This window comes from Argopecten irradians, chromosome 13 (assembly GCF_041381155.1).
Source record: "Argopecten irradians isolate NY chromosome 13, Ai_NY, whole genome shotgun sequence".
Lineage (NCBI taxonomy): Eukaryota > Metazoa > Mollusca > Bivalvia > Pectinida > Pectinidae > Argopecten > Argopecten irradians.
This window is the reverse complement of record NC_091146.1, coordinates 23,746,242-23,890,420: the sequence shown is the minus strand read 5'-3', so window position 1 is coordinate 23,890,420 and position 144,179 is coordinate 23,746,242. Positions and strand designations below refer to the sequence as shown.

The 144,179-nt window shown below is 35.9% G+C and overlaps 3 protein-coding genes across 4 annotated transcripts; all 3 read right to left on the bottom strand.

Annotated features, from left to right (window-relative positions):
• Positions 1 to 41,904: 41,904 nt before the first annotated feature.
• Positions 41,905 to 55,967, bottom strand: LOC138306713 (chymotrypsinogen A-like). The gene is made up of 7 exons (XM_069247175.1): positions 55,805 to 55,967; positions 54,947 to 55,096; positions 49,276 to 49,358; positions 46,659 to 46,747; positions 45,165 to 45,433; positions 43,371 to 43,510; positions 41,905 to 42,127 (listed from the first exon to the last, which is right to left on the bottom strand). The coding sequence occupies exons 1-7, from the start codon at positions 55,863 to 55,865 to the stop codon at positions 41,945 to 41,947; spliced, it is 975 nt and encodes a 324-aa protein (XP_069103276.1). The 5' UTR covers positions 55,866 to 55,967; the 3' UTR covers positions 41,905 to 41,944.
• Positions 55,968 to 63,676: 7,709 nt separating this feature from the next.
• LOC138306725 (AN1-type zinc finger protein 6-like) lies at positions 63,677 to 73,231 on the bottom strand. 2 transcript variants are annotated; one of them, XM_069247191.1, is made up of 5 exons: positions 73,078 to 73,231; positions 71,560 to 71,801; positions 70,505 to 70,681; positions 69,668 to 69,775; positions 63,677 to 68,485 (listed from the first exon to the last, which is right to left on the bottom strand). In XM_069247191.1, exons 2-5 carry the CDS (start codon positions 71,789 to 71,791, stop codon positions 68,337 to 68,339), a joined length of 666 nt encoding a protein of 221 aa, XP_069103292.1. In that variant the 5' UTR covers positions 71,792 to 71,801; positions 73,078 to 73,231; the 3' UTR covers positions 63,677 to 68,336. The 2 variants fall into 2 exon arrangements, with proteins under 2 accessions (XP_069103292.1, XP_069103293.1); XM_069247192.1 differs by having other exon boundaries at positions 71,617 to 71,801.
• Positions 73,232 to 86,640: 13,409 nt separating this feature from the next.
• Positions 86,641 to 109,035, bottom strand: LOC138306699 (fasciclin-1-like). Its single transcript, XM_069247160.1, has 13 exons — positions 108,880 to 109,035; positions 102,656 to 102,833; positions 101,526 to 101,641; positions 100,892 to 101,070; positions 98,280 to 98,454; positions 96,845 to 96,965; positions 94,227 to 94,365; positions 93,340 to 93,499; positions 91,845 to 91,977; positions 91,087 to 91,234; positions 89,359 to 89,761; positions 88,835 to 88,955; positions 86,641 to 88,260 (listed from the first exon to the last, which is right to left on the bottom strand). Exons 1-13 carry the CDS (start codon positions 109,018 to 109,020, stop codon positions 88,046 to 88,048), a joined length of 2,229 nt encoding a protein of 742 aa, XP_069103261.1. The 5' UTR covers positions 109,021 to 109,035; the 3' UTR covers positions 86,641 to 88,045.
• Positions 109,036 to 144,179: the final 35,144 nt, after the last annotated feature.

The following is a 144,179-nucleotide window of genomic DNA, read 5'->3' as shown; positions in this document are numbered from 1 at the left end:
GGATGTTGTTTTATCACATCCTATGTCAATCTACGCCAGTTGCATCCGAGGAGTTTCGATTGGCATCAGCAGACTTTACACTGACTTGTGACGTCACTACTGGTGTTGGGTCAGCAGACTTTACACTGACTTGTGACGTCACCACTGGTGTTGGGTCAGCAGACTGTACACTGACTTGTGACGTCACTACTGGTGTTGCGTCAGCAGGCTGAACACTGACTTGTGATGGCAGTACTGTTATTGCGTCAACAGGCTGTACACGGACTTTTGACGTCATTACTGGTGTTGAATATGGTAACGCGATAACTGATACGGTCTGCTTATGTTGTTTGGTTTGCTTTCTGTTTCGGTCCTGTTCCAAACGATGGTTGGGTTGTTGATGATCCGAACTTCCCGTGTTTTGTCCAGGTTCTCTCGTATATCTAATGAGAAACGGGGCAAGTAACTGTTTCTTTCTGTATTGTATCCGTCTAGAAATGTTCTTGTTCCAAAAACACAACATTAGTACAAACGAAAGTCTGCATTCATTGAACCGGAACGTGTATATCAATGGGTTCACAACACCAGAGCACATCAGCATGAACACTGAAAATCGTCTGAAATGTATGAGAACATCTGTTAGGTCTGGTCTTATTACCCACACCATTCGATGTACAAAGATAGGCAATAACATAAACTGATATATACATATGATGAGTAAAAGTTTAGTTGTATTCCTAAACTGGCCTCTTATCGAAGGTGTTCGGTTTTGTATGTCACGTATCTTTTGTAGAGTACCTACAGAAAATACCAGAATTAGCACTCGTTTAAACACCTCACAACATGTAAACAAAAGCTCACGTGGAGAGCTTGCCATGGAAAAAAAAGTTGTGTCACTGGAATCAAGATGGCCTATGCGAATGTACATTAGAATAGGTAGTATGATCCACACAGATACGTATATAGTTCGTACACGTGTGTTTGTAACGTGTTTCATGTAGGCCGTCTCAAAGTACAGACAAATAGGGTAAAGTGATCGTAAGTCGGACACCCTTTGTGTTCAGAACAGCAGTACGTCGAGATATGAAGACCACTATTAATCTAATGGGTACCGTCCGAGAGAGCACACTTTCTGCATCATATTTCCATTTCGATACTCTCGTTTTTTACCTTACAATACAATACAGAGCAAATAAAGTACCTAACCTGCAATTCGATCGAGAGTCGGACGCATTTGACTATGAGTCGGACAGTCCAGATTGCTTTGATATTACGTCGGACAATCGGATTAAGTTAACATTTTATACAATTCTGAATCAAAAATATTAGTCATTTATCATTAAATAAGAAATTTGTTGTTCATATTACTTTCGGTAATTGACATATCGCCAGTTGTCAAGCAAACTGCACATGACTAAAAATGCATTTTGTATTGTGTATGCTACAACATTACATTTGCTCCGACATTGAATAGATACACGTGCGTTTGCGGGCACGAGATGTGGCTATATACTTCACTTTAAAATGTTTCCACCTTACATACAGTGTATCTCTGGGAAATCAATAAATATAGCTTGTATAACAAATGAGCCTGACGAAATAGTTGTAGATATTTCATGGACTGAAAAACGAAAGAAACTGCGGTCAATTTTAATAAGGGAATGTATATTGGTTTTGTTTCATACAATGCTTAAAATTGGGTTGTTATATGTTTTTAACATAAGATGTTCCTTGAAAGTATATTCAGTTATTTCTAAGATTCCAGGGAAAAATTATCAATGTTAGTAAAAGTTTAGAACATGACGTACCAAACCACGAAAGGGATCTGCAGTTCAAACGCGCTATGTATCGATGTTACGTGGTCAGACGTGGCGAGCACACTGGCCTTATCATTAAACAACTACATGTATTTGCCTAATCTGAGTTTTGTGTTTTTATCGTGGTTGCATAAGTTGAATAAAGAGAAATGCCTGTCGCTCTAAACCCATTCTGAAATACACTGTATATTTTTTGATGCTAGGAGACTTTGTCCTTTGCAAAGCACAAACATTTTCAGGAATTGACGATTGCCAATAGCAACTCCGGTGTTCCTAATAAACACATGCAGAACCTGCTCCAATTACTTTAAAAAGAATTGAAAACTATACAACCAAAAGTGCTGTGTCCAAATTCCAGGATGGCTGGATGGACAACATCCTTTTCCCGCGCTAATCATGAGTCATGGCCATCCCAAATTAAAGTTTCTGTATCTACATTGTAGCTTGTGTTGCCGATATTTTAGATAAATGATTCAGAGAATGAGTTTTGATATATATACCATTGATATGTCAGAGAAAATTGTCTATTTGATGGACAAGTAAAAATATTCGTGTATTGCGTACTCGATATCACTTCTTTGCTTTACAAAGTACATTATGTAACTGTACAATCAACAGGATGGCACCAATAAAATATGAGAAATCTTGTTGTATATGTATATTTAAAATTTATTCATTGGGCTACACACGTTTTTCTACTAAAATGTGCGCTGCCATACATTCTGATTAAAAATTAAAGAAGAATACCAATGGTGACCTGAAAGGAAACTTAAAAGACTGATTAGAAAATAAAAAATAGATAAGAAATATTTATAAAAAAAATAAGGGATGAAAGTTTCAAACTTATATGATGAAAAAAGGGTAATTACAGCACCTCTTTATGTCTATATATCACATATATTCACTGGTATAATGTTAAAATTCACTGTCCGACTTATGATCGTTTTGGACATTTTTGGGTGTCCGACTCAAGATCAAATCACGTTTTGCGACTTTGAACCAAATTATCAGATAAAATGCTGTGTCTATCGGCAAATTGAAGATAATTCTGCATTTGTTTTACACAAATCTTACAGCTAAACTTCAGCTTTAAGTTGCATGACGTAATAATCAAAAGAAATGACTTCTCATATCAGTTTGAAATCACAAAACTTTACCCGCTCTCACAGTGAAATGTACCGCTTTTGCTACTATTCGCGATCGGACTTGGCAAAATATGTAAACGAGAAAGTTATCAACGGGAGACAACTCTAGAAAGTCTACTTCATTTAGCATGTAGACAGCGTTTTTTTGTAACGTGGTAACCGGAATAAGGGCGGTAAGACGTGTTAAAAATGTCCGACTCTAGATCGTGTCCGATTTCATGTAGGCCGTCTCAAAGTACAGACAAATACATCTGTCTATGGACAACAGGAAAATCACGGTAGAGGATAGATCTATTGAGAAAGCTGTTACAACGATACTGAAAAAGCAGAGTTGATGCGGCATCGTTCGTAAGAACGATACAATTAGAGGGAGTCCGAAAAGGCAATCGCTGACACACAAACACATCAGAGGAATTCGGATTCTCTCGGGAACAGACTTTGACAGTGCCATAGCTATAAAGATGCATATATTTAAACATACAACAAGGATTCCGCTTCCAAGATGTACAACGGCCAAAGCACCAACAGCAGGATAACAAAAAGTTGATAGACGTGTATAGTCGTTAGACGTGTTCATAATGTCTGTATACTAATTCTGTCCTAGGTCCGATAAAGTGCGGACGATTCCACAACGTGGTGTGATGACGATTAGCGAAATGCTCTTAATAATTCTACACTTTAATGTATATAAAAGCTATATAGTTCGTTTTTATATAGTACAGTACTGTAATTACACGCTATACTATCCTATCTATATCGCACATTAGAATTTGGGCAGGTAGCATGCAGAGATATAAAACAACTGCTCCTATTTCTCTAGCACCTACGCGGATATATTCGTGAACGTTTTATATAAGCATGCTTCAGTGATATAGCACTATAAAAAGGGCAACAGTTCCACTATACAAGAAGACACAACATGAATATACCACAGTCTCCTACAACACGCACCTCGCACAACATACACGCAACACATCGCATGCATGGGAGGCCGTCCTTACATGACCATAGCTGTTAATAGGACGTTAATTAATCAAACAAACAAACAAAAGTTTTATTTCAATCGATAAATACACTTTTACTTTTTGCAACGTAGTTTTATGAATTATTCCAGTAACTCGCAAATTAATGCGCTTCATATTTACAATTCACCATCTCATACATTATCACATTTTCAGTATGTACTACCGGTTAACGCGATGCAATTCCCTGTGTGGCAAATGGTAACCAATATCACAGCAACGCTAGACGGTAGCAATATCATTATGCGACAATGGTCAAAATGATTAATAACAGTGACAGCATTTGGTTTTTTTAATCGCCTTTGTTGAACTTTTTTCAGACGTGATATTCTTTTGACGCTTTGTCGAGGTCGTTCAAATGTCAGGACGACGTATTCGTTCCGTTACTTTAAACAGTTTAAATATTGCTGGAAAATGTGGTGCATTAACGATGTTCAGTATATATATTTCTACCACAATACGTTGTGTTATGCCATTATATTTACAGTCAGTGGTGAATTGATAGTATAAACCCCGTTGATTTCAACCAAAGGCTACTCAACTTTATTTCTCGATAAATTGAGTATGTCACGCGCAATTTGGAGCCGCGCGGATGAATTTATGATGGTCCAAATCAGAAACTTTTGGTGTTTTCAGTAACCGAACGTACGTTCGATGAACATGTACATGTATCAAAATAGGTTTGAACACATATACATGTACGTGTGTAAATACAAATGTAGAAAAGTTACATTGTTTATGTTACTACCGTACCTCTTTGAGCAATGCTTCCGTGCGTATGATAAATAAACAATGTTGTACAATGTACAGTTTTGCACATTCCGATGACGTCGCAATGTTTACATGTTGTGTGTCTGTGAGTCTGTGTTGTTCTCTACAACATGTAGCCTAGATCTACATTATATTCGTATTTTTAACATCTTTGGTTGTACGCGAATGGATAAGATATGTCAGAACACGTGAGTATTTGAGTTGGGTAAGTGTAACCAAAACGACCTAGCACGACAATGCATTTTTGTTCACCTCGGCGGACAGACGTTATCTAGAATCTACTGTGAATCGGCAAGAGTAGGACTTACATACACAATGTACGTTTGGGTGTTTCGAAATATCAATGAAACGGAATCCTTCAATTGTAGCTTTACAATACTTGTAATAGATACCTCTAATATTTATTGAAGTATTTAAAACAACAATATAAATATAGCTAACATTTTGAGAGCGGTACAGTAAACGTTTACAGTAGTGGGCCTACCTGTGTTTGTACATGTTCCTCGAAACGACGTCCGATACATTTGAAAATCTCTAAAATCCGGAAAGAATGACATGGAACTATGTAAACATCCGTGTATTCAAGAAATTTCAAACGTGAACTGATTAAGTAGAACTCAAGTGATCACAAAATTGAAGAAACTCTCTGTTTGTCACACCTTCTTGACACAGGCGGTTTGAATCGGACGCCGCGTCACAACTACGTTAAATATCCTGCCACGTTATGAATTGTGTAAGCGTGTGAAATCATACGAAGCAAAATATTAAAACCAAACTGCTTTGCACCATGGTGTTTTTAACAACAGATAAATAAAATGATTTATAGTTCCATACCGGGAAAACCTCAGATATATGCTTCATCAGACGGAACTCATTTTATTGGTATGTTCATTGATAAATTGGCGGGAATTTCCGCCACTTCAAGTGGCTGTTCGAAATGCCTGTCGGAACCAAACGATATAATTCAATTTTAGTCTTATAAATGCCATAAACACTATTAAGGGTAAATTTTGAGCTATGAAAATAATAGTTAAGACTGTAAATATAAGGATTAAAGTCTCTTTCTGGTGGTTCTATCGAAGGATAAAGTTGAGTAGGGTATCGATATTTGTTTCATGGACCGCTTCGCGGTCCATTCCAAATATCGATACCCTACTCAACTTTATCCTTCGATAGAACCACCAGAAAGAGACTTTAATCCTTAAGTATAAATGTGCTGAGTGTTGGAAAAACACCCTCCAATCTCTTGCAGACGAGATTTTAATTGTCAACGTCATCAATTATCAAATGACGTCATGTTTTTGTACTCCGGTCGGTGTTGAAATCGAATGTGTGACGTCATCGGAATCTTTCATGTGTTCTCATTAGTAACCAAATTTATTTACTCAAAATTCATAATTGTGTTATGGTGATGAATGGGTTTTATTTTATTAGTTTATTTAGTTCTTTTGTAGTTAGGTACTTGTTTTGGTTTGTTGGTATGCTTATTAATTTTATTGTTTATTTTATTTTGTTTACGCAAATATGTTATTCTCGTCATCACAAACATTAAATTAATTTCTATAATAATAACAACATTCAAAAGGCTTTATTACGCCGGGATCATTCATATTCATCCTGGAGGTTATGGCTCTTTCATTGTACTTATTTTATTTGATTTTCTGACATGGACAGATTCGGACATGTCGTCGGAAAGTGACATCTACTTCACGCCAAATAATCAGCAAGCTATTGTAACCAAGTTACAGCCCGGTCTAGGTGCGTTAATTCTACCGAAATCAGCGGCCTCGTACAGCAATATACAACATTAAACAAAGGACAATTCTGAATTTTGTGTCGATGATTTATGATACGAATGGGAAAACTAGAAAAATTCCGACGTCGTCACACAATTGTGTCAAAAGCGATTTGTTTTGTAAGCAGAGAAACATGACGACATTTGATGATCGATGGCGTTAACAATTTGTTACGTAACAATGAGAAAAAAGTTGTTAAGATCAAAGTTTAAAATATCGACCAATCAAAAGAACGGAAGGTGTTATTCCACTATTAGAATATTAATACATTTATCTAACACCCAGCACATTAATGCAATGGCATGAGAGAGGAATAACACAATGTATTGTGTTAGAAATATATATATACTGAACATTTTAATGCACATTTTCCAGCAATATTTATACTGTTAAAGGTAACGAAACGAAAACGTTGTACTAACATTTGAACGAACTTGGCAAGTCGTCAAAAGTATATCACTTCTGAAAAGTTGAACACAGGTGTTTATCCCCTTGAAAAAAAACAAAGACTGTTCATCAGACTCATCTTGATCCCATGTCGCATGATTATATCGCTAATGTCTAGCGTTATTTTGATATTGGTTGTCAATGAAAGGGACATAACTCATTAAGAATAAGGTCCTGATCGATGACATATAAAGGTTTTTTACGGAGCGTACAATGTTATATCTTGATACATCTTTGTTTGAATTACTTAAAAATTGACTATGTAACAGAAAACAGTCTTCAAGTACTTTTGTGTAATAATTTAAACCCACAATTTTGATCAGTTTGATTTTGGAGGGATTTAGAGCATTTCAGAGAATTGTCTTACCTCATTCTCTCAAAACATTCCCATTAATTAATTCTTAGAGTGAAATATTTTAAGATAAGATAAGATAAGATAAGTTTATTTCTGGTTCAGGACTTATATGTAAAGTCCTCTATACCAGACTCAGACAAAATATAGAGTTTACAGTTAATACATTTTTATCCGGTAATAATAATAAATTAATGATGTATAAAGGCTTTGTAGTTGTATAAGAGTTCTTGTTCTTTCCAATGTTTGTCTAACGCATTTTTGAAGGAGTTTATATTTGGCGCCATCACTACATTCTCTGGTAGATCGTTCCATATCTTAGTAGCTCTTAGTGAAAAAAAGTTTCTCCTAATCTCATAGTTTGATCTTGTATGGAATAGCTTCCTCCTATGCCCCCTGCTGCTCTCGCGGTCCGTTGCATCTTTCCATAAAGATAAAATGTTACAACATTCGGAGTCATATATTCCATCTAAAATTTTGAAGAGTTCTATCATGTCTCCTCGTATTCTTCTATATGCCAATGTTGGTAATTTCAGTTTCTCCAGCCTTTGACTGTATGCTAGATGTGACATTCCTGGTAGACATTTTGTCTTGAATAAAAACGTATATACCAAATGCGTTTTTTAAAGAACACATATATCACTGTATATATCATGCCTTTGTAGGACTTTTATTTTTTCATTTACAGAATATGTTAAAAATGACCGATTTGAATATCAATTTATAAACAGTGGTAGGTTCAACATGCACGTAGTAAAGAAAATCCACTTTTTATAACGTTTTGTAAATATTTTAGAAATATTGCGGAAAAAACCCCAACTCTCGTTTCATCAAATTGGTGTTTGATATAATATTTTAACATTGCCAATTTCTTGAAGCAAATGTCTGCAAAACATTTTCACTTGCTAAATACACGGACCTGGTATCTTCTCGGATGCCCTCGGACAGCACGGCAGCGCAATGTTACTGGTACTGATTGGTGACTAGCGGGGTTCTACACAACCAATATTTCCTAACCTGAAGGTCAAGACATCTTGACCTGAAATTCACCTGAAATTGACCAAAAATTCTGGTTAATTTCAGGTCAATATCAGGTCAAAATTTCTTGACCTGAACTTCTGGCCTATTTCTGGTCAATTTCAGGTTAGAAAATATTGGCTGTCTAGTTCTAGTCATAATGTGGCACCGCTATAACAACAGCAGGGACATTTGCGTGTGCTGGTGATGCTCAGTTGAAACCAGGAAAGCTTTGTGACGAAGCTTGTAGACGAGGTTGGTAATGTGACGGTACACGGAAATGGACATTTCAGCCATCAGCTAGCTTCGGTGGCTGTGCGGTTGAGCAACAGTGAGTGCGGTCCACTCTTGGAGGAGTGACCGCACCATTCGTTCGGGTCCCGGCCTCGGCACGTTACAAAGACTCGCAAATTTTGTCTTTCTTGACCCTCGCCAAAATACAGCTTAAAGTTGTAATGACAAGAATGTTTGGTACATCGACGATGAAATATAGTTTTATTCAGTAACAAAATTTACTTTACACTCTAAATGGAATGCGATATTGCAATGTGCAGAGTGAAAACAAAATCATATTAACTTTTGTGTTAATCGTAGATATTCATTGATACACGACTAAACATCAATTATTGCCCAAGTGATAAATAGTTGAACCTTTTATTTTCTAGGAATGGGTTTTATAAAAATATCAAATTATCATCATTTATGTTTTTTTACTTAAAATATTTACAGTATTATTATGCAAATGTTTTTATATGATATTAATATCTTAGAGTATTTTAGCAGAGAATAACAAATAACATTTCTTCTACCCGTAATACATGTATCAAGTCATTTTGGAAATTTGATAGGATTTTAAATACCATTAAAGATTTTGGGAAAATATCGTGACTCGCTCTTAATGAAGTAGAATCAGAGGGTAAAAAAACCCAGTTGAACTTAATAAAAGTAGATTATCGGAAGTGAAGTTACTAGGAATACACTTTGGAAGTATCGGAAGGTGATACCCTTAATTGCCAATTAAAAATAATTTATTTTAAAACACAGATCCTTATTTTCATTTTGTTTTATAAGAGGATCTGATAACACCCCATAAGGGGTCACATTCGGATAAAGCCATTTATATTGTATGTTGGTCTTCAATGTAAGCGATCACTTACATATGTACATATATTTTCACACCTTTTAATAATTTCCTTAATATGTCATTGCTTCTTAATGGTTGACTAAATACACCGTCACTTGAAGTACACTACAATTCGTATACAACGAAATAAAACACGGATATTCAATTTGTAGTTCGTTGAATAGAGCAAATTAAAAACCCATGTTTTTTATTTGGATATACTTCGGTTGACAACAACCAACCACCTTCTTTCAAAATAAAATAACAAAAAGTTTGTAGAAAGGAAATAAAATTTGAATGTGAAAAAAACATATCAAAATATTTGCATTTGCTCGGGACTGACACCATATAATTCAACAAACCCGAAAGGGAAGATCACAATTTACCTAAATATTCCGTTGGTGTTGTGATATGTTAAACGTCGTTCTGAACGCTAACGCGCGTTATTCAATTTGTCTGCAATCCTGGGATAATTATAGGACCATAACTCCCCAAGAAGGCAATTTAATGCTTGATTAGATCATGATTTAGATACATGGATTAAAGAGTGAGTTAGATATTTTGATTAGACAATGAGTTAGATTTAATATACCTCTACTTTATTTACACTATATAAAAGTTACTTTGTTAAATTTACTAGCTAGCTGCTTTTTCCAAAAGGCTCGCTCAGCTGTGTGTTAGTCATCGCACTAGCACACCCCTGGAAGCTAGCGCACCCTTGCACTCGTATATTTCCGTTTAACCAATCAGATTTGAGGTGGGCAGGACTTGTTTCCGATCACGCCATCAGTTGCTAGGTGACGTAACAATTGGGCGGAGCTAGTTTCCTATCACGCCATCTTTGTTGACGTACTCAGACGACGTTAGTATCTATCGGATAACTGTTACCGAACACGTCATGTTTATCCTGAAAGTGAGAGGTTTGTGAAAAATGTAATGGGGCTAGGGGACAATACCTTTTATATGTACATGTACGTACAGTTGTTACGTATATTTTTAGGCTACCTGTAAATGGTTAACGTCTCGGAATTTGAACAATGCATGTATATAAATTTAGTATTATGCCTAGTGGTATAATTTTTGTTGTTGTTGTTGTGATTTTTTTTATTATTTTTTTTCAAATTTTGTAACACATTTGACAAGACAAACAAGGACACTTTCATTGTTCACATGCACACACATACACCTTATACTATCAAATATACACAGATAGAAAAAACAAAGAGAAAGGAAAGAAAGAGAATGAGAGGGAAAAAAGATAGATAAAGGGGAGGGGTAGACAGAGAGACGGTATTTAGAGTGGCACGTACAGTAAGCGAATATCGAAGAAATAGGAAGTTATATCGGCAAAACAAAAAACTGATAATAATAAATATATAAATAATTTTTAAAAAATCTAAATATTAAAAAAATGTATACATCCATGATTATTATATTGTAAATATTTCAGGGTGAGGAGTGAGGTTAAAGTTTAGTGGTATAAAATGTTGAAATATTGAGAAATTATAGCGGAATCAAATTATAACCTGTGGTTAGAATAGAAGCAAAACAAAACGGACATGGAATCACAATTATCATCTCGGAATAATTTGAATGTTTGAAGCTAAGATTCTACATTTATTATAATGTAAAACTCTAATGACCATGGCCCTACGCGACAGGAATAAAGCGTATGAGAGAAATATATATATCGGTATATTAAAACAGTTAAAGTATGTGATTGAGTGATATATCACGTTTCTGGTTTCCCCCGAACTTGCCTATTTCCATCGGCTCGGCCTCGGAAAAAAGACAAGTCTCGGGGAACCAGAAACTTGCTATATCCCTCAATCCCATACTTAAACTTTATGATCTAAATTAGATCATGGTTTAAATATTTAAATTAGATCATGGTTTAGACATTTAAACACGATAATTATTTAGATATTTAAATCAGATTGTGATTTAAATATTTCAATTAGATTATGATTTAGGCAACGAAAAACATTCTTGACAATATTTATATATTATACTCCGATTTGTTACATGACGTGAGGGCCTATATAAAACCTGAAATGATAATACCTGAGTGGAATATTTATAATCTGCTAATGCTGAACATCAGAGTTATGTGATTAATTTGAGATTTGGTTAAGCTACATGGATCGATTAAATAAAAAAGTATCGTATGAAATATGAGTGATTTCGTGATGAACTCGAAACCAGAGAAAGCAATATCTGGGATTTAGGTATGGTGCTATGTACGGATATCTCCCGCACACAGATGGTTCGTCACATTATATACTATTAACCATCACATAAATGTATCAACAAGGGATATTTTATATACTTTTTAATCCTTCTCCGTGGTTGTCGTCGAGAAGAATCTTTATTGAATTTCTTAAATGAGGAATCATTTCATACCTATTATCAAACACCACTAAAACCTGGTAGAATACAAACCTGTCCAGTGTCCACTTAAACGATCATGGATTGACTTACCGGAAATCTCTATACAAACCATTTCAACGACTGCAAAAAAAATACCATTGTCGATTTGTTTTCAAGAGAGAATCTACACAAAATCTTTCTACAGCCATCGAAGGCTTCTTGTGTGGATTTCTGCCAAAGATATTCTACTAAGACTTGTCCAAAGACTATCATGAATAATTCATCCGAATCACTAGTGACGTGCCTACCAGGAATAGCACACCTTCCCGTGGCATTCCTATTATTTGGTGGCGGAATTGCCGTTTTTAACATTTGCAATTGTGTAGCCATGGCGATATCCAAAACAATAGCCGGAACTGTCCGGACGCCATTGATGTTACTGTGTTTTAGTGATTCTCTTTCCGGGACAGCGATCTTCCTACTAGGGATACCAGCCATAAACACCAGTAGTCTGTTATGCTACGTAGATCGATACATGTTTACTGTATATGGTACATTATCCACTACTGTGGTGTTTCTATTATCTGTAGATAGATATGCGATTTTTTATTTCGAAAATTTTTACATGAAACATTTTTCGACGAACAAAGCACGGGTGATTTATTTCTTCTTCGTGATCCTAGCAGCTCCTGGTCTTACGTATATTCGCATGGGACAGCCGGATGTAGATGATGAACCATTTCATACAATCACCAGGTCAAGTCGCGAAGTCATATTTGTATGGTGTTCAATGAGTTTCCGAATACTCACTTTTCTGTTTTCTGGTGGTACTTTACTCAAAATATGTGTTATAAAACGCAGGATGCCCAACGTCAGGGATGAGTTCAAACAAACCATTCATGTCCTATCAATTTTGTGTATATATCAATGCATGCTCGTACCGACGACGGTTTACCGTGCAGTTTGGGCAACCAGACCGGATCTCACCGACTCAACACTTGGAATTTTGAGGCAATTTTCAACATTAGTGTTGGCAGCAATCGGCGTAATTAATCCGATTTTGTATATGAATGTATTTCCAGAGTTTCGCCTGTCTATGTTGCAGGTTTTATGTGTGTTGAATAGGAAAAAGACCAGTAAGATAAAGTTTAAAAAGAAACAATTGCAAGCGCCCTTTCTGGAAAACAAGTCTGGCAGGTTACCGCATCAGAATCCCCGTGTTGCGGATTTCCCAAGAACGCAGCCTTCCATAGATCTGCAGCAAATACATCATCACAATCAACAAATAAGACGAATATCAGTATCGGACGTGAACTTTATTGCACCACGCCAAGTATGACTATCGAAACTTTCCACAAACTATAAATCTTAATCCTTATTTCGCTTCAGTCTACTACATATGAAACCAAGTGGAAATTTCACAAGGATCTTTATCACACTTTTGTTTTTGATAAGGATATTTATAATTAACATTTTGCCCGTGTGATACAAGTGCTGTTTGCGCTGTCATATCAGCACCCACGAGTGATATCAAGTTATAATAATTTAATATCAGCCCGGGCAGGTATTACGTAATCTAGGGTCTTTACTCCAGATTTTAATGTTACCGCTTCGATTTGATCTCCGGCGGGGATAATAAGGTATTCGACAACGGATAAAACATGATATGTCAAAGTAGCTCATAAAAATTTATTGGATAAAAGTATTGAGAACGGTCATAGAAATAAAACATAGAAAGTGGATGATTATTAGACGGGATGCCAAAGGTTAAAGGTAAGCTCAGGTCGGACGAGTTTTGTCCACATCGCCGAAAACAAAATATCGATCGTCATTTACGTAACAAATACAGGAATGAAATAATATTGGATATAAACAAATCCAATGGCATGTTTCTGTCAACAAAAAGAGACACATGAACAAATTGAACATTTCAATAGTTTCCCTGTAGAATTTTCCTGTCGAAATCCTTGTTCATGTCCGTTCTGAAATGAACCCGCTTTGCCAGAAATGCTGTTATCTCTTTTGTAAAAATGATTGAACATAGCTTACAATAGGATCTTGTAAATATACAATAGGATCTTGTAAGTATTGTTTGAAATACATATTTATTTAAAATCGCCAATGTAACCGAATAGTCTGTATTTGTATAGCATATAATGAAACGTTTAACTACATGTATTACTATTATCCTTTCAACATTTAGGGCTGATTAACTAATATCCAGTAGAATCGCATTACAAAGTAAAATCTGCTCATTATTAAATACATTTTAAAATTTCAAATTCATTCCTTTTCATTGCTTTAACTTGTTGGATAAAATGGTTATGACAAATTTAATATTGCACCCTTAATCAACCCAGTGGTATCCCGGTCTCCGCCTGTAAAAAGGGTACGATATCAAAATTGTTATATAATCATCTCTAATCATGACATTGTTTTCACAGTGAAATATGGTAAAATAAAGGTTTTATTTTTCACCCGAATGAAAATATCAGTTTTTTTATATTTATTACTTAGTCTTAGAATTTTATCTTTACTAATCAATCACAAATCATAGTGTAAAAATATGGCTTTGGAAGAATGCCTTTTCTGCAAAATGAATCCAAATACATGTTCATTGTATGTAATATTGCGTGCAAATTCCCAACTATTTAATTTCATGTTTACTTATTGCAGCATAAATGCGTTTGAATTTCATTATTTATGTTGTTTATGCTAATATTGTTCGCTTTTGCCCCTCCCCCATATGTAGAACTGAACTTATAAGCGTGGAAAAATTAAACGAGGAGTAAATTTTATCGCGAGGGATCGAAATACATGTGTCAACAGGCCTAGCTTAGATCTAAGAGAGAGACGACGAAAAGGTGTAATAAATAGAATAATAAATGTTTCTTCAGTTATATTTTATCTCCTCGCAAGAGTGGGAAGAGATTCCATCCCAAATGGTACAAGGTACTGAATAGGTATTAGGCGGCTGGTTCATACTGTTTTTTGGTTTATTTTAACGTCCTAATAACAGTCAGGGTCATGTAAGGACGGCCTCCCATGCATGCAGTGTATAGCGTGTGTGAAGTGTGAGTTGCGTGTTTTGGTAGACTGCGGTATGTTCGTGTTGTGTCTTGTTGTATAATGGAACTCTTGACATTTTTATAGTGCTATATCACTGAAGCATGCCGCCGAAGACACCAAGCAACACACGCCACCCGATCCTATTATACTGACAACGGGCGAACCAGTCGTCCCACTCCTTGTTCATACAGACTTAGAGAATACACGTAGATAATGTTGGTGATATGAGTTGGAGAAACTACATTGTAAAAAATCGTAAAATAACAGGATTGAGTAATAATATGATGTTTCTAAATAATGTTTAAAAATACCAATTTACGTAAATGGTAAAATCGACATTCTTTGTCGAAAAATGTTCATAACATGGATTTTCATAAATCTAAAAATAACACACACATTTTTTAATGTGTAGATGAAATAATATATGTTATATAATATATGTTATAAGGACTTACATGAAACTCATAATGTCTAAGTATTTATCTTTTTTCTAAAGTATGCAAATAAAGAATAGTCGGTTATTCTTAGCCGGGACAGTTTATTCTCGATTTCGCGGGACATTGTTATAGTCACGAACGTATGAGCCAGCCATAAAGTCAGACCGAAAATTTTAAACTTTTAATTTTCTCAGTACTAGTCAAAATCACGAAAATAACCGGCTGTATTGTATATGTTATTTGTATATAATGTAAATATGTTAACTTCATAATCGGCAACATTTGTAAAATATCTAACTGTTTACGATTTAAAGATGCTCCACCGCCGACAGAGCGTAAATGACTCTCAACATTTGAACAATTATTTGCGTTTACTCATAGGTTTAAGCAACATACAGCATTATATAAAATAATTGACTTTGCTTTTGGTGGATGTACAATCATTATTCATTCCATATAGGGAATAGTGCCATGGAATTTTTTTCGGGGAATGAATTATTTTTGAAATAAGAAACTAAGACATTTTAATGTTTGCAATGGTGTAAAGTAAGTGACTTTTGCAACCGAAGGAATATACTTATTCGTCTGCTCCTGGGGTTTTTTTCAAAGAAAAAAACAATACCATTCCTCAGCGTTGTAGCATATTTAATATATTGCAAATATCAAGAGAACCGTGTTCAGGATCAAAATTAAGAACGATCAACGTCTTACCACATTCTATCAAACGTCGAGTCAGCACTCAAAATTAAGAATGATAAACGTCTAACCACATTCTATCAAACGTCGAGTCAGCACTCAAAATTAAGAATGATAAAACGTCTTACCACATTCTATCTATCATACATGTATGTCCAGCCAACACTCAAAATAAAGAATGATAAATCGTCTTACCACATTCTGTCATAGGTCGAGCCAACACTCAAAATTAAGAACGATAAAACGTCTTACCACATTCTATCATAGGTCGAGCCAGCGCTCCAATTCAGAACGATTAAACGTCTTACCACATTCTATCATAGGTCGAGACAGTTCTCAATATTATGAACGATAAAACGTCCTACCACATTCTATTTATCATATCTCGAGCCAGCACTCAAAAGTAAGAGTGATAAAACGTCATACCACATTCTATCTACCATAGATCGAGCCAGCACTCAAGATTATGAACGATAAAACGTCTTACCACATTCTATCATAGGTCGAGTAGCACTCGGAATTAAGAACGATAAATCGTCTTACCACATTCTATCATAGGTTGAGCCAGCACTCAAAATTAAGAATGATAAACGTCTTACCACATTCTATCAAACGTCGAGCAAGCACTCAAAATTAAGAATGATAAAAAGTATTAGCACATTCTATCATAGGTTGAGCCAGCATTCATAATTAAGAATGATAAAACGGCTTACCACATTCTATCATAGGTCGAGTAGCACTCGGAATTAAGAACGATAAAACCTCTTACCACATTCTATCATAGGTCTAGCCAGCACTCAAAATCAAGAACGATAAAACTTCTTGCCACATTCTATCATAGGTCTAGCCAGCACTCAGAATTAAGACCGATAAAACGTCTTACCACATTCTTTCATAGGTCAAGGGTCATCTTGCATCAGTCTTATGTCGAGTATACAAATGTACCAACTGACGTCATCAATCGAGTGTATTTTGTATATATAGCCTGGCTGAAGTGTATTATATTAATTATCTTTAGGGGCCGTTACTTGGTTCACGAAGTTTGTTTTAATTTAAATTCGTGGTATAAATTGCTTGATTAAAAGATTATCGTTGACTATACAATAACTAACTGCTTCTTTAGAAAAAATATTACACTTGTGATTTATATGTTTAGAAAATTACATGTTAAAATATACATTAAATCGTATATGAATTTTCTTTTCATATTTTCTGTGTGCTTTATTAAGTATAATATAAAATTATTAAAAGGTTTGCTTCCCCCTTCCCGCTAATCTTAATGGTTTTAATTGTTTGTAGTCATCGTAAATCTACTTATTTTCGCGGAAAGGATATTTTCACGATTTTTTGTACTATGAGATCGCGAAAATTATCGCGAAATATTAGGTAATGATCAATTCATATACACGGATATTTACAATGTCACTACTCAGTACCTTTATGTTATAACCAAGCCCAATGTATTATCCGAAATGAGTATCCACGTGAAATGAGTCATTATACGATTAAAGCCATATCGAGAAAAGTTATATCATAAGTTTCGTTCTGCTCTCTGGACGAGATGACTACTTACATGAAAATAATTCGGACGGCTTTTTCAAACTATATCGTCCTCAGTCAAAATTCTGGCAGCAGCAATTTGATTGGCCATTTATAAAAGTCACTAGAACATGACCCATAATGGGATGTTGTCAGATCCTCTTATCAAACTTAGTGATGATAAAGGATCTGTATTTTAATCAGATTGATAATAGGCTATACGGTATCAGTTCCTCTCTCTCTGTCCACATCCTAAAATAAATCGATGTTATCGTTCATTTTAAGCGTTTGTCTTCTTTATTTCAAATATTTGTTTCATTATATTTTTTTTAACCTGATGCATTTTCATATATCTTTAGCAGTTTAAATGTTTGTTTTATTGATTTTTTTTATTTTATTCATAAGCTGTGTATCGTCCGCAAACATATTTAATTTGGTTTCAAAATTATCTGATCCTGGTAGCTGTATTCCTTTTATTTCTTTATCAGATCTGATAGCACATGCTAGTGGCCTGTATAATATAAACTAATGGGCTATTGGGCAGCCTTGACGGGCTGATTTTGGTGTTGAGATTTCAAAACAGGCCGATGTAAAGCCATTTGTCTGTATGCATGTCTTTCAGTTGATCAAAAACATACATACGATTTTAAAATTTCTCGCGAAAATGTTCTAAGTGTATGACATCATACTGCTCGACGTACAAATCTTTCAGTCTAAGCAAGAATAACCTCAAACTTCTAAGTAATGGAAATGAATGTAACATATAAATCCAAATTATTTAGGAATATCTATAGAGTATGTGCTAATAATATATTATATGTGTATAGCCTTTACCAGTTGATGTATGCCCGCGGAATATTACGGCTCCACGAGAGCGGCCATTGCACCTCCTGCTAGTTCCAGGATTTTGCCATTCTCTTTGGTTTCCGTTAATTCCAGTTGGAATGTTGTAATCACGATGAAATTACACAGTAAGGGAAACAACTCTTCCTAAACTCTATTAAAAGCATTATTTTTGTTAATAGTAAAGAAAAAAAGAGAATATAAAATCAACTAAAAAATAAAAGCTAAATAAACCTAGAGTTTGAAATCGCGAAATCGATTTACAGTAAAGCTGGCGTTGAGTGTGAGAACACTAAATTGAACTGCATTAACATGGCGCTGAGTGTTAAAAACGCGAAATTGAACTGAAGTAAATGTGGCGTTGAGTGTGAAAACGCAAAATTTAACTAAAATAAAGGCGTTGAGTGTGATAGAAGCGAAATACTTGAACTCAAATAAAAATGGCGTTGAGTTTAAAAAAACCGTGAAATTCAGCTGCAGTAAAAATGGCGATGAGTGTGAAAACGCGAAATTGAACTGCATTAAAATGGCTTTTAATGTGAAAAACGCGAAATTCAACTACATTAAATATGCATTAAAATATACATTAAATACACGAAATAAACTGCATTAAAATGCCGTTGATTGTGAAATGCGAAATTGAACTGCATTAAAAATGGCGTTGAGTGTGAAAACGCGAAATATTTTAACTGTATTAAAATGGCGTTGAGTGTTAAAAACGCGAAATTTAACTGAAGTAAATGTGGCGTTGAGTGTGAAAACGCAAAATTTAACTCAAATAAAGGCGTTGAGTGTGATTGAAGCGAAATACTTGAACTCAAATAAAAATGGCGTTGAGTTTAAAAAAAACGTGAAATTCAGCTGCAGTAAAAATGGCGTTGAGTGTGAAAACGCGAAATTGAACTGCATTAAAATGGCTTTTAATGTGAAAAACGCGAAATTCAACTACATTAAATATGCATTAAAATATACATTAAATACACGAAATAAACTGCATTAAAATGCCGTTGATTGTGAAAATGCGATATTGAACTGCATTAAAAATAGCGTTGAGTGTGAAAACGCGAAATAATTGAACTGCATTAAAATGGCGTTGAGTGTGAAAATGCGAGAATTTAAGTTGACGTAAAAAATAAGTTGATTTAAAGCAAGTCGTTGTACAAATAACCAAATTAGCCCTTTTGCATCACTTCACTGACTCAAGAGCAGTCATCCTAACCATTTGTACAATTTGGAACACCAAACCTACATGTATAGGGATTTTGTCACAGATTAACAATGATTAATGCTAAGCACTAGCACTCCAGTGATCCGACAATGTGGTGTAGAATTATAGGTCAAAACGAATATAAAACAATTGTATTTTCACGGAGTAGGATTAATTCACCCAGTATGTGTTATCACTCTACTATTGATCTGGATTATCTCGTATTTTACCGTAATTTTGTGATATTTGAGAAAGTTCACTTTCATGCGAGAACTAATCTGATAGTGAGGAACAACATGTCTGGGTGATAAACAACTAGATTATCCCGTATCCTATTGTATTTTTGTGACATATGAGAGAGTTGAAAGGTCACTTTGAATCTAAAATTAACTGACTCTGCTAGCGAAAACAATAAGTCAAGAACAAACAAGACCAAGACAATCAACTTCGGATCAGGGATCCAATATTCTCGCACCTCGGACAGGGAAATCTCACGTGATACCCAGTGCTAGATTTTCTATCTCGGCCAATCCGACTGGTACCTTTACGCGATTTTTGGAGGAATTTTAACTCATTTATGTATTCATCCGCGCAAGTGACGTTATATTCTGAAATCGGTGAACAAGTGCATAAACCGTAACGCAATATGTGTACACACATAACAGTTATGCATGTAGATAAAATACTGTACATTGTATGAATTGTTAAAATGTTGTCATCTCTAATTTGCCGACATATACATAGTATCAATTATGGTAAATAAAGTCACAATCCAAATCATCAGCTGATTTAACGTTTGCACAACAAAAAACAAAACGTCACAATTTAATGACAACACATTTTTTATTACGTCATCACTTACAGATGCTCCACCGCTGACAAATGTTATTTTTCCACTATCAAAAACAGGAGCAGTCGATTTAGTATTTTCCTTCAGTTACAAAAGTTACTTACTTTACACCATTACCACCATTGAAAAGTTTGAGCTTTTAATTTTACTTCAAGTTAAAAATATGAAAAATAATTAATTGCATCCCGAAAAAATCCCGTGTCACTATATCCTATATGGAATGAAGTACTGATTGCGCATGCACCAAAGGAGAAATAAATTATTTTATATTATTTTTTGTGTTAATTAGACATATATATACACGATTAAACACCAATTAGTGTTCAAATGATGAATATCATTTATGCTCTGTCGGCGGTGGAGCATCTTTATCGATTATTCGGTTCGATAATCGTCTGCTAGATCGAGCAAGAAAAAAACTTCAGGGTTGATCATACTGTACGTGTTGGACAAAATAGAAAACGTGGTAAAATTGTGTCTATTGAAAAACCTTAAGAAACATATACATATTACGTTATCCACTCCTTTGACGGCGAGATAATCAGGTGTGCAAGACACGAGTTAATCAAAGGCCAGGATGACAATGTTGTATTTGATAAGGAAATTCAACTGTGCAATCCACAAAACTCTCCGCCTCAGCCAACAAGTGAGTCGCCCCACCCCTGAGCCTATCTATTGCCAATCCAACCCATTATCAACTAGCCACAACTCCATCGCCAGGGACATTCCCTTCACTACACAGCGCAACCAGCCTGCCCCCTCGGGCGAACACTCTTAATGTTACCTATGGTGGACCTAAATACCCTATGGATCGCGAGATTAATGAATCTAAAATACTGTCACCTGGTCTGCCAAAAAATGAAAATCAGACCTTTAACCTAAGATTCATAGCAAATACACCTGATGATGTAGACGATTTCATAAAAGAAAATGAAAATACGAACACCAAAAGAAAGACATCTGGACATGTAAGAGATTTTTCATCAACACAGGAAGAAACCCGTGAAATTTCATACATTCCATATAGTGAACTCGATCAACTTCTCGCTCAATTTTTCATGCGTGTCCGACAAAAAGATGGTTCGGAGTACGAACCAACAAGTCTAAGGGGAATTTTAGGAAGCTTTGTAAGGGTACTTAAACAGAGGAAATATGGGGAGAGTTTGATAACATCCGTTTGTTTCTCAAAAACAAGAAATACATTAAAAAGCAAACAAAAACATCTAAAAAACAAGGATTAGGAAACCAACCAAATACCACAGATGCGATTTCCGAATCTGAAATCAATCAGCTCGTTGATGCTGGAGAACTTGGAGAAAATTCCCCGAACTCAATTTTAAACACGTTATGGTTTAACAACACTTTGTTGTTTGGAATGAGGGTGGGACAACGGAACACAGGGCCCTATGCTGGGGAGACACTCATCACAGATATGATCCTGAATTGGGAAGAGAATACCTGGAACATAATGAACGAAAGACAAAGACCAGGGCGGAGGCAGACATTTCTTTGTTTAGAAAGAAACCAAGAGCTTATGAAAATTTGGAAAACCCCGAGAGATGTCCGGTTAAAATATATAAAACATACAAAGAAAAAAGGCCCAGTGACTTCTCTGGAAAAGACCACCCATCCTACCTGGCCGCTAGTACACTAAAAAATCCAACAAAGTATGACCAATGGTTTACGAGATGCCCTGTTGGTCAGAACAAATTAAAAAATCTAATGAAAAAAAAAACAAATCTCTGCCAGAAACTTCTGGAAAATAACATCACGAATACACAAGCTGTGCAAATCACCGGCCACAAAATTCCAAATTCTCTTAACAATTACCGGGCAATGACGAGTACTCAAAAACACGACATTTCATCCATGCTTTGTCACACTAGGCCTAACGTTAGGCATAATCCCGTTGATGGAGGTCAAATCCATGCAAGCGTGTACCGACAATCAAACACATGTGCACAACAGACATCAAAACGGTCTTTTCTTACAGGAAGTGTTATAAATGGTGGTGTTTTTAACATTATAATTAACAATCCAATCATCAACCAACCAACAAATCGTGGAGCTACATTTAGACGTCCAGTTATCATCGACTCTGACGACGATTTCTAAGCCTCGGTTGGGATTCTGTTAGAAAATCTTCCTCGACTGAGATAACCCTATCTCGATCACATATAGGTAATAAATTTTATTAATCATTATTGATAGCAGTCACAATGAACTATTCAGTAATTTCGGCCGATGTCTGCTGAAATGTAGATGTTCTGTAGGTTTTGTTGTATGTTCTGTGGATATGTAGGATTCAAACACGAGTTGGTAGCTTCTGGTGTTTATTCGTGGAGTCCTTAACAGCGACTCCGTTACCTTTCGAAATATTGGTTTATATAGAGATACATGGACATTCAACATCAATCAGTTTTATAATAAATGTCAGAGTAAATATCCTTCTTAAGTAATCTGACCATTTCTTGTCACGAATACGCTTCTACTTAAGTAATAGTGTATATCGAAACCTGATGACTTGGTCATGATAGCTACAAGGCATATACATGTATACAAAACTATCTGATCTGTTGAATAACCGTCTGGTCACTGCAACCTGATGTCTAAGGCTACATTCTGAGCGAATCCGTTTGCCTCTCCTGACACTGTGCATTGCCGACTTCATCAAAGGAGTGTTTGTTTGTATTCAAACATTGAAAATTATTGAATTCAATTCACAACTGTGTTTTTTCGGACGTTTTATTTTACTGTTCTCAATCATATTATCCTCTTCAGTTATACTGCTTCTGTCTTTAGACAGGTGTGTATGTCTTTATTTTGAAACTGCCTACATGATACACTTTACCAAAACAAGAGCTCGAGCTACGTACGCGATAATGTGAATCATTCTTTTTCTGGTGTCTGGCCGAACCAGCAACATGAGCTTCGAAGAACCAACCCGGTCACCAAGGCATTATTATTGTAATCTCTTCGGAAATTGTATAAACCGAGACTTCGACGAGACTTTGCTGGGCACGAGATCTCGGGACTCGGGATTGAGTTTGAAATACTTGTGAAATTGTGCAATGTTGGACTTAGCATGTCTCGCTTTTAGACGGGTATCGATAGTGATTAATAGTCTTCACTCTTATGTTGAGAGCCGTTGGTAGTCTGGAAAAGAGTGGGAGCCTCCTGTATCGAGTTTTGGGTTAGCCGTTAACACGGGGGTAATCGTGGTACATCGGTTTTTTAATTCCGTCAGAGTGGTACAACGGTATTTCAATTCCGTCAGAGTAAAATGGTGGCTACAAATTCCGTCAGAGCAAAATGTGAGACATATGTGACTGTAGAAATATTACTATTGTGTAATATGCTTCGATTATTGCGGTATGTCACAACATCAATATTTCTAAGATGGCTTTAATCACATATACATGTACTTCCTTTTTTCTGCTTCAAAGTGCCAGTGTATGACTTATTTTCCTCTGACGGAATTTGTAGGCAACATTTTGCTCTGACGGAATTGAAATACCGTTGTACCACTCTAACGAAATTGAAAAGCCGATGCACCACAATTACCCCCGTGGTTAAGGAGATATTCTGTGAGTCTTCGCTGGAGACAGTGTTTGTGAAATCGGAGGTTCAACTATCGATAATCAACTCGGTAGGTAGCGCCACGTGCTCGGTCTATCATTGTTTTGTAGGTGATAATTACGATAGCGGAGATATGAGATTATAGGCGATAGCAGCAAAACTGTCCATGACACACTACTTCCCACTGAGCCACGCGGGTATTTTCTTGTTGTTGTTGACTTTATATATGTTAACGTTAATAAACTGTAAAATGACTTTGATGTCGTCCATTATCCATGCTCACCAGTACCTGTGAACATCATAGCAAGACATAGAAATCTGCAAGCTTACGCGGCAGTCGAACCCAGGGCAAAAAGAGAGTAATTGTATCATTCTACTATATGTTAATGACTACGGTCTTAGCAAACAAGTCGTTACACAATCATACGCCGGTGGTAACAGGAGATTTCCAAAACACCATAAAAATTCCGTCAATCATATGTGCTTATCAATTTATGTTTCTACCTTTCAATATCTACCATGCAGTCCAGAATATCGAAAATGATTATACGAATCCTCGGAATGTGAACTGGTGCTTAGTGACTTCACTGCTTTTGGTCGCCGGAATTATCAACCCATTGCTTTACACGATACGCTTCAATGAGTGCAGACTGTCAATGGCTCTGATCTTCTGCTGGTGGAATAGAACCATGTCTAGACGAATTGAATTCACAAAAAGAAACAATTACTTGCTCCATTTCAGTTTCAATTTCAACAATAATTTATTGATATTATGTACATTAATAGGATTGGACATCAGGCTACGCCTATTTAAGTCCTCTCCAGATCATATTTTAAAGTATATACATGAATTCATTCTGCAATTCATTAATACATATATTTATATATACAAATAAATTGAATTAGTTACAGTATAGTGATAATAATATTAATAATTACTAATTAAAGGGGGATTTATTTTTAATAGAAAATGTTTCAGAACAAGTTTAGTTATTTGGATTTCATATTCCTGATTCTAGTTTTTTGATAAAAATTTATATTTTCAAATAGTGTAGGCAAAGAATGTGATAGATGACTCGAGTTCATAACCGATTTGGCAATTTTCCACCATTTATTTAAAGGAATTGACCGATCTTAAAGGGATTTTTTTAGTTTATCGAAATGGTTTATTTTTTCAGTTCGAATTAAATCTATGACTTCATTTCTACTTTGCCTTAAGTTTGCCCAGTCAGTCTGTAAGTTAGTATTTCTGGATCTTGTATGTAATCTGTTTCTTTTTCTAATTTGTTGTCTTATATTATTGGTCATCCAAGGTTTATCATTTGGGCGTACAGTAATAGTTTTAGATGGAATAAACAGATCTATTTGTTCATTTATAGTATCAGTTAAAAGCTTATTGAATTCATTAGTGTCAAGGTTTTGTGTAATTACATCCCATTTTACATTATTGATATTTGAATTCATCTGTATGAAATTTGCATTATCGTAGAGAAAGATAGTTTTCTTATAAGATTTTGTTTGAATACAGAGTAGGAACAAGTAAAATGGATAACTAAGTGATCACTGCATATTGATGTACTCACTAAAGTATTTCTAATTAGATTAATGTTATTAGTAAAAAGTATATCAATAGCAGTGGAAGTAGTATCAGTTACTCTTGTAGGTTCATTGATTATACTGTTGAGATTAAATTTTATTAATAGTCTGTTTAAATAGTGGTTGTCGGGAATATTTAACATGTTTACATTTATATCACCAGTTATAAGGATATCAGTACCTGTAGTTTTGTTATAAACCTCCTCAAGAACTGTATCAAGCTTATTCGAATATTCAACATTTGATTCCGGTCAATAAATACACCCTTATAATATTTTTTTAAATTATTGATGAAAATATCCAACCAGATGAGCTCCAGATCCTCATGTTCCAAGTCCTCTCTTCTTTAAGTGCTTAAAGTATTTTTACAATATATAATTATTCCACCTCCTAGCCCAGTCTTTCTATCTAGCCTACGAATATTATTAGAAAATTAATTTATGTTTATGTCAGAGTTTGGGATATTTGGTGTGAGATGAGTTTCAGTCAAGCATAATATATCTTTATCATAAAGTTCTGCTTAATAATATCAATTTTATTTCTGAGTGACCTAACATTTAAATGAGAGAATTCAAGATTACAATGAGGTCCTGGATTTAACTCTACATCATTATATAAATAAAGTAATAGCTGTTTGGTATATTTGATGTAAGTACAAATATCCGAGTTATAGTTATACTTGAAAAAGTATGTTTGTTTTAAAAATATATTGGGTGGAGTATATGGAAATATGTTAATAAACAGCATCGATTCAACTCTACTATTAAATTAATTATATATGTACCCTCAAAGATAAGATATGTCCTGTAATGAATAGTTATCATATTAGCATACTTAACCATAGTCAGCAGATGATTTAGGAAATCAACAGGACACATCTGTATTTATGCAGCAACAATACTTCAGTTTGGTAAAACACTGTTTTTGGCTGGGTGGATATTGATTAAGATCGTGAGTGATAAAATTTCGTATTTGCAGAATGAAAAGAAAACATAAGATTGAAATACCGTTTTCCAACGTTCTTTATCCATATATCAGATTCGGAAGTGGAAAAAACACACATGACCAACACAAGGGACGATCTGTTATTATAATTACATGTACAAAGCGTCTTATTAACCAAGACTCAGTTTGCCTTTCTTTAGGAATATCGATCATTTATTCCAAAACGCTTAAAAAACATATACCTTAAATTGAATAGAGCGAGATTCAAATAGTGTTCGATCATTATAGGACCCTGGAGACGTATCCGGTTTCCCACGACCTAGAGCTGTACCAGAATTTATGGAAAATCAAGAAAACGAAATGGAAACGATCGACGGACGCTCACCGCATCGGTCACCAACCTACCATTTCCAATATGGCCAATACGGAACACTACAGATAATTCTACACCGACCCCGACTGTATCGTTTATCGAAGTACCATTCTCAACAACTGTTTTACCAGAACATGTACCGTTTACAGCACCTGTGTGTCCAAACCAGACCACAACAAATGACACAACACAGTCATCCGCAGATATTGGGGTATCGTCACCAACACAGAAAACAGTAAGTCAACCCAGAGGTTCCTAGAGCTACGGACATTGAGGTACCATCTCTAACACAGATCACAGTCTATTCGTCTAATTCATATTCTAGTTCTTCGGAAGAAAGCGATGTACAGTCACATCTGCCTTAGAGAGTACCTCTCTATAAGACCAACTGCTTAATAAGATCATTATCTCAGGATCCCAAATAGTCAATATCAACACAATTTGCCCTGTGTATAAAGACCACTTGGCTATAAGGACCGTTTTTCTGGGTCCCTTGGGTGGTCTCTCTAGACAGGTTTGACTATGTGTAAGGTGGTGGTTTGGTTGTTTCAATTAAATGTACATCCGATAAAGTTCCTCTTACTATTTTTTATTTTTACTATTCTCTGGTCAATGACATGCATCACTAAAGGAGACAGGGCAAAAGTTGGACTAATGATAGAGAAATATCCAAAGTATCCGGAAGAAAATCACTTCCGTGAGATGCACATTCGCATAACAGAGATAAATGACTATTGTCAGATTTCAACTAGATTTGGTGTACTTATAAAGATTCCTCTACACTTTCAGCTCATAATATTTACATAATTTTCCTTCATGTAAGTTTTGAAAAAGCCGTGTTTCATTACCAAGCAAAATATTTTCGTTACCATTTTGTTGAGAACAAAGACGGAAACGACGTCATCACGGTTAAGTGGTGCACAAAAATAATGGGGTTTTTTAAACGAAACAAAGGGAAAATATACAAATATTATAAACTGAAAGTGTAGATATTTCTACAAGTATGCCAAATTTTGTAAAAAGAAATCCATCAAAAGATGAGATAAGGAAAATTTAAAGAAAAAAAAAGAAAAATACATGGTATATATAAGGAAAAAATAACAATTGCTAATACTTCTGGCACGGTACTGTACATGTGTAGGGATTTTGCCAAAGATTAACAATGATTAATGCTAAGCGTTAGCACTCTAGTGATCCGACAATGTGGTGTAGAATTATATATCAACACTAATACTTACATCGATAGTATTTCAGATACAGATAAAACTTATTATATCCCACTGTGTAGGATTAAATTACGGAAGTCCTACACAGTAGGTGTTATCACTGTACTTATAATCTGGATTATCTCGTATTTTCACGTGTTTTTTTGTGATATTTGAGAAAGTTGATTTTAACCTTATATGAACTAATCTGATAGTGAGAATAGCATGTCTGGGTGATAAACAACTAGATTATCCCATATCGTATCCTATTGTATTTGTAACTCTGAATCCAACGTTAACTGACTCTGGTAGTGAAAACAACAGGTCAAGAACAAACAAGACGAAGACAATCAAGTTCGGAGATCCAATAATCATTATTGATAGCAGCCACAATGAACTACTCCGTTAATTCATCGGATGTCTGCTTTCCTGGAGCCGATTATAGACCTTTCGCATGTTCGGCAATGGGTATACTAACTATGTGCCTTAATACATGTGTCTGTATAGCCATATTAATGTCTAAATCTATTTCTGAGCAAATCCGCGTGCCTCTCCTGACACTGTGCATTGCGGACTTCAGCAAAGGTGTCTTTGCATGTATTTTAACATTTAAAGTTATTGAATCTAATTCACATCTGTGTTTTTTCGGACGTTTTATTTTACTGTTCTCAATCACACTATCCTCTTCAGTAATACTGCTTTTGTCTTTAGACAGGTGTGTATGTCTTTATTTTGAAACTGCCTACATGAGACACTTTACCAAAACAAGAGCTCGAGCTACGTACGTGACATTTTGGATCATCATTCTTTTTCTGGTGTCAGCCCGGACCAGCAACATGAGCTTCGAAGAACCAACCCGGTCACCAAGTCATTATTGGGAGATGGCTTTTTTGTGGGGAGCAATGATTCTGCGCATCATAACGGTTTTTTCTACTTTAGCAACATTACTGAAAATTCGGTCTATACGCAATCATACGTCTGTAGTAACAAGAGATTTCCAAAACACCATAAAAATTATGTCTATCATTTGTGCTTATCAACTTTTGTTTCTACCTTTCATTGTCTACCATGCAGTCCAGAATATCGAAACTGATTATACGAATCCTCGAATTGTGAACTGGTGCTTAGTGACTTCACTGCTTTTGGTCGCCGGAGTTATCAACCCATTGCTTTACACGATACGCTTCAATGAGTGCAGACTGTCAATGGCTCTGATCTTCTGCTGGTGGAATAGAACCATATCTAGACGAATTGAATACAAAAAGAAACAATTACTTGCTCCATTCTTGAATTCAAATAGTGTACGACCGTTACAGGACCCTGGAGACGTATTCGTTTTCCCACGGCCTAGACGTGTACCAGATTACACGGAAAATCAAGAAAACGAAATGGAAACGATTCGCCGGACGCCCATCACATCAGTCACCAACCTACCATCTGCAATACGGGACTCTACAGATAATTCTAAACAGACTCCGACTGTATCGTTTATCGAAGTACCATTCTCAACAATTGTGTTACCACATGTACCGTTTACAGCACGTGTGTGTATAAACCAGGACACAACAAATGACACAACACAGTCATACTCAGATATTGAGGTATCATCTCCAAACCTTGCGTCACCAACACAGAAAGCAGCAAGTGAACCACCACAGGCTCCTAAAGCTACAGACATTGTGGTACCATCTCTAACACACATCACAGTCCAGTCGTCTAATTCATATTCTAGTTCATCGGGAGATAACGATAAACAGTCATATCCATCTTAAGATCATTATCTCAGGGTCTCAAGTGGTCAATTTCAACACAGTTTAATGTACATCCGACAAATTGCCTTTAACTATTTTTATCCCCCGCCCAACGAAGTTGGCGGGGGATATACAAATGGGTTCCGTCCGTCCGTACGAATGGTTTCCGGAGCATAACTCTAAAACCAGTAGAGATATTTCCACGAAACTTCATAGACACATTGGCCTTATGGTCTAGTAGTGCCTTTTGCTATTTTAAGGTTTTCACTTTTGTATTTTTTTCTGTAACCATGGAAACATTGCTGAAAATGGCAGATTTTTGTGTAAGAATCGTTTCCGGAGCACAACGCTAAAACCAGCAGAGATATTTCCATGAAACTTCATAGACACATTTATCTTATGGTCTAGAAGTGCCTTTTGCTATTTTTAGGTTTTCATTTTTTGCACTTTTTCCGTAACCATGGAAACATTGCTGAAAATATCATATTTTTGTACCAGGTTCGTTTCCGCAGCATAACTCTAAAACCGGTTGAGATATATGCACGAACCTCCATAGGCACATTAGTCTTATGGTTTAGTAGTGCCTTTTGCTACATTTTAAGGTTTTCACTTTTTGTACTTTTTTCTGTAACCATGGAAACATTGCTGAAAATGGCAGATTTTTGTGTAAGAATCGTTTCCGGAGCACAACTCTAAAACCAGCAAAAATATTTCCATGAAACTTCATAGACACATTGGCCTTATGGTCTAGTAGTGCCTTTTTCTATTTTTAGGTTTTCACTTTTTGTACTTTTTTCTGTAACCATGGAAACATTGCTGAAAATGGCAGATTTTTGTGTAAGAATCGTTTCCGGAGCATAACTCTAAAACCAGTAGAGATATTTCCACGAAACTTCATACACACATTGGTCTGATGGTCTAGTAGTGCCTTTTGCTATTTTTAGGTTTTCATTTTTTGCATTTTTTCCGTAACCATGGAAACTTTGCTGAAAATATCATATTTTTGTGTAAGAATCGTTTCCGGGGCATACTCCTAAAACCAGTAGAGATATTTCCACGAAACTTCATACACTTATTGGTCTTATGGTCTAGTAGTGCCTTTTGCTATTTTTAGGTTTTCATTTTTTGCATTTTTTTCCGTTACCATGGAAACATTGCTGAAAATGGCAGATTTTTGTGTAAGAATCGTTTCCGGAGCACAACTCTAAAACCAGCAGATATTTCCATGAAACTTCATAGACACATTTCTCTTATGGTCTAGTAGTGCCTTTTGCTATTTTTAGGTTTTCATTTTTTGCACTTTTTCCGTAACCATGGAAACATTGCTGAAAATATCATATTTTTGTACCAGGTTCGTTTCCGCAACATAACTGGAAAACCAGCAGAGATATTTCCACGAAACTTCATAGACTCATTCTTTTTATGGTCTAGTAGTACCTTTTGCTATTTTTAGGTTTTCATTTTTTGCACTTTTTCCGTTACCATGGAAACATTGCTGAAAATATCATGGTAAATGGTAAATGTTACTTTGCAAAACTCCACCCATCTTTGTGTATATAGTCTAATATAAATGTCAAGGCTGTATACCTGATTCAACAATTGCAGCCCCGCTCTACCTGAATTTTACTCCATCTTTCTTTAGCTCAACTTCCTTTTTCCTGTTTTTTTCATACACATAAGTCTCCTCAATCAAACTTACTTCAACTTTGATATCTCCATTGGCGGGGGATCTGAATGACTATGTCCTTGTTGTTTTTACTTTGCTCTGGTCAATGACATGCTTCACTCAAGGACAAGTCACGATTTGGACTAATTATGTAAAAAAATGTCCAGAGTATCCGAAAGATTATCACTTCCGTCGAATTCACATTCGCATAACAGAGATGGATGACTATTGACGGATTTCAATGTTAAAATACCCACAGCCCAATGCACATTTGTGTGTTGGAGGACTAGTTCTTGTAACATCGAGTAACCTTATTCACTTATGTTAAAATAGTTGAAGACTCTGGAGCTACTATAATATATGTAGAGCCTGGTGACAATTCTGTCGCTTACATGTGTTTCAAGCAAAGACATTTACAAATAAGCGAACACACACATTTTTTCCTCTGTGCGTTAAGGCGTTTTAGCAGTTGCTAATTTTAATTGACCAAGTTGGAATTACAGCTTTCTCCCTGACGTAAATCGTACTAATCACGACGACCACGTTTCCTAACTGTAAATTAATCAGTTAAAATCCGTGGTGAAGCGGAAAAGTTATGAATTGACTAGGATGATGGTGTGAGGATTATAGCCAACCATAATGGACGCACTCTGACTGTTTGTTATATTACACGAAGTGGACACTGGGTACGGCAGTCTGATGTAAAGACCTGATTTACCCAGGGATAGATTTGGTCAACTTCCATGTACAGCTATTGTAGACTATCTTTACAAACCGAGCTACATGTGTAACGTGTTTCACATACCGAAGCTTCTGATATCATTTCAAGGTTGAACCTCTGCTTGTAATGAGCGTACGATTCACACAAGATCAGACATCGGACTCGTCTGCCTATATCACGTATCTCGTTGGATCTTTCAACTTGCCGAAGATTCCTTACACTTATACCGTATATCACTTTCGTCAGTCAAAGAAAACAAACAGTAAGGAATCGACATACCCTACAAACGCTAATCTAAGTGGTTAGGGGCTAAATCGGACATAAGAAAAATTCCTTTAAATTTCTAGCCTCCCTAACATTGTAACTCTTCTGGATCGGGTAGATCACTGGCAACGAAGGTAGCTCTTGGTAGAGAGTATGGCTGTGTCTAGAGTTCCTGGATATGAATCCAAGCCTGGGCGTAATTTAAAATAACTAAAAGAAATACATCTGACAGTTTGCCTAGCCGATGTTACCCTGGTATAGTTGTACTGTCGGAAGTATTTACAGTTTTAGCATTATCGTTATGTGTTTGAATCTGTGTGTCTCTATCGCTATGACGCTATCAAGGTCGATCACAGAACGTATCCGAATGCCTCTGATGATACTTTGTGTCAGTGATTTCTTCTATGGAAGCCAAATCATCTTGGTAACCATTCCCGAGATAGACACTAGCTATAAGTTTTGCTATTGTGTCCGCTTTATTTTAACTCTCTTCGTTTCCATATCGTCCACTGTGGTTTTTCTGTTGTCAATTGACAGGTGTGTGTGTCTTTATTTTGAGACGTCCTACATGCGCTTCGTTTCAACCAAGAGAGCCCGGGCTACCTACGTTACAGTGTGGATAGCCGTTCCTATTCTGACGTATATCCGTATTGGACCCATTGACACCATTGATACGACGTTTCGGACCGTCACTATATCGCATAAGGAAGCTGCATTCATATTCGCTGAAATATTTGTCAGAATTCTTACATTGTGCTTCTCAATGAAAGTGTTATTCTTTATCCGTCTTTACCAAGTAATGTTTTTGCCTTCGAATATTCACAAATTGGTCTGGGTAACGCGACATGACCTGTACTCGCTGGAAACTTTCAAACATCTCTCCTCTTTCCTTATGGCAGGTACTGGTCTGATAAACCCATTGTTATATACGCTTCGCTTCACTGACTGCCGACTCTCTATGTTGATGATGTGCTGTTGGTGGAACAGAGCCTTATTCAGACGGATTGAGTATAAGAAAAAACAACTACTGGCACAGTTCCTGGATGCGCCCAATTTCGTTAGAGTGTTTAAATTGACAAAGTCACACGAATCACAAGGAAATGGTATTTCCACAACTCCAGATAGTTACAACCATCGAAATAACTTCAGACTTTACGCCATCTGCAGCGCCAGTCCTTGTCACAGTACGACCTGCGGCAGATGCAAATATTATCGACCACTGAAAACCACAAAATGTGAGTTTTTATGTTTAATTCAGAGATAATTGTATATTGATATCAGTATAAACAACAAGAGAATGTCATAACGCTAACGTTTAATTCAAATAGTCTAGTCTATGCAAAGCTCTGGCATCTATAGACCATAGAAGCCATAGGATGATAGATTAATGCTTATATTTACATTACCAACTCATTTAGGGTCTCTGCATTAACATTGTGTAAGCTAGAACAGAAAAACCGCTTATCAACGACGATTTATTCCACAAGATGGAACAGTCATTTTGACGGTGATCAGTTGACGTCACCACGCCAACAGTAGTGACGTCATAATGGTCACGTTTTAGGTGTCAGTTACACCGTCATTTTTGTTTGTTTGATTTATTAACGTCCTATTAACAGCTTGGCCCTGCAGGTAGGGCGTTAGAATTGTACCTGCTGCCCCTATTGCATGATCGTAAAAGGCGACTAAATTTAGGATCTTATCTTTTCTCTTCTTCCTAACTGACTTTATCTTTCCTAATGCCTTCCTTGGCACCGCCTTCCTTGGCACCGCCTCACTTTTGGCCTTGAGTTGAGCGTTCGCCTCTGTGAGGAAGGCTCTGGGTTCTGTCCCCTGGCCGAGACACACCAAAGTCTATAAAAGTGGTAGTTTCTGCTCCTGCTTAGCGTTCAGCATACAGGGAGTGGGACGACTGGTTCGCCTGTTGTCAGTATAATGTGACCGGGTGGAGTGTGTTGCTTGGTGTCTTCGGCGGCATGCTTCAGTGATATAGCACTATAAAAAGGGCAACAGTTCCACTATACAAGAAGACACAACACGAACATACCGCAGTCTCCCAGTACACTCACCTCGCTCAACAGACACGCAACACACCGCATACATGGGAGGCCGTCCTTACATGACCATAGCTGTTAATAGGACGTAAATAAATCAAACTAACAAACAAACAAACAAATATTCAAGCGGAAGATATTTACCATACAACTTTAAGAAACCGTGAAAAATAGACCCCATCGATTTAAATCTCTATAGGAAAGGACTTTACCTTGGATTTACATGGTTCGTACAGATTTTCAAACCAAAATTCCAGCACTTTTCCAGCACTTTTCCAGCACCTTTTCTAGATTTTCAAGCACTACTTTTTTTCTCCTACATTGGACTCGAAATCAGAATTTTCAGAAAACATGCCTACAATTTTGCAAGCAATTTATTAGTACAATTTTGTCAGAGTAATTAGATTCAATTACACATTCTTATCAAACAACAAAGTCATCCCAAGTAATGTCTGATTACTGAAATTATGATAAATTGATTGACAACAGAGCTTTTGTCAGTGTTCTGAGAGCATGAAGTTTCAATTCCAGCACTTTTCAATGATTTAAAGAAAAATTCCAGCACTGACCCCAAATTCCAGCACTTTTCATCTTCTGTACGAACCATGATTTATACGTTGTGTTGATAGATAATTTATGTATCAACATGTTTTTGTGCATAAATAACCAATATTTAGAACATTTTGTAACGCATACTCATTTTTTATTATTTTTTGCGAATTTAAAATTTTCTCCATCTGTCCTTTATGATACGTATGATCAAAGACTTCCCGATATTTCACAGATCCATTTTGACCGATCATACCAATGGCCTGTGTATTCCCCTAATGATCTTCATTGTGGAAAAAAAAACCTAAGTATGTAGCATTGCAAAGTGCAGTGTGTTAACATTCAAAAGGCCATTTACAGAATCATAAATTGTTGATCAGTGAATTTAGCTAACCATCACATCGTACAAATATGTAGTATTGTTTTATAATGTTTAAACTGTAATAAAGACATATATAGAAACTTATCAATTCGGTGTTGCTATCTTTTATGCAGCAGGTTGGTGTTTGCAATGGCCTTTATATCTAGATTGTATTATTTGCACCGACAAATCTGTGGCTATGATCACTACACACAGGTCTTATGCAACTGTTCAAAGCACAATTCTATAAGTTTTATCAAAATATAGCAAGTGGTTTAAGTTTTCATTTCAATAGTTTGGAAGTGGATGTGTTTCCTTCACTGTAACTGCAGAAATGTAATTGTAAAACTGATAAATACTAGTCGTAACAATAATCTCAGCTAGGGCGGACTTCACTCGAGCTTGATCGGTTGAGCGTCTCGTTAGTAATCCAGGGGTTCCGCGTTCGATCTCTAGCAGGTTTTACTTTAAAAGAAATGTTACACCGATTTTCATGTTTGGAGAATTGACTTGTTGTCGCGTTTTTATTATATTTTAAATGTTTTATGGTTTATGATGATGGAGTATGACTTGAGGTTGGTTGTTGGTTCATCGTCCGTGAGGTTCACACAGTTAGTGTGTTGATGAAAGACAAAGGACTCCAATGTATTTCATTCTGTGATGCATATTTACATTTCAACTTACAATATACGTGTAAGCAAGGTTATTACAAACACACAGAGTAATGCTTTGGTTGGCCCCAAAATTATACCAGACACAGGGTGTGTCCGCTATCCGTCCCACTACTCTGTATATCTGAATATCACTCCCAGCCCCTTATATATTCTGCTTAGATATTGCATACGTGTACAAATGACAGGTAACTCATGTTGGTACAACATAAAATTATTCAACAACAAGGAACCCATCTATACACCAGACTGTTACGTCGCTGACAAGTAGACATTTGCCCTGGAGACACAACACGAGTATGTCTCAAATACCGTACATTAAGTCTTGAAGATTTTAATAAATAATAATTAAAGTTTTCTAAAATAATACTAATTATACCATAGTTTTTTTCGAATTTATTTCAAAATGACGGAATATCATATGTGTAAAATTACAATATAATAACGAGGTATGAGAGGAAAATACTATTTCATATTTGGATATGTAGGATAGAGATACCACCTCCTCTCAAGTAGATAATTCCTATCCGTCATATCTACATATAAATGAGTCTTATTATATAAAATCCTTGCACCCAGTTACATAATTTCAACATCTGGCCCCGATTTCTCGAAATTAAAGTGAAGACTTAAGTCAGAACCGAGGTTTTTCTTCTTATGTAACTTATGTAAAACATTTTGACTGGATTAAATGTTTGTCTTACACAAGGATTTATAAGTGAGAAAGATTCGTCACTGTCTCTTTACACTACTAAACATCACGCGAGACGCCTGTGAATCGGGAAAAGAAACGTTTTTCTCAACAGATACTTGTCTTATCGAGTCAAAAGAAACACCCGTGTAAAGATTATTAAATTTCACAACGTTTAGTACTTGATTTAAGGACGGAAGATTTAGAAGAATCGTCTAAAATATTCGCTAAAAAAGTACGACAGCTCATGAAATGACGGCCCGTTTCAGAAAGTAAGACGGTAAGCCTGGCATCCGCAAGCTACATTAAAGGATGCGTAGGCGGATATCAATGGGAAACCAACGTCACGGTCAGTGCACAAACACAGAAGCTCTTCAGATCTATTAGTTAAAACCCCGAGTGACAAATCCTTCTCACTTATAATCCTTGACTTAAATTTGTTTCGTTCTTATCCAATCTGACAACATCCCATCCAAAGTCCCGTTCTGGTCACCTTTTCTTCATTTCAAATGCATTTTTTCTAAACTAAGATATATCCATTGATAACATTTTCTGCCCGTATTTAGCGTTCCAGTGATTTTTGAGCGAGATGACTACGCACATAAAATAATTCCGACAGCTTTTAAAAACAAATTCGTCCCGAAATGCTAATAAAGATCTATATGTTAGTTTGTTCATGTAAGGACGGCCTCGTATGCGATGGTAACGTGTGTGAAGTACGAGGTGTGTGTTTTGGGAGACTGCGGTATAGTCATGTTGTGCCTTATTGTATAGTGGATCTGTTGTCCTTTTCGTAGTACTATTTTATCACTGAAAATTATAGCTAAAGACACCAATTAACTCGCCTATCGTGATGATCGGTAGTCGGTTCACTTCTCCAAACCGAACCCTCTCTAAACCGGCCGAAATTATATGCACCGACCATGATCGGTTTCGGGAGGTTCCACTGTACTGGCAACGGCCGAACCATTCCTTCTTCCTGTATGCTGAGCGCTAAGCAGGAGCAGAAACTTCCACTTTTATAGACTTTGATGTGTCTCGGCCAGGAGACAGAACCCAAAGCTTTCCTCGCAGAGGCGAACGCTCAACAGAACGCCAAAAGTCAGGCTATGTCAAGGGCAATCTGATTAAAATACATATCCTTATTATCAATACGTTGGGTAAGACGATCCGGGAAAATCCCATTGGGGTCATGTCCAGGTGACCTTTGGAAATGGCTTGCAAAATCTTGAAAGTGAATTTCAGGGGAAGAAATTGCTTGAAAATCTGTCAGAATAATTTCCGTGTACGTAGTCATCTTGCCCAAAGAGCACAACAAAGCTAATCGTTATTGAAATTTGGGACGAAATGGCATTGTTAATTGATATAGTAACGTGCGGAAAATGTATTTGATCTGAAGTACACGTGGTATAAAGGTCATCCGAACATGACCCCTTATGGGATGTTGTAAGATCCTTTGTTATAAGGATCTGTATTTCAATTAGATTGTGTCAAGGGAGCCGTTAGGAAGAAGAGATATTATCTTAAACTTAGTTGCCTTTTACGATCATGCAAAACTTAAAGTGGAACGCCCTAACTGAAGGGCAACTGTTGAAATAAAACATGATGTTGTAAGATCCTTTGTTATAAGGATCTGTATTTCAATCAGATTGTGTCAAGGGAGACGTTAGGAAGAAGAGATATTATCTTAAACTTAGTTGCCTTTTACGATCATGCAAAACTTAAAGTGGAACGCCCTATCTGAAGGGCAACTGTTGAAATAAAACATGATGCAGAAATCTGAACTAGCTTAGGTTTTACTTGCGATTAATTTACACGTGACTTTAATTCGTGAAAGTTAATTGTCACCAAAAGGTGTTTTTATTTAAATTGTCTTTAATGACATATATGGAGTACTCTTCGTATTACAGGCAGAAAAAAATACTCTGAACATACTTTGTAAACTCGTTATTTTATAGCTAAAATGTTAGTATTGTGTATTACATGAAGCGCTGAGACAACAAGGTGCTGAACAAAAAGAGATCTGGACATAGTATTACCTTCTTAGACTGTAAACAACAATAGAAAACAACCTTGACATGAGATACCAGGTGAACTCACGGAATTGTTAGCTATTTTTGAACTTCACAATCAACAAATATTGATCCACTTAAGCCTGTTGTCCCACACTTTCTGCTATTCTCGCTTTCAGATTAAATTCATATTACATTTTAGTACATCTTTCGACATTCTCAAATACAACCAAAACAAGCGTGTACAATATTGGATCTAGATTTATTTTAGAGTAAATCCAAGAATGTGTTTCGGTAATCTGGATTTATTTGGGGGTTAATATGAAATGGACTATAGATTTCTGAAAAGATATCCAAGAATGGGTTTCGGTAATCTAGATTTATTTTTGTGTAAGATGACACCGAATATAGGTATTTGGAAAGATATCGGAGAATGTGTTTCGGCTTTATTTGTCAATAATCAATACCGAAGTGATCATGGCTTAGACTGCTAGATACTCAGTTGCCGTTTGTCTACATATCAAGTTTCATCAAACCACGAATGTGCTAAATAAACAATGTTAATTAGTGCTTACGGTAGAGTAAGTAAATTTCGCGACATACTGTATGAAACTTTTTCACGGTGGCCGATTTTCACGAATTTTATTGAATGAGATGAAAGTTATACCGTTAATAATACACTTGTCATCACCTTCTGAACAACTCTATTAAAAAATTAATGTTATTTTTCATAACGCGGTGATGTTTCCCACCGTCGTTCTAATTACCATTCCTTAATTGACTATAAATGTGTCGGACGGCAAAACAGCGACTTGAATCTCCACGGTATCATAAATTACGGAGGAAATCCTGCATTTATTCGGTGTTGTATCTTACCATCGATATCAATTTTCACTTTTGAATGATCTTTTTAAGGAATTTTTATTCCTTGTATCGGAAAAGTAGTGGGCTTTTAAAGATGCTACAACGATGACAAATGTTATTTTTCGCTATCAAAAAAGGAGTAGACGAATAAGTATTTTTTCTAAAGTTACGAAAGTTACATACTTTATCATTATTGAAAAGTTTGAATTTATAACTTTACTTCAATATAACAAATATTAAAAATAATTAATTGCGCCCCAAAAAAAAATCCATGGAAGTAGATATATGGGTACTGTTTGCGCATGCACCAAAAGCAAAATTAATCATTTGATGTGTTTTTTGTGTGTGTTAATTAGACATACATGTATATATATATAGCATTAAACACCAACTATTTGTTCGAGTTGATGAGTAACGTTTATGCTCTGTCGGCGATGGACATCTTTAAAATCACATTCATTTTAACTTTTAACAACATCAACGACACCTTGTGTTTCATTAACGTTTCTTTCTCCAAGATATTTTTATTGTCCCCTGAAAACTAACAAGCTAATAAATAAAGAGTTTTTCTTTGCTGGTAAATTAAGATTAGGTAACACCATAAACAATAGAGGTCTCCATTAAACTTTTACTGTATATACTAACATCCGGAATATCCGGAATAGTTGTTGACCCTGCAGGTAGGGCGTTAGAATTGTACCTGCTGCCCCTATTGCATGATCGTAAAAGGCGACTAAATTTAGGATCTTATCGTTTCTTTTCTTCCTAACTGACTTTATCTTTCCTAATGCCTTCCTTGGCACCGCCTCACTTTTGGCCTTGGGTTGAGCGTTCGCCCCTGTGAGGAAGGCTCTGGGTTCTGTCCCCTGGCCGAGACACACCAAAGTCTATAAAAGTGTTAGTTTCTGCTCCTGCTTAGCGCTCAGCATACAGGGAGAGGGACGACTGGTTCGCCCGTTGTCAGTATAATGTGACCGGGTGGGGTGTGTTGCTTGGTGTCTTCGGCAGTATGCTTCAGTGATATAGCACTATAAAAAGGGCAACAGTTCCACTATACAAGAAGACACAACATGAATGTACCGCAGTCTCCCAAAACACGCACCTCGCACAACATACACGCAACATACCGCATGCATGGGAGGCCGTCCTTACATGACCATAGCTGTTAATAGGACGTTAATTGATCAAACAAACAAAACAACAAATTAATCAAACAAACAAACAAAGGAATAGTTGTATCGTTAGTGACGAGTCAGTGAGATAACACTGTAATTTTAACACAGTTATCTCCCCTTTGAGTCAGTGAGATAGCAATCTTATTAAAATACAGATCCTAATCATCACTATCTTTGATAAGAGGATCTGACAACATCCAATAACGGGTCATGTTCGGATGAGCTTGCTACCACCAATTGAAAACGCCATTTCGTTCCAGTATACATACATGTATATCATTAGCTTTGTTATGCTCTTTGGGCGACATGACTACAGACATACAAATAATTCTGGCTGCTTTTTGAAACTATTTCGTTCCCAGACAAGATACTGACAGCAACCATTTGATTGGCCATTTTCAAAGGTCACTAGAACGTAACCCCTTATGGGATATTGTCAGATTCTCTTATCAAACGTAATGATAATAAGAATTTATATTTTAATCACATTGCTGTGAGATAACACGATCTGTTTAACACAGTTATCGCCCCTTTGTTGGCTGTTATTCCGTGGCTAGATACATGTAAATGGTGTATAAATTGATGAGGACAATGAAAAAGTTTTATTACTTCTACACTTACTGTTAAACCTTTTAGTAATATTGTTGCTGAAACATTTCGTCTGCACAGCTCTATCTTCAAGACTACACAAACAAAGAGTAAAGCATGGTTATAACGAACCCCCGGTTACCAACAAAATCACTTTTTTATAACGAACCTATGGTTACCAAAAAAACCACTTCGTTATAACGAACCTCTTGTTACCAACAACATCACTTCGTAATCTCCTGCAGTTAAAAGATATCTATGTAATGTTCAAGGAATTTAAAATTATGGAAAGTAGATAAGGATGTGTATTGAATGAATCCTTAAAAGGATACACTTAACTAAATAAGCACAAAGACGTATTCATCGTTATATCATGTTTTATTAATATCAGTATTTATATCATCCGATTACTGCAGTGGCGCCATATGAGGCCAAGACCTGGTATATCCAGGTAAGGTAGGATTGTACCCGTGTATACACCCCGGGAGTGTAGGCCTGTGCACACGAGTACCCCCAGGAAACTATACCAACCACATTCCACTTTCCATTCTTCAGACAAACCAGCGGTCCTCCAGAATCACCCTGGCAAGAGTACAATCATCAGTTACCACGGAAACTAAACATAATCAACATTGAAATAAAGGGATCATGCAATCTATTTTCGTTTTTTCATTTAGTTTTTTTTTCTCATTCTTTAAACATCCATACAAGTGGGTAAAGGTGAAAAGATTGGAATGACATGCTATTCTTGGCATCTATTACATTGTACTTGTTACAAACAATTTGATAAAATCAAATCGAATTGTACTATTGTAAATCTTCTTTAGAATTAAAATGTCACGCTCTCTTCTTATGGTTTGTTTGATTAATTAACATCCTATTAACAGCCAGGAAAATGTTAAGAAGACCTTCCATGTTTGCGGTGTGTAGCGTATATGTAATGGATGGTGTTTGTTTTTGGCTGCGGTTTATTCATGTTGTATCTTGTATAGTGGAACTCATGGCCATTTCATAGCTCTATATCAGTGAAGCATGCTGCCGAAGATACCAACAACCACTCACCAACCGGTCACATTATACTGATATGCTGAGCGGTTGAAGACTTTGGTGTGTCTCGGCTAGGGGACAGAACCCAGAGCCTACCTCACGTTACAGTTGTATTAACGCTTATAATTGTTAAATATGTTTGGTTTTTAAAACAAAGATATATGTTGTTTTCGAAATATTTGTTTAATGATCATTTCTTATTCAAAGACAATGTCGTGTTTTATATTGATTCTGGATTGCATTATGAGTTCCCGATTTGATAGTTTGATTGCATTTTATCCTTACCAGAAAACACATTACATTATCGGTAGAATTGTTGATAAAAAAAAGAAACATTAATTTTATGAAACGAGACTAAGACCTTTCCTTTCATGCGAGCCGTATGTTTACCCAAATATCAAAAGTTTGATGAAACTCAACGTAAAGTAGTGTTACAAAATAATAAAACGGGCGTAGCTATTTTATTGTATAATATCCGTGAATCGTAACGTCACATTCTGGTGACTGCATCTTATTGTTTACTGTATAATTTCGTCTTTTCGTCACAACATGCAATCGACTTTAGTTATCTTGCAACGAATGAGACACAAAATTACGTTTATTAGCTTCAGAAATCATTTCGAACAAACAAAATGGATTTTCTTACAAACTCGCTTGCTCCACACAAATGTTAACCAGAACAGGAGTATTTATAGGATGTTATATAACCCTTTGTATAACGTATTAGAAAATATTACTCGTATTCAAACCAGATTATATGATGAAAAAAATTACAAACCTGACAACTATCTACTCCGCCATGTTTCTGTCCTGCGCATACTTCCGTTTCCGGTATTGTCCTGTCCATCAGATAACTGCAAACTTGGTTCGATATCAGCGGCAAATTTGCCTTGTATAGCGCATGCGTGCCATGACCTCCTGTAACCATAAAGAGTCAACTCCTGTTGTCATTTTATTTACATAAGGATGCAGGGAATACAATATCTGAATATTCAAATTTGGAAATTTTCTAAACTTCGTTAAATTAAAGATGCTCCACCGCCGACAGAGCATAAATGATATTCATCATTTGAACAATAATTAGTGTTTAATCGTGTATATATATGCCTAATTAACACAAAAATAAAGATAATTTATTTCGCCTTTGGTGCATGCGCAATCATCACTTCATTCCATATAAGATATAGTACCACGGAATTTTTTCGGGATGCAATTAATTATTTTTCATATTTTCAACTTGAAGTAAAACTAGAAGCTAACTTTTCAGTGGTGGTAATGGTGTAAAATAAGTAACTTTTGTAACTGTAGAAAAATACTAAATCGACTGCTCCTGTTTTGGATAGTGAAAAATTACCATGTGTCAGCGGTGGAGCATCTTTAAATAATTACAAGAATATCTCCTGTCCTATTTTTCAGATTTTAAACACCACATTTTAAGATTTGGTTTCTTTTATTTTGTGTCCTAAAGAGAGTGACATTTGAACAAACTCCTCCTTGTATGGAGTACATGCTGGAGTATCAGCACTATAACTAAGTTACAATGTCACAATACGAATAGTGAAGCTGTGGAACAGTCTACCTGAAGATGGTGTTGATAGGCAGGATGATAAGTAGAAAAATCAGGAAATACTATTTCACTGTAGGGCTACCATAACCGAAATATGAACTTAACCATTTTAACTATAAGTTCATGAGTCCGGTGAAGAGAAACTATATACAGTAAAACCCCTATAACTCGAACAGCAGAGGACCAGATCACACGAATAGATGGTATAAAAGTGTGTAATTGATGAAACGGGGTATGTTTCTGTTCGAGGAAAAAGGGGTATTCGACGAATAGCTGTTCGAGTTATCCGGGGGTTTGTTACAAAATATATATACGGACACGGTCGGGACCATGGGATAAGTTCGACGAAAGAGAGTATTCGAGGAATGCGGGTTCGAGTTAGAGGGGTTATACTGGATTTTTTCTATATTCTACGTTTATAATTTGGATGAATTTGTGTATCATAGTTTCCTTATAGTAGAGGGACTCCCGTCTTCTTTATAGTGCCAAATTCATTTAACACCGAAAAGCGAAATATTGAATACGTGAAAATAAAGAAATATTGAATAAGCAAAAATAGTATCCAGTATTTTCAGATTGAAGATTTTTTAATTAAACACATTTTATTAGCTAATTTTATAAACAATGGGATTGGGCACAAGTTTTCCAACATATATGAAGCCCTCTCCCTACAGAATTATAATTAATTAAATGGCAAAAAAACCCACAAAAATGCCAAAATTATACATATTTACATATGTACAAGATTTTAGAGATAGAGAGAAAGGGAGAGATGGAGAGAGTTTATTTTATAATATGTATATAATTACGTGATTTATTGATATACATGTATTTGCAATCACTCAATGCTGACGACCAGAGATGTGAGTTAGTTGTGCTTACCAGATATTTTCCTCCAGTATCTTCAAATAGGAGTTGGTCATGCTTGCCAGTAAAGGCGAAATATTGAATAAACAAAAATAAAGTAGTATTCGACAGGTAAAGATAGGCGTGAGTTATGCTTACCCGTAAAGGCGGCGCCCCAGCCTGTTATAGTGCATATCATATTATCAAAGGTATCATTTAACCCAGGTAGACAGACAGAGCGAATATATTGGCCATCAATGTTGATCCGGTCGCCAAGCTTCACGATGGCAATGTCGTTAGTGAATGATGTTTCGTCAAACTGGGAATGAATGAAAAGGGTTTCCACCTTTTCTAATTTCTCGTAACCTTCAAGGAATGCCCTGTCGTGTTCTCCTAATACCACGGTCCAGGCAAAGGGATTCTTGTTCCTATAGAAACGAAAATATTTCCCTGAAGTATTCTATAAATATAACAAAGAATGCTGACATTCTAGTGAATACTATAAGAAAAAAAATCCTTACACGAATTAACACGCAATTTATCTACTACAACCACTGAATGATCATCAAAAATAAAACATGTTTAAACTACACTGCCCTCCAAAAGTTTTGTAACACCTGCAGTTTTACAAGTATACATAAAGTACAGAAATATCAAAATCTTGTTAATACAGGCATCCGTTTATATTATTTAACAACTTATTTAACTTCTCATTTTTTGCAATTCCGAAAGTGTTTTTAGAGATAAATTGTCAGGAAATTTTAACATATTAACAGTCGAAAACTTTTGGGGACAGTCTTAAGAATCAATGTTTTTTTTATCTTCTGAAAATTATATTTAATATGCATGACGTCTTGTTACATGGATAACGCTTCCTATGGTTACATATATGTATCGTGCAAATGAAGTCCCACAAATATACAATATATCATTACAATCTTTTAAAGGATTCCCATTAATGTTGGAACTGATGAGATCAACTGATGAGATCAGCTGATCAGATCAATTGATGAGATCAGCTGATGAGATCAACTGATTAGATCAACTGATCAGATCAACTGATAAAATCAACTGATTAGATCAACTGATGAGATCAACTGATGAGATCAACTGATGAGATCAACTGATGAGATCAGCTGATGAGATCAACTGATGAGATCAACTGATGAGATCAACTGATGAGATAAACTGATGAGATCAACTGATGAGATCAACTGATGAGATCAACTGATGAGATAAGCTGATGAGATCAGCTGATGAGATCGACTGATGAGAATATTTAAAGCAGAACATTAAATCGCGAAATTGCACATCCGCTAAATTGAACAACTCTACAGCAAAGGTTAGATTGGTTTTATAAGTTTAACGTCCTGTTAACAGCCAGGGTCATGTAAGGACGTGTCAGGTTTTCGGTGGGGGAACGTCGGAGTACCCGGAGAAAAACCACCGACCAACAGTCAGTACCTGACAACTGTCCTACATACAATGTAAGAGTCAAACCCATATCCCAGAGGTGGAAGCTTGTGGTAATATGTCGGGACATCTTAACCATTCGGCCACCGCGGTAAAGGTTTGTAACATGACCTGTATGCAAGTCTTTCTGTGATGTAGAGGTATCATGATTACAGTTATTCAACACCGTGTTAAACTTACTCGCGGAAGCAGTGAGCAGCCGTCAGAACCCACTGATCAGCAATCAATATCCCTCCGCACACGTGCTGACCATGCGACTGCATGGAAACCTGCGTGGTAGCGAATAAAAGGTAGAAAATATTTATGCAAGTGTTTGTAGTTAGTAATGTAAGTTATTCACATATAACTATTCCGTTTTCCATATTACTGAGTAAGCTCCCTTGCGGGTAGGTATTTATTGTGACATCATTATTTTGTGGGCGTTATTTCCGTCGTTTTCTTCGAAAATAATGACGTAACGCTCGCACACACATGACGTCATAATCAATAACTACCCACAAGAGTAGATAACTCTGTAATATGCAAAGACAGAATAGTGCAAATGCGGAAAATGGTTCGGAAGTATTACACTCTTTAAATGGTGCCTTGATATTGTCAGGAAACATCAGAAAATAACAAAGATCAGCTTTATATTAATGGAAGCGAATTGTTGCTAAATGATTTGTGTTTCTACATCGAAACTCAATATTGTGCTTATCTTGGAATTGACTTGAGTATTTCTGATTTTTCCGGAATGTTTGGTTGTTTGTTGTAGTATTTATTATAAAACATGAATGTGAAGTTGTCTATCAACAGTTCGGTGTGTGTCGGCTTATTTAATTTGAATAGATTATTTATGTTATAGAGATATAACACAAAACTTTGAGTGTACTCTAAATAAACCGCGAAGCGCTTTATGATGAGAGTACACTCAGATATTTGTGTTATATCTCCGTAACATAATAAATATATTCAAATTAATCCTTATAATTCAATTTACTAAAGATTATCTCTTCAATACTCAAAATTCATTCTTGGACTCTTTTGTTTATGAAATCATTACGCCGTCATCTCAGCCAATCAGAAGCGACGTTACAAGCGGCGATTTTTTCCTTTATGGGCTGATAAAGTAAATTTTAAGCCAATGAAAATGCTCGTATCAAGCAAAATTGAATTATAGGACTTTAGGCATAATCAAACGCCCGTCCTTATATCAGTTACTATGTACTAGAACTTTAACTCTTCCGAGTATAAAATATCAATACTATATAATATAAATAGCTTATTTTATACATTAACCTATAGCCATCATCAAAACTACTTTTATTGTCCATACAAATCACATATATAACTTATTTTAACGGAAACTTTATCCATATTTCAAAAAAAAATTCTAAAGATGATTGTTAGAATATTTACAATTCTATAAAATCCTATATAAAAACATCACTTATGAAAGATTTATGAAAGTTATTGATGTATCTTTTCTAACAAAATGAGAAACTTTGTTTAACAAAGTATTGATTCAATAGCTCAACAGGTGTTCAGTCATTAGTGCGATGTTTCGGAATCCTGATGCTACACTTCTCATGTTTTATAAACAATATCGCAATGATTACAGCAGATTTAAGGTTTACGATCCTTGTTTTAACTTGTGATATTTGTATGCCTATATATTGCTCATATCACATATTTCTTTCACCAAATAACCATGCCATTATGTTTACTAGTATTTATAGCATATATTAGGAGCGCTGGTTAAACCGGATTCGACTTCACATAGGCATTTAGACATCGAGTCCTTTTTGACCTTGTCAGAACAATGGCGACTGTAGATTATAACATGCAAATGTGGCGTATATGGGACGTCCCAATTGATACCAATGTACATATCCGATGTTATTATGTCATCTGAACAAAGTGAAAATAATGTTTTAAGAAAAAAAAATAAGAGTTTAACTGCATTTCAACAAGTCTAAAGGTTTTGTCCCTAATACAGCAGTTAAACAATTTCCTGAAAACACTATTATGAGCTCTCATAATGTGTGAATATATATGTGCTTATAATGATGGTTCAGATCCATCAAAGCACCAATATACTATTGACATAACGGTAAATGTCGCAGGAAATATCACACGTTTTGAAAGAACTGCCACAGTCAACGCAAAAAAAAATATTTTAATGTAATTGTTTAATAGTAATTGTTTAATAGCTTTGTGAATACGAACTTTACAAAAAAATATGTAGAGCACTTTAAAATACGTTTTCTATGCCAAAAATACAACATTTCAGAGCCATACAACTTTAAAAGTATATAATAGACGTATTTGAGATGATTGAAATTCCTTCCTATAAACCTCACTAGTTTAAACAGGGTCTTTAGCCTTAATATGATCTTAGTCGAACAGATAAATCGGAATTTTCTTTAAATCTGAATGTTGAAATCTGAATTTCGCGATGGCGAAATGCAGGTTAACAGCAATAAGCTTTTATAGAAGATTATCTAAATTTCAATTAAAAGACCAGTATGTGCCCAGTTTGCCAAACTTAGGCTGCTAGATTAATCACAGTTTAATGACAATTTTCAAAATCCAGATGAAATATTTCTTTATTATATTATATTTTTCTATTAAATTCAACTTGACAAAATTGCTAGGTTTCTGATTATTCAATTTGTTACCTACTTGTTAATTTTAAAGAAGATATATAATCACATCCTTAGCGGCAAATGAAAAATACACATTTCCCTAATCATGTAATGCGCCTAGTCATCTTTTGAACAATTGAGTCCTGCCGAAGACACTTGATGATATCTACCTGCCATGGAAACTCCCCGACAGCCGCCGGAGTCCCTCCTACGATCCTATTGGTCCCGCCACTTGTCTGGATACCACACTCTCCTATATTATACATCATAGAGTAATTACTGTTAGTGTACTTAATTAAGCGGCAGTTATATTTTCTATATTTTTTTATATTTCTGTCTTTGAATTGATATACAGAGCAAATTTTTTGGAAAATAGTATTTGATGTATGAATCTTTTTTTTTACATTTGCGCTAAAATAGGTTTGTATACAGTAAATTAACAATCTGATTTAAATAATATCCTTTTAACCACTCCGTTCAATAGAGGAACGTAGTGATAACTGGGCTCACGCAACCCATTCGCATTTTCGATGTAAAGTAGCAATACTTACGACGGAGTATGGTTTAATGAATGATCGGGATCTTTTGTATGTTTGTACATTTCACTTGATACATAAAATACATTATTTGATGCTTCTTGGTAATTTAATGTTTTCCATTATGAAATGCTGTGAATGAAATTTCCTAAATGAAATTCTCATTTGCTAAAAAATCTCACTTTCGCAACGTTTGCTAAGCAAACTGAACAATTAGTGTGAGACCAGATAACAAGGATCGGTATTTTAATCAGATTTGTATATTAACTAACTATTGGGCGAGCTTTATCTGGTATTTTGGCGCAAATCGAATGTAACGAATAGGGGTATGTTTGGATAGATGAGAATGTTTTATATTCACCACTTTTTATTGCAATAAAGCACAAAATTAGGGATTATATTGTTATGGAGATTACATTATAAAAATGTAATACGAAAATTGGAGTATTAGCTAAGAACGCTATGAATTTCACTTTCATTTTAATTCTTATAATTCAAATTACTCGAAATTTTCCATGGAATCATTACGTCGTTGTGTTGCCCAATCAAAAATGATGTAACAAGTGGTGACGCTAATTTACGCCAATGGAAATTCGTGTTACAATAGACATATAGTAATCAGATCATATTACTTAGCTGTACACGACTAGGTACAGATCATATCAGATCATATTACTTAGCGGTACACGACTATGAGGTATACAATAGATCTTACCTGGCTGTATGGTCTGTAGCGGTACACGACTGGCAGGTATACAACAGATCTTACCATCACCGCCATGTTCATTTGTTCTTCGGAACGCTTCTCGATTTTACCGACAAGCACAACACTACATTATTTGCATAATGTAGTCACGATATGTAAAATCGAGAAGCATTCCGAGAGAAAAATGAAAATGGCGGTGATGGTTAAAGTAAGTGAGCTACACGATGTTTAAATGGAGATTCTACAATGTACGAATCATGACGCCTCCAAAGGAGATTGTGGATGAACACAGTTATGGGTACTGTTAACCACCACAAGTGTAGATTTTGTGATTTTGGCTTGGATTTTTAGGTACCCATTAGAGGCGAGACGACAATGATTCGACCGGACAGGGAAATGTCTACCTAGCATATTTTTCGTAAATTTCTCGATTCATCAAGCCATAACTCCGTCAATACTTGGCCAATTTTGTTCATCAAGTTCTCGATGGGAAGATAAATTATTTCTTCTGAAGGTAAGATATGCTCAATGGTGTATAGAACCCATAAAAATAGGTCCGAACCCATAAAAATAGGTCCGTTTGTCTCGACCGCCGAGTTCATACCCTTGATACTATAATATATATATGTATACTGTTAGTTAAAAAATTCGTGCCAGGTCCCTGTGTATACAACATATCTTACCTGGCTGTATGATCGGTGACGGTACACGACTGGGAGTTATACAGAATATCTTACCTGGTTGTATGGTCTGTGACGGTACAAGACTGGGAGGTATACAACAGATCTTACCTGGCTAATTGGTCTGTGACGGTACAAGACTGGGAGGTATACAACAGATCTTACCTGGCTAATTGGTCTGTGACGGTACACAACTGGGAGGTATACAACAGATCTTACCTGGCTGTATGGTCTGCGACGGTACAAGACTGGGAGGTATACAGCATATCTTACCTGGCAGTATGGTCTGTGACGGTACATGACTGGGAGGTTTACAACAGATCTTACCTGGCTGTATAGTCTGTGACGGTACAAGACTGGGAGGTATACAACACATCTTACCTGGCTGTATGTTCTGTGACGGTACACGACTGGGAGGTATACAACAGATCTTACCTGACTGTATGGTCTCTGACGGTACACGACTGGGAGGTATGCAACATATCTTACCTGGCTGTATAGTCTGTGACGGTACACGACTGGGAGGTATACAACAGATCTTACCTGACTGTATGATCTGTGACGGTACACGGCTGAGAGGTATACAAACAGATCTTACCTGGCTGTATAGTCTGTGACGGTACAAGACTGGGAGGTATACAACACATCTTACCTGGCTGTATGTTCTGTGACGGTACACGACTGGGAGGTATACAACAGATCTTACCTGACTGAATGGTCTGTGAAGGTACACGTCTGGGAGGTATACAACAGATCTTACCTGGCTGTATGATCTGTGACGGTACACGACTGGGAGGTATACAAACATATCTTACCTGGCTGTATGGTCTGTGACGGTACACGACTGGGAGGTATGCAACAGATCTTACTGGCTGTATGGTCTGTGACGGTACCGACTGGGAGGTATACAACACATCATTACCTGGCTGTATGATCTGTGACGGTACACGACTGGGAGGTTTACAACAGATCTTACCTGGCTGAATGGTCTGTGACGGTACACGACTGGGAGGTATACAACAGATCTTACAGGCTGTATGGTCTGTGACGGTACACAACTGGGAGGTATACAACAGATCTTACCCTGGCTGTATGGTCTGTGACGGTACAAGACTGGGAGGTATACAGCATATCTTACCTGGCAGTATGGTCTGTGACGGTACATGACTGGGAGGTTTACAAACAGATCTTACCTGGCTGTATAGTCTGTGGACGGTACAAGACTGGGAGGTATTTTACCAACAACATCTTACCTGGCTGTATGTTCTGTGACGGTACACGAGACTGGGAGGTATTACAACAGATCTTACCTGACTGTATGGTCTCTGACGGTACACAACTGGGAGGTATACAACAGATCTTACCTGACTGTATGGTCTCTGACGGTACACGTCTGGGAGGTATACAACAGATCTTACCTTCCTGTCATGGTCGACCTGTGACGGTATCCGACTGAGAGGTATACAACAGATCTTACCTGGCTGTATAGTCTGTGACGGTATCCGACTGAGAGGTTATACAACAGATCTTACCTGGCTGTATAGTCTGTGACGGTACACGACTGGGGGGTATACAAACAGATCTTACCTGGCTGTATGTCTGTGACGGTACACGACTGGGAGGTATACAACAGATCTTACTGACTGTATGGTCTCTGACGGTACACGTCTGGGAGGTATACAAACAGATCTTACCTTCCTGTATGGTCGCTGTGACGGTACCCGACTGAGAGGTATACAACAGATCTTACCTGCGCTGTATGGTCGACTGTGACGGTACCCGACTGAGAGGTATACAACAGATCTTACCTGGCTGTATAGTCTGTGACGGTACACGACTGGGAGGTATACAACAGATCTTACCTGGCTGTATGGTCTGTGACGGTGACACCGACTGGGAGGTATACAACAGATCTTACCTGGCTGTATATAGTCTGTGACGGTACACGACTGGGGGGTATACAACACATCTTACCCTGGCTGTATAGTCTGTGACGGTACCACGACTGGGAGGTATACAACAGATTTACTGGCTGTTGTATAGTCTGTGACGGTACACGACTGGGAGGTATACAAACAGATCTTACCTGGCTGTATAGTCTGTGACGGTACACGACTGGGAGGTATACAACAGATCTTACCTGGCTGTATAGTCTGTGACGGTACACGACTGGGAGGTATACAACAGATCTTACCTGGCTGTATGGTCTGTGACGGTACACGACTGGGAGGTATACAACAGATCTTACCTGGCTGTATGGTCTGTGACGGTACACGACTGGGAGGTATACAACAGATCTTACCTGGCTGTATGGTCTGTGACGGTACACGACTGGGAGGTATACAACAGATCTTACCTGGCTGTATGGTCTGTGACGGTACACGACTGGGAGGTATACAACAGATCTTACCTGGCTGTATGGTCTGTGACGGTACACGACTGGGAGGTATACAACAGATCTTACCTGGCTGTATGGTCTGTGACGGTACACGACTGGGAGGTATACAACAGATCTTACCTGGCTGTATGGTCTGTGACGGTACACGACTGGGAGGTATACAACAGATCTTACCTGGCTGTATGGTCTGTGACGGTACACGACTGGGAGGTATACAACAGATCTTACCTGGCTGTATGGTCTGTGACGGTACACGACTGGGAGGTATACAAACAGATCTTACCTGGCTGTATGGTCTGTGACGGTACACGACTGGGAGGTATACAACAGATCTTACCTGGCTGTATGGTCTGTGACGGTACACGACTGGGAGGTATACAAACAGATCTTACCTGGCTGTATGGTCTGTGACGGTACACGACTGGGAGGTATACAACAGATCTTACCTGGCTGTATGGTCTGTGACGGTACACGACTGGGAGGTATACAACAGATCTTACCTGGCTGTATGGTCTGTGACGGTACACGACTGGGAGGTATACAACAGATCTTACCTGGCTGTATGGTCTGTGACGGTACACGACTGGGAGGTATACAACAGATCTTACCTGTGAATGGTCTGTGACGGTACACGACTGGGAGGTATACAACAGATCTTACCTGGCTGTATGGTCTGTGACGGACGGAGGTATACAACAGATCTTACCTGGCTGTATGGTCTGTGACGGTACACGACTGGGAGGTATACAACAGATCTTACCTGGCTGTATAGTCTGTGACGGTACACGACTGGGAGGTATACAACAGATCTTACCTGGGTATGGTCTGTGACGGTACACGACTGGGAGGTATACAACAGATCTTACCTGGCTGTATGGTCTGTGACGGTACACGACTGGGAGGTATACAACAGATCTTACCTGGCTGTATGGTCTGTGACGGTACACGACTGGGAGGTATACAACAGATCTTACCTGGCTGTATAGTCTGTGACGGTACACGACTGGGAGGTATACAACAAATCTTACCTGGCTGTATGGTCTGTGACGGTACACGACTGGGAGGTATACAACAGATCTTACCTGGCTGTATGGTCTGTGACGGTACACGACTGGGAGGTATACAACAGATCTTACCTGGCTGTATAGTCTGTGACGGTACACGACTGACTGGAGGTATACAACAGATCTTACCTGGCTGTATGGTCTGTGACGGTACACGACTGGGAGGTATACAACAGATCTTACCTGGCTGTATGGTCTCTGACGGTACACGTCTGGGAGGTATATAACAGATCTTACCTTCCTGTATGGTCGACCTGTGACGGTATCCGACTGAGAGGTATACAACAGATCTTACCTGGCTGTATAGTCTGTGACGGTACACGACTGGGAGGTATACAACAGATCTTACCTGGCTGTATAGTCTGTGACGGTACACGACTGGGAGGTATACAACAGATCTTACCTGGCTGTATAGTCTGTGACGGTACACGACTGGGAGGTATACAACAGATCTTACCTGGCTGTATGGTCTGTGACGGTACACGACTGGGAGGTATACAACAGATCTCCTCGTGTCCACTACATCCCGTTGTAGAGAAATAATGCCCAGACATACAATGGTTAAAGTATTTGTTCACACAGGAACCGCCATACTGACTGACACACACTGTGAGTAAAACATTATAAAATGGAAAAATGTTGTAAAATTATAAACAATAGTTAATTAATATCTGAAACATAAATTTGTGAAAAACAAAGCTAAATGTGTGAAACACCACACAGGATCCGCCGTACCGACTAATACATACTATGAGGAAATGGGAATACAATTGTTTGTAGCAATGTAAAATGTGTGAAACATTAAAATGTGTAAAACTGCATACAGAATCCGCCAAACTGATTATTAACACATACTACATGTGAGTAAGATATAAAATGCACGATGAAAAGCGTTGCCAAGTAACACAACATAAAACAACATTATACAATATTTGAACTTACATACAGTTATGTGAACATAATAAAAATATATCAATTGGCTTAAAGTTTGTGTCATAACATGTGAAAAGTATCAGACAATGTTTAAAATAAAATTAAAATGTGTAAAGCAATACGCGGGATAGCGAATGACTGAAATACATATAATACATGGGAGATTATCTTTAAAAGATTATTAATTTCACAGTCCAGAATAATACTATGCACACACAAACAAAACACGTGTTCCGACGAAATTTATACACAGTCAAAGAAGAAAGTGATACCATTGTTTTAATTGGTGTGAGAAAGTAACAATAGGACTTAAAAAATAATGATTTGTTTGAGAATAAAGTTCTTTTCTATACATTATATAACTACTGCAGTTCCTACTTACAGTCTGTTGCCTTAGTTACAGACAGTCCTAGTAGTAAGACAATCAATCGGACGGACGCCATGTTGTGCAAGTTCGTTTCTTATCAGCCACGGTTAATCAGGACATTAACATTTAGAACTTATCCACTTGACGTCTTCATGTAAAATCCTTATCTGGGGCTAAAATTATCATCTTGGAGGCGGAATAGCCATGTATCATCCCACGTTACCTTACAGGTGATTCAGTATATCCAGCTTACAACAACAGTCACAGAGAGACAAAATGGTGGTCATAACTACTGGTCATTTTGTGTTGGAACGAAAATGGTCTTATCAAACAGGGGTGATTTAACAAAGGAGGATTTTATAACTTCATTTACAGTATAGATCACTTACTTTGCGCGTGCGTGTCATGCACAAGACCGTCCTGAATTTAAGTCTTACGGAAAGTTCACCTCTGTTGTGCGTAAAATTCGTTAATGGAGTGACATTCTATCAAAATATTTTATTCGATATTACTTATTCAAGAAATAATTGCTATTTTTTGTTGTTTAGTGGTGTATGAACGGCATCTTTGACAGTTATTTTAAATAGTGCGCGTCAAAACTTGTCGTTCATACACCAGCTAACAGCAAACATCAGCGATGATGTCTTATGTTTACATTCCCATAGGATTTTATAATAATACTTTTAATTGGAATGATATATCTATTATATCGGAAGCTATACGCACGGTTGAAACAGTTCTGGATTCAATTGGATAATGTATACGTAACAGCCGATAGAGAACTGTGCTAACTTCCGAAGCGCAACAAGAGGCCGACAGGGCCTGTATCGCTAGCCTGGTTTGAAATGCCAAGTAATGTCATGCATACAGGTTCATGGTTTCTTTTCTGAAGGAATTTGAATATTAACCTCTAATCCCCCTATTGGGCCCCACCCCTCCTGCACCCAGGGGGTCAGAGCCAACATTTATACAAGTTCTGTTCCCCTTCCCCCAAGGACGTCTGTGGTCATATTTGGTAACAATCAATGCAGAACTCTAGGACAAGTAGCTAGTTATAGGATTTGCCTCTATTTCCCCTATTTGGCCCCGTCCCTTCTGCCCCCGGGGGTTAGAGCCAAATTTATACAAGTTTTGTTCCCCTTCCCCCAAGGATGTATGTGATGATATTTTGTTACAATCCATGCAGACCTCTAGGACAAATAGCGATTTATAATTTTTACCTCTATTTCCCCTATTGGGCCCCGCCCCTTCTGTCCCCAGGGACTCAGAGCCAAAATTTATTCAAGTTCTGTTCCCCTTCTCCTAAGGATGTATTGGCCAAATTTGGTTACAATCCATGTAGAACTCGAAGACAAGTAGCGATTTATAGGATTTACCTCTATTTACCCTATTGGGCCCCGCCCCTCCTACCCCTAAGGGGTCAGAGCCAAAATTTATACAAGTTCTGTTCCCCTTCTCCAAAGGATATTTGTCAAACTTGGTTACAATCCATGCAGAACTCTAAGACAAGTAGAGATTTATAGGATTTACATCTAATTCCCCTATTGGGCCCCGCCCCTCCGTTCCCCGGGGGATCAGAGCCAAAATTTATACAGGTTCTGTTCCCCTTCTTTCAAGGAAAATTGTGGCCAAATTTGGTTACAATCCATGCAGAACTCCAAGACAAGTAGCGATTTATAGGATTTACCTCTATTTACCCTATTGAGCCCCGCCCCTCCTACCCCTAAGGGGTCAGAGCCAAAATTTATACAAGTTCTGTTCCCCTTCCCCCAAGGATATTTGTGGCCAAATTTGGTTACAATGCATGCAGAACTCTATGACTAGTACCGATTTAAAGGAAATGTTGACGGACGGACGACGGACGCCGCGCCATGACATAAGCTCACCGGCCCTTTGGACCAGGTGAGCTAACAAAAACAGACAATGACGTCGTTTTTAGCGAACACAAGTTGAAATTTAAATATGACCACATATACTTCATAAGAACTTAAAGACATGTGTCAAGCACTTGAAAATTAAAGAGAAACGGTATTCTCCGTTGCATGGATGATGCCGTAACGTCATCATCTAACTGAAAGTGGGTGTTTTCAGATTTGAAATACATGTAAATATGGAGGAGCGAGGTGAAAATGATGGATGCGCAATAAAAGTAAAGCCAAAGTCAAAAAATTTAAGAGTGCTGATGAGTCGTGATTGAACTACTTGAGACACGTTCATCTGCCTGTTCTGTTTGTGTCCTAACAGACGTGTCGTGTAGGAAAGCCCCTGTATCCAATCCAAATAGGGAAGTTCAAGATCTTCCTTGCATTCCTGCTCTGGACACTCTGCCAGCATGTCTTTTTATTTGGTACACTTCCTTTTTATTTGCTTGCAATTGCCACCTTTCCCTTGACACAATCAGCACTACTAGTACAAGCTTCTTCCTGGACTTTGACTATTCCACAATGTCTTACCTATGACAGGTCTTGAAGACGAGCTGCCGTTTCAATCCACTTCTATTGACCGGTTATCTGACATTGTCTCTATTCTCCTTTGGTCCTTGTGCCATCCTTGTACCAATATGTATACAATTTATATCTTAATTTAGGTTTTAAAAAACGAAGCGGGAATATGAGGATATTCGCAAAGCCGATGGTTACGGCCTTCTTGCTTAATTATAATAATAATAAACTTTATTTACCGAGGATAGAAACCTGATTCAGCCAAGGGCTAATCTCACTCAGGGTCCTCAGGATTAGTAAAAGTATTAGTGACAAATTACATAATAATAATGTATCTATACAAAATATTTCAGTTCATAAAATTAATACATGTAATACTATAATGAATATTACATACAATAAATAGAAACAGTATTATCACAGTAAGTACAAAGATCATGCTTACGGTACTGAAATAAAGTTAAATGGCCGAAGCCTCATATATACACATGCTAATGTAGCATACATTGCAATACGTTTTGAATTCTAAAAGTACATATCACAGAAATGCTTAATTGCTTTCTTTTTAAAACTACTCAAAGAAGGTGATGATCTCGCATCATTAGGAAGCTGATTCCAGATTTGACTGCTTGATATCATATAATGACTCGAGTAAAACTGAGTCCTGTGTCTTGGAATGTATAAAATATTCTGTTCAGTCTGACGTGTTACTCAAGACTGAACACTATCAACATATTTGAATCGACAACACAGATAATCGGGTACAAGTCCATTTACACATTTAAAAGTAAATACAGATTTCTTGAATTTTATGTATATGTCTATAGGCATCCATTTCAACTGTTGAAACATTACTTTTGACGGAGTATCAAAGGGGGCATCTAAAATGATTCGTGCTGCCAGTTTTTGTAATAGACATAGTTTTTTTTATTATAATATCATTACATGTTAACACCCTCCCCATACAGTACAACATTACAAAAAACGCGGAAATACACAAGAATTAAAGTATTTTCAGTCTTGCACAGAAAGACAAGTACTGCTTAATACGTCTTAATTTAGTCTTGATCTTAAGCTTTCATCCTAGAGTCGTCATTCCTCATCGACTGTTAGTGCTGACTGATAGCTTGACAACACATAGCTCAAATATTTTGCGTGTTTGTTCAGCCAATCCAGAATGAGCTTACTTTTGTGATAATGTAGTCTGCGATTGTCTAGTAAGGCAAGACTTCCGAGGTTATTGCATGGCTTTCGAGTAACAAGGGATTTATAGCACCCGAGCGAAGCGAGAGGGTAATAAGTCCCGAGTGACGAGAAATCATGCAACAGCTGACTTACTGCATGCTTATTAACCTCGAACAAAAAGACAGGTTAATTGAAAAAATAACACCTTTCCATCTCTATACCCCAACTCTTCCATACTTCCAACCTCTCACAAAGGAAAAGTGTGGCCAATAAATGTCTTGCTACCACAGTTGATTCCACAATAACCCCCTTTCATGGCCACTCAGGATTACTTGACCATGAAAGGGGCTGAATCCCCCATTCATGGCCAAGTAAAGATTATTGCATGGCTTTCGAGTAATAAGGGATTTATTACACCCGAGCGAAGCGAGGGGGTAATAAGTCCCGAGTGACGAGAAATCATGCAATAACTGACTTACTGCATGCTTCTTAACCTCGAACAAAAAGACAGGTTGATTGAAAAAATAACACCTTTCCATCCCTTTACCCCAACTCTCCCATTGTTCTCTGTTTTGATTTACCTGTACCTATTATGCTTGTGAGCACTTTTCAGTATTAGAGGTTCTTTGCTCAATACTAATATATCAGTTTGTCATTTGTCATTGCAAGAAAAAACAGTAAATGAAAAAAGACATTGTCGGAAACTTTAAATGTAAGTAAATTTTATTTGAAATTAATTCCATCTGTGCTTTCAATTGGTAAAATGCATATATACTGTATATTAATACTAAGGCATCATTTGTTGATGAAAACGTTCATGAGGCGTGAAAACTTTTCCTTGCATTACGAAGTTGCTATCATATAATAATTAATTGGAATAGTGATTAATGAAGGTTTTTGTTCTACATTTAAATAAGTGTGATTTTTCAATTTCATTGTACCCCCGTATTTTAAAAAAAATGTCAGCATTGGTTAGTTGCTCTATTGATTAATCTAAGCATTAGAACAAAGTGAGTAATGATTATCTCCCCTCTCTTCCAGCATTTGTTATCATGGTTGACTGCACACATGTCCAGTCCCTTTCATGGTCATTTAGTTTCTTGTAGTCATAAATCTGACATTTTTGAATTACCTGCTCCACAAGAAGATATATTAAGCATTAAAGTCATCAAACAAAGCAATATGTTGTTTTTATTTGCCTAACCAAGATCCAGTATTTTTGGCTATTTGTATAATGTGTGGTGCGTTCCCGTCCGTCCATTGTCAGCTCCAGTCACTCTGTCACGCGGTTTATGACAGGTTCATATTCGGAAATTTGTGATAATTTGTTTTAATTGTATAAATCTATTCGAACATACTTTATATTCTAAGCCAAGAAGTAAAATACAAAGCTTTATTTAAAATATTATAGCCGTTTCTTTATAGTGATCTATTCCTTTAACGTTTTTACCCGTGTTTCTTTTAGCTAATCCTTCTTAGCAGTTCTCAATACCGGTAACTCTTGCGTCAGTTAATAAGCGACTATTGTATATCACGCTTAGACTAAGTGCTGTTTACATGTTTGTTCCTGTATGTTTTGTATATTATCATTTTGTGTGACTTCTTTTCACTTTTAGGCCTAGGTTTGGAAGTGTACATGTAGAGTTGGATATTTCTCCGCTCCGCACCCGACTGTAATAAATCAGTGTATAGAAAATATTATCTTTGGATTATCCTTTTTCACAGCTACATTAGAGCAATTTCCCCCAATATCCTAGCTATAGCACTGTGAAAACTCTATAAGCCAATCTGATTGAATACGTATCCTTACTCTCTTACTTCGTTCTATAGAGGATCTGACAAACCATGTTGGGTGATTACCTTATGAATTGGCAAATCAAATTGATATTTCGTATTTCTTGACGAGGACGAAATGATGTCTAAAGATCTCAGAAAAAAGTTTTTTTATAGTTATATCGCTATCAGAGAACAATATAGCTACAAGCATATAGCTGTGACAATTTGTCGTTTTTAGTTGATTATTTTAACTGAAGAACAGGGAGAATAAAAGTTAACAGAACGTAAACCCTAATGGGATGTTGTGAAATGCTCTTTTGAACAGATATGCATACAGATTGCTGAGTCAAAAATTACAAATCTTGGCTTACCTCATCCCTTTGGGAGAGATGAATAGCCATTCGGATCACATATCTTCAAAGATCAGGAAACAAGAAATTTCTAAATTTGCTTCCACTCAATACCGCTATATCAAAACAGAACGGCACAAAGGTAAAACTGTATAACACTTTAAATTTGCAGTTTCCTATTCAGAAAGATTTCACGAATTTCTACAATTCTTTGCACTATTGTTTTTAGGCAAGTCCGTGAATTTCTGAATATTTCATTTTCCTTTAGAATTAGCGGCCTTTAGTAAAACTGAATATATGTGTAGCGGAAACAAAGCCACACATCCCTCCCCCATACCGAGGTCTGACCAATATATACATGTTATATGTACTACACTATATCATAGTTTTAAAGGAACCTTCCATTACAATTTCCTATGGATATTTACCACATAACACGCTCGTTCAGCCATGTCATCAATACTGTATGAAACATATGTAATACCACTATTATTACGTCAAATCCGATATCTGATTTCGCCACTCTCATATAGGAACGAAATTGAAAGTTTTGTCTATATTTAAATAAACTGTTTGTTATGTGATAAATACAATATTACACTCGTGGCTATGTAATAGAGATTTATAAACTCGTTAAATAATTTGATGTGCCCCTCGCCTAAAGGCTTATTGAACTTTTTTTTTATAAATCTCATATTACGTAGCCACTTGTGTGAGATTCTCAATTTATAGTTTACAGAATTTTTAAAAGTTAAAGAGGTTCTTGTGTATATCCACATGTATTTGTTCTCAATTTCCATTCTCCACAAACCTACTGTTTTTCTATTTTTTTTTTTTTTTTTACTTCTGAGTTCTTTGATGAATTTCAGTATTTATGTATAACCTAGAAAATATACACAAAACAAAATATTCTGTCTTTGAATATTGCAAAGTAACCTCACTTATCAATTGTGACATCATTATTTAGTGAAATTTGTATTACTTTCTCTGAAAATTGGCGTTACGTTCGTAATAACACGATACCGCAATCAATACCTACCCACAAGGGCAGATTATATTTTTACTATCTAATATGCAAATACAGAATGTCTGCATAGAATGAAACTGAGCTCAAAGTCGCCGGAAAGTTGATGAAACAAGCTCAGATGTGTGAAGACAGTATATAAAGCAACCAATCATGTGTGACGACAGTATATAAAGTAACCTATCATGTGTGAAGACAGTATATAAAGCAACCAATCATGTGTGACGGCAGTATATAAAGCAACCAATCATGTGTAAAGACAGTATATAAAGCAACCAATCATGTGTGACGACAGTATATAAAGCAACCAGTCATGTATGACGACAGTATATAAAGCAACCAGTCATGTATGACGACAGTATATAAAGCAACCAATCATGTGTGACGACAGTATATAAAGTAACCTATCATGTGTGAAGACAGTATATAAAGCAACCAATCATGTGTGACGGCAGTATATAAAGCAACCAATCATGTGTAAAGACAGTATATAAAGCAACCAATACATGTGTGACGACAGTATATAAAGCAACCAGTCATGTATGACGACAGTATATAAAGCAACCAATCATGTGTGACGACAGTATATAAAGTAACCAATCATGTGTGAAGACAGTATATAAAGCAACCAATCATGTGTGAAGACAGTATATAAAGCAACCAATCATGTGTGAAGACAGTATATAAAGCAACCAATCATGTGTGAAGACAGTATATAAAGTAACCTATCATGTGTGAAGACAGTAAATAAAGCAACCAATCATGTGTGACGACAGTATATAAAGCAACCAGTCATGTATGACGACAGTATATAAAGCAACCAATCATGTGTGACGACAGAATATAAAGCAACCAATCACGTGTGACGACCGTATATAAAGCAACCAATCATGTGTGAAGACAGTATATAAAGCAACCAATCATGTGTGACGACAGTATATAGAGCACCAATCATATGTGACGACAGTATATAAAGCAACCAATCATGTGTGACGACAGTATATAAAGCAACCAATCATGTGTGACGACAGTATATAAAGCAACCAATCATGTGTGACAACAGTATATAAAGCAACCAATCATGTGTGACGACAGTATATAAAGCAACCAATCAAGCTTATTAATTTTATTTGTTACATCAATTTATTCAACATAGTATAGCTAGAATGAAAGATTCACAAATGAAAACACCTGACGATATCACTTGGTCTGGGTCTCCCAGCCTTGTTACATGTATCTGTAAAACAATGCTTTATGAACGCTTACATATTCCGCTATGTAATTTTTAACAAAGGGTTTTTTAAATAATTTTTCTTCTCTCCTTTTTTAAAATAAATATTCATATAACTGGTGTACAGAACCACTAATTAAACCCATTATTAGATATAATTATCACAAATCATTTCACGGATCATTCAAGGAATTTTTAATCAATTTTTGAATTACTCATTTGGGTATACATGTATCTGTATACAGTCTATACTCAATCAACTCCTTAATGTCCATCATAATTTCTTGAAAAACAAAAAACAAAAGTTATGAATGATGAATGAATGATCAGTAAAACTTACGATTTCAACTTTAAACAAAAATGTTGACAATTCTTAAGATTGTGTGATATAACTGAGAAAGATGAGCTACAAAAATCTATCAGATTTCAAAGTTAATTATCAATGTACAACATCTCCTGTAATGTAATTTCCACATCCCTTCATGAAGACCCCATTTGGAGTAACTGTTTGTAAATTTCTTCCAAACAAGAACTATCTCTTTTTATACCATATGATACATGTATCTTTTTCCTACACAGTACCGTTACACATAGTGACATTCACATGTGCCAACTACAGTGGTAATCCTTTACCTCAATTTAATTTGAAATCAGACAGATTAGTGAGAGTGCAGCAAGATTAAAGGGTTTCCATGGTGATTACAATGATGATAGAAGAAAAAAAATTCCATTAAAATTTGCAAACTTCTACTATATCCTGATCCACTCTCTAACAAATCAATTACACAATCACTTATACAAGCTATCAAGGGTTACCTCCCTTTGGATTTTTACTCGGGGTTACTTCCCTTTGATTCAATACACGCTCACACTACTTGTATAATATAGTTAGCTTTGTAAAAGAATCTGAATATATACCTTCATTTACAGTAGGGATCAGTGATCTTGATGCCTTTGATTTACAACTTATAATTTGAAAAACACTTGTCTGTAAGCAATTCTACCCTAACTTACACCTAAGTCTAGCTCTGGGTAGCTCTTAGCCTCTGGGTACAAAGATCAATTGTAAGATAACAATGAAGAATTGGTGGTTTTCTTCCGTTTTTCTGCACCTCTAAACCTTTTTCTGCACCTCTTAATTTTTTTGTGCATCTCTAAAACTTTATATAACTCATGATCAGGCCGTTCAACATGGAGGACTTGGAGCAAAAAATAAAGATTGAATATTATTGGATGTCCAAGAATGAGTGACAAATTTGTAAAGAAAAATATCAACTCCTATTGGACCTTGAGTGTTATCGTGACGTGGAATGCATTTATTGTTTCTTCTGCCAAATATAATAATAAAATATTAACCCAAATATGCATACATTTTTAAAATTACTAACAGTAAGTGTTCACTATTTGACATATACATACACCAGGAAATAATTACTTTGTCGTATCTTTATAATTACTGCAAGATGATAGATGTCAATCTGAAAGATTGTAATTTTTTCTCATTGATGATATTGAGATACCATATAGCAAAATAGTCTCATATATAATCTTGATATTCAAAAATGAAATATTCCAAATATTTCATGCAGCTAATTTTAAAGGGCCACTACCTTTCCGAAACGGCTTTTAATTTTTAAAATAGGAATGTAAAACGAGATCAATAATTTTGTAGAGTCGCAGAAGTTATTAACTATTCGTTTACTAGCACACTTATCATCACCTTCAGAAGTGTTTAATAAGAATAAATAAAATGTTAATTTTCATAACGCGGGTCGTTTTATGTTTCCCGCCGTCGTCCTAAATGCCGCGCGGTAGTTGATTATCACTGCGCTAGACGGCAAAACAGCGAAATGAATCTCCACTGTTATCGTACATTAGACAGGAAATCTTGCATACGTTTGGTTTTGTAACCTCATATTAAGCCATCGATATATATTTTCTTTTGTTATTAATGTTTTTAAGAAACCTTTAAATTTTGCTGCGGAAAGGTAGTGGGCCTTTAAGTGTATGAAAGTGTTGTGTAAGTATACATCAAAGGCAGAAAGATGGCTAACCTCTACTAGACATTCCACACACTATCATACAACCACACGCAATTACACATGTTCTCAAAAACATATCTCAATACCAAGATATTTATCTGTACATATATTTCTGAAGAGGCAAAAACGATACATATATATGTGTGTTGCAAGGGGTTAAAATATCACTGCATGCTAAGACTATACACATTTCAAAAAGAAAATGCATTATCCTTAATAGAAACAGTTAAAATACTGTAACATAAATTATACATGTTATGAAAGCAAACCGTCTGGCAAACAGAATCTAGGAATAAATACTGAAAAGCAAAAATCTGTGAATTAATCATTTGGTATCAATTAATTTCCAAGTGTTTCTAGATATCAGAAGAAATCATTTTCACTCACTATGACATCAAGATAATTATGAAAGAAAAAAATAATGCAGAACTGAAAACACCGGTGAGTTTTCGGTGTTAGCAATTGTTGATGTATACAGAGCATTTTCCCCATTTACAAAAAACATAAATCTCACCAAGTGACATGTCAAAAATTTTATGAATTTTTTTTTTGTAAAACTTCTTATTTGTTGAAAGGAAGAAAAAATACATTTACCAATTTATCAAGTTTTCAACAAGAAAAAAATGATATAAAAATTTTGGGATCTAGGTGAGAAAAAAAACTTTTGTCAGCATTGAAAATTTATTATCAACTAGATTCAATAGACTTACAATCATAATTACCCAGAACTAGTCTTCAACAAAAAAAAAAAAAAAAAAAAAATTAATTTGTGTAATTTTTCTAATGCTTGATCTTTAATAATCAACACATTCATAAAAGGAAAACAAACTGTAAATGGACAAAAAAGCTTGCGATGATCATGTAAGCCCTAAATTACAATGCTTAAATAAACAAGTTACAATGACGATTACTATATAATTCTGTAAGAGGCAATAATGAGTGCTGGATGATTTCTTGATAGCAAACTGAGAATGCCTCCAATAAGAAAGATGGGGGAAAATTGAGAAAATGACAAAAAAAAAATTAATGTAAACTCGCAATGCAGTGAAAATCACAGCGCAAACATAACAAAAAAAAATCTTTTCGCAACTTCTTATTAAACTATTGTGTTAATAAAATCTGAATCATTCGGATATATATTCTTAATTGATAAAATTAAAATATGTTTTATACAGTGTGCTGGACATGAGTGATCCCGTTGTCCTGTACAATTACTTGTGCTGAAGGTACCAAGCCTTCTATCAGTAACGATCCTGAGGAATTCACCCTTTCCCTCCAGTCACAAATAAAACAATTTTTCATACTTCTGATCTATGTATCTGTTCCACCCACATCTGTCTGTATTTTTGGGGGTAGAGGCAGTCATTTTAACCAAGCGTTCCTGAAGTACAGGTCCACACAGATACACACTGCACAGGGCCGTCTCCCATAGTAGGTAAACATATGTATAGAAGCGTACTGCTGTGGGAACCCAATCCGTGCTTGTTATATAAACAATTTGTGTAACCGATCAAAGGTGGTTAAACTGCTATCAGAGATGAAACACTGCACAGAGTACAGATGCTTTTGCATTGGAAGTCGGCTGACCCTCGTGCAGCTTAGAAACTCATTTCAATCTGAAAAGAGTGTATCTGTTTGCCGTTTATAACGAAGCTTAATGTTTTTTTGGTAAGTCCTAGGAAGCGTGATACCATCACCAGCCACTCACAGTCTCTGCACTTTGTACTTACACACAGTACAGTCGAGTGGTACTTTCTCCTTCCATCAACATCATTCCTGATGCACAGATTTCCACATTTCCCCTGGCATTACAGATGTGATGGGGACCAGTTTAACCTCTACATACCATTTATCACAAAGAGGAAATTTGAACCTCTCTTACATAACAATAATAATATATCGATGACAATGACTTACTGCTAGTTGTCAACAACAATGCTTACTGGAATCTCAAACCATCAAATTGTATTCATCAACATTTAAAAATAATAATTTTGAATGATTTTTGTGCCTTGATATCCAGAAAATCAATTTCCAATCAAAACAAAAATTTTATACTCAGATAATTGTAACAAAAACCTTTTGTACATGATCTATGTAGACAACTATATATGTAAAATTTTCAATTAGTCCAGTTTTCTACATTCCACAAAGCTACTTGTGATGTACTTGTATTTGATTTAAACATGTAATTAATTAAATTAATTTCTTAAATCTTAAGAAGTGAAAATTACATATTTGACATTTAAAAGTTATCCATTTTCTAACCAGGATATACAATCTGAATTTCTGATAAATTTTCCTCCAAGTATGAATAATTCTAGCCTCAAGTTATGACATCATACCATGATAAAAATTCCGGTAAACTTCATTGTTCAACAACTAATAGATCAACCATTGTCAATTTTCATCATAAGATATCCATATATAGAATTATATAGGTATCAATAATATAATAATTGTTTTCTTTTAAAAAATGAATCAATTTCTATATGATTTTAGATTTTCTGTATTTTTTCGGCAACGATCACGGGATTGTGTTTGCGGATGTGCTCCTGTGCCATCTCCTTGTAGTTAAATTTGCACTCGTGTTTATCGGAATACCTGTGTATACTACAGTATAAGCCTCCGCAGCGGCACGGGAATCCTAAAACATAACAAAACAACAATACATGACACACAAATATAATTACTACAATTGATCAAACAATACCAACAGACTTACCTAAATTATCTAATCGACTCCAGAACTTGTAATTATATCAGACCAAAAAATAATATGTCTGTCGGCATGTTTTTTTTTTTTTTTTGTAGTGTCTTTCACTCTAAAATAATGGCCAGAACCGGAGTCTGAGATCGACATTGCGACTTTTTTTTTCATAGAAAAGTGGGACAAAAATTAGGGTCGGGGGTAAAAAATTAGGGTCAGCAGGGTAACCCTAGACAGACATATTTTTTTGTTAGATTTCCTTCTGATCACATGACCTATATGCAACAATCAATCTGATTATATACAATCTTTCATCCCACCTTTGATAGAGAGGATCGGAAAACATCCCAATAGGGGGTCACATTCTGATTATCATACAGATCTTTCATCCCACTTTGATAGAGAGGATCGGACAACATCCAATTAGGGGTCACATTCTGATTATCATACAGATCTTTCATCCCACTTTGATAGAGAGGATCGGACAACATCCCATTAGGGGTCACATTCTGATTATCATACAGATCTTTCATCCCACTTTGATAGAGAGGATCGGACAACATCCCATTAGGGGGTCACATTCTGATTTCCTTTTGGATTAGAGAATCAAATTGCTACTTTAAAATTTCTTGGTGGTATATAATTTCCATAGCTGTCAGAATCATTGTTTATATATATTTAGTTATTTCACACAACAAAGGAAGTGTAAAGGTCACCTGAAAGTGACCTGTAACAAAATGTTGTCAGATCCTCTATAAAACAAGAGACTGTACCATACTTGAATCACTGAGAGGGGGGGGGGGGGTAGATGTTGTAGTAAAATAGCCATCAGTGAATCAATACTGTGTTGATCAAAATCAGTATTGATAGCTGACCAACAGAAATAATCAATTTCTAATCAGTATCATAATTTCATAGTTTACCAACAGTAAACTCCACATAAAATACAACCATTATGGTTAAATAAAAGAAAAAAAAAGTTTTAACAAAAAAGAAAGAAAAAAAATTTACTCTATTTTTTTGGTCTGTCGAGTGTATTGTTTATAACAAGATAATTAATTTCGATTGAATCTCGTTATGTTATCACTACTTATCATTGGTCTGTTGTTATGTGTTTACCTGTAAGTCCAACCTTCTTTTTACAGGTGTGACAGCGATTCTTTTTGGGCTTTTTATCCTTATCGTCATCTGATTGGGAGCTGGAATCTGTCCCGACTTCGGCACCACCTGTTTTCAAAATATCTGTATACTTAAGATTTGGATTTTTAATGTTTATGAATAAAAATTATATAGTACTTGCCATTTTAACAAAACATTATTGCAACTTTTCTTTGAAGTTTTTCTGTGAATGCGGCTACTAAATGTTTAACAACTCAAGTTACAAACTTTTTGATGAATTCTTACATATTTGGAACAAAGCGTAATTTAGTTACAGACAAACTGTATCTGTCAGAATGCATTCCCAAAATGATAGAACACAAACTTCATAATCAAATGAATGATAAAGACTAGCTAAAATAAACTGATCATGATTCTGTACATCACATCATTTGAGCTCTGCTCCCATGAGCAGACAACCAGTAAAACAGTCAAACCTTGTAAGCTCAAAGTCAAAGGGACCATATACACAATTTATCCAAGTGTTCGAGTTGAATTTACCTAAAAGTGAAATTTTTAGTCAGGACTAGAAAGATCTTAAACAAAGTCTATGAGCTACGTTACGCAAAATGAAAGTTCAATAAGTATTTGCAAATTACAGAGTTATCTGCCCTTGCAGGTAGGTATTGATTGTGATGTCGTGTGCTTACAAGCATGGTATATTTTTTTTTTTGAGACACTGATGCAAGGTTTTCTTGCGAAATGATAATATCACAATTGATACCTACCTGTTAAGGCAGATAACTTTGTTTTAGGCAAAGACGGAATACAAGAAGGCAGAATAGCTGTACAACTTACCGACGGCTCCCTCTTCCTTTTCTGGCTCCACTTTAGCCTGACCACTGGGTACAGATACGGTAGGTGTGGCTGTTTCTATACTGGGAGTGGTGCTTGTCACCACTTCACTGACAAAAGTACCGCTTGGCACAATGGTGGAACTGATGGAACTCGCACTGCTACACTCAGTACTAGTACCTAGGTAACAGAGATCATATGTTATAGACGAGGTGAAGGAAATGAGTCAGGAGATTTCAGAGCTTGAGCATAAATATGTATAAATATAAAAAAAAAAAAAAAAAACAAAGACAGAAAAAAAATCATCGTATCAAGGCCTTTCTGCCTTCACAGGCATCTTCAGGCGGAATTAGAAGACTGATATATATTTTTACTAATGTTTTATTTTTTTTTTTTCATATTGATATATGTAAACTCCCAAAAATCAGCTCAGACTCTTGAGTTAAAACACATTTTTAGCTGTATGTTTTGACTCTTTCAGATTTCGGAGACATTTTGATTTGACCCCTGAATCTGCTAAAAGTCAAAGGTCAACTGGATGACCCGAGATTTATGGATTTAATTTGTAATTCAAATAATTACCTTTTACTTACACATACTTTAAAAGAAATTGTTACAAAGTAAAAGTGAACAAGTTTTGCAAAATTCACAAAATAATTTAATTATTTTTCAATTTTCTATATCATTATTTTTTTTGTTCTTTAAAAAACCTCACAATTCTTCATTTCATTCCAATGATAATTTAGATGAAAATCCCTACTTGCTCCCCCCATTATACCAAAATCGCAAGTCATATGAAATTCAGTAATCCCCTTAAAATTTTCTTAAAAAAGATGATTAATTAGCTGGTCCTTCCTCTTAAAGCTTGTCAGTAGTAAATAATGGAATCAATCTAGTTTCAATTTTCATGAAACTGGGCCCAATTATAATATATATATGCAGACTAAGAAAGAATAAGGAAACGAAGCAGGAAAATATATATACACACAGAAAATGTAAGGACATGTGATGATCTTACAAGTGTGGTAGAAGCCAAGGATTTTGTATAAGGTGATTACCTAAACTTGCATGTGCCAGCGTCGAGGTTACGCTGCTCACGGTTGACTCCTTCTCACCTGGAGAAACCGGACTCAATCTACCACTGACGGGAGATGAGGAATTGTTCTTTCGTTTTAATGCATCTTTGTAACACTTTGAACACAAGCCATCAAATGCTGGGTTACCATAGAAACCACATCCTGTCCGACAAAACGTTACTGGAGGTAAATTCTGGTTACCGTTCTGTTCCATAACGTTGATCCTGGCGACATCAAAACAGATACAAATTGATTATCAACCAAAATTGAATAGCAATATCACAAAGGTCAGAAAAGATAGCATTAGGACAAAATGACAAAGAGGAAATGTTGTTTTATTTGGATTTGAGAGATACCTCTTGAAGACCGATTTTAATAGATTTTATCTAGTACATTCATAATTTTTCCTAGTAATTACTGGCAGACAACCACTTTTTTTACCAGTTCTCGCAGAGAACCAATTCTCGCCAATTGGTACTTGGAGAGAGTTGGTTGTCTGGCAGTATCTATTTTCTCAAATTATGGGAGAAAAACACTCTCTTTCTCTGAAACCATAATTATCAACACTGTCACCTATCTTATTTCATCAAATTATTTGGGTCTACATATAATGAAGGTAAAATATTGTAATACAAATCACAATTGACAACAACACATACAATATCATATACATAATATTTTGACCACTTGGATTTTTCTTTGTGTGCGATTGTGAAGAATGGGTCAAAGTTCGTGTACTGTACTCAAGTATGGAACAATATGACTCATCTGAATGAGTTGTCCTGAATAAATATTTACAGCATGTTTACTCATTCATAGAATTTTTATTGTAAAACAAGCAAATCAACAGTTGTGAGTGTTCGATGTTATTGAAATAAGTTAGCGGACATCTCTCTGTAATCTGACAAAGAAAATGACCAATTTCCTGTTATTCGTGACAAGTTCGTGACTTTTTCATGATCGAATTAACTTCCTGTGCCACGAATAAACAAAGAACCGAGTTGTTTATCGTGCAGATTTTCCATCAAAAAATATCAAAATAACTTATTTTTATAGTTTTAATCGAAGATTTCATCTACACAATTATTTCTTTTAAGTTATGTAAATAAGTCCTTCATGTTTCAACTTCGCCATGCTTACGTGATAAAGCAAAATTGACAGATAGCGTCAAAACGACCTCAGATCATCTCCGATCAAAGTAGAAATAGCCTTTCTTGTCCAAACATGCATTAGCAAAGAATACATATTCTGTAGACAATTAATGTTTTTACCTATATTCATACTTAAACCTGATTTTGAGGAGGGCAAATAGTTGTTTTCGCCTAACTCGACCCACCCTATTTATGTTTTGTTTGGTATTTGGGGACAAGATGGCGACCTTGTGTTGTTTTTACGTCATATTTTCCTCGATTTTATGACTTTGAGAGCTAATCCAGACATCAATAATACATTAAATCGAAAGTTTGAGATTAAATCATGAAAAAGAAACCTTGTACAAACCTTAAAAGGCCACTAAAATATCGTATTTGTCTTCTCTTTTTCGCAGGTACGTGGTAGTATGATCCTCTATGACACTATTCTATTATTTGGGTCATGTGACTATAAATACGCGATATTATTGGCTAGCTCCGCTACCAAAAAGAGGCATAGGATTGTGACGTATACAGAGGGAAATCTCTTGTTTCGTCATATCCTCCGCCAGTCATTTCGCTAATGATATAAATAGTAACAATATTAGTCAGTTCTAAGCTTCGGGAATTTTCTATATAGTTATTTTTAGAATGTTGTAAACAAGGGAATCCCACGCATTATGTCAGATTCTACAATCCATGATAGGATTGCGCTATGACGAATTGATGATTAGTTTATGTATCTAGACATAGCAGTTAACAGGAAACAAAACTTTTTATATGCATTGTAATAAACTGAAAACGTTATTCACCAATAAAATATCATTTTTACAAAAAATACAATCCTATAAGAGAGATTTCTTATAGAATTTTGTGTAGCTAACTTTTATAAAACATTTTGTTATAATGATTGCAATGTTACGGGTATTACGGGTAAATTTTCATTAAATCGACGATTGTCAAGAAAAATGTGTAAAGCTAATTAAAAAAAAAAAAAAAAAAAAAAAAAACCGATAAAAAAAAGAAAGATATTTTTAGAAAGAAAGAACGAAAATGAACAGAATTTCAGTCAATATATGATTAAGGTTTGAGAAAAAATAAACCTTGGAAACTGACTGGCATGACACGGGCTTTGGAGGCAGGTACAAGGATTTAAGTGAGACTTACAAATTCTTGCTTTAATCATACAAATTTAAGCTTTAACTACAGAATTATTATTACATTTGATTAAAGTAACATTATTTGAATTGTTTGATGTGTATTAGATATAGTCTCATGAATATGTTACTTGTATTGTAATGCTAAGAGACGGCTGTTTAATTAAAGGCCCACTACCTTTCCGAAATATACAACGAGATCGATAATTTTATAAAGTCGCCAATGTTATCACCTTAGAATTAATACTACTCTTATCATTGTCTTCTAAACAATTTGATTAAAATGAATAAAATGTTAATTTTCCTAACGCGGATCCCGCGCTAGTTGACTATCACTGTACCAGCTGGCAAAACAGCGAAATGAATCTCCACCGTTACCATGTATTACGAAGGGAATCCTGCATATGTTTGGTGTTGTAACCTCATCTTAGGCCGTCAATATGTATATTCTATGCTGTTAATGTATTTTAGAAACATTCAAATTTTGCCCCGGAAAGGTAGTGGGCATTTAAGTTGGAATAACGTGGGCCTGATTCTTTTATAAGTGTTAACAATAAAAACTGTTTGAAAATAAATGACATTGACATATGAAAACTTTAAAACCGTGATCAATGTAACTGATTACAGTGCAGCTTCTTATTATATTAAATACGATGATTTTTAGACGTTTCGGTAAAATTATGTATTAAAATAGAATTGTAATCTTAAAACATCGCGTCTGTGGGTAAAAGTGTTTGTGGATTCGGTGCTAAATAATATTATACATAATTAAGGTTATTCATTATACAATCATACATTATAGGCCTACAATCGTTTCTGGCGTAGACCATTTTTCGACACAAACACACACAAGGTTTTGACCTTTATTATGGCGAGAGAAATATAACCGCACTATGTAAAATATGATGATATATCACTATGTGCTATATATACGTAGACCATTGGCCTTAGATGAACCGTACGTATAACTGACGACAGACGCAGTGACATTTTGTTATGAGAAAGACCAAAAAGTGACGTTTTCATTCAGCCGCGGACATTGATCGTATACATGATATTCAGGGACGTACATTGCATGGAAGTTTTTGGCCTTTTTATGAAATCGAAGGTTTCGGCTTGATTTTACCGTAGTCATTGTTTGGTGAATATTTAGGGACATACATTTATATATACAACGTGTATGCTGAGTTTTTGTCTTTTATGAAGTTTACATTTTACACGATTTTATAACGAGGATTAATAATGGACGTAGGCTGCAAGTATCATATATATAAAGAATGATTGTCATTATGACTTCGGGTATGTAAATATTCTGTATTAGCATAATTCAGAGTTATCTGCCCTTGTGGGTAGATATTGATTGTGACGTCATGTGTGTTTGTGAGCATTTCGTTATTCTGTATTTGTATATTACAGAGTTATCTGCCCCTGCGGGCAGGGATTGATTGTGACGTAATGCGTTTGCGAGCTCAACGTCATACTTTTCGGAGAAAACGACATGAACTGCGCTCACAAACATTACAACATATTTAAGGATTAACTTGAATAGATTTTTTATGTTATGGAGATATAACACAAAAATCTGAGTGTACTCTAAATAAACCGCGAAGCGGTTTATGATGAGAGTACACTCAGATTTTTGTGTTATATCTCCATAACATAAAAAATCTATTCAAATTAATCCTTATAATTCAATTTACTAAAGATAATCTCTTCAATATTCAAGATTCATTTTGGGACTCTTTTATCTATGAAATCATTACGCCGTCATCTCAGCCAATCAGAAGCAACGTTATAAACGGCGACGCCATTTTTTTCCTTTATGGGCTGATAAAGTAAATTTTTAAGCCAATGAAAATGCTCGTAGCAAGCAAAATTGAATCGTACCTAGACAGCCTCCTGTACTTTTCGGTCGGATACGAAATGGTGCTTATGTAGGTTTCCAATTATTTTATGTATATATACATGCACTTATATGTTATTGTTGTCCAAAACAAACATAACAACCATTTTAAGTATCTACTATACCGGTCACAAAACGCCAAATTGACAATTTGTAGACTTGTCGTTTTCTATTCCTTACTAGAAAAGATCTTCATATTTATATATGAAAAAATAACGTCTCGCTGTGAATTTGGTATTTTATACGGTCCATTTTCTGTCTGAAGTCTTTTGAGCTACACAATTATTTGTCAATAGTCTTTTGAGCTACAATATTAATATTGCAGCTGGTAGTTATACCTTTATTCATATTTTTTATTTATTTTCTCAGTAAGTGTCCGGCAGTATATTTCAAATAACTACAATGTGCAGCGGCGACCGCCTTATATCGCGAAAGCCCTAGTATATAGTCCGAAAGCCCGATGTAGTCCGAAATCAGAAAATGTAACTTGGGTTTAAAATGTGAGAATCGGCTCGCGTTTATTACTTTTCCATACAAAAGACTGGTAAAAACTTCGCAATCTGATTAAAATAGAGATCCTTATTAACCACTCCATTATATAAAGGATCTGACAATATCCCATAGGAGGTCACGTCCAGATGACCTTTATACCACGTGGTCTTCATATAGGATACATTTTCTACACCTTGTCACATCCATTGAAAACTATATTTCGTCCCAGTATACATATAGAATTAGCTTTATTGTGCTCTTTGGGCGAGATGACTACGTAAACCAAAATAATGATGACAGTTTTTTTTCAAACTATTTCGTCCTTGAAATTCACTGTCAAAATTTTGCAAGTAGCAATTTGATTGGCCATTTCCAAAGGTCACCTGGACATGACCCCTAATGGGATTTCTCAGATCCTCTTAACAACGTAGTGATAACAAGTATCTGTATTTTAATCAGAGTGAAAACTTCGATACAAAAGACTACAAATCAGAAAAATAAGACCTTACTAAGATAAGAAAACGGAAATATCACGAATGTTGAACATCGCGAAAATGATATTTCAAAAGCCGAGGTATTTTAGAAAACATTCTTGAAACACGTGTACAATGTATCTAAATGATATTTCTTATAAAGGAATGTTTATGAGAGATCTCCTTTATTATAGACTATCTTAAACATGTATGACTTATGAGATATCTTATACTATATAAATATTTGTGAACTGCATATAGCCCAAACGTCAAGTTCTTCAGGGTGGCGTCATATGGCCATCGTTTTTTTGTAATAAATATAACATGCACATCATATTTTTTCCGACATTTGTCAGAAGAAGTACAAATCCAATTTAAAATAAAGGACATATCTTTGTTTCGGTCCATATGGTGTTATACCCAGCTAGTAGAATCTAAAATAATGACTTTGGGCTTGACATAGACATATCAAAAGCATTATTCTTGTCCTTTTTTCAGGAGATATATGTGAATTTGCAAAATTCAAGCTCCGATTTCTTTCAATTTCATTCAGTGTTTTAAAATGGTATACGTGCAGTAAGTACTTGAAATGTACTATTCATCTATTTAGCCTTCGTTAAACTGGCATAAATGGCCTGAATTTTAGTTTTCTAACAATATTTTGAGCATTTGACATGGAGACCCCCCAGTGTCCTAACTGCAGATAAAATGTATAAACTTTTGTTTTAGATGTACATGTATCTAACTATCAAAACTGAGTGAGTTACCAATTATAGGTGACATACACCATTAACCACAAGTCACCATTTATATGTGACATATACCCTTAACACAAGTCACCATTTATAAGTGACATATACCCTTAACACAAAGTCACCATTTATAGGTAACATATACTCTTAACACAAAGTCACCATTTGTAGGTAAACATATACTCTTAACACAAAGTCACCATTTATAGGTGACTTATACCCTTAACACAAAGTCACTTCTTATAGGTGACATATACTCTGAACACAAAGTCACCATTTATAGGTGACATATACTTTTAACACAAAGTCACCATTTACAGGTGACATATACCCTTAACACAAAGTCACCATTTATAGGTGACATATACCCTTAACACAAGTCACCATTTATAGATGACATACACCCTTAACACAAGTCACCATTTATAGGTGACATTCACCCTTAACACAAGTCACCATTTATAGGTGACATTCACCCTAAACACAAGTCACCATTTATAGGTGACATTCACCCTTAACACAAGTCACCATTTATAGGTGACATTCACCCTTAACACAAGTCACCATTTATAGGTGACATACACCCTTAACACAAGTCACCATTTATAGGTGACATACACCCTTAACACAAGTCACCATTTATAGGTGACATACTACCCATTAACACAAAGTCACCATTTATAGGTGACATTATACCCTTAACACAAAGTCACCATTTATAGGTGACATACACCCTTAACACTAGTCACCATTTATAGGTGACATACACCCTTAACACAAAGTCACCATTTATAGGTGACATTCACCCTTAACACAAGTCACCATTTATAGGTGACATTCACCCTTAACACAAGTCACCATTTATAGGTGACATTCAACCCTTAACACAAGTCACCATTTATAGGTGACATATTACCCATTAACACAAAGTCACCATTTATAGGTGACATATACCCTTAACACAAAGTCACCATTTATAGGTGACATATACCCTTAACACAAAGTCACCATTTATAGGTGACATTATACCCTTAACACAAAGTCACCATATTTATAGGTGACATACACCTTAACACAAAGTCACCATTTATAGGTGACATATACCCTTAACACAAAGTCACCATTTATAGGTGACATATACTCTTTAACACAAAGTCACCATTTATAGGTGACATATACCCTTAACACAAAGTCACCATTTATAGGTGACATATACCCTTAACACAAAGTCACCATTTATAGGTGACATATACCCTTAACACAAAGTCACCATTTATAGGTGACATATACCCTTAACACAAGTCACCATTTATAGGTGACATATACCCTTAACACAAAGTCACCATTTATAGGTGACATATACCCTTAACACAAAGTCACCATTTATAGGTGACATATACCCTTAACACAAAGTCACCATTTATAGGTGACATATACCCTTAACACAAGTCACCATTTATAGGTGACATATACCCTTAACACAAGTCACCATTTATAGGTGACATATACCCTTAACACAAAGTCACCATTTATAGGTGACATACACCCTTAACACAAGTCACCATTTATAGGTGACATATCACCCTAAACACAAAGTCACCATTTATAGGTGACATATCACCCTTAACACAAGTCACCATTTATAGGTGACATACACCCTTAACACAAGTCACCATTTATAGGTGACATATACCCTTAAACACAAGTCACCATTTATAGGTGACATACACCCTTAACACAAGTCACCATTTATAGGTGACATATACTCTTAACACAAAGTCACCATTTATAGGTGACATATACCCTTTCACCATTTATAGGTGACATATACCCTTAACACAAAGTCACCATTTATAGGTGACATACACCCTTAACACAAGTCACCATTTATAGGTGACATTATACCCTTAACACAAAGTCACCATTTATAGGTGACATATACCCTTAACACAAGTCACCATTTATAGGTGACATACACCCTTAACACAAGTCACCATTTATAGGTGACATACACCCTTAACACAAGTCACCATTTATAGGTGACATTCACCCTTAACACAAGTCACCATTTATAGGTGACATACACCCTTAACACAAGTCACCATTTATAGGTGTCATATACTCTTAACACAAGTCACCATTTATAGGTGACATGTACCCTTAAACACAAGTCACCATTTATAGGTGACATATACACCTTAACATAAAGTCACTATTTATAGGTGACATATACCTTAACACAAGTCACCATTTATAGTGACATTACCTTAACACAAGTCACCATTTATAGGTGACATACTACCCTTAACACAAGTCACCATTTATAGGTGACATACACCCTTAACACAAAGTCACCATTTTCGGTGACATACACCCTTAACACAAAGTCACCATTTATAGGTGACATATACCCTTAACACAAGTCACCATTTATAGGTGACAAATACCCTTAACACAAAGTCACCATTTATAGGTGACACTCACACCCTTAACACAAGTCACCATTTATAGGTGACATATACCCTTAACACAAGTCACCATTTATAGGATGACATACACCCTTAACACAAGTCACCATTTATAGGTGACATCACCCTTAACACAAGTCACTATTTTATAGGTGACATACACCCTTAACACAAAGTCACCATTTATAGGTGACATTCACCCTTAACACAAGTCACCATTTATAGGTGACATACACCCTTTAACACAAGTCACCATTTTAGGTGACATTACACCCTTAACACAAGTCACCATTTATAGGTGACATTCACCCTTAACACAAGTCACCATTTATAGGTGACATACCATCACCCTTAACACAAGTCACCATTTATAGGTGACATACACCCTTAACACAAGTCACCATTTATAGGTGACATACACCCTTAACACAAGTCACCATTTATAGGTGACATACACCCTTAACACAAGTCACCATTTATAGGTGACATTCACCCTTAACACAAGTCACCATTTATAGGTGACATACACCTTTAACACAAGTCACCATTTTAGGTGACATACACCCTTAACACAAGTCACCATTTATAGGTGACATACACCCTTAACACAAGTCACCATTTATAGGTGACATACACCCTTAAATCCTAAAATGTAATTTGCATAATCACAAAGAGGAACCTACAGGTGACATTAATACCCTTTTGACACAAGTCACCATATAGCAAACTTCAAGTGTCATACTAATCCAAAATCCTGGCTGCCATGCAAATAGATTAGTCCAAAATTAGCATACTTATGGAGAGAAAGACGTAATAGCTATAGACAGAGCGAAATATCCCTTTAGTACTTATGGAGGGACGTCAAAAATACCCTATTAGTACTTAAGGAGGGACGTATGACAGAGAAATATCCCTTTAGTACTTATGGAGGGACGTATGACAGAGAAATATCCCTTTAGTACTTATGGAGGGACGTATGACAGAGAAATATCCCTTTAGTACTTATGGAGGGACGTATGACAGAGAAATATCCCTTTAGTACTTATGGAGGGACGTATGACAGAGAAAATATCCCTTTAGTACTTATGGAGGGACGTATGACAGAGAAATATCCCTTTAGTACTTATGGAGGGACGTATGACAGAGAAATATCCCTTTAGTACTTATGGAGGGACGTATGACAGAGAAATATCCCTTTAGTACTTATGGAGGGACGTATGACAGAGAAATATCCCTTTAGTACTTATGGAGGGACGTATGACAGAGAAATATCCCTTTAGTACTTATGGAGGGACGTATGACAGAGAAATATCCCTTTAGTACTTATGGAGGGACGTATGACAGAGAAATATCCCTTTAGTACTTATGGAGGGACGTATGACAGAGAAATATCCCTTTAGTACTTATGGAGGGACGTATGACAGAGAAATATCCCTTTAGTACTTATGGAGGGACGTATGACAGAGAAATATCCCTTTAGTACTTATGGAGGGACGTATGACAGAGAAATATCCCTTTAGTACTTATGGAGGGACGTATGACAGAGAAATATCCCTTTAGTACTTATGGAGGGACGTATGACAGAGAAATATCCCTTTAGTACTTATGGAGGGACGTATGACAGAGAAATATCCCTTTAGTACTTATGGAGGGACGTATGACAGAGAAATATCCCTTTAGTACTTATGGAGGGACGTATGACAGAGAAATATCCCTTTAGTACTTATGGAGGGACGTATGACAGAGAAATATCCCTTTAGTACTTATGGAGGGACGTATGACAGAGAAATATCCCTTTAGTACTTATGGAGGGACGTATGACAGAGAAATATCCCTTTAGTACTTATGGAGGGACGTATGACAGAGAAATATCCCTTTAGTACTTATGGAGGGACGTATGACAGAGAAATATCCCTTTAGTACTTATGGAGGGACGTATGACAGAGAAATATCCCTTTAGTACTTATGGAGGGACGTATGACAGAGAAATATCCCTTTAGTACTTATGGAGGGACGTATGACAGAGAAATATCCCTTTAGTACTTATGGAGGGACGTATGACAGAGAAATATCCCTTTAGTACTTATGGAGGGACGTATGACAGAGAAATATCCCTTTAGTACTTATGGAGGGACGTATGACAGAGAAATATCCCTTTAGTACTTATGGAGGGACGTATGACAGAGAAATATCCCTTTAGTACTTATGGAGGGACGTATGACAGAGAAATCCCTTTAGTACTTATGGAGGGACGTATGACAGAGAAATATCCCTTTAGTACTTATGGAGGGACGTATGACAGAGAAATATCCCTTTAGTACTTATGGAGGGACGTATGACAGAGAAATATCCCTTTAGTACTTATGGAGGGACGTATGACAGAGAAATATCCCTTTAGTACTTATGGAGGGACGTATGACAGAGAAATATCCCTTTAGTACTTATGGAGGGACGTATGACAGAGAAATATCCCTTTAGTACTTATGGAGGGACGTATGACAGAGAAATATCCCTTTAGTACTTATGGAGGGACGTATGACAGAGAAATATCCCTTTAGTACTTATGGAGGGACGTATGACAGAGAAATATCCCTTTAGTACTTATGGAGGGACGTATGACAGAGAAATATCCCTTTAGTACTTATGGAGGGACGTATGACAGAGAAATATCCCTTTAGTACTTATGGAGGGACGTATGACAGAGAAATATCCCTTTAGTACTTATGGAGGGACGTATGACAGAGAAATATCCCTTTAGTACTTATGGAGGGACGTATGACAGAGAAATATCCCTTTAGTACTTATGGAGGGACGTATGACAGAGAAATATCCCTTTAGTACTTATGGAGGGACGTATGACAGAGAAATATCCCTTTAGTACTTATGGAGGGACGTATGACAGAGAAATATCCCTTTAGTACTTATGGAGGGACGTATGACAGAGAAATATCCCTTTAGTACTTATGGAGGGACGTATGACAGAGAAATATCCCTTTAGTACTTATGGAGGGTACAGAGAAATATCCTTTAGTATTATGACGTATGACAGAGAAATATCCCTTTAGTACTTATGGAGGGACGTATGACAGAGAAATATCCCTTTAGTACTTATGGAGGGACGTATGACAGAGAAATATCCCTTTAGTACTTATGGAGGGACGTATGACAGAGAAATATCCCTTTAGTACTTATGGAGGGACGTATGACAGAGAAATATCCCTTTAGTACTTATGGAGGGACGTATGACAGAGAAATATCCCTTTAGTACTTATGGAGGGACGTATGACAGAGAAATATCCCTTTAGTACTTATGGAGGGATGTATGACAGAGAAATATCCCTTTGCATTACTCTTATATTTAAAAATGCTTTGTATATTTGTGTTTATTATTCATGCTTTTGTAATCTTCAAATTTGGAGGCAATAAAGAGAATAATGATGAATGGTGATTTGAATGTCCCACGGACTCCCACCATGCATCATTATACTGGATTGTAATAACAACACAAAACTCAGATGAGACAATCTCAACAAACATGAGACAAATGTTTTTGAAAACAACTGTCTCCTGCCTGTAGAGATTGTCTCCCCTGAATTATAGTTTCCTCTACTCTCCTGCCCGTCTCTGAGTATCCAGGTGGCTGGCGGGGGACCCACTTACCCGCCAATCATACAACGACGGCGTTGGCTCTATATAATTTGGATATAAATAAAACAAGATGTAACTTGTTAAGTTGAGTGTTTATTGTTTGTGTACATTTGTCCAAGTACAGAATGAACTTTTGTCCTCAGTATAAAGCTTCATGTCTAAAAAATCAGTATTGTATTAATGATATAACACATGTTTACCAGTGTACGTCTATATACAAATCCGACATCCAATTACAATGTACATATATACAACAGATAGATAGTCTGAACACCAGATGTAAACGCTATACAATGTGGTCATTATAATATACAGAATATCATATTATCATTGTCTAAATAACACTATCATTTAGCTACAGGATCACTTTAACAATCAGTCATATGATCATTCTCACAAAATCAGTCACATGTTTATTCTCACAAAATCAGTCACATGATCATTCTCACAAAATCAGTCACATGATCATTCTCACAAAATTTGTCACATGTTTATTCTCACAAAATCAGTCACATGATCATTCTCACAAAATCAGTCACATGATCATTCTCACAAAATCAGTCACATGATCATTCTCACAAAATTTGTCACATGATCATTCTCACAAAATTTGTCACACGTTTATTCTCACAAAATCAGTCACATGATCATTCTCACAAAATTTGTCACATGATCATGCTAGCAAAAAATAATTAATAAGTGAAATGATCACAAGTTACTTACAGAAAATCTGTCACATGATGATTCCAAATTAATCACATTTCCTTCCTTTAAAATCAGTCACATGACCACCTATAAAAAATTAATCGCATGCTCATCCTTCTGGTCTAATGACCACCCATACCATACAATATTAATCACATGATCATCCTTCTAGTCACATGACTACCAACTTCAGGTGATTCACAGTCTGTAAACTAACCACACAATCACCCTTACAGTTAAATCATAACAATCGTTATAACTGTCAAACGCTGACTATTGCGACACGACAAAGTTAGCCTAAAAATATTCTACTGTTACTTGCTAATTAAAATCGAATTAAATTGTGTTTAAAAATTGCCCTGCATTATATATCTATTATATCTCGATTATTGTAAAAAAGTACAAAATCTTGTAAAAATAATTCTCTCAAAGCAATGAAATACATGTATAAGTATACAACAAATCAATGTAATAATACCGTTCTGTTAAAACAACTAAAAGCTACCTTCTATGTCTATTTTTTATGTTTCAAACTGAGAAGGAATATTTTCTACAATAACTTCATTTATTCAAGGATTAACTTTAATATATTATTCTAACACAAAAATCTGAGTGTACTAGATGATGAAAATCAATTAAGATTAATCCGTATAATTCAATTTACTTGATATAATATCTTCAACGATGACACCATTTTTTCCTTTATGGACTGATAAGTAAATTTTTAAGCCAATGAAAATGCTCGTAACAAGCAAAATTGAATTATTTCTACTCGGAAACATCTAGCTTGCTTCCTTCCAAGAATGTTTATGGTTCAGGCAAGGATCCACATACAACGTTTAAGCTCACTAATCTTTGATTACTGCCCATATATAATTATTATTTTTGTCTACTTTATTTACAACATACATGTTTTCGCAAATACATAAATTTACAGTCAAGGGATCTTATCCTGACAATCATGCATTCATTTATTCTGTTTTTGCATATTACAGAGTTATCTACCCTTGTGGTATATGTTTTCGTTGTAATGTCGTATGTTTGAGCGTAACATCATACTTTTTGGAGAAAACAAGTTGAATTGCGCTCACAAAATAATGATGTAACAATCGATACCTACCCGCAAGGGAGCTAACTCTGTAATATGCCAAGACAGGATACGTTTCATGACATTCTATTTGGGAAAAAATTTAATTCCCGTAAAATAAATTGATTAAAAGCAGTTTATACGCGAGTCCCAACAAGATTGGGATATAACAAGGCTCTATATTGTAGATACATTCATTACTGTACATCACACTATTTTCGCGTTTAATATTAGTACAATATTTCAAGTCTTCTTTCCTTCAATAGCTTAATTTGTAATCAAGGGATGTTACTGGCAATTATGCCTTCATTTATTCATTTTTATAATACAATGACATGTATTTGAGAAACATTTGAATGCACGTTTGAGATCCAGACAGCAAAATTGGTATTTCACGAAAATAGGTGGTTTACTGTAATCAAAGTTTTATATGCGAGTCCCTATAACATTGTGCAATGAGGCTCTGTATACAATTATTACCTTAAATCAAGTCCAAGATAAGTTTTACTTATGTCATGATAAAATTGATATATGGCACAATAAAATGATAAAACTAAAATATTAACATATAGATCCAACAAACAACTACAAAACATACAAATTTTACTGTAGAAATTAAATGATAAAGAAAAAAATATGACTTTGAAAAATTGTCTGACTTCTGTATGGACAAAATGGATATGTTCTATCTTCACTTAAAATCAAACTTTCATCAGTAAAGATTAATTTAAGTATAATGTACCTTCCAATTTGACAGTTCATCTAGTCCAATGAAAATGAAACATGGTCATTAAAAAATAAATCAACTTATAACTTTAATTTCAGGGGAAAGGGCGCTAATAAAGGACAGGGGATGATTATTCCGTCTTTGCATATTACAGAGTTAGCTCCCTTGCAGGCAGGTATCGATTGTTACGTCATTATTTTGTGAGCGCATTCACGTCGTTTTCTCTGGAACGTATGACGTTACGCTCCCATACGAATGACGTCACAATCAATACCCACCCGCAAGTGCAGATAACTCTGTAATATGCAAATTCGGAATTGGTACAAATATGATATGTATTTGAAATTCATTCTTCAAACTGACAAACAATTTCAGTCACAAAGTTTCTGGTATACAAGATTTGCATTACACTTAAGTAAGTGTACAGTTACTCCGGATCACACCAATAGGGCTCGGACGGACGGTGTTGTGATCATATTTACACCAAATATCTCGAGACAAAATAAAAGCATTTTTAGAAAAATTTTTAGATAAATTTTAATTAAATTAAATTAATTTAATTAAATCCTTATCATGTCTTTGTCTGTCTATAAATTATATACAGAAAATTTAATGATTAGTAAAGCTAAATTATTATTGTAACAGTAGCACTTTTAGGACACACTAGATAAAATTTGTGATATTATTCCTACTCTCTGAAAAAACATTGCAAGTAAAAAGTCTGAAGGGCCATAACTCTGTCGGGATGTGAGATCCAACAAAATTTGCAACCAAGTTTGGCCAATCTTAAACAAATTGAATCCAAATTTGAAATAAAAAAATTATCAACTTTTGTTGTGCATGTTAGCTGCACTAGAATCATAATAACTCATAGAATCATTGAGAACACAAACTACAATTATTGTCTCCCTTTAAACGTATTTAGGTGAAGATTTTAAGTTACAAAAATATCTTCAAACCGTAAACAAATATACATTACTTAAAAATATTGCGACTGGTCCATCTCATATGTGCGATTGACATGTTAACTTCATGCCAAATCGTTTTAATTTATCAAAATGCTTGCAATGTACATCATGGAACATCATAAATTGTTATGAAAAATGATTTAAATTTACAGGAATGAGATGTATTACTGAAAATTGGCGTGGTTAGTGATATAAAGGAGATGAAACAGGTTAAAGTAACTGTTGAATTTATACAAACATAACAAAATATGGAAGCACCATCATATTCAGGCATACACAGATGTCCCGGTATAGACTGTAAACTAACATTCTTTCATGTGCGACTTACTTTCGCGAATATCGCGATTGAAGTAAATTTGTAAAATCTTGTTAATCTTTGTGAACTTGTTTTGAAAAAGAAATTGAGGAATTTGATCGCCGCAAGAAGAAGGTTTAGTTTGCACTACATTTTGATACTAGTCAATAATAACAAAACCAATTGGTACTGTTAGTACTATATCCTACTCTGTCCTGACCTTTCTGGGCACAGCTTCACCAACATTCCCTAAATCTAAGGAATTTCTTAACTTAAAATTTTCCATAGGAAAGCATTACAGATTTTAAGGAAGGTTCCTGAACTTAACAGGTTGCCCTGAACTTCTGTAATGCTTTCCCATGGATAATTTTAAGTTTAGGAATTCCTTAAAGTTAAGAAATGTTTGTTAAAAGGATCCTGTTGACACCACTCAATTACTGTAGCAATGGCTATTCATACATAGTGTCAAACTTTGCCTAATCTCTGTCAGATTGTGGACAATACAGCTGTTTACTGCAGTCAAACTGGCAACGAGATGTTAGGCATTAAAATGATCCATAAGGAGCCCAGTTTAGACAGATTCCATTTATCACTAAATACACATATGATAATACTGACTTAATTACATACTACATCATACAACAACTTTATATACAAAAACTGTTACGACCTTCTGTATCTCGTGACAAAGATACTGAATATCGCCATGGTAACTAGGGCAACGAGATTGTATCTGACGTCTGCGCCTCCCGACACATCCCGTGTCAGGTCTTCTGGGACGTAGAGAAGGCGGTCAATGATGTGCATGAGTCCGTTTGTGGCGCCGATGTCCATACTGATAACATTTGCCGTCACACCTGCGAACTGAATCTTCACATCTGAAAAGAAGCGGACAAATTTCTTCAAATGTGTACTGTACTGTAAAACATGTATTTTGTCAAGTAATATTATTTTAGAGCTTTTGCATGATTATACTCTATATCGAGATGATATAGATGTAGACATCATAAAGTGAATTCAACATTATGTCAACCCGTTCAAAATTCATATTGAGTTAAAGAGTCAAAGAAATATCTAAATTTAGAGTAATCAGAAAAAATAAATCACTTGAGCATGAAAGTTTATAAAAATCATCAAATTGAATAAAATACAAAGGTTAAGGAATTAAATCGGTACATTTGGGGAAAATTATTCTATGCTCAGAACTCTCTCTGGACAAGACTTATAGCCAGTTATTTCCGCGGACCAAAATTTTAGTGAAAATCATAGGTTAGAAATTTAAAATTTTCGCGATATGGATTTAAGAGTTAAGATATCATTCAACCATTTTCAATATTTAACAGATCAAATTTTTGCGATCCTAGCAATGTCCCACGGAATCGCGAAAATATCATCCCGGCTAAAAAACAACTGTCTATACGATATATTGCCATTTTTTTTATTAACTCTTACCTCTATCCATAGACTTGAGTATACGTATAGATTCACCCGTTTTAGCTATAAAATTGTGGTTTGTATTGGATAACTTCTCCAGGGCTATGTTTTGTCCCTCAAACAGCAGTCTCTTGAATAGCTGAAAAAAATATACACACATCTTTTAAATGATATCAGGTAGAAGATACAAACACCCCTGGATTTTATAATGGACTGTTCTAGGGCCTGATTAAGGAGTATCTAAATCCATCTTTAGATTTTCCCTGAGGTAAGTATGTGTATTGACTGGTATGTCATTTGTTTAAGAGAGAGTTATATCAGTAAGTGGTGAGAAACTAGAATTGTCACCCAGGAGGCCAAATCGTACTTTATACTTGCCATCAGGTTTCATTGAAATCCCTCCATTAGTTTAAGAGGAGTAGCAGTTTAATCAAATAAGGATATTCTCGTACCCAAATCTGCGATTAGTCAGAAGATTTGCTTGTTATTATTCATGTCCAATAAACATATGGTTAAAATTAAGAAACCAAAAAACTACTTACATATTGAAATCTCTGAGTATCTCTCATGATTTTGATCCCGATGTTCGTCCTCTGGAAGTAATCAATCGCCGTGGAGTTAGGCACGAAGAACGTAAACCTACATCCATTACATGAACCCATGTCGTACTGCGACGACTGACTGCTCGGGTTTAAACTGTTGGCCTGCTGGTTGTAGGGGTTATATGTCGTCTGTTGATAGTTGTTACCATAGTTGTTGCTAGGGTAATTGTTGTTGTTGGTGTTGCCATAGTTACTGTTACCGTAGTTATTGTTGTATGAGTTGCTAGTGTAATCATAACCAGGGGGATACCCATACAATTCAAAGTAACAACGTCTGGCTGTGAAGCGATTATCTGTTAAATAGTTCTTCATTCCGACAGATCGGATGTAGTCATATGTTCTCCTGCAAAATAGAAAGATCATCACTTATCCTGTGAATGGGAATTGAATTCACTAACCACGTACGTGATACCCGATAACGTTTGTGTAGAACTATTGTGTCTATTGATGATGAAATGACATCAAAAGACAATATACAGCATTAAACTTATTTCAGAAGGAAGATTACAAACAGTTACATTCAATCACCACTGGAGATACTAGTCCTGAACAAGCGTTATCGGGTGGCCGGGTGTCACTTGGGACATGAATTGGTCCCATTTTTTCTAAATAGCTTTAACATTCCTCACCTGAGTTATTTTTTTTATTAACAACATGATCACCAAAATCTAACTCAGGAATATGAAATATGTTATTTGTTGTTCGTTTTTATCAAATATTATCAACAGATTTATCAAGTGAATTAATGATGCATAGTTGACATATTTACACATGTATCAAAGGAGCAAAGTGATGACCAACATTCTAACTCTGCTTATGTGAATACTCAAATTGTTTACATATTTTTCTCTGCAAAAACCAATTTCATTACAACTTTAGAATATAGTTTTAAGTTTTCCCATCTATCTTGTTGTCTAGCTTATTAAAATATTGCACGGAGCAGAAATATTTAAGTTATCAGTAGGAGGCTGGGAAGTTCTTAAAGGGAATGTGGTACATTTATAGTCATGACTAGCAAGCTGTGTTACTTCATAATTGCAGCTACCATTGTATAAAGTGCTTCAATAAGTGTTCTTAAGTTAGGGTGTGGGAATAATCAACAATTTGGACAGATACAGATGGATTCAGACAGATGGATGGACAGACAGATGGATGGGCAGACAAATGAATGGACAGATAGATGGATGAACAGACAGACAGAGTCAGACAGTTAGATGAATGGACAGATACAGACAAGGTCAGACAGATGAATGAATGGACAGATACAGACAGTAAGACAGATGGGCGGATTGACAGATGAATGGACAGACAGACAGTTACTGTATATAGTTGGTTATATTATAGCCTGTAGTATGAATGATGCTTTCAAATGCTACTAAGATAATTTGCGAAAATCAACGTCCGCAAACAATTGTTGAAAACAATAAATTGCAAAACTTTACACCCGTGAAATTAAACAACTAAACAGTAGGCAGATTGATGGACGGATGGACTCAGACAAATGGAGTCAGACAAATAAAAGGACAGACAGATGGATGGACAGACAAATGGAGGCAAACACTATTTATTAGTTATTATAATTCATTTACCCCTGCGATTTTATAATGGACTAGTCTAGTCTTTGATTTAGAAGAGCCTAAATGTGTCTTCAAGGGTAAATATACTCACAATAACCAAAGATCATCACAAATCAACATGGGTAAGTCCAAATAAGGAAAACCCAGGACCGAGTCGATGAGATGGACCTTCCCATTGGTCGCCTTCAGATCAGGTCGAACAACACGGGCCTTCACATAGCCAGCTTGTACCCAGCTCTCTGTCGGAAAAAGAGATGGAAATTCATGTTAAATATCTAAACATCAGCTGTGAATTGTATAGCTCTCTGTCCCAAAAAAAAGAAGATGGAAATTCACGTTCAATTTTCATACATTGGAAAAGATTATAATTTACTGTATAGAATTTATTCACAGGGTTTTGTTTTCACAAATCACCATGTAGTCTTGGAGGTGTCATTTACATGACAGGTTGTCATGTAAATCCACTACTTTTGAAAAAAACTGTTTAAAATTTGGATGGATCTGCAAATTTTGCAAAATCCCTTTACAATAACTATAATAACAATAAAAAGGTGAAATGAAATTGTAGACTTGGCTTCATAGTCTGACTGTATGTACTTATTTCACTTCACTGAAGTTATAATTACAATAATTCTTGGCAGTAACTGCCAAAAATCACAGCTCTTCTTTGTACTAGTAATATTTTAAACCTCTGCATTGTAAGTTATTTGTGATTCTCAAAATGTTTGAAACTGTTGGTGATGAATAAATTATCAAGAGCTCTTCTTGATTCGTGAGTATAAAAAATATGGCATATATAAGTTTAAAAATATCTTTTGGAATTGTTAGTGTGTATTGTAAAGAAAATACCATTTCTGTCGTTGTAAATTGTCGCGTTAAATCCATCGTACATTGTCTGTCGGTACTGACGACTTTCATAGCCGCCCACAATGGCTGATATTTCAATATCCTGGTAAGATTTCAAGATGTGGATACGAATCATCTACAAAAAAATAAATGTATTACCATAACACATTCAATACATGTGACTTGAAAATGTAGTAATTTTCATTCCCTGTCAAGGTTGTCTTAATACTGGTGTATTACAAACTACCGTATTTTTGCGTGTATAGTGCGCACCCGTGTATAGTGCACAGGTACGTTTATTAGTTTTATTTTTACAAAAAAATAAATTTAAAAAAATCTCAAATTTTGCATCTTCGTTCAAAACGTTTTGCATTGTCTTCAAACACTTTTAAAGAACTAAATCAAACAGTTCTTATTGTTTATCAGTGCTTAAAACAAACTTCTGTTCATTAACCATCATTTATAGTGTCGATTGGTCAGTGTTAATGTAGGAAGGTTATAGTTTCGTATTTAATTTGCTTGCTCTGCATGTGGCCATTACACTAACTTCCGTAACATTTGCAAGTTCAAAAACTTTTACCTGCTGGAGAAACATATTTATAAGGTTATCTGTTTAATGTGACCAATCAATTACACACTTATACATCGTTTCAAGCTCCAGACTATATTCATTTAGCCATTTAGATTTGGAGATACCTTACTGAAGATTCACGATCGTAACATGTGTCCGGACTTTCAAGGAATTATAGATTTCAAGTGATGTTTTCCTTTTATATTGAATATATGCATTGATCATTGACTTAAAGATCCAATTATTTAATCATAACCATATCACGACAACATATACAAAATGTTACTGCACACTTTAGCTAGGACCTGACGGTCAGTGATCATGACCCAGGACCTGGCCATGCCTTGTACCTGCGTATAGTGCGCACCCCAACTTTTCACTTAATAATTTATGAAAAAAAGTGTGCACTATACGCACAAAAATACGGTATGCTATAAGGATGTAATTTTGTTGGTTCCCAGACTTTTGTTAAAACATATTTTACCATGTGATAAAGACTAGGAGAGGTACTCTGGGTTTCTTTGAACTGTACGACGCTTTCAGCTGCTCGTAACCGTACTAATTGGGCCGCCAATGCAATTTGGGTACACTAACCACATTGTGTTGCAATCAATTAAAAACAACTTAAGTTTGTAAATGTATCATCATCAAACTACATACAGTCAAATATCGATATACTCAACTCATAAAACACATAACTTCAACTTACATGTAATGTAGGCCTTTTGTTCTAAGAGTATACGTAATCTCTATGTAAATTCACATTTATAACTGTATACCATGTCTATTGTGGGAAATTAGAATGACTTCCACATTGCCTTGTCTACGTGAGACAATTATATGACCTTGACCTCGTCTTTTCCATCTGAAATAATCATATGACCTTGACCGTGGTCAGAAGAGACAGTTATACGACCTTGACCTTACCTTATCCACCTGAGCCAGGTCGCCAGCCAAGTTGACCCCAGGAACTCCCTGTAGTTTGGTGAAGGCTTCACCGATAGGAACAAACACATTAACACCTGAAGCCTGTACCAGGGCATCCCTTGTATCTGGTTGCGCTTTGTTTAGATACTGGTCAAATTGTCTGTAATGAAATTCAAAGGTTAAAGTTTTACATAGCACATACACACCACAACTTCTACAGTCAAAAACTTAAATTGGATCAAAAGGGAATACTAAGAATAAACAAAGGCAAATAAAAAGAGATAACACAGGTAGGTCAAAGGTAAAAAGAATAAATACAGGTCAAAGGTTATAAGTATAAACACACGTCAAAAGTCAAAAGAATAAACACAGGTCAAATGTCAAAAGATTAAATACAGGTCAAAGATCATACAGCATCATTATAAATACAGGTCAAAGGTCATACAACATCATTATAAATATAGGTCAAATGTCATACATCATTATAAATACAGGTCAAAGGTCATACAACATCATTATAAATATAGGTCAAAGGTTATACAACATCATTATACATACAGGTCAAAGGTCATACAGCATCATTATAAATACATGCTAAAGGTTTGATTTGGTTTATTAGTTTAACGTCCTTTTAAGAGGGAAGCCAGAGTACCCGGAGAAAAACCACTGACAAATGGTAAATACCTGGCAACTGCCCTACATGAGATTCGAACCCCCATCCCAGAGTTGGAGGGCTTGTGGTAATATGTTTGGACATCTTAACCACTTGGCCACAGCGGCCCCGTGGCACCATCAGTCAAAGGTCAAAAGAACATTAAGCACAGATTATGGAACTATGACTTTATAGTGTTTGCAGAAATAAAACTGAGTTTGGAGGTCTTACTTACGTAGAGTCACGAAGAATGGTTTCCCGAACAGAGCTGTATACGTAGCCTAGGAGTTGATCAACAACGTGTACAACACCGTTGTAAACTGTGATATTTCCCTGAACGATAGCCGCATCCACACCTTCACTATTCACATACACTGTAACACCAACATTTCATTATGGTATGGTATTTACAATATTCCCCGTAATTAGTGCCCCTCCCCAATAAGCACCCTTCTGGAGGAGGGGTTGAAGTTATGACCCCTCCCATTCCATGAATTTTTCTACTGTGTGATTAAAACATTGGCATATTGTATGAAATATTACATGAACTTGCAAGGTTTTCCCATGTGAATCAGGGTGTAGCTATGCATATTAAAAAAAATATGTTTGACTTGTTAAGTGTTTTTTGTCCACAATTTTCATTTTGGTTTCTTAACAAGCATTCTTGATTCACACAGGAGTAAACACATCCACTGCTGCATGTATAAATGGAATACATTATAATTTGTAGATTCACACAGGAGTAAACACAACTACTGCTACATGTATAAATGGAATACATTATAATTTGTAGATTCACACAGGAGTAAACACAATCACTGCTACATGTATAAATGGAATACATTACAATTTGTAGATTCACACAGGAGTAAACACAACCACTGCTACATGTATAAATGGAATACATTATAATTTGTAGATTCACACAGGAGTAAACACAATCACTGCTACATGTATAAATGGAATACATTACAATTTGTAGATTCACACAGGAGTAAACACAACCACTGCTACATGTATAAATGGAATACATTACAATTTGTAGATTCACACAGGAGTAAACACAACTACTGCTACATGTATAAATGGAATACATTATAATTTGTAGATTCACACAGGAGTAAACACAACTACTGCTACATGTATAAATGGAATATATTATAATTTGTAGATTCACACAGGAGTAAACACAGCTACTGCTACATGTATAAATGGAATATATTATAATTTGTAGATTCACACAGGAGTAAACACAGCTACTGCTACATGTATAAAGGGAATATATTATAATTTGTAGATTCACACAGGAGTAAACACAACCACTAGCTGCTACATGTATAAATGGAATACATTATAATTTGTAGATTCACACAGGAGTAAACACAACCACTAGCTACATGTATAAATGGAATACATTATAATTTGTAGATTCATACAGGAGTAAACACACCACAGCTACATGTATAAATGGAATACATTATAATTCCATAGTAGATTCACAACTTTGAATGTAAACACGCTTTTATAATTCGGATACATGTATAGTTAAAGGAATATATTATAACTTGTCTATAAGGACCACCCAGAGAATAGAGGAAACATGTTTCTAAATATAGCCATACCTACATGTACACAGGTACACTTTTTTTGAAATTGGCCCATGAAAGTAAAGTACCTGTTAGCCTTATTATGTAGGTGGTCATGATACAGAGGCTGTGTTTATACAAGAATGATCGTTATTTTGTTTGTTTGTTTGTTTGATTAATTAACGTCCTATTAACAGCTATGGTCATGTAAGGACGGCCTCCCATGTATGTGGTGTGTTGTGTGTATGTTGTGGGAGGTGCGTGTTTTGGGAGACTGCGGTATATTCATGTAGTGTCTTCTTGTATAGTGGAACTGTTGCCCTTTTTATAGTGCTATAACACTGAAGCATGCCGCCGAAGACACCAAGCAACATACCCCAACCGGTCACATTATACGGACAACGGGCAAACCAGTCGTCCCACTCCCGTTATGCTTAGCGCTAAGCAGGAGCAAAAACTACCACTTTTATAGACTTTGGTGTGTCTCGGCCAGGGGACAGAACCCAGAGCCTTCCTCACAGGGGCGAGCGCTCAACCAAAGGCCAAAAGTGAGGTGATGTCAAGGGAGACGTTAGGAAGAATTAAAGTAATTTAGGAAGAAAGGAAAGATAAGATCCTAAATTTAGTCGCCTTTTACGATCATGCAATAGGGGCAGCAGGTACAATTCTAACGCCCTACCTGCAGGGCCAATGATCGTTATACATACGAGGTCCTTATATAAAGGTTATCATTATATGCAGGTGGTCCTTATATGCAGATGGTCCTTATATAAAGGTAATCATTACATAAAGGTGGTCCTTATATAAAGGTGGTCCTTATAGGATGTTTTACTTTATCACATAATTTGCCTGATATCCAGTGATTTCGCCAATGTAATATTTTTGCATATGTCACTAGTGTAATATGACCTGGAGCGATTTTCATTGTGACGTCAGACAAAAACAAGAAAATGATGTCAGGAAAAATGACGTTACGTCAGGATTAGGAAGACCGCGGGACAAAAGGGCGACTTTATGCTGATTTTCAGAATACATTTTGACGTGAAATTCTTTATTTTGTAGGTATTTGAAGTTATGTAATAAAAAGTATCTTAAGTTTGTGTTCATTTCATACGAGATTTTATGAAACTCGTCTCGAAGTTTTAATTTTGCTCGCCAAGGCTCGCAAAACTATAAACTTCTTATACTCGTTTCATAAAATCTCATATGAAATGAACACTAGTGTAAGATCCTATATGTGTCCCTTTGTCACAACTTGTTTGTTTACCTTTGTCTCCATAGGGACGGCGGAACCTCACCAGACGTCTTAGCTGGCTGCTAAATCCTTCATTATGGTTGGCGTATGATGTGAATATAACTCTGTCAGGGATGATATGAGCTTTGAGAACCTAAAACAGACACAAAGATCCCATTCTGTAGTTATAATATATTGAAAGCTTAATTTAAAGATGCTCCACCGCTGACAAATGGGATTTTTTCACTATCAAAAACAGGAGCAGACGATTGGGTAATTTTCTTCAGTTGCAAAAGTTACTTTCTTTACACCATTACCACCATTGAAAAATTTGAGCTTCTACTTTTACTTCAAGTTTAAATATGAAAAAAAAATAATTGCATCCCGAAAAAATTCTGTACCACTATATCTTATATATATGGAACGAACTACTGAATGTGCATGCACCAAAAGCGAAATAAAATATTTTATATTATTTTTTGTCTTAATTAGGCATATATACACACGATTAAACACCTATTATTGTTCAAATGATGAATATCATTTATGCTCTGTCGGCGGTGGAGCATCTTTAAATCCAGCAATATTCAAATATCTATTTTACATTTAAAGAATTATTTTACAGATAGATTTTCAATTTTAAAAACATTGGTAATATCACAATTAAATTAAAATAAATAATTTCACTTCTTTTAAATGACATTACGCAGTTAACAACTTAATCTATGTCGTCAATAAGCTGATTACAACTTTAAAACTTCACATAGTTAAAGATGCTCCACCGCCCACAGAGCATAAATGATATTCATCATTTGAACAATAATTGGTGTTTAATCGTGTATATAATAGTCTAATTAACACAGACAATAATATAAAATAATTCATATTGCCTTTGGTACATGCGCATTCAGTAGTTCGTTCCATATAAGATATACTGGTACGGAATTTTTTCGGGATGCAATTAATTATTTTTCATATTTTTAACTTGAAGTAAAATTAGATGCTAAAACTTTTCAATGGTGGTAATGGTGTAAAGTAAGTAACTTTTGTAACTGAAGAAAAATACTAAATCGTCTGCTCCTGTTTTTCATAATGAAAAAAAAAACCATTTGTCAGTGGTGGAGCATCTTTAAGATTAAGGGGAGATAATTCTGTTTGTAGGGAGATATTTCTGTAACGGGGTAAAGAAAATAGTTTTAAAGGAGATAATCAACTTCAAAAAAAGCTCTGATACGGTAATCTGTTTCAAAAATTAAAAGAAGTAAATACAAACAAAGTAGTTTTTATTATTATACAGAACTACAAAATTACTTTTGAAGATAATGTCCTTACATACAGCAAGAACAGAGGTACGTATCAATATTTTTTAAAAAACAAGTAACTATATCGGTACCAAACATCGATATCCAACCCTAGATTTGTATTTTAATCAGATTGGTAAACAGAAATAAGAATTGATGTTACCTACCTCGTCCAGTTTTCGAGGGTTCTGTTGGAGAAAGCTGAGTTTGGAGGCAGGAATTTTCTCCATAGCTTTGTTATTGGGTACAAACAATGTTACCTTCTTGTCACGGTTAGAGAGGATGGATAATGTACTGTAATAACCGTCCTGTAGATATCGGGATATCAGGTCATAGAATTCACTGTAACAGAGCAAATGTACTGTAAAAACCGTCCTGTAGATATCGGGATATCAGGTCATAGAATACACTGTAACAGAGCAAATGTACTGTAAAAACCGTCCTGTAGATATCGGGATATCAGGTCATAGAATACACTGTAACAGAGCAAATGTACTGTAAAAACCGTCCTGTAGATATCGGGATATCAGGTCATAGAATTCACTGTAACAGAGCAAATGTACTGTAAAAACCGTCCTGTAGATATCGGGATATCAGGTCATAGAATACACTGTAACAGAGCAAATGTACTGTAAAAACCGTCCTGTAGATATCGGGATATCAGGTCATAGAATACACTGTAACAAAGCAAATGTACTGTAAAAACCATCCTGTAGATATCGGGATATCAGGTCATAGAATACACTGTAACGAAGGAAATGTACTGTAATAACCGTCCTATAGATATTGGGTCATAGAATACACTGTAACAGAGCAAATGTACTGTAAAAACCGTCCTGTAGATATCGGGATATCAGGTCATAGAATACACTATAACAGAGCAAATGTACTGTAATAACCGTCCTGTAGATATCGGGTCATAGAATACACTGTAACAGAGCAAATGTACTGTAAAAACCGTCCTGTAGATATCGGGATATCAGGTCATAGAATACACTGTAACAGAGCAAATGTACTGTAAAAACCGTCCTGTAGATATCGGGATATCAGGTCATAGAATACACTGTAACAGAGCAAATGTACTGTAAAAACCGTCCTGTAGGTATCGGGATATCAGGTCATAGAATACATTGTAACAGAGCAAATGTACTGTGAAAACTGTACTGTAGATATCGGGATATCAGGTTATAGATAGGGCTGAAACGATTCATCGCGATACACATTGAATCGCGATATTTCTATGTCGATACGATTTTATGATACAGCCTTGTTTTTTTCGGTTCGATACGATGCAGTCTTTTACACTCACACTTGAAGCAATAAATCTTAGCCATATCAAGATTATCAGACATGGGATCAGACCCAAAAGAGGTGTAAACACTCTCTGACCATCTCTCCCCCTGTTTTGATTAACAGCCTGAGCCTATTAAGCCTGGTAGTGAGCTAGTCCTACTAACGTGTGTCTGTTGCAGAAGTCGACCAGCTGGTTGCGGCCGATTTGGAAACAAGCCACCAATATTTAAAGCCCTTACAATAAATGTAATGACTACAGCTAGTAAGAGTCACATCAATAGCAAACACTTTTCACATTTGTTAATGATTTACTCACGTTTTCAGTGTTAAATAGGCCTACATTGTCTGATGGAAGTCATGAAATTTGCAATCGTAATGGCCGCCATTTTGGCATTTGGTAATTGTAATAAAGGAGTCCGGATATAGGTCTAACAAATCCCGGATTTAAACTAAATTTTATTACTGATATATGGCCTACTACTCAAATGTCAATGAATTTTACTGGTATAAAAACAATTTGTATTGAAATTTCATGAACACAGAGATTTTTTTTTCTCTTAAACATTATTAAATGTAATAATTTAATTAGTAGGTCAAAAGATTTTTATTAGTATTTTAGGCATATAGCTAGTTGTTTTGAGAACAAGCTCACAATAAAATGATAATTATTTATAATTTTGAACCCTGTTCAATCAATTTAAAGAGATATTTAAATATAACATTTAAATAAGTATATTATTGCTTTAGAAATATTTCAAGTATACAAATATATGAACTTAGTATTATTATTTTTTGTTACAGTTAGATGGCTACATATACTTATATTCAAGTCATCAATTTTTTTACCTTTTTTGTAATAATTGGAGAAATTTATGTATATTTACATCAAACATAAAAAATGTCTCTTTTAGGTATGATTTATTTGTACATTTTAAAATCCAGAAGTAAAAAAACTGTTGAAAACGCAAGATGGCATAAAACAGAAGTATTGTATCGAAAATAATCGAATCGAGAGGCATGTATCGTGATACGTATCGTATCGGAGTACTGGTGTATCGTTGCAGCCCTAGTCATAGAATACACTGTAACAGAGCAAATGTACTGTAAAAACCGTCCTGTAGATATCGGGATATCAGGTCATAGAATACACTGTAACAGAGCAAATGTACGGTAAAATCCCACTCAGCCATGTGATTAAAAAGTAAGACTATTACCCCCTAGTTTTTGAAAATCTTATTTTATATATCTTATATTATATATTAATTTTATATTTTGTTGCCAAGGCAAACTAGAACTGTAATACTATCCCACTCAGTTTGGTTGAAATCCATCTGGAAGTTTAGTAGTGGTGGAAGGTGTATACAAATTCTCTTCGACTCATATTTCAATCGGATTCCAGTATATCGTCTTAACTTCGTTGCTTGGATTATAAAAAAAAGGGAAGAGGGGAGATGACTCTGTACTACATTACAGAAATAGTCCTTACTTTGTACGTATATTGCTATCGTCTGGATTAGCTAAGTAGCCGTACGCCATCTGTATACTGGAGATGATGTCCATACGAGCGAGACCATGGACAACACCATTTCCTGCCACCAAGTCTTTCTGCTCCTCCGAGATTTCCGCTCCATTTGCAAAGTACACAGTCGGTCCAAAATAAGTATTCTGAAATTTTCAGAGAGAATATATGTAAATGTTTCCTTAGGTTAGTTTTATTGTGGAATGTCGGATATTTTAATCACCTAAAGCTAATACAAACTGGACACAACAAGTCATAGAATACGAGACAATTTGTAGCCATTCATGGTAAAATTTTAGTCTTTGGAGTAGTACTTTGCCCAATAAAAATGTTCAAGAGGATGACAACCTCACTTGAAATCAACTTGTACACCTCACTTACACTAATTAGCTATAGGGACTCTTTAGATGAGATGACTATGTACTCGAAAATAATTTTGACAGATTTTTCAAACAGTCAAGATTTTTATTGGCCATTTCCAAAGGTCACCAGAATGTGACCCCTAATGGGATGTTGTCAGATCCTCTTATCAAACGTATTATAAAAATAAAGGATCTGTATTTTAATCAGATTGTTATAGGGGACGATGGTGATTACCTACCGAGAATGAGGAGGTCCTCTGGCGCCGGTTGATGAAGATCCTTTCTCCATTAGTGCCCATACTCTGATAAACTTTGTTGTCTGTCATACTTCCTGTCGTCAGCATGGTGTTGATCACTATGGAAAACACATTATCTCCCTTTATCATTCAATAAACAAGTGGTTTACAATGTAGATTATCTCCCTTTATGTTATGTATTGCTCATAAATTATAGTGTTGACCACTGTGGAGAACAGATAATCTCCCTTTATCATTCAATACACAGGTGGTACAATGTAGATTATCTCCCCTTATATTATGTATTGGTATTTAGTATGACTTTGATCACTGTGGAACATATAAGTAGTACAAATTAGATTTTCTCCCCTTTTATTATGCATTGGTATCACTATGGAATACACAAGTGGTACAAAGTAGATGATCTCCCCTTATATTATGTATTGGTATTTAGTATGATGTTGATCACTGTGGTATACACAAGTGGTACAAATTAGATTATCTCCCCTTTTATCATTATTGTCTTTTTTAAGTTAAATGTTGTTCATTGTGGATTAATTTGATTATCTCCCCTTTTATTATGCATTGGTATTGAGTATTATGTTGATCACTGTAGAACACCCAATTAAGTGGTACAAAGAAGATAATCTCTCTTTTTCTTCTGTATTGATCATTGTGGAATACAGATTACCTCCCTTTCAAGTGGTACAAATTAGATTATCTCCCCTTTTATTATGTATTGGTTAATTAAGTATGATATTGATCACTGTGTCAAAATATAATCATTGTACCTCTCTGTTTAATACCATATTCATTTTTTAATTGTCACATCCATAATTATTCGACACCCTGTAATGCTTCTCCATAGAAAGGTGTTATTAGAATACCCTCCATTTTGATTTTTGTGTATTATATATCTGTTTTTACATTTGCATGCAGATTTAAAAAAATACTCACAACTATCATGACAAACAGATAAATCCTCTTGCAGTGATCCCTAAATTGTGTTCATGCATAATGTGTTTAGGCATAAGTTAAGCAGAAATTAAAGAAACATGATAAAAATTATATTAAAAAATTAAAGAAAATTTTGATGTCAAAAATATAAATGTAAGAATATTTGATTAACTCACATGTATGACATTTCACAAATCTCCTTATTTCCACCGACTGGTCTGGCCAATTTTCAATTATTGCTCTTTTCTCATATGGTATGTCGATGAACGCTGTGTTGTTTGGGGCAAAGACCGTGAACTGTCCATTGGAGTTAAATAAGTCGGTAAGTCCGGCTCGGGATACCATCTCAGCAAACTGTGGACAAATACATATATACAATGTACATGTTTCATTAAATATATATTAGTCGAGTGGGTAATTTTTCTTGTCAAATTCTTAACACATAGTAGATATATAAAGTTAGAACATCGTACTGAAGGATAATTAAATATTATTTGTTACTTGTCGTTTACTCATTTACCCCCGAAAAATCATAATGAACTGTTCCAGTCTTTGAATTAGAATAGTTTAAATGTGTTTTCAGGGGTAAATGAGTTACTATTACTTAATACACTAATGTGACTGCTGTTTGATGTCACTATAGATGTAAACAATTATGATATAATATACCAGTACAAACTCCAATTGGTATACCAGTACAAACTCCAATTGGTTTCAAAAATAAAAAGCTTGCTAAGGTATAGTGTGAGAAACTCTAATCATAGTCGAAGAGTTTTAATGTAAGCTCAAGACTACGAAATATTTTTTACGCAAAATATCGTAGAATTATCTCCCTTTAAAATTGTAAAAACAAATTATCAATTTTCGACGTTATACAATTGACGGATTGGCCAGCTGTCAATCAAAGCACATGATGTGATGTTTGCTCCGACATTGAATATGTACATGTTTGTTTGCTATCACATGCTAAGGTATGACTACATATACTGCCTGGCTATCGGCTAATCACTGCGGTTACAGAAAATGGTGATTTTCACCGTATTTATAGCCATGTTTATTGTTTTATGACCAAGTTTGATTATTTCCCAGGGTGTCAAACGAAATATATTAGTGCAATTTAGAGAATACGGTAATAAAGCTATTGTCTTTACCTTCTCTATATGTGTATAGTATATGGTCTCGTGTAGATCATTGGTACGCCCCGTAGTAAATTTATAGATGTTTCAACTATAGGTTTATATCCCCATACGATTTCAGAGTACTGTATTTGTCATAATTAGCTCGCCGGGCACTTAAAAATTGTAACAAAGTGGGCATTTATTAGTAAACCAATATGTAAGTTGTGGACGGGAAAAAAAATCATCAATATCTTAACTGTTTGTGTACTCATAACACATTAATCCGTTAAGTACAGTAAACATGCACACACGTGCCTTTTAACCTATGAGACGCATTATTTAATTTCATTTCATTTCCTAATTGATCGATTCTATGAAAAGTTCTATTAATTACAATGAACGCCCCCTTTATTTTTTTTTCATTTTTAAGCACTCGCTGGGCATTTGTTGGGTTGAATACAGGATATTATGAGACACTTTTTGGTTTTTCTGAGAGTTCAAATGTGTCTGTAAGGAAGAGTAATATACACTAACATGTCAATTGTACATTACTTACTCCCCTTACAAAACTTTATTAAATTTATTTTAAAATAACACTACTAAGTGAATTGTTTTTTGTGAATATGACATTTTTTTTACATTGTATCATATGCCATTTCTTTTTAATTCAAAATAGTAAAATCTAATTCTTTGTTGAATTGGTGATCAAATTTCATCTCCTACGAGCTAGCTGCTGTACGATGACCATGAAAACGCTGTTCCTACCATCCCTTCCAATTCTCTATCCCAGTTTAAATTTACATATAAATTTGATCAACCTTCACACGTAATATGATGCCCTCTCCATCTACCCCATAGTATACAGGCTCTATCTCCCTCAAGGTGACCTTCAACCAAGCTAACATGCTGATTTAAAACCTTAACAGTAGAGGCAGAATAGGTACCAGGTATATACCTGTATATTTTTTTTTTTTTTGCGAGAAATTTACTCTCCAAATAGTAAAGTCAGTCAACACAAATGCTCACGCATATCTGTTTAAATTGTATGTTGTATCTTCATTTTGGCCCATATCTTATGTACCGGTCATGATGTGAAAACTCTTGAAAAGTTGTATTCATGCATATCATGGTGTAAGAAAATTATTAAATTTTCAATTTTTCCCAAAAAATTATATCAACAATTCACCCCCCCCCCCCCTGCTTTTCCAGGCCAAAAATCATATATCCCAAGAGCATTTATTGAATTGTCATTTTTCAGTCATTAATTAAAGGCCCACTACCTTTCCGAAACAAAAAATAAAAGTTTTTAAAACAATAAAATCATGAGAAAATTTAAATGGATGGCCTAAGATGAGGTTACAACACCTAAGAAATGCAAGATTTCCTGTGTAAACTGTAATCTATGTTAGCATTGAAGATTCATTTCACTGTTTTACCGTCTGGAACAGTGATAATCAACTAATGCTTAAGCTTGGTACATTGTAATTAGGAAGACAGCAGGAAAACAAATACGACCCGTAAACATACAAATGATATGGGTAGTATTAATCAACGGTAAGCTTCTATCTTTTACAACTCTGCAAAATTATTATCTCCTTTTTGATTCCCATTTTGAAAATCAAAAGCCGTTTCGGAAAGGTAGTGGACCTTTAACATGTGGCATGTGCTTTAATTTCCATCGAACAAGCCTACCAGACCTACTTATATTCAACTTTATGAACCACAACCTGTTGAAATCAAGCTATATTATCAGCTCTCTAATTTGATGGTTTATACGAGTTTGTCATATTAGGCCATGTGCTAGTGACATATTTTAACCTGAAGGCACAAAAAACATTTGGATGTACCTGACAACAGGTCTACAGCGCCCTGGGCAGGCGATTAACACCTGGTCACCATAGCAACACTTTTGATTAATTGATTTACATGTATGATACACTCCCTAAATATGGACATTGGGGACAGTATAGAGGCCCCCATGGGGATTTCAATTGGTCATTTTATTATCAAGCTGATGATCACGACCTTGATAGAAAGTTCAGCTATTTATACATCTAACAATGATCCAGACTGAAGTCTTTGTCACATCTGAACTCTCTGTATGATGGGTGTAAAGTATTTGACATATACATATGACATTAAGGCACAGTGAAACCTGTCTTAGCGACCATCTCTGTATAAAGACCACCTGCTTAATAAGACAACATTATCTGGGTCCCAGATGATCCATTTCAAGACAAAATGACTTGTGTGAATTACAACCACTTGGCTATATAATTACAAAAACCTGTTGGTTCCTGGGTGGTCTTAGCCAGTATAGAGAGGTTTGACTGTCTGTGTAAAATATATGAATTGGACATTTAAAATGATGTAATGTAGTTTATATATTACAGACATATACAAAGTTTAGATTATATAACATCAGAATAAAAACTGGAAATTCTATGATATATAAAATGTTTCCCTCTATCATTATATCTTAACAACAATATTAATTGGCCCTCCTTAAGCTTGCATGCTTATCGGTATATTAACCCCTCTGATGGCCTCATTTGACCAGTAATTATCACAGTGTGTATGTTTACCCCTTAGGTGGCCCCTTATCATTGGTGTGCATGCATATCAATCAAAATTCAATCACCCATTGAACATGCATTACTACTGGGTCTATGACAGAAAACTGACATCACCCGCTGCATTAAATACTAGTGTAGCTTACAGGCATTAACTATACCAGGTCGGTCGGTTATAACTTATATATAGGTATTAGGACAAAGATTTCACTGACTACAACATATACACAATAGTCAGTATTATGATAACTTATCAAACAATAGGATAGACAATAGGAACAGAAACATATATTCATACAGATTGGAAACTCCTTCTTTGTCTTTGTTGACAGGCAGAGGGACCTCCGGTTTATATGCATTTTGCTTTGGCTAACTACTTTTACATGTATTCTTTTAAACATGATATTTTTGCATCTACAAAAAGTTTAAACATTATATCATGGTTTGATGTGATCAGTTTTCCCGATTGATGTTATTTAATATGATTTTTGAAAGCATGAAAATAAGCATTTTTACCTGGTTTTTCGAAAATCAGGCATTCAAAACCGGAAGTGCGTTTTGTTTTATTAATAAATAAGTTAAAATCTGATTTTTTTCTATTCAAAATCGTACTCAAACCATCTGAAAATTACTGAACTTTTACAACATATCAAAGTTATTCTTTTATATTCAACTATTTAAGAGTTTATCTAAAAACCCCTAAGCACATACAGTCTCAGGTACATCTGCCGATCGTAAAACTGGAGGAGTTGCCAATCTCTATGTATATATGTTTCTGATAGGAATGAACGCAGGCATTGTTGTACATCTACATCAGGACAACCAGTAGACCACTGACAGACGACAGTATATGGTTTTTGACTACCCAAAAAATCAAATTTGATTCTTGAGTTTGAAGCACATGTCTATATTTTTCATATGCTTTGACTTCAGGTTTATGAGATATTGTGATTTGACTTTAAAAACTGCTTAAAGTCAAGGGTCAACTGGATGCCCTTTACATGATGTACATATCAGACGTTGTATATAGATGAAATGTTACTTCCGTTACAGAATTTGAATTTGAAGCTTATATAGCAACATATGATTCAATTTGATGTCCAAGCACTTCAAATACTTGTCAAAATTCATATCAGTATATCTGTGAGAGTTGGTTAACACTCTGTACAACTAAATCTGGTAGGCTGTTCCAAATGTCTGTTAATTATAACCTAAAGACCACTAATTCATAAAGGGACGTTTAGAAAATATGGACTTTATATACCTGTATAGTCACCTGTGGGAAACACTAAATTTGCCAATCAAAAACTGACCTAAATCATGTCACGTCTTATTGTTTGAAGAGTGTATTTCTATATATATATATACTCTCTCCGGACTGAAATTTAGCAATTGTTTACTTATTTCACATGACCCTCTTGTGTGTGTACATTTTTTAACTTCATGATCGATCCAACTGCATCTATATTAGTTAGGATTTCCTTTTCTTGTTATTGGCACATTACAGCTAAAATGATTGACTTATTAAAACACATTAATAATACCACTAATTAATTATATAATTATGCAGGACTTATTCATTATTGAATTAACTTTAAAAATCAAATTCATGTGGTATGGTACAAAAATGTAAGTTAGTTTATCACATAACTAGTCCGTCCAGCCACGTCATCCATAAGACACATGTGTAATAACATGTATTGTGACGTCACATGTAGTTTTGACGTCATAATCTATATATGACGATGCATGATTGTCACAGTAGACAGAAACGTCACATCCAAGTCGAATTTCTACTGTATCTATAGAGACGATATCTAAACTTTTACTTATATTTCTATTATTAAAAGTTATGTGATAAATAGAATCTTACACTTCTTAAATAATCGTAAATGCCATTCGCCTAATCAAATTACTGGACTGGTTTGATAAAGTTCACATCACATATAGCCACTTATGTAAGATCCTCTATTTCTATTTTAACCACAATTAATATATGTATAATAATATATAAACCGTATTTGACCCAATAAGCGCCCAGTATTCCTATAAGCACCTCCCCCTTTTTGAAGGCTCGATTCCAATTGCCCAGACATAAATAAAGACGGAAATCACACAAAACTGTAATAGATTTGCAATCATTTCGTCTTGTTACCGTTAGCACCTTTTCATTTTTCAATTTTTACACGCCATTTGCGATTATTGGGTCAAATACCGTATGTATGTGTCTGTTTACAACATCAATTAATGTTAGCATGTATTAATTATTGAATAAATATGGTACATTTTTTGTTTGTTTTGAATTAGTTCTGGTCGTAATCACGAGAGACCATGAAATGCAACAAAAATAACACACACAAACATCCTATCATATCAGTAATCTCTGAGGAGGACAAATATACCTCGTTATCTACCGTGTTATAGAAGATTGTTTATATCTACTCTCAAATCTGGTAGCGTCCACCTGAGTCGACCATGATCCCAGTAAAAGTTTGGACGCAAAAGCAAACACTTCTATCAAGGATCACATAAAAACCATTCCAAGGTTACTAACCCAAACTTTCCCAACCGTCATATCATTCAACTTGGCATAAACGTTAACCCGACCTAGATATTTATGTCTGTCCATCGCCATCACTGTTTATAAACACACCTGGACGTATAAATCACAGGTGAGAATACGGTTATATTAATTTTTTTATCACTCACCTTTCCTAGTCCAGCTTTGTTTTGTAACACCCTCAGTACAGTTCCAGAGTTGGAAGTTTGTCCTAAACAGCAAATTAAATCACCAAATATGATCAAAATCACAAAAAGGTTTCTCCGTCGTGACGACATGACCGCCGACATTTTAAAACTATACAACACACCTGTAAATGGTCAGGGGCGGTAACTCTAACTTACTGTTTTCAGTGACAGGTAAATTGTTATGACTAATCTGTCACGGAAATAGATCGATGACCTATGACATCTACATTGATTACTAAGCACGGATGGACTATATTGGGATATCGGGAATGTACATGTAGATATATACATATTCCATTTCAAAAGATTTTGATGTCAACAAATCTGGAACTCATCGGGTATTATCGCGAGAATACACAAAATGCTTTTTAAATTAATATATGTCGCGTATTTTATCTATACATTATGTACATTGATTTAAGGAATTTAGACTTTTGTATTATTTCAGTGTTTCATTTTCTTTTCTTTTTTTAAAGTAATTAAGTTATTAAATATATCTAGAAAAGAATGATTGCTTAATTGATATTTAACATTTTATTGGCAGCGTTTGGACTCTGCAGAGTATCTCATGCGCGTAGCACGAAAATTTTTTAACCAATAGTATACATATATATATATATTAGTATCAAGGGTATGAACTCGGCGGTCGAAAAAAAACGGACCTATTTTTTTAAAACCGTGATTATTTTAATAAATGGGTTCTATACAACATTGACGGATATCTGACCTTAAAGAGAAATAATTTATCTTTCCATTGAGTGCTTGATGAACAAAATTGGCCAAGTATTGACGAAGCTATGGAGTGAAGAATCGGGAAATTTACGAAAAATATGCTAGGTAGACATTTCCCTGTCCGGTCGAAATGTCCTTTCGGCTCTAATGGGTACCTCAAAAACCAAGCCAAAATCACAAAATCTACGCTTGTGGTGGTAAACAATACCCATAACCGTGTTCATCCACAATCTCCTTTGGAGGTGTCATGACCCGTCCTTTGGTGAAACTCCATTTAAACATCGTGTAGCTCGTTTACTTAAACCGTCACCGCCATGTTCATTTTTCTCTCGGAACGCTTCTCGACTTTACATATCGTGACTACATTATGCAAATTATGTTATGTTGTGCTTGTCGGTAAACTCGAGAAGCGTTCCGAAGAACAAATGAACATGGCGGTGACGGTTAAAGTAGGTCATCCTCGATATTCCAGGGGTTCCGATCACTTACGATCTCTACACCCCTGGACTATCTCATAGTAAAACTGGAGGCAACATAATAGAACAGGTAATTTAGTCATTTGATGTACATCAAAAGAGTCGTATAACGGTACACTGTGGTTGACTGTGTGGCTTTGATGTTAGGCGTCGCTCTCTCTGTAGTCTTCAAAGGAAATCTTTGCTAGCCTGTGATTGGTCAAATGTTTTCCGCTGAGCTGCCTTCAATTTCACTATGAGATAGTCCAGGGGTGTAGAGATCGTAAGTGATCGGAACCCCTGGAGTATCGAGGATGAGTGCTTAAGTGAGCTACACGATGTTTAAATGGAGTTTCTACAAAGTACGGGTCATGACACCTCCAAAGGAGATTGTGGATGAACACGGTTATGGGTATTGTTTACCACCACAAGCGTAGATTTTGTGATTTTGGCTTGGTTTTTGAGGTACCCATTAGAGCCGAGACGACATTTCAACCGGACAGGGAAATGTCTACCTAGCATATTTTTCGTAAATTTCCCAATTCATCAAGCCATAGCTTCGTCAATACTTGGCCAATTTTGTTCATCAAGCACTCAATGGAAAGATAAATTATTTCTCTTTAAGTGAAGATATCCGTCAATGTTGTAAAGAACCCATTTATTAAAATAATCACGGTTTTAGAAAAATAGGTCCGTTTTTCTCGACCGCCGAGTTCATACCCTTGATACTATAATATATATATATATACTATTGGTTAAAAATTTTCGTGCCAGGTCCCTGTGTGTACACCTGTAGTTGATGTATCTCATGCGTATAGAGTGGCATCAAACAGCTGAGCTGTCCATCCCTGGGACCGGGGCTGACTGGGACCAGCGCTGGTGGGGCCCGTAAAGATAGATAACTCGTCTATACTTAGAGCAAACTGTATATGTGTCTTGACATGTCTACTGTATACGAGTGCTGTATACAGATATTATACACATGTGTTAAAATATATCGAGGTTAACCTGATTTTTAGAATAAATGATTTAGTGTATATTGATTTATATGTATTTTATATTATGTAGCTTTATCTAAATGTTACAGATAGTTGCTTCTACTTTCTTGCATTTTCATCCACGTTCCCGCTGACTGATATACCAATGTATGTTTTCAAATGAATTAACAATTGACTCCGTCCTTTTGTGTTCTTGTTGTTTTTAACGCTAAAGAGAAAAAGATTTTTTTTAACTGTGGCAAAATTGTTTTAAAATAAAAAAAAAATCGTTTTAAACTTATGAAAATATTTTAAACACTTTTAAATACATGCTGACAAAGTATCAGCTGTAACATTTCAGTCAATATTTTTTTATTCAATTCTTCAAGTACTCTAACATAATATTTCTTTTTTCAAAGCTTGTGTCTAAACTATAAGGTTCACATAATATTGTATCACTTAAAATTGATATTTGGTTCATTTGGACCTAGTCGGGTACATTTTGAATCAGGAAATGTGATGCGATGCAATATTGATAACATCCGCATTATTAATGCATATATACTTAATAACAAATATAATATTTTATAGTGAAAAATTCATATTAAACACATAAAATTATTTTTTTAAATATCGCCATTTTCCCAATAAACCCTGTATACTAAGATGGACCCAGATGGGGACATGTTGAAGCAAGACATGTGATACGATGCAATATTGATTACATCTGCATTATGGATGCATATATACTTAATAACAAATATTTTATAGTATAGAATTTATATTTTAACGGAGAATATTTTCAAATATCGTAATTTTTTCCGGGAAAAAAATCCCACCCCATAATTAAACGGAGCCAGTGAGGGACAACTTAAATCCGGTATCTATAAACTGGCCCCAATATGACGTGCACATTCTTACCTCAGTTTTATTAGTATAAAAAATAATCTGAAGCCAATTAAGTGTTTGCCAATCGATTTACCAGTAATATTTCTAAATCTCTGTTTAAACTACTTCTATTTCATGACATGAGGATGGTTACTTCTGAAGAGAAGTGTCATCAGCAAATAAACGTGTTGTTGATTCAAGTTCATTAGCTAATTCATTTGTAAAAATAAAGACAGTATGGATTATGACGGGAATCTTGCATTTGTTATGTGTTATAATCTTATTTTAGGCATATCAAGATACATTTTCTTGTGTTATTGTGTTATTATTGTTTTTAATTAATGCACATTTTTTGTTTGGAAAAGATAGTGGGTCTTTTATACATTTGTTTTTTTTATAAGAATGTCAGTATTAATTAATGCAAATAATATCAATACTATATATTTTCACATTCCCTGATTCAAATTGTCCCTCACTGGGAAAATCTCAGTACACGGGCTGTTTAAGAATAATTGCGAATCTTTCAAATGCGTTTATGATAGGTTTAGTCTTGGTATCAGAAACATATATCTAATTATATATTTACGTTTCTGTTGGTATACAGGGTATTTTTCACCCTTGGAAGCCACAGCTAGTGTCTAAACTCCATTATGTTCCGTTTATCATATACCGCAGCATATATATATAACTACAAATACACAATTATTAATGTAGATGGCTGACACCGTGATTATGATGACTGCGACATTTAAAATATAGTTTAAAAATATAAGCATTTAAGCATTTGGAATAATGTGTACATAATGCATATGGTTTACTACCAAGAACTGAGCCAAACATGTATGTCAGAGATTATATGAACGATTAAAGGGAGGCAAATGCTGTCAAAAAATCAAGAATAAATAAAAATTAAAAATTGTAATAAAAATATATCAAAATTCTCAGTTATTTTGGTTTATAATTAGGTAAACCATCTAGCATGGCATATATATCTCAGGCAAATATTGCTACAAGGTTAAGACATAATGTTGAGGAAAATTGTTTTAAGCGAAATACAGCACCACGGTCCTAGCCAGCACCGGGCCCAGTCAGCCCCGGTCCTGATGAGCGCCAGCTCAGCTGTTTGACACTGTTGTGCGCGTATGGTGAATGCAATTAGCTACCGTTAAAGGCACAGAAGTAAGTTTTTATCCGGCTGTTGCCGATAAGACATTCAGTATAAAGATACCGCTCAAAAATCTTAAGTCAAATGTGAAGTATGGATTACAGATGCTTATATTAATTGATGCAGAGATTTAAATAACCATCAGCGCCGCATACGATAACATCTATTAACTTTTTATAATGCAAAAATCTGGAACTTTAAGGATACCATAAAAGAGGGCGATGTATTTAGGACCAACGTCTGTTTGAAGATGATGATCTCACTGTTTTATAATCATTCTATTCTATCAAAGTATATGGCTGAATGTATACATTTACAGAAAACCGAAATTCTGCTCACTCCAAGACTATCCATGAGAGTACGAGCTGGCTCAGTCATCATTAAGACTGGTAAAATTGGGAAAAACACCCTGCAGATATTGAAAAGGAAAATGAAGTGAAACTATTTAAGGAATTGATAATTATAAGGGGACTACGCGTATCGAAAGCGGCACCCGTGATAGAGACAGTTACCAGATACAGGAGTTGGCATTAACGTTGTACATATACCACCCACATATCTCGATCAGCAGAAGCTGAACTTAGAGCTATTGGCCAAAAACTTTGGGAGCTTCTTCCCTTCCGTATAAAGCAAGGGAGAAGTATGTCCTCATTTCCAAACGGTCGCAGGAATCCTGTCAGTGGAATTAATGTTGCCAAATTCCATAATACGATCTGCAAGACCGCACTCCGTTTGAGGCGTGGACAAGTTAATGATGTAGATGGATGTAGATGCTACCGATAGTGGAAATGATGAGGGACTGGAAGACGACAATGCTGCAGTGTTTTCACGATATGGACATGTACAATACACAATAACTTGGCAAGGTTTACATTCAACAGATAATGTTTGAGTTACAAAAGTTCATTTCAAAGATATTTATTATGAATTACAAGTGTTCTAGATCTGAATATTGATATGTTTACGTGTATCCTTGTTGGAAATCTAGCCTGTGTTATGGGAATGTTTTCTTAGACATTCCTGTGTATCGGTAGTCCGATTGTTTACGTCGATATTACGAAACTAAACTCGTTAGACAAATATATATTTATACATTTATTAAAGATGATCCACCGCTGACAAATGGTATTTTAACTCTATCAAAAAAACAGAAGCAGACGATTTAGTATTTTTCTACAGTTACAAAAGTTACTTACTTTACACCATTACCACCATTGAAAAGTTTGAGCTTCTAATTTTACTTCAAGATAAATATATGAAAAGTAATTAATTGCATCCCGAAAAAAATCCGTGCCGCTATATCCTATATGGAATGAAGTACTGATTGTGTATGCACGAAAGATTTTTTTTTTATATTTTAGATTAGTTTTTGTGTTAATTAGACATATATATACACGATTAAACGCCAATTATTGTTCAAATGATGAATATCATTGATGCGCTGTCTACGGTGGATCATCTTTAACTATATACATGTACTTTACACCTAAAAGATTGGTACTGGTACATTTGTACTTCAATGTCACATTACCAGGTACTTTTGTTAATTTTCTATTCACAGTAAAACCAACATTTCCTTTGGTATTACAGTATTTGCTTGTTTGTTTATTTTTTGCGTGTTTTGGGAGACTGTGGTATGTTCGTGTTGTGTCTTCTTGTATAGTGGAACTGTTGCCTTTTTATAGTGCTATATCACTGAAGCATGCCGCCGAAGACACCAAGCAACACGCGTCACCCGTTCACATTATACTGACAACGGGTGAAACAGTCGTCCCACTCCCTGTATGCTGAGCGCCAAGCAGGAGCAGAAACTGGTGTGTCTCGGCCAGGGGACAGAACCCAGAGCCTTCCTCACAGTGGCGAAGGCTGAACTCAAGACCAAGAGTGAGGCGGTGACAAGGGAGGCATTAGGAAAGATAAAGTCAGTATTTGCTTTTAACAACTGTAAAAATGCATACTATATATGGACGTTTAGGCAAGCAATAGATGTATAATTTTAGTTTTGTAAACACATCACTGTATGAAGATGCAGGTGCACAATGCAGAGCACATAGGAATTTTTGTTTTGAATGTTTTGAAACTGCAGACATCGTTTTGAAATGCATACTCCATTGGAATAATTACAACAACAAACATTAACTTATGTGTTTAATTCACATCATATGGTAGCAATAGGGAGTTGAAAAGTAAACTGCGAAGGCTACATTGTGTGTAGCCAAAAATTTGAATTCGAGTTGGTTTATTTGGAACACTTATGCAAAGTAAGAAGTGTATGTACCAAATTTGTCTCTGTCTATGCATGCTATATCAGAAAATATCATTGCAATATTTAAAAGTGACCACTATACTTTGCACCATGATCATTTACCCTAGCTTTTGGATGATTTTGTACTAAAGAATTGTGACCAAATTTTACTTATTTCAGTTTCATGATATGTTATTACAATGTCAGATATTGTCTTTCTAGTATTTACTTTTTGTCACTTATTTGTCACTTATTAACTAGAATGTTCACGACAATTGGAACAACAGTTGGATTTGTCACCTGAATATAACATTTCATCAAATCCAAAGTATTTCAGTATCTGAGACGGAGACAGGTGGAGGTGTTTCTACACAGGTCTTGCATGTCTTTTGTAATGCCTGGTCTGTTTGATGCTATATCACTGTTGTTGTAATACAGAACAGCATGTGCGGCTTGACCGGATCGCCCTGCACGCCCTGACTCTTGCACATACTTTTCTATTGTTGTAGGTATAGTGAATCACTCTACTTACACTCTTAGCATTTAAACCAATTCCGAGGGCCACTGTAGCCAAGACAAGTCGAAGCTTGGGTTTCTCGAGACACAGTTCATGTATTATACACTCTTTCATTTTGCTGGTGTAATCTTTATGATACAAGGATTATCTTTTGGATCGTATGCATCATGTCCCAATTCCTGTTCGATATATTTGAAACAATAACCCAGGGAATCTAAACTCTCCACATACACATTAGTAACAGGAAATTGGCCTCGTTGTTCTTTTAACTTTTCACACAATGGTGAAATCAAATCATCAAACTTATCAAGAGTCCTGATATTTGGCAACCTTGTCTTGTCGTAGGACGGTCAGGGTTACACATAACTTTTGTTTTGCATTTCTAGCCTGTAAAATTCTCATAAGGTGATCTAAACCATCTTTTGTAGCTGTTGCTGTCAATGCAAGATGAGGAATGTCAGGAAAAAGAGCGGTCAGATTCCCCAGTTTATTGAAACTCAACCGACACTCATCACACCTTTAAGTAAAACGTTAGTATGTTCTTTTGGAAAGGTATTTTATATGAGACTTAATTGAGGGATCAAGTCTTTAGAGAGGTTACACAACGAGTGATTGTTGGATATGGTTATTTCATACATTTTTTTAAGTTAACAAAAGACACAAGCTTTAGTTACGAATGTGAAATATATTCCATATCCAATAACCATGAGTTGTGTAACCTGTTTCTACTACAATGAAAATATCTACAAGAAGGCCAAAACTTGATGTTACAATGAGAAAAAAGGAGTGGAATAACATGACGTTAGAGGTAGAAAAAGGAAAGAAATGTTTGCGCGTTGAAGGAAGAATATTTTCTATTCAAGTCATGTTTATAATAGATCTTTTCAATATTTTCCTTTTAAATTCAGTAAATTCGATCCTTTAATAATTCATTTTTGCTTGTTACGAGCATTTTCATTGGCTTAAAAATTTACTTTATCAGCCCATAAAGGAAAAAATGGCGTCGCCGTTTGTAACGTCGTTTCTGATTGGCTGAGATGACGGCGTAATAATTTCATAGACAAAAGAGTCCCAAAATGAATTTTAAATGTTGGGTAGCAGAAAACAGTAGATTTGGACAATCTATGAAATTAAGGCGCATGCCTTAGAAATATAAATATAGTCATTTAACTGTAAAAAATAGCTGTACAAAAGTATATATATGATTAATCAGCACAACTTTTGCAATCACAATTTGATATTTTGCTACAGATTTGGCCATATTCTGCGCTTATTCATGCATGTGAATGCCATGGTAACAACAAAAAAATACCTGAAAAATTGCAAAATATCATCATTTTTAGCCCAAAATTGCAGAAAATTGTACTCAATTTTTTTCTTAAGACCTACCTTAAATTGAGCACTTCTCTCACAATGGCAAAATAAGCTAATTTATTTCATAGGTCGATTAGGTGGATTTTTCAATATTTTTGCCTAAACCCGCGCCATGGATTTTCCTTCAAGTAAAACTAGCATTTCCGGTAAAGACGCACTTCCGGAGGAGCCCAGAATTGTAATCTCTAACCCATTATGGTTATGTTTATTTTTGAAAAAAATGAAACTTATATCAAACCCTCGATATTGGATGTACCAATTTCAGAATATATTTGATTTTTAATTGTTTATGCATGGCTCAAAACAGGGGCTCCCCACTTAATAAAAATATAGACCGTGGCCAGGCTGTTCTTCTCTGGTTTGCTACCTTGAAGAGATTATCTTTAGTAAATTGAATTATAAGGATTAATTTGAATAGATTTTTTATGTTATGGAGATATAACACAAAAATCTGAGTGTACTCTCATCATAAACCGCTCGCGGTTTATTTAGAGTACACTCAGATTTTTGTGTTATATCTCCATAACATAAAAAATCTATTCAAGTTAATCCTTAAATATTGTAAAACAAATGTTGTCGATTTCTGTATAATTTGAAACTTAAAATGACCGTTATTCAATACGTCGATTTCAAGAACTCAAAACGGCGTGGGGTAGAGTACAATTTACCATTGATTAGGGCCACCTTTCGGTGATTATGAATTTATATTTTAAGTAATCTTTGGGATATCATAATGACGGTAAGGCGAGACTAATCGACGCTAAATTGCACTTTACCCATGCTTTGTCTTGTGTATAAAGTGGGTGTGTGTTTTGGGAGACTATGGAGTATTCGTGTTGTATCTTCATTTTTAGTGGAACTCTTGCCCTTTTTATAGTGCTATATTACTGAAGCATGCCACTGCCTTTTTTGTAACCACCGTATTGCTGCTATCTCTTTAAATCACATAAAAAATCCAGCAAGATATGAAGAAGTCGGCACTTTAAACTCTTAGAAAAATTGCTGACGAATTTTGATGACCAGCAAGATACTGTCAGCCTTTTAGATGCTTTGTCTCATTAGGTAAAGAAAAGTTAGAATTGCTTACAGTCTTGCAGCTATGTACATTGTTTGCTTGTTTGATTATTTTAATGTCGTATTAACAGCCAGGGTCGTGTAAGGACGGCCTCCCATTTATGCAGTGCTTTGCGTTTATGTAATGCGAGGTGCGTGTTTTGGGAGACTGCGGTATATTAATGTTGTGTAAAACGTGTAAAAAAATAAAACGAAAACAAGTTATTTTTACGAGTTTGTTTTATTATCTTTTTCATTTTGTGGAACAACCCCAAGTTATTTAAAAAAAAAACTATTTGAAAAGCTTGGGATTATGAAAACCCCCAATAGCTAAAGGTGGTGGGAATGCAGAAATTGTTCTAAAATGTATATGTATGCAATGATAATACATTAACACAATCTGATTAAAACACAGATCCTTATAACCACTCCGTTCAATAAAGGATCTGACAATATCCCATAAGGGGTCACGTCCAGATGACCTTTATACCACGTGTACTTCAGAGCAAATGCAGTTTCTCCACCTTCCAACATCAATTGAAATCGTTTTTTCGCCCCAGTATACATATGCAATTAGCTTTGTTGTGCACTTCGAGCGAGATGACTACATACACGAAAATAATTTGAACAGCTTTTTCAAACTCTTTCGTCCTCAGTCAAGATTCTGGCAGTGCCAATTTGATTGGCCATTTCAAAAGGTCATCTTGACGTGAACCCTAATGAAGCATGCCATTGAAGACACCAAGCAACACACCCCACTAAACGGGCGAACCAGTCGTCCCACTCCCTGTATGCTGAGCGCTGAGCAGGAGCAGAAACTACCATTTTTATAGACTTTGGCGTGTCTCGGCCAGGGGGCAGAACCCAAAGGCTTCCGCACAGGGGCGAGCGCTCGACTCAAGGCCAAAAGTGAGGCGGTGCCAAGGGAGGCATTAGGAAAGATAAAGTCAGTTAGGAAGAAAAGAAAAGATAAGATCCTAAATTCAGTCGCCTCTTACGATCATGCAATAGGGGCAGCAGGTACAAATGCAATACATAACCACTATGGAGTTGGTGAAATTCTATATTTTTAAGAACATACATCTAAACACACTACTGTAAGAGCGATTTCAGTAGTTCTAGACAAAAAATTCTTTACTACGCTGGCAAGGGCCAGGGTTCGGTATACAATACGTCTGGCCACAATGTGTAATGGCGCACAGCAAGCGAGTTTGAACATTTCCCATACATTTCACTACAGTGGGCTTTTCTGGCATGTCACAGTAAAACAAACTAATCTAATTTCCATTAGAATTGGGTTTTTTCCGATAAATATGCATATTTTAAAGGCATTCTTAGACTGAATTGTCCCTTTGAACTTCCTTTCAAATTTAAATGTTTCAATGGATCCTTTACAGTTGTGTATGACGTACAAACTGTATAAAATTTAGCAGTAAAACTTATCAAACATAGAGAATTATCATTATGGTTTAAAATGTTCCACAGCTGAAAATGGCATGTTTTCTCTTTCAAAAACAGGAGACGACAAATAAGTGTTCTTCCTCAGGTACTCTACATTATTACCACCGCTGGAAAGTTTGAGCTTCTAATTCTGCTAAAGATAAAAATATTAATTGCATCCTGTAAAAGATATATGGAACTATGGCCTATACTGAATTAAAATAGTCATTGGGCATGCTCCAAAAGCCAAATAAAATTATCTTATATTAATTCTTGTGTTAATTAGACATATGCATACATAATTAAACACCAATTATTGTTAACAATAATTATAGTACTGTTTGTGATCTGTCCGCGGTGGAGCACCTTTTAAGGTTTCAAACCCAATTATGTGGGGACAGACATTAAAGGAATCAATATGCCTATTAAACTGATTACAAGGTGAATGAGAGTTATGTGATGTCCTTGCAGTTATAAGTCAGGACAGTGTAATTGGACTCAATTTTGGAAGTGATATTTCCTTTTCAATTACATAATTTTTCCAACAGGAAAAGCAGAGTAAACATATTCTATTTTGATCTCTACAACTATGCATTATATTGTAGTGCTATAAATATATGAAACACATTTTTTATTGTATAACTAAAACGAAGAAATTACTTCGATATGAGTTTGTTATACTGGACTTCCATTAGTCAAAATTCAGAACATAGTTATGATGAGCCATAACGAAACTGACTGCCATTTTGAAATCACAGGGGCACGTAAATACGGTTATAATATTGTTGATATAAGTTGTATCAGCACCTTATGTCATATCCTTATATTAGGATATGATGCACTTTGACTATAATACATATTGGATAATTTACTTGGCCCTGTGTTCTAACCTAGTTGATTAAAACAATTCCAAAGAGATCTTTGAAATTTTGATTTTGATATACCTGGAGGCAATAAAGTTTTTAAAGCTTCTAATACATTAGATATCATTTTTTCACTTCTATTTCAACAATGAAATCTTAAAGGGACAATTCACTCAGGCTATTTTTGTACATAACCAAGAAGCAAAATATGGCATAAATGTATTGTTCTACATTTCTTATTAAACATATAACATAAAATATTGACAAATACCACGTCATTGTATTTTAATAGTATTTTAATTGATACCGTTGTAATTATAAATCGTTGATCAATACGATTAAGCAAGTACAATATGTAAGCTGTACCCAAACCAAAGCCAAAGTCACGCACGTTAAACAAATGAACTACATAACCACTGACGAGGTGATAAAATGATTTGTTTAGGCAAGACAATTCACCATATAAGGTAAACGAACTAATGTAAGATTTGAGCAGTTCTAGACAAAATTTGCATTACTCTACGAGCAAGAGACAGGGTTCGGCATACAAGATGTTCGACCACAATGGTGGACAGCGAGCGAGTTTGAACATTTCACACGCATTTGACCACCATGGTCTTTTCTGGCATATCACAGTAAACCGATTGATTTGATCTCCATTAGAACTGGGGTCTTCCGATATATGTACAAATTTTAATGTTCTCTTTGACTTAATTGTCCCTTAAAGTTATTTGTTGCTTGAAAGGAAGTTGAAATCACTGTAATCTTCCTGCAAGTATCCTTTTTGGTCTATGTGATATGGCTTAGAAAATTTGAAATGATAATAGTAAAATATCAAATTCTTGCAAATAATGCCTTAAAATATCAGGCAATGTAAAACATCACACATTCAGCATCAAATTCAGCATTCCCATGCACGTACTACAGTGCGTTTTTAAGTACAGTTTGAAATAAAAACGTAGAATTTAAAAATTCAAGCGTTTAAAATAGCCTTTGCTTTTATCCGATCGTCAATACGCAAACGGGAACTGTCAATACAAAGCTCGAATAGATATCAAAAGTGAAAGTAGAAAATGGTTTGATGCCTCTGATAGGCTGACCAATCAGCGTTCTTCTTTAATCACTGTTTCAGCATGGCACAGAAAAGTATTGCCGATTTTTTTCGTCGCTGGACCGTCACAGCAAAAACGATCTGGTGACACAGAAAATTGTTCAATAACAACAAAGAAGCCCAAAAAAGATGCTGAAAGTAACAGTAAACCACAAAAAAACTTCAAAGAAAAATGGTTTTGAGTCTGTCAGTGATATTAAGGAACTGGCTGGGTAGTTTAGAAATGATCATTGACTGCACTGTAATGTACATGAAAATGAAATCCAGGCACTGCCTCAAGCAGAATGAAACAATTAAAAAAATATGAAACAGAACAAATGCGTTTGTAGTTCAGTCTTTACAAAGAATACAATCATTCTTTGACTTTGCAACTATTGCATCATTTTGTGGTAACATGTCGGACTGACCAGTGTTCCATGTGCAACGTGGGTTTTTCACTTACAAGAAGACATGTAAATGCTGTTACATGCAGGCAGGTCAAGTGTCCTGAGTAAAAGGATTGAATGGTTATTGCCATATCGTTCAAAGCAAATGGGTTATAATCAGTATGAGGTTTTTACAGAAGCTGAGAGAAATACTATGCACAAGAACCGTTTAAGATTCAAGCTCTATACTCTGTACAATGTCGTTGATTGTTTTACCAATCTGATTATAGAATTGAAAAAGATAAATACGAATACAAGTTATTTTTTTCGAGATGTTTGTTTTATTATCTTTTTTATATTATGTTGGAACATAACCCCAAGTTTCCTAAAAAAAAACTATTTGAAAAGCTGGGGATTATGAAAACCCCCAATAGCTAAAGTGGTGGGAATGCATGAAATTGTTTCTAAAATGTATATGTATGGCAAATGATTATACATTTTTTTTTTTCAGATATTAAATCAATCATCTGTCCTGAGTGACTGAGGCAATGTGTCGTCTATTTTGTCTAATCATCAAGCAGCTCAAAAATGCAAGAGTATAGTGCTTATGTTTTAAGATAATTGACAGTAACAAGAATCATTCAAAGTCCCTTTATTGGCATAATGGTTGATGAAAGCTCAGACATAGCATGCGCGTAACTAACAAAATGTTAGTGATGTTCTGCAAAATTGTTCATGGTATTAACGGTAAGTTAATAACTTTCGCGACTCTACAAAATTATCGATCTCGTTTTACCTTCCCATTTTAAAAATTAAAAGCCGTTCCGGAAAGGTAGTGGCCCTTTAACGAAAGCTTAAGTTAACTTGCCATCAAGACAGTCTTTAAATACTTGTTAATTGTAAACATCAACAATATGGATCAATTGAATTATTAATGATAATCATTACTGTAGCTATCCTGCATGATATTTGGAACATATAGAAATCACAGACACGGATAACGTTTTTGTTTGTTTGTTTGATTAATTAACGTCCTAATAACAGCTATGGTCATGTGAGGACGACCTCCCATATATGCGGTGTGTTGTGTGTATGTTGTGCGAGGTGCGTATCTTGGGAGACTGCGTCGTATTCATGTTGTGTCATTTTGTATAGTGGAACTGTTGTCCTTTTTATAGTGCTATTTCACTGAAACATGCCGTAGAAGACACCAAGCAACACACCCCACCCGGTCATATTATACTGACAACGGGCGACTTCACACTTTTACCAAAACGGTTAAATAACATGTTATGCACAGTTTTGCAGTTACAAAGTTATTGTATTACCATGTTATATTGATGTTTTTGTAATGTGTAAATGTTGCATTTTGAGATGACAAAGTTCTGCTTATATATCATTTTTGTTAGGAATAGGATATTTTGTTTAGCTCTTGATATTTTACAGTACTTACTAATTTGTTCTCTATATCTCCAAGTTGACAAATAATATAGGGTCCTGTGAGGCATCGACTTGTGTACAAGTACAATGTATATAAATCATAAAATGAAAAATAATTGAATTTTGAACAAAAAGAGTTTTGTAAATTTAAAAAAAGGTTTCAGGCAGTTTACATACTACAATCAAATCATGCTCTCCCACATTTTTTGTAATTTTTAAGCAGTAAGTTTTTTTTTATCAGCTGTTGTTGATGCAATCATAGCATAAACTTAAAATGAAATACACATGTAGAGTAACTATTAGATTATCCAATAATCTTTGCAACTATATACATAGGGCATAAGTACATTGTTTTTGTTAAGTAAAACAACACAATAGACAGACAATAGTCAGTCAGAAATATTGCATTTACAATATGATAACATGTTACTTGTTTACAACCCATAATTTCCACAATAAGTATAAACCATGAATAAGTTATATCTTTGTATAGTATATGCATATGTTGCAATAGTGGAATTCAGTATACACATTTAAAACATAGTCACATACCTTTGATGCTAGTATTATAGTCCATGTGCATATCGATCCGGACTAAAATACAGAGATGAAAATGCTTCATATACCCATTTACGCAAGCAAAACAGGGTATTGTTTCCAAGCATGTTAAATATTATGTACCTAACTGTGTGTTGATTTCAATATAAAACACGGTAACTTAATATTGAGATTACCTTAAATCAATATTCGTGTCATTTATGAAAAATAAGTGATTGATGGTTATTATTTTGTCATAGTTCCGATGAATTCGGATAGGTATTCACTGAAATCCTTGCAAGTTAAAACATGACATAGTGTGTGTTTGGATATTATGTATGAACTAATGTATATGAGGAGTTAGCATCTACAATAGCAAATAGTGGAGTGGCTAAGGTCGATTTTTCGGCAAAATCGTTCAAAATTTGAAGAAAGCATGAAACTTTGCATATGGCTTCTTTGGGACATATTGGTTTTCAAAATGGCCGCCAAAAATCATTTGCGATCCATAACTCGCGTTCTATACCAGCTAGACCCAAACTTTAAACGTCTACACCCATATTATTGATACTTTGGAACATTCTGGCAGTGTTTCACTTCATGAAGAAGGGCCGACATTTTGTGTTTTAAGATGGTCGCCAAGCAATAGCTGTATAAATTATGCATTTAATTAGCTAAGACTACTTAATCAAATATAATGAGAGAACTTATACTTTTGTAGCGTTCGATACATCAATAATTTGATTCTTATTTTAATTTCAACATGACCCCAAGATGACCGTTTAGATTAAAGTTGTTTCTGTAATTGATCCAGCAAAAAATCAAATTAACACTCTTAAAATGTTGATACATATGACATGCCTTGAATGATATTGGAATAAATTCCTGAATTGCATCTCTACAAGCGTCATCAGAGGATCACCTTTATCGACTCCTCAACTGGAACATCTTCAAAGTCGCAAGTCAACAGCGAATGTTCAAATCACTGCCCATTTTCAGATAACACCCAATTAATACCTGGTCCTTTCTACTGCGATCGATCGGATGTCTTCTCTCACTCACCTCGCACAACATACACGCAACACATCGCATACATGGGAGGCTGTCCTTACATGACCATAGCTGTTAATAGGACGTTAATAAATCAAACAAACAAACAAACAATCCTGTTTTTTAGAGTAAATTCACTGTTGATTTGTTATCACTAACCATTACTTACAATGTTGGCAATAGCTTTTAAGTTGAACGTTCAGGAAACGGGAATACACATTCCTACATTCGAGGGTATTGATATCTTATACTAAACCTTAATACTTCGTCTTCCTCCTTTCAAATTCTTCATCACAGTGTGACTCCTAGTATGGAACTGTAAAGTTATCCATAACCACTTGAGAACATTTAGACACACATTTCACCTTATGGTGTCCGAGAGCATGTGTAGGTATGGATTCCTTCTTTAGATCATACAGACGTCTGTCATCCCTATTTGCCTTTAACACAGTTGATGAAAGTGTTTTCTTTTAGTGTCTAGGGCTTTTTGTTTTTAGGTCACCTGAGATGAAGTCTCAACTGACCTATTCTAATCGCCTTTTGTCCGTCGTCGTCCGTCGTATGTCCGTAAACAATTTGCATTTTCGACTTCTTCTCAAAAACCGCTGAAGCAAATTCAATGAAATTTTGCACAAACCTTCTAAGGCATAAGGCCAATCAAAATTGTGAATTATATGGTCCCCACCCTCCTTGGGGCTATGGGAGGGGCCAAAAGGGGTAAAATTGACTATAGTTTCAAAAATCTTCTTCTCCACTCACAGATGTTATGGAATCAAATACTCTTCATAGATAGAAAGGTCTAAAGGTCTTTTACAAAAATTGTGAATTATATGACCCTTGAATCTCATATTCCCCCCTGGGGAGGGGGGGTCAATTTTACTAAAAGTTATATAGGGAAAACACATTTTTGAGCATCATTGGTCATTTGTAAAAGGAAATGAGTCAAACGTTGTCAGAATTATCCCTATGAAATGGCCATTGAACCCTATTGACAAATTTTCCATGACTGACTACCAGGGGCCTTAGGGGTGGGACCAAACAGATTTGATGGAACCAAATACTTTTCATAGATTGGAAGGTCTTAAGGCCCTTTACAAAATTGTGAATTTCGTGGCCCTGGGTTTCCCCTGGGGAGGGGGTCAAATTTACTATAGTCTATATAGGAAAAACACATTTATGAACATTATTTCCTTAGTTTTAATAGGAAATGAGTCAAACTGGGTTAGATTTATTAGCCTGAAATAGTATTTTAACACCATATCCATATTGGTCCTGGCTGACCCCCAGGGACCAGAGGGGTGGGGCCAAAATGGCTAAAATTTCAAAAATCTTCTTCTGAATTCACAGGTTTGATGGAACCAAATAATCTCCATAGATTAAAAAGTGAACTTTATAAAATCACTGACACTGACTGACTTCTAGTTTGGTTTTGTTGTTCAACGTTGGCACAGCAAATTGGAATTTTAAGCATAAGGTTTGGTAACATAATACACTAACTATCCAAATGAAAAACAAAAAATAAAAATTCTAATACGAAAGTTCAACTTTAAAGTTTATTCTAATTCGTAAATAATTTTTATAGATTTGAACCAACTTTGTAATGCTCTTTCTGTAGCAGCACTCAGGTGACCGTCAAGGCCTCTTGGGCCTCTTGTTTCTCTTTTCAAGAAGTCTGCCATTTTACTTAGCATCTTCTAAAGGCAACAGCTATTCTTTCTTTAAGGAGCTGGGGTTGTAGAACGCGCAAGAGTTTCTGGTGATACAATCAGTAGCCTGCACTATCAGTCCCACTTTTTGTCAAAAATTGTATATCGACGTCAATCAAAACTAAATTCTGTAGGGTTCCAGATGACTAATATCTGACTTAGTTTGCTGTCTATGTGGTCCCATTCTTATTTATACTCTATTTTCTCCATTGTTTGCACTTAGTTTGAAGGCGCACTGTTCTTCTGTCCTCCATCGCTGTAATTTACTTTCACCCGGTCCTCGGTGCTGTATGCATGTTTTACTGATGGTGGCTATGTGGTCTAGGTGGATTTAGTTTGCATATACTGCACTACTAGCATAGTGCTTCATTTTGCCTTCGCCATCTTCATCCCCTAAGCCAGTAATGAGATTGGGAGTTCTACGGAGGCTCAGCTAACATTTGTAAAGTTTTAACATAGAGGTACTCATGGCCATCTTCGCAAGGACTTGTATGTGGTCAATTCTAGTGCCACTACCGTCATATTGATAGACATCCAAGCTTTGGCCACAAAACCGTGCTTTGAACTTACTCGAAGTCCTTCCTTGAGAGGTGTCTCCTGATGTTGTTGGAGTCGTTCACGATTTCATCGACCCAATATCCCTGACATTATATCTGATTATTAACAATAAAGGGAATATCTTCCCCTGAATCCACATCAGACTTATTGAGATGCAGTTGACAGCCGGGCATGAACTAGGTTTTTCGATATAAGTGCGGCCGTTTCATCCATGGAGCCTCCTATGGAATACGAACTTCTGTTTGCAGGTCTGATATTGGATGACTGCCAAATTTCCTGATGATTTCCTTGCAGTGGTAAGGATAGGAATAGCAGATATGCATTTTGCATATGCATTAAATAGTTGCAGTCATAATAAACCATTTGAAGTCTTGAATGACTTCTATCTTTAGCCAAAATGTTGTAGTTAGCCGTCATGAATATCTCCATTTTTTCTGGCAAATTATATCTTACATTCCACATTCAAAACGGAGATGATCCTCAATTCGTTTTTGTTGTCTACAATTTGTATCTTTCGGAAACACATCCTATGCTATCTACAGGTTATCAGATAGCCTATCTTTCTTCCAAATGAAATTTCTGAGTATCTACAGTACCATTTTTAAGGTGTTCGCACATCTTGCATTTGTAGACAGTGTTAAGTATACAAATAGGTCATTGTGCTGATGTAGTGAAGATCTCCTTCAGGATAGGGTATTTTCAATTACATTATATAGACAATTTCGCAGAGCAATTTGTGCTTTTTCTCTAATTGAATATGAACTTACATTTTGTGTTAAAAAGTCTCTGCCAATGCCTCTTTTTAGAGTTCTTTCCAGAATGACAGATACATGTACTCCTGTCGTGGAAAACTTTATTCTAGAACTGTACAATGTAATGATCTTTTAGGCATGAAAGTGGATGTTAAACATTATTTTTGTAAGCTAGTGTAGACTGAAAGGATTAGTTCCGATAACTATCCGAAAGGATAAAATGATTAAAAGTTTACTAATAACCCAAGTGAAAGTCAACCACGGTGAGTTTATAAGGACCACGTCGGGGATCATAAACGACCCGCATTATTGAAATTAACGTTTGTATTTATTTTTTCTATTCAGATTGGTTCAGAGAATAATGCTAAGTGCAATATTTACAGAAGATAATAATATTTGGGACTCAAGTTTTAAAGTAGTGTTCCAGAAATTATCACCCGTTTTGGTTAATTTATGTACTTTTAGTTTAATGCTTTCGTACTTCTTGAATTTCAGATTGGTGGCCATTTCGAAAATAAAATGAGAATCGATTTTTTTTTGTGTCAAGCGCTACAAAATATAAATACTCACTGTAATCCATACACCTCAATACATTGCACACATGGAAGGAATGCCGTTCTTCAACGAAACCAATCTTGTATTTTGAACTTGGCTGTCGATAGGACATAAAATAAACAAACAGCGCTGTCGATAGGCCGTAAAATATAAATAAGCAAAGATATTTAATATCCAATGCGCAAAGTACTGGAACGTAAGTCTTGCCGCGATATGAATACTTAATGTGTGGAAACAATACGGTATCTTACAAGTAATTAGTAAAACAGTACATGAAATGATCGTATCAAATGTCAATACACTTAGGCAGTGTCAGTTATATAAGGACTACCATCATAATGAATACGCTACATAAACCCACACGCACAGACACACATGTAAGATGCTTTTTTTGCTTTGATTAGTTTAACGTCCTATTAACAGCCAGGGTCATTTAAGGACATGACCAGTTTGTTGGTGGAGGAAAGCCGGAGTACCCGGAGAAAAAACACCGACCAGCGGTCAGTTTTGGCAACTGCCTCACATGGGATTCGTACTCGCGACCCAGAGGTGAAGGGCATGTGGTAACGGCCTTAACATTATTTATCATGCAGAATCCATGCACCGTAAACATTTTCAATGACTTACTGTATATGTTTAGTAGATTAAATTATACAGTTCGGAAATCCCATTGCAATTACTATAAAAGAATACACAACACGAATATACCACAGTCTCCCCAAAACAGGTACCATCCACTTCATTCACGCAATACCACATAAGCTTACACGACTGTTAATAGTATGTTAGTTTAATCAAACAAACAAACCCTTTGCAATGCAATTACTGGATGAAAAATCTGTGAAATTAAATTGTAGACCAAACTTTTCTTCATGGTGTACACGTATGTACTTATTTCAATATACTGAAGACAAATATATGGTTTATTTTAGCGCTCAGCCTACAGGGAGTGGGACGACTGATTCGCCCGTTGCAGTATAATGTGACCGGGTGGGGCGTGTTGCTTGGAGTCTTCGGCGGCATGTTTTTAGTGATATAGCACTATACAAAGATACTACATGAATATATCGCAGTCTGTCAAAACACGCACCTCGCACAACATACATGAGAGGCCGTCCTTAAATGACCATAGCTGTTAATAGGATGTTAATTAATCAAACAAACAAACAAACAAGGGCTCTTAGTTGTATTTGTAGTCATCGCACACCACAATCAAAGCATGGGCTACATTTGTGAAGTAAAGATGATAAAAATGCATTTCATATGATAAACACCTAACTGGCTTAGACTCAACAGTGTTATATATTGTAATTATTGATTTAATTAAGAAACAGTCCGCCCCATTAAAGATAATAATCAAAACAGACATTTGGATTAGAAATAATCTCCATTCAAATTGGCCATGAATGGGAAAGTTTCTACTATAAAAGAAGACACAACACGCAGTGTCCCCAAACACCCACCCGCACTTTATCCACAGAATACACCACATGTATGGGTGGCAGTCCTAACACGTGATCCAGGTTGTTAATAGAACGTTAATGAAGGGAAAAACAGAAATGTACAATAGAAATAGACTTTGGATTAAGATAAGGTAACAACACAAAACATATGCAAGATTTCCTACGTTATATGTGGTAACTGTTGATAATATAGAAATAGTAGCATTATTTCGTTCCGCATATAACATCACCCATTCCGTAATATTACGTAACCTTGTTTACTATTGTGTGTACTTCCGGTTGTTCGAATACAGCATGGCGAGAACTAGAAGATGAGTGTTTGTTATGATTGAAACACGATATAAATCAAAGTGGTCAACATGGTGGCAGCGGCGGTAAGGTTGAAAACTTGATGAACAACACGCCCATGAATATTTTCGACATCTAGAGAAGTCTGTGTCGATAATTTTAAATCTCGATTTCACATAAATCGTGAACTGTTTAAAACCACGTGCTCGTACGATTCAGAATGGAGGCGGCACAACCACAAGTAACAATAAACACAAATCTGAGATTGCCCCCAGAGTTAAATCTCACATCAGGAAATATTTCTGAACATTTCAAGTCCTGGAAAAGGCAAGTACAAATATATTTACTCGCGAGTGGTACACAACAACTTCAAAACTCTGTACAAACAGCGACAATTATAAACTGTGGTGGAGAACGGTTGTTGAAAGTATATGACCATTTTGAGTGGAATGATGGAGAAGATAAGGATAACCCTGACCATGTTTTCCAAAAGATCGAACAATATTGTAATCCACGTAAGAATGAAGTGGCTGAGTCTCATAAATTCTGGACTTTGAAATACTTTGAACCATTCGACCAATTCCTTACCGAGTTGCGTATAAAAGCAGCATCATGTAATTTCCAGGAGGAGGATAGAATGCTAAGAGATAAAATTGTATTCAGTACTTCTGGAAAGGTTCAGCAGCTATTACTTAGAGATGATGATCTTGACTTGAGAAAGGCTGTGAAAATCTGTCAATCCTATGGAGCAGGCAAACAAGCAAGCTCAGGAAATGAAGGAAGAAGGTGCAAAGGTTAACAAAGTAAACAAAGCACATGGAAAACAGAAGAAAATACAACACAACAAAACATCTGAAACTCGTCAACAGAAACAAAGCATGCCTAGTTATAGAAGTAATCTCAAACCATGTAAATTCTGTGGAACCAAGCATGAATTTAAGAAACATTTGTGTCCGGCATGGGGTAAAACATGTAATGCATGTCATGGAAGGAACCATTTCCAAAACAAATGTAGAAAGGTAAATACTGTTGGAGCCCAGGCTGAAACTGACACATATTCTGACTCTGATAGTGATGAAGTTTGGTTAAATGCTGTCAACAAGAATACTCCTGAAAGGAAAATAGTCACTGCACTGATGGAGGTCAATGAGTGCAAAATTAGATTTCAACTAGACAGTGCGGCTGAAGTCAACACTATCTGCAGAAAATTTGTGAAAAAGGATCAAGTACGAAAGAGCACTACAATGTTGCGGATGTTCAATGACACGAAAATGAAACCATGTGGAGAAACAGAACTATTAGTCAAAAATCTGAAGAATGGAGAAGCCAAATTGGTTACTTTCGTGGTAGTCTCTAACAAGCTACAGTGTCTCCTTGGATTAAAAACTATACAGCAAATGGGTTTAATCACGGTAAATGAGGAACGATTCATTGCAAAAGTCAAAACCAGCTCAACAATACTTGGTGACCTAGGGGAAGCAACACTTACTGTTGATCCTGACATTACACCTAAAGCACTACCTAGTCGCAAAATTCCTATAGCTTTGAAGGACGGTGTCAAAGCAGAACTGGATAACCTTGTGGAGAGAGGTGTACTAGCTCCGATAAGCACACCAACGAGATGGGTGAGCCAGATGGCGGTAGTTCACAAACCAAATGGAAAACTACGTATTTGTATTGATCCCCAAGCGCTGAATGCTGCATTACTTCGGGAACAGTACGCACTTCCAGTGTTGGATGATATTCTACCCAAGTTACAGAAAGCCAAGATATTTAGTAAGCTTGATGTCAAAGAAGCTTTTTGGCACGTGCGCCTTGATGAAAAGTCAAGCGAACTGACAACAATGATAACACCATTTGGGAGATACCGATGGAAAAGACTACCTTTCGGTCTTAAGGTTTCGAGCGAAATTTTCCAACGCAAGCTTACAGAAGCATTAGGCGATCTGGAAGGAACCTTCGCGTTAGCTGATGACATCATCGTAGCAGGATGTGGTGACACTGTCGATGATGCGAGGCGAGACAATGACCTGAAACTTGAAAAACTCTACAAGCGTTGTGATGACGTCAACATTGTACTGAATGACAGTAAAAAGGAAATCGGTTTGAGTGAAATTACCTTTCATGGTCACAAAATTACAAGTGAAGGTGTGAAGGCAGATGAAACTAAAGTGGAAGCGATTCTACATATGCCTAGTCCAACCGATGTCCCAGCTGTGAAGAGATTCTGTGGAATGGTTCAGTATATGGCAAAGTTCATTCCTAGTTTATCATCAAAACTAGACCCTCTCCGAGCACTTACGCGCAAAGATGCAGATTGGAACTGGACCTGTCAATGTGAAGACGCATTTAGAGAGGTGAAACAAATGCTGACTCAAACACCGGTGCTCGCATATTTCAGCCCTGAAAAAGAGCTAGTGCTACAAGTAGATAGTAGCAAGGATGGACTCGGAGCTGTATTGATGCAAGATGGACGCCCAATCGAGTATGCATCCAGAGCTTTAACCACAGCTGAAAGGAAATGGGCCCAAATTGAGAAAGAAGCATTATCTATCCTACATGGTCTACAAAGATTTGACCAATATACCTATGGGAGAAAGGTTGTAGTGGTGAATGACCACAAACCATTGGAAACCATACTACGGAAACCATTGTCGTCCGCTCCTCGTCGTCTTCAGGACATCATGATGAAGCTTCACAAATATGATATAGACTTTCGATTCTTAAAGGGAGAGAAACTAGTGATCGCAGATACTCTTAGTAGAGCTTATGGCGTAAATGAACGTCCACGAGTAATGATGCTCAACGAAGACATTCCGAAGGAAAGACTTGATGAGATACGCATCGAGACTACGAAACACCTGAGTGAGCTACGAGACACTATTGAATCTGGATGGCCAAATTCTAAGGATGCCTGTCCTGACACATGTAAGCCTTTCTATGATGTCAGAGACACCCTCAGTGTATACGATGAACTGATAGTAAAAGGGGAAGCCATCGTCATTCCTCAATCATTGAGGACCGATATAAAAAGGCAATTACACAAGTCACACCTGGGTTACGACTCGATGCTCCGTCGGGCAAAGGAAACGGTATACTGGCCAGGTATCAGAGCCGACCTAAAACAAATGGCAGATTCTTGCGAGGCATGTCAAGAACTAAAACCCAGAAACTCGAATCATCTTCTGCAGCAACATGATGATGGAGGAAAACCCTGGAACAAAATTGGAATGGACCTATTTGAGATTAACCGAAGAACTTACCTGGTCTGCGTCGACTACTACACTAACTTTATTGAAGTTGACTATTTACCGACTACCACATCTTCACAGGTAATTAGTGTGCTTAGGAAGCAGTTTGCTCGTTTTGGCATCCCGAGCAAAATAATCTCAGATGGAGGACCTCAGTTTACCTCATCAGAATTTCACAATTTCACAAAGAAATGGGAAATCTGTCATACTTACTCCTCTCCGAATCATCAGAGAGCGAATGGCAAAGCAGAGTCAGCAGTCAAAATTATGAAACATATGATGATGAAGTGTAACAAGGACAAGACTGACCAGTATGAGGCACTCATGGAGCAAAGGAACACTCCTCGACAAGAAACAGGACAAAGTCCAGCACAAATGATGTTTGGGAGACAAACACAAACACTTGTGCCACATATAGATCGGAAACGCGAGTCAAAACTAAAGAAACGTGAACACAGACGTCAAACTATCAAGCGTTATCATGACAAAAGGGCTCGCGATCAGACACGTTTGAGAATCGGCCAGAACATCTACTTTGAAAGGAAATCTGGTGAACGTTGGATTCTGGGAAAGGTGATCAATGAACTTGGATCGCATACATACATCGTAAAATCTCAAGATGGTGGAACATACAGACGAAACAGATTACACATTCGTCCAACAAAAGTTGAAGCATACTGTCGCGATCAATCACCAATACGATTTTCTGAAAATTTGGCACCAGCGCCAACACCCATATCCAATCCAACAAAAGGTGCTGACATAACTACCTCACCTCAACCAAACAGTCAGCCTATAGCGGAAAACGATACAGGCAATCCGAAAGACAAGTCTACGGTTGAAGAAAACATCATAACAAGAGAAAAACCAATTCCAGCACCACGTCGTTCAGTCCGTCTACGCCAGGCACCTACATATCTCAAAGACTATGTTCGGCATTGATTTGTTTTTCAAAAACAACAAACTGTAAATACGTTCAATCCTGTTTATTTGAACTGTTATGAATTATTGAACGTTCGTGCTAGTATCATAGAACTCATTCGACGTTTTAGCTTAAATCAAAGTATTTTCATGGACACTTAAGTCAAAGTATTTTCACTTTTATTAATTCAATTGGAATTAGAGACATTATTCTAGTCAATCTATTAATCTAGTCAGTATCAATATCTGCTGGTAATATGTTTTTATTTTTTTTTAAAGAAAAGGGGATGTTGATAATATAGAAATAGTAGCATTATTTCGTTCCGCATATAACATCACCCATTCCGTAATATTACGTAACCTTGTTTACTATTGTGTGTACTTCCGGTTGTTCGAATACAGCATGGCGAGAACTAGAAGATGAGTGTTTGTTATGATTGAAACACGATATAAATCAAAGTGGTCAACAGAATGTGGTAACTGTCGAAATTCATTTCGCTGTTTTGCCGTTGTCAACTAGCCTTGGCCCTGTAGGTAGGGCGTTAGAATTGTACCTGCTGCCCCTATTGCATGATCGTAAAAGGCGACAAAATTTAGGATCTTATCTTTTCTCTTCTTCCTAACTGACTTTATGTTTCCGAATGCCTCCATTGGCACCGCTTCATTTCTGGCCTTGAGTTGAGCGTTCGCCCCTGTGAGGAAGGCTCTGGGTTCTGTCCCCTGGCCGAGACACACCAAAGTCTATAAAAGTGGTAGTTTCTGCTCCTGCTTAGCGCTCAGTATACATGGAGTGGGACGACTGGTTTGTTCGTTGTCAGTATAAATAAAAAGGGCAACAGTTCCACTATACAAGAAGACACAACATGAATATACCGCAGTCTCCCAAAACAAGCACCCCGCACAACATACACGGAACACACCGCATACATGGGAGGCCGTCCTTACATGACCATAGCTATTAATAGGACGTAAACTAATCAAACAAACCTGCCCTGCAGGAAGGGCGTTAGAATTGTACATGCTGCCCCTATTGCATGATCGTAAAAGGCGACTCAATTTAGGATCTTATCTTTTCTCTTCTTCCTAACTGACTTTATCTTTCCTAATGCCTTCCTTGGCACCGCCTCACTTTTAGCCTTGAGTTGAGCGTTCGCCCCTGTGAGGAAGGCTCTGGGTTCTGTCCCCTGGCCGAGACACACCAAAGTCTATAAAAGTGGTAGTTTCTGCTCCTGCTTAGCGTTTAGCATACAGGGAGTGGGACGACTGGTTCGCCCGTTGTCAGTATAATGTGACCGGGTGGAGTGTGTTGCTTGGTGTCTTCGGCGGCATGCTTCAGTGATATAGCACTATAAAAAGGGCAACAGTTCCACTATACAAGAAGACACAACACGAACATACCGCAGTCTCCCAGTACACTCACCTCGCACAACATACACGCAACACACCGCATACATGGGAGGCCGTCCTTACATGACCATAGCTGTTAATAGGACGTAAATAAATCAAACAAACAAATCAAACAAACAAACAAATTGTCAATTACCCCGCGGTATTTAGAACGACGGAAGGAAAGATATATCGACCTGCGTAATAAAATTAACATTTTTATTTATCTTGATTAAATTGTTCCAAAGATGATGACGAGTATAGTATTAACGGTAAGTTAAAAATCCTGTTTTACATTCCCATTTTAAAAATAAAAAGCCGTTTCGGAAAGGTAGTGTACCTTTAAAGTAACTTATGTCATGCTTTCCTAAAAATGGCCTTTAATATTCATCGCCTTTCTTATCAGATTACCTTGATGTATGTCTCTCATTGGTTTCATAACGGTTTTGCACCAATCATGCGAGTGCAATGCACTCCTAAATAATGAATATATATGTTTTCAAAGATAAATTTTACCACAGGCACACTAGACAGAAAACAGGAAAACGTCCATCCATCTTTTATAAGCAGGAACGGCGATTGATAATCAACATTCTCATTGCAGATTTGTGATATTTTCATTTATGTCAAGAATCCTTTTGCTACTACACTGGTACACGTTCCATTTCCAGAACGAAATCTTGGTTAAAGTAACCTTTTTGGTGTAGTGGCTCCTCTTAGTTTAAAAGATCTGGTAATGTCCCCGTTGGAAGTCCTGCTTTTGTTCCTGTTGGAATTTTCGAAAGGTTTAGTACCGGTGCGATTGAATGGGCGCTGGCCATTATACCGACAGGACTATATGAAGATAAGGGTGCCGACACGTTACCAATGCATGGAGTTGTGCATCGCCATGAAATTGTGCCGAAATATGAGCTTCGGGAAAAAAACCAGGTTGTGTACTTTAAACACTGACGACAAAGATCGACAAGCCATTTGGTCATCGGGGTATAGCGATATTCCATTATCAAAGAAGGCCATACCACAGGTAAGTTTTACAATTGTGCTTTAAGAAAAAACCTTCTTTCTATAAGTTTTAATTTCAGTACGCGTCGGGTTAAAATAAAAAATACTTGTTTGTTTAAAGATTAAAGATGCTACACCGCTAATGAATGATTTGTTTGTTTGTTTGTGTTTCACGGCCCATCGACAACTAAGGTCATATAGGGCCAAAGTATACGTCATGTAGCAGGACAGAAGAAGAGAAATGATTGTATCTAAAAGATAAAAATGAAACTTTTGCTCTATCAAAAACAGGATCAGACGAATCAGTAATTTCCTCAAGTACAAAAGTTATTTACTTTACAACATTACCACCATTGAAAAATTGCTTGCCTTATTTTATTACAAGATGAAAATATTTTTACGGCACTATGTCCTATATGGATTTTTTTTTAATGTATATTCTTTGTGTTAAGTAGACATGATTACACACCAATTATGGTTCAAAGGATGAGTAACGTGTATGCTCTGTTGGCGGTATTAACGTTCTTTACGGACGCCTCTACCTTGTCCCTGATTCCTAACGACATCGCCGACACCATAACGACGTTATTGAATTTTGACAAAGTAGTTGTTGTGCTGCTATGTAAACTATATGAAGTTTCTCTATAAAACATTTCAAAATGATAGTAGTAATGACGATAAGATCAGTGAAAAGATCCTTCTTTCCATTAACTGACATCTATCATATAGTGGGCGCCGAGATCCCTCTGGGATATCTTGTATCTACATTTCATAGTTCATATAGATTGAACAGTGTTTTGATTGCGTTAAAGGTGGTATGAACGCAACGGGACATAGACATATTCAATGTGGCACGTTTGCTACAAATAAGTCTATTTTTACATGTTTGTGATCAAATTTTAAACGATGTTGGTTGCAGAACTGGGTAACTACGGTTGTCAAGGATGGCCGTAGATATAGGTCCGATTGTTCAAGGTGCAGTTTGATTGGAATTGTAACAATGACACCTTTCAAATATCTTTGAAATATGTTACTTTTAATTTGATTATATATCAATAATGTCCATTTCGAATAAAAGTTGAGATAACCGAGACGGATCGTCTACCGGTATGTATCGTTGTCAGGGTAGTAATGTGGAGAAAGCCTACATATTTGATTTTTAACCGAGGAAAGTTACTGTGATATAGCCTATTGATAGTATGACCGCTGAGATGCTGGATGTTTATGTATGTATCGGTCTACGAATGCGATATATACTAAATTCTTCATAGTCATGACTTTTATTTTACTATACGGAGGACAGACAATTAGTGTTTGCATGATGTGTGCATACCCATTGTGAATGCAAAGACGGGGGATAAAGCTGATGGTACTGTTTCGGATTGGTTGTCTGTAATGTTTTGTTTTTTTCTCCTGGAAACTTGTATATGATCCGTTAATGTATTGTTCGTTTAGACGCTCCGAGAATTGTTCTCCGACAATCGGATGTTCTGTATGTCTAGGTGAGAGGAATGACCGTACACACATACTGACGTCACTATAGAATATTCCCCAACATTCCTGAGGAAAGCCCCCGGTTGTAGCACCGACCAACGATTCATTTCTCTGTTTATTACCATAACAATGATTGAATACATATTCTGTTTTGATATACATATTTAATTGGATCTAATAAAAACACTCTTTAGTGTTATTTTGAAATCCGTCAACGAGGAAACTCTGTTTACCCTTTATACAGTAGGTCTGCCTTCAACTGAATACTGACGAGTTATTGTTTGTGGCGCCTAAGGATCAGTTTTGGGAACAGTAGAAAACCGAAATCGTTTTGTAGTTTATTTTCAATTCAAAGCAAATTTGTCAGCTGTGAAAAGTTAAAATGTAAATTAAGTAATTAAATATTATTTAAATATCATACGAGGCAAAGTTTAACCGAAGCGTGAACTAGATGTAGTCAAATCCTGCTCTGGGTTTGTATTGGGATTACGCAAATTTTAAAGCAACTCTAAAGGGGCTTATATAAATATAATTAATTTTTAGCTCGCCTATTCGAAGAATAGGGGGAGCTAATGTTGTCACCCCGGCGTCGGCGTCAGCATTGGCGTCCCATTTCACGTTAAAGTTTTTGAGCAAGTTTCTGTTTCGTCAATTGTTTAAGCTTAAGTCATCATAAATGTTTATGATTTTATTTTCCTAATGTGTATGGATGCTGAACGTGATAATACAACCAATTTGGGGTCCTTTAGGGGGTTTTTTGAGTCTGTTAATTTGTCATATTTCCATGTTTAAATAGTTTTTTTTCTATTTTGTCAATTGTTTAAGCTTAAGTCATCATAAATGTTTATGATTTTATTTTCCTAATGTGTATGGATGCTGAACGTGATAATACAACCAATTTGGGGTCCTTTGGGGTTTTTTTTGAGTCTGTTAATTTGTCATATTTCCATGTTTAAATAGTAAATATTCAACTTCTTCTGAAAAGGCGAGCTTTGCTGTCTCCAACAGCAACACACCGCATACATGGAAGGCCGTCCTTATATGACCATAGCTGTTAATAGGACGTTAATCAAACAAACAAACAAAATCTTGTTTAGCTCACCGGCCCTTTTATGTCATGGCGCGGCGTCCGTCGTCCGTCAACATTTCCTTTAAATCGCTACTAGTCGGAGATCTGCATGGAATGTAATCAAATTTGGCCAGAAACATCCTTGAGGGAAGGGGACAGAGTTTGTATAAATTTTGGCTCTCACCTACCAAGGGCAGGAGGGGCGGGGACCAATAGGGGAAATAGAGGTAAATCCTTTAAATCGCAACTTGTCATAGAGTGCTGCAGAGAATGTAACCAAATTTGGAGAGAAACATCCTTGGAGGAAGGGGAACAGGGTATGTGTAAATTTTGGCTCTGAACCCCCTGGGGTAGGGGGGCGTGGACCAATAGGGGAAATAGAGGTAAATCCTTTAAATCGCAACTTGTCATAGAGTGCTGCATAGAATGAAACCAAATTTGGCCAGAAACATCCTTGGAGGAAAGGGAACAGAGTTTGTATAAATTTTGCTCATACCCCCGGGGGGTAGGAGGGGTGGGGCCCAATAGGGGAAATAGAGGTAAATCCTTTAAATCGTTTTGTGTCATAGAGTTATGCATAGAATGTAACCAAATTTGGAGAGAAACTTCCTTGGGGGAAGGGGAACAGAGTTTGTATACATTTTGGCTGTGAATCCCCGGGGGCAGGAGGGGTGGGGCCCAATAGGGGAAATAGAGGTAAATCCTTTAAATCTCTACTTATCATAGTGTTCTGCATGGAATGTAACCAAATTTGGCCAGAAACATCGTTGGGGGAAGGGGAACAGAGTTTGTATAAGTTTTGGCTCTCACCTCCCGAAGGCAGGAGGGGCGGGGACCAATAGGGAAAATAGAGGTAAATCCTTTAAATCGTTTTTTGTCATAGAGTTATGCATAGAATGTAACCAAATTTGGAGAGAAACATCCTTGGGGGAAGGGGAACAGAGTTTGTATAAATTTTGGCTCTGAACACCCGGGGGCAGGAGGGGTGGGGCTCGGTAGGGGAAAATAGAGGTAATGCCTTTAAATTGCTACTGGTCATAAAGTTGTGCGTGGAAAGTAACCAAATTTAGCCAGAAACATCCTTGGAGGAAGGTGAAAAGTGTTTGTTTAAATTTTTAATCTGATCTCCCTGTGGGCAGGAGGGGCGGGGCTCGATAGAGAAATAAAGGTAATTCATTTAAATCGCTACTAGTCATAACGTTCTGCATGAATTGTGACCAAATTTGGCCAGATACATCCTTGGGGGAAGGAAAACAGAGTTTGTTTTAATTTCGGCTCTGACCCCCAGGATGCATGAGCGGTGGGGCGAAATAGGGGAAATAGAGGTAAAGCCTACAAATCGCTACTTGTCATAGAGTTCCGCATGAAATATAACCAAATTTGGCCAGAAACATCCTTCGGGGAAGGGGAGCATTGTTTGTAAAAAATTGGCTCTGACCCCCTAGAGCAGAAAAAATGGGTCCCGATAGGGAGAATCAGAGGTAAATCTTAAATTCTTTCAGAAAAGAAACAATGAACCTGTAATAAGAACATTATTTGGCAATACAATAACCAAGTGAGCAATATAGGCCCTCTGGGGCTCTTGTTCTTTAAATTTGTTTGTTTGTTTGATTAATCAACGTCCTATTAACAGCTATGGTGATGTAAGGACGGCCTCCCATGTATGCTGTGTGTTGCGTGTATATTGTGCGAGGTGCGTGTTTTGGGAGACTGCAGTATATTCATGTAGTGTCTTGTATAGTGGAATTGTGGCCCTTTTTAAAGTGCTATATCACTGAAGCATGCCGCCGAAGGCACCAAGCAACACACCCTACCCGGTCAATTTGAATTACAAATAATGGATATTTAGCCATACTGAAATTTGACTACCACGTTTTACAAGCAATTGAGGGCAAGTATCCATCTATAAAATAACCGATAAAACATTAAATGTTGGTGTTAAAATCTGTATCTCTTGTTATTATTGCCCTCTTTCCTTCAGGAATTGGGCGGTGGCTGCGGAGATCATACTTGTGCTATTGATGAGACCTGTGTGATCAATGGAGTGTCTTTTTCCTGTGCTGGACACGGTAAGTTATCGTTTCCAGGATAAATGTCAAAAATTTTCATGAATTTTGAAGAATTTTAAGGCGACGAGAAACTTTAATGAAATAATTTTAATATTGAGCTTTTATTAATATGTTATTCATTGACATAAGTTACCAAGATTTTGAGAATTACAAAATACATAGGTTTAATTTTACATGTACAAATTAATAAGAGCAGAAAATGATTTTAAAATTTACATCGATAGTGGTCTACATAATCTGATTAAAACACAGATCCTTATAACCACTCCTTTATATAGAGGATCTGACAACATCCCATAAGGAGTCGTGTTCGGATAACATATAAACCACGTGGACTTCAGATCAAATGCATTTTCTACACCTTGCTACATCAATTGAAAACGATATTTCGTCCCAGTATACACTTAGCTTTGTTGTGCTCTTTGGTCGAGGTGACGACGTACACGAAATAATTCGGACATGTTTTTTCAACTTATTTCGTTCCGTGAAATTCACTGTCGAAATTTTTTCAGACAGCAGTTTGAATAATGGGATTTTCTCTGATACTCGGACTAACCCTTTGTTTCAGGTGACCTAAAAACTATCATAATTAGTCGTGTATCCAAAGAGCACAACAAAGCTAAATGTATAAGTATACTGGGACCGAAAGATTTATCAATTGACACAGTAATGTGTAGAAAATGAGTTTGATCTGAAGTACACGTGGTAAAAAGTTCACCTGGACATGATCCCTTATTGGATTTTTTCAGAACCTCTATTGAACGAAGTGGTTATCAGCATCTGTATTTTAATCACATTTAATCATTGGTTGTATAGATTTTTGCGAGACTTAAATTTTTGTTTTGTAGATTTCCCCACAGTGAAATGCCCGATCAATTGGGGACATTATTTAGATACCTGTTTTTGTATTTTCCTGGAACTTAAATCATGGACGGAGGCCAAGGTATACATACAGATAAGTATTGGAAACGTATTATTAGTCCAAAAGTTTCATTGGTATGCAATTATTAGTTATATAGTCAGTTCTTGACCTCCTATAAAGGCATAGAGGGTCAGCAATATTTATAGGGGGCGAGGGCGTAGCCCGAGCCTCTAATACCTCTTACTGACCCACTATGCCTTAATAGGGGGTCAGTTACTGACTATATAACGAATTTATCGTATCGAGGACCATAAGAATCTGAAATCAAACCTGAATCATCCTGGCGAAGTATACAAACAATCGCCGCTTTTAAATTAGTTGGCCTACAGTAGGCCTTTACTTATTTATTGGTTTATTTACGGAATCTGCAAATAACTGTATAAGGAACCTGAATAATTCATAAATCAACAATTATTCGACATTCCTAGCGCACAGAAGGCCTACCTTAATGCGACATCAGACTGGTTGTATATTGAAAGTTTCACAAACGAAAGTGACACAAATGTACTGGCTTGGCGATGTGAGAGGATGTGAAGGGATATTATGAAGAGAATCCAAACACCTTCTTGTCTTCAACTTTTCTTTATTCTCCCGGAAACCGGAAGTTAACAACTAAACATAAAAAAGATATGGAGACGGAATAGAATAATACACAAAATAGCAAATTCCGGATATTCTATTGATGTTACAATAATATATATACCATGTATATAACACAAACATCCATCCAACATTTATAGCGTAGAATTCATGGTCATCTCTGCATATTCGCTGAGATAATTACTTAAAGTAATCCGGATACAGAAAAAGGAGTGAGGGTTGATAGATCCATAGATACGAATCCCTACATCATCGAAGTCAAGAAAACGTTTGAATTCTTACGTTTGACTTTTGACATCAACTTTCAAACTGGCGTAAGGGAAGCAATTTCATTTAATTTGAAGTATTAAAACGATTTTAAATTAATTTTGCATAAAAAATAATAAGTAAAATATATTTTTACGCTAATGAAATGGTATATTTAGTTGAAGAGAATGTGTTGAAATTTTGAAGCGATGGCGCCAGCCGCCATATTGCAACCTAATAAAATTTACTGACTCCCTATAAAGTGTTAGGGGGTCACGACGGGACGGCTTTCCGCCAATCATTTGGGGACATTTCTGTCCGAGGTGCGATAAACTTTTAATACACTTTGGAATATATCAACGATTTATTCGTAGAAGAAATCATTTTAAATCATGATATCCTAGTACCTCAATATTAAGCCTGAATCGAAAATAAGCCGGTCTTGAAAGGAAGCCTTGGTTTGCCGGTTTAGAAAGTAGGTCGCACATGAAACAATCTGATAATACATATCCTTATAACCAGTTCGTTATAAAACGTAGTGATGATAAGGATCTATATTTTAACCAGGTTGCACATGAAAGTAAGCCTTAGATTCCTTCGAACGGAATTTCATAAAAACGTTCTGTAATGGTGGTGTTATTTCATTATGTACATAAATAAAATGAATTTTGTATTAATTATCAAGTTTGTTCATATATTTTTTGCTTTGATTTTATTTGAATTTAAACACTGATGAAAGTAAGCTGGTCTCGTATAGAAGCCTATCA

Coding starts and splice junctions, on each gene's coding strand:
- LOC138306699 (XM_069247160.1), bottom strand. CDS start 109,020: ATGTCGGCGGTCATGTCGTCACGACGGAGAAACCTTTTTGTGATTTTG. Junction 101,071..101,525: donor AGAGGACCTCCTCATTCTCG/GTAGGTAATCAC, acceptor TGAAAATTTCAG/AATACTTATTTTGGACCGAC. Junction 88,261..88,834: donor ACTCAAGTCTATGGATAGAG/GTAAGAGTTAAT, acceptor GCTTCTTTTCAG/ATGTGAAGATTCAGTTCGCA.
- LOC138306725 (XM_069247191.1), bottom strand. CDS start 71,791: ATGGAACAGAACGGTAACCAGAATTTACCTCCAGTAACGTTTTGTCGG. Junction 70,682..71,559: donor GCTGGCACATGCAAGTTTAG/GTAATCACCTTA, acceptor TCTGTTACCTAG/GTACTAGTACTGAGTGTAGC. Junction 68,486..69,667: donor AAAGAAGGTTGGACTTACAG/GTAAACACATAA, acceptor GTTATGTTTTAG/GATTCCCGTGCCGCTGCGGA.
- LOC138306713 (XM_069247175.1), bottom strand. CDS start 55,865: ATGGCGTCCGTCCGATTGATTGTCTTACTACTAGGACTGTCTGTAACT. Junction 46,748..49,275: donor TCGGGGAGTTTCCATGGCAG/GTAGATATCATC, acceptor GCTACCACGCAG/GTTTCCATGCAGTCGCATGG. Junction 42,128..43,370: donor GCGGAGTAGATAGTTGTCAG/GTTTGTAATTTT, acceptor TACTCTTGCCAG/GGTGATTCTGGAGGACCGCT.